Source organism: Vicugna pacos, chromosome 9 (assembly GCF_048564905.1).
Source record: "Vicugna pacos chromosome 9, VicPac4, whole genome shotgun sequence".
Classification (NCBI taxonomy): Eukaryota; Metazoa; Chordata; class Mammalia; order Artiodactyla; family Camelidae; genus Vicugna; species Vicugna pacos.
The window spans coordinates 26,227,440-26,371,618 of record NC_132995.1 but is presented as its reverse complement, the minus strand read 5'-3'; the positions used below and the strand labels follow the sequence as shown (position 1 = coordinate 26,371,618).

General features: G+C 42.2%; 1 protein-coding gene and 1 long non-coding RNA gene across 2 annotated transcripts; one reads left to right on the top strand and one right to left on the bottom strand.

The window, feature by feature from the left end:
• Window positions 1–87,358: 87,358 nt before the first annotated feature.
• LOC116281872 (uncharacterized) lies at window positions 87,359–89,662 on the bottom strand. The gene is made up of 2 exons (XR_012075580.1): window positions 89,416–89,662; window positions 87,359–87,579 (listed from the first exon to the last, which is right to left on the bottom strand). It is a non-coding gene; the product is annotated as an uncharacterized lncRNA (long non-coding RNA).
• Window positions 89,663–89,760: 98 nt separating this feature from the next.
• Window positions 89,761–137,161, top strand: N4BP1 (NEDD4 binding protein 1). Its single transcript, XM_072967319.1, has 7 exons — window positions 89,761–90,216; window positions 114,604–116,294; window positions 123,283–123,413; window positions 124,905–125,001; window positions 131,812–131,919; window positions 133,588–133,695; window positions 135,783–137,161. The coding sequence occupies exons 1-7, from the start codon at window positions 90,019–90,021 to the stop codon at window positions 136,138–136,140; spliced, it is 2,691 nt and encodes an 896-aa protein (XP_072823420.1). The 5' UTR covers window positions 89,761–90,018; the 3' UTR covers window positions 136,141–137,161.
• Window positions 137,162–144,179: the final 7,018 nt, after the last annotated feature.

Below are 144,179 nucleotides of genomic sequence, written 5' to 3'. Positions count from 1 at the left end.
AAACACTCTGAAACGTGCCAGCTTCCGTTTTTCCCTTCTAGTGGGGAGGATTCACTCAGAAAGAGCTCACTGATCTGTCACCAGACCTGCCCCACCTTCCCACCCTCCCTCACCAGCTTCCGGTCCCCAGAGAAGGAAGCATCTACAGCTCAGAGTCCCTGGCAAGTTGGACAGAAGTGGCACGCTGGCGGCACCCTTGCAGCACATGTCCATCTCCGGTGGTTTAACAACAATGCTTCCAAGAATGAAGTAAAGGGCCACACGACGCTGCAGGAAAAACAAAGGCACTAAAATTTAAGAGGGGAGTAAACTTTGTTTATGGACCTCACTAAAGAAAAGTTGCTGAGTGTTGAGTCTAGAGGGCTATGCTGCTGCTGTTGACTGGGACCTTTTTTATTTTTTGGCAAGGAGGGGAGGTGCATGTGCTTTTTCCTGGGTTGAATAGTTGCTTGTTGTTGTTTTCAGGAGTTTTGCTTAAATCAAGATTTGTTTTCGGAAGACGTAACTTAACCAGATGTTTATCAACAACCCAGGAAATCCTGACGATATAAAGATTACTTACTTCATAGAGCTTTAAAGCATGAATTTCATAGAATAGTCTAGCCAGAGTTTTATGGAATAATAATTATCATTTATTGAGCGGCTACTGTGTTCCATGCATTTTTCATATATATATATATAAAGTCTTGGAGCACTTCTCAGTGTAGTTCTCATTCTCCCCACTTTACAGATAAGGGAGTTGAGATTCAGAGTTAATAAGTAACTTGTCCGAGGTCGTACTACCGTAAGTGGTGGAGCCAGGGCTCAGACATCAGTCCATGTAACTTCAGAGCCTGGGCTCTCTCCACTAACTGTGCTGCTTCCCTGCTGCACTGTTCTGACTGGGCTTTCTGGGATGTTCTGAGCATGGAGGAAAGGGGTGCAGGGCTCAGACAGGTGGAAGAGGAGTGCTGCGGGAAGTAGCCCCATGGATCCTGACCTATTGCAATGGTCGCTCCCCACAGAAGGTGAGCAGAGCTGCCCACTGTTGGACCACAAAAGATGAATTGCTTTGCTCTGAGGTGTAGACATCTACCCAATGACACAGGCTCCACAAATATCAACAAGGAGACGTGTGCAAATATCCAGTTTATCCCATTTGGATCAAGGTATTTTTCAACCCAAATTTAACCATTTATCTTGTCTCAGAATGCTTGCTAATCTTTCACCCTTCACTTTGGAAAATATAGGATCACCTAGGCAATATGAAATGATTTTTCTGCCCTTTCTCTTCCTTTAACATAATTAATATTTACTGAGTGCCAACTGTGCCAGGTACTCAAAAGCATTTCTCATTTCTTTCATTGAACAATCTTGCGGAGTGGATATCAACATCTTCTCAAAATAGCAAATCAGTTTCATCTTGCGTACCAACTCCTTATACATTCAAAGAATATTCACTGAGCATTCATTCAGTGAATACCAGAAAATGTTCTAGTCTCACAGTACAAAATAGTAAACGAAGCAGATTTTTATGGTTATTTATTTCTGTATAACAAGCCTCCCAAGACTTATTGACTTGATATAGAAAAATTAAACAAGACCTAAATAGATAGAAAAATGTGCTCATGAATTGGAAGGCTCAATTGTTTAGTTACTGTTAAGATGTCAGTTCTCCTCAAATTGATCTACATATTCAGTACAAACCCAATTAAAATCCCAGAAGGTGTCTTCGTAGAAATTGACAGGCTGATGCTAAAATTTACATGGAAAAGTAAGGAATCTAAAGTGACCTGAACAATCTTGAAAGAGAAGAACAAAGTTGTAAGACTCACACTACTTGAATTTAAGACTTACTATAAAGCTACATAACTGAGATAGTGTGGTACTGGTGTTAGGATAAGCACATAGATCAATAGAACAGAATAGTGTCCAGAAATAGACCTTCACTATATGATTAATTGACAAAATTACCAAGATAATTCAATAGAGGAAAGATAGGCTTTACAACCAACAGTGCTGGAATAACCCAACTACAAAAACATGAAGCTTAATCATTACCTGCACCGAAGTCAGAAACCCTGAAAAAGTCGTAGATCCAAACATAAAACCTAAAACTCTAACATTTCTACAAGAAATTATACGAGGAAATCTTTGTGATCTTGGTTCAGGTAAAGATTTCATAGATATAACACAGTAATCCACAACTAATTTGAAAAATTGAGCATCATCAAAATTAAAATATCCACTCTTCAAAAGACACAGGTGAAAAAATGAAAAGATAAGCCACACACAAAAAGAAAATATTTGTAAAACACATATCAGATAAAGGATTTCTATCCAGAATATTAAAAAAATACTTACAATTTAACAATAGAAATTTGTAAAAATGGGAAAGAATTTAAATAGCCACTTTAATGAAGAAGTTAGACAAACAGCAAATAATCATATGAAAAGATGGGCAACATCATTAGTCATTAGGGGAATGCAAATTAAAACTATGAGATAGAACTACACACTCAAAAGAACAGCTGAAGAAAGAACTGACAGCACAAAGTGCCAACAAGCATAAGGAACAACTGGAACTCTCACATGTTGCTGGCAGGAGATGGTATAATCACTTTGGAAAATAGTTTGCATGTTTCTTATAAAGTTAAACATATATATAATCCAGCAATCCTCATTCATAGGTATTTACCCAAAATAAACCAAAACATGTTCACACAAAGACTTGTACACAAATATTTATAGCAGCTTTATTAATAACAACAACCATTAAATGTCCATCAACAGGTAATTGGATAAAAATCAACGTACATCCACACAATGGAATACTACCTGGGAATGAAAAGTAATAGACTACTAATACATGCAAAAACATGTAAAAATGAAAAATATCAGATTGCAAAGACTACAATCTGTTTGATTCCATTTACTTGAATTTCTGAGAAAGAAAAAAACTATATAGACAGAAATTAGGTCAGTGATGTTAGAGGCTGGGGTAAGGGTATGGGATTGAGAGGGCTACAAAGGAAATTCAAGTGTGATGATGGTGGTTACACAACGATATGTATTAGTCAAAATGATGTCTTTTCTTAAATCTACATTTTCTAATTGTTGCTAGGACCTAAAGATATCTTAGATTTTATACTACTATTTTAATTTCTTTAATAGTTATATCTATTTAGTTTTTCTATTTTGAGTAGTCAATTTTGTAAAAGACGTCAACTTTTTCTATAAATTTTCAGATTGGCATTGGCATAAAGTTGCTCTTGATATTCTTTTATTATTTTTTTCATCTCTACTGAATCAGTAATTACATCTCCTTTTTCAGAACTAATACTTTGTATTTGTCTATTTTTATCTTAATTGAATTTACCAGAGGCTTGTTTCATTAAGCTTCTCAAAAGCCTGGTTTTTGTTTTATTTCATTATCTTTTATTGTTTCTTTATGTTCTTTTTAATGAATTTTTGCTCTTATCTCTACTATTTATTTCTGTTACTTTATTGGGCTTGCTCTGTGATCTTCTATAGTATCTTCTCTGGATAAATAAATATCAATCACTCAATATTTTTCTTTTGTGATTATAATGATGAGTAATTGTCTCATGTTTGAAAAATGTATAGAGAGTTTAACAAATACTAAGTTTCTATCACCTGTATAAAAACTAAGATGCTATGGAAACAATTCTATTCCCCTCCTAGCCCTTCATACTCAGAAGTAACCACTATCTTGATTTTAGAGGCTATCATGACTACATATATTTTATGTTTTTATTATGTATGTATACTCCCACAAACAATATATCATAATATAGTATTACTATGTATGGATGATTTTAAACTATAAATGGAATCACACTGTAGATATCCTTCTAAAATGTGGGGGCAGTTTTTTGGCTCAACATTAAGTTGTTGAGATTTAAGTAAGTAAACTTGGTTTTAGTTTGTTCAATTAACTGATATATAGTATTCACTCATTCATTTTTTATTTGAATATACACAATTTGTCTACTTTCCCATTAATGAATATTTAGGTTGAGTTCCAATTTTTTGCAATAATAAGTAATGCTGCAACATACATGCTTGTAAATTCTGTGTCTTTTGTATCTTTAATAATTTTAAGAATACCTACTTTTAAATATTTTATGAATTTCTCTGGTAACCAAAGTTCTTGGTGTTTTAATCCTCTTTTTGTTATTTATATATTTATCTATCTATCCATTTATCTATCTAAACATTTATATAACACTCACAATGCCTTAGGCACTTAAACAAATGTAAAATTATTTAATATTGTTTTGTCTTTTGGTGCTCACATGTTTCCTTGTATGTTTTATAATTGCTGATTATGGATTCATCTATAATCTCGCTCGCTCTGTGTAACTTCTATGGCAAGGGAAATGGAAGTACTCCTCCACAAGAGTCTTGCTTTACTCCTGCCAGGTATCTGAAGAGTAACAACATTGGCTTAGAATCAGTTTATATCTTAATTTTTCAATTTGGGTTTCAAGGAGAAATCAGAAAGAATAGATTTGGATCTTACATTTGCATAAAGCACAAAATGGAGATTTTGATTTCTTAAGGATAATATTTTTCACCCAGAGCAAAGCATAGACATGCTTCCTTCTCTCTTAATGTTGATAGGAATTTTTTCCAGAGAATCTTATCTCTACAGATCAACAATTCAAGCATCCTGGCTCCATTCCAATTTCCTGCCTTATTCAGACTCAAGACTGCATCTCCTCTACCTGAATTTGACTAAAAGTTTAATTACTTCACCTAATAACACACTCAACCCTCCTTCTCCCAGAGAAGCTACACCATGAGCTCACATGACTTCCTTCTTCTTTAGAGTTTCATTTATGTTTCTGGCATTTGAAGATTTTCCTTTCTTTCCTGTAGGATCAGCCATGCACTCTTGTCCCTGCTGTTACAGTTTAGCTAGAGTTTCTGAGGAGTTATACTACTCTGGTCAGCCTCTACTCATTGATCAGAATGCTCTTTGAAAACATAAATCAAATTTCATCTCTCACCTGTCTGACACCTTCCAAAGATCTGATTCCAGCCTGATGGCAAACTAAAATCGTCAGAGTAAGTTCCAGCTATACAGGCATATCTCAGAGATATTATGGGTTTAGTTCCAGACTACTGTAATAGAGGGAATATTGCAATAAAGCAAGTCACATGAATTTTCTGGTTTCCCAGTACATATAAAAGCTGTGTTTACACTATATTGTAGTCTACTAAGTGTGCAATAGCATTATGTCTAAAAAAACAATGTACATACATTAATTTAACAATACTTTACTGCTAAAAAATAAATCCTATCATCTGAGTCTTCGGTAAGTCGTCTTTTTGCAATGGTAACATCAAAGATCACTGATCACAGATCACCAAAACAAATATAATAATGATGAAAAAGTTTGAAATACTGTGAGAATTACCACAATGTAACACAGAGACACAAAGTGAGTAAACGCTGTTGGAAAAATGGCACCAATAGTCTTGATTGACACAGGGCTGCCTGCATCAATTTGTAAAAAAGAAATAAATAAAGCAACGTCTGTGAAGCACAATAAAACAAGGAGTGCCCTACTACATTAAGAATAATAAGCCCATAACTGGGCTCATGGGAAAGAGTCATGATCCATTAGAAATACCAGCCCAGGCACAGGAAGCAGAGTGGCAGCTTGCACACCAGAGACCTCCTAACCCTGTTTGGTCTGTCCTTTTTCACAGAGATAAACTGAGACACAGAAGTTCAGTGATTTGCCCAAAGTCACACAGCTGGAAGATATGTTTAGCCCTTTTATTCTACAGATGGTTTTCTTCACTTTAATTCTGTTGCTAAAGATATCATGATTTATATAAACTAAAGTCAGATTCTAATTAATTCCAAATATCTAGGCCCCAGAGACTTTTCTCAGTATTGACAAAAGAAAGATGAACAAGAAATGGTCCCTGCCCTTGAGGAGTCCACACTCAAGCAAGCTTTAAATAAGGACAAGGGAAAATAAGGGCTACAGCAGCTGAATATACATGGTGGTCCGGAAAAAAACAGAAGCAGTAGCTGAGCTCATTGCGGAGGTCAGGGAGGTGATGTTTAATCTATGCAAAATCTATTCAGATTTGTTTGGTCGTACATCTAGTCCAGGGGTGGAATAAGAAAATGTTCTATTTTTAACTCTGTATTCGTTCATGTCATTCCATAAATATTTACTTAAATATTTGCTGAGTTCTCTCCTCACATCAGGTTCCTCATGGCAAAAGCCAAGGGAGAAGAATGACTGGGGAAAAAGCTACCCTTGAAACAGGGGGTGGCAACAGGACAACTTCTCCCAAGGTTACAGGCACCAGGCAAAGCCAAGCTGACAATGGAAAAAATATAAGGTTTGGAAAATTTGGCTCCCAAGCACATCAGAGTCCCAGGAAACTTGTGGAATATCCTCTTTCCCTATGAAAACATGATTTTGGGGAAAACACATATTATATTAGTCAGTGTTCCTCGGAGAAACAGAATAGGAGAACTAGAGAGAGAAGCAATAAGATAAATATCTATATACAGATATATCTGTAGATGTATACAGACAGAGATATTTATAGATGTATGTCTTACTGGTTAGATCCTCAGGAAATATATGTATTTATTTAAAGATATATATAATGATATATAATGATTTATAATGATATACACATGAGTCTGAGAAGTACCAAGATCTGCAGTCACCAAGATGGAGACCCAGAGAATTGATAGTGTAAGTTCCAGTCCATCCAAGTCCAAAGACAGAAGACCAGTGTTTCGGTTCAAGGACAATCGTATAGACAGAGCAAATTCTCCCCTTCTCAGCCTTTTGTGTCCTATTCTGGTCTCCGAGAGATTGGATAAGGGTCACCCACATTGGGGAAGGCAATCTGCTTTAATCAGTCTACTGATTCAAATGTTAACCTCATCCAGAAACATCCCTTACCCCAGACACATCCAGAAATAAAGTGTGACCAAATATCTGCGTACCCGATGGCCCAGTCAAGTTGACACAAAATTAACTATCACACATATATTATATCTACCATTTATATCTAAGTGTGAATATAAGTTTGAAATGTAACTCTCTCAGAAGTAATTAAGTTTAAATTTTATGATAAATAAAATATTTCCATAGACTTGAGATTTTAATTTTAGGGGAAATATGAGTATTTGGGGGAGAGTATGGAGTAAGGGCTTTACCACGTCATTGTTTTACCTATTCCACTAGGACCACCCCTGCACACAACATCCAGAATAGTCAATATATGCTCACTGGGTTGGAAGATGTTTTGCATTCTTCTTGCTCCCCCTTGAGAACCCCCTCAGCCCCACGTCTTCTCCCAGTCACTGTGGCAGGGACTGGGTCCTCCTAGGCTGTGGTCATCCGTGTGCAGGTGGCATCAGACCATTGTCTCCCCCGGGCCTGCACTGGGCACATCTCAGTTCCTGCTTGGGGCGCCCACTTGAGCCCACTCTGTGCTTAATTAACACCCATGACCTGGAAATGCAAGGAAGGAAACCCCATGGGACCTCTTTTGATCAACAGGGACCTGGAGCCATTGGGTAGATGCTTCCCGCTTTGGTCCTTTGGGCAGAGAGTTCTCAGGCACATTTTATAAAGCTCTTCAGAAAATCCTAGCAGAATCAACCACCAGTTGCCCATAGCAATAGCCAACTCAATAATCCATCATTTTGTTGGCTTTCCCTCCTTCCCTTCTCATTCTTCTGACCTGTACTCCCTAGAATCTCACTCCCAAATAAACTACCTTGAATGGAAAGCCTTTGTCTCAGCTTCTGATTTCTGCAGAACTCAGACTAAGACCATCGGGTTTTGTTATTTTATTCTGCCCTTAAAAGTCTTTCTAATAAGTCAGAAGTTGCAGTTACATTCCGTGACTAATCTAAAAATTCAACAGGAGTCCCAAAATGTCACCATGACTTCTTTCAAGATGCAGCCACTTAAAATTAGCTGGTCAAAGAATCAGAACTAACCCCAGAGATAAACCTGCACTTGCTCTGCAGAAACATATTGAAGGCTCTTAAAAGCTATTTTCAAGTCTATTTTCCCAAGGTTTCTGATTGCAGACCAGTCTGTCAGCAAGACTGCCTGTGTCATTAATGCTTCATTTTATTTTATTTATTTTGTCCAAAACACAGAAAAGTCAGTGATACCATTCATCATGACTGCCAGAAGCCTGTATCAGTAAAGTCACCCGCTCCTTGTAAGGAGGTAACACTCAGCCAAGCATTACTCATCACTTCATAGAGGGGATCTGTGTTAATGGGGCCAGAAAGAAGGCAACTATGGGTTCTCAGCAACCCCCTCCATGGAGACACCCTGCCAGGCCATGTGACGGTGGCCATTGCGCAGCAGAGGTGTGTTGTTGGCACTCAAGCCCCTTTTGCTTAATCCAAGAGAGCAGGGCCAGCCCCCTGCATGTCACTGGTACCCTAAATCTAGTTAACACTTATGGGAGATTCACCATGTCACAGACAGCTTCTCTAAGGCAAGGTTAGGCGTGTGGACCTGAATTTGGTTTGCACTACTTCAGATTCCTTGGGTTCAAGGGTCAGGTTCTTGTGCAATTCTTCTGTGAAAGACAGCACTATGTAGTCAAAGATCGGCAGCCCAGAAGGCCTGCATTCCTAGGCTGGCCTGCCTGCAGTCAACTCGGCTCCACCACCACTCCCTTCCAAGGCCGGGAGCTGCATTTTCCAGAATCCCCTTTGCTTATAGTTCCAGGTAAGCTTGCCAACGAAAGAAACACATGTGAATCTTACTCTCACAGCCCACAGAGTTCTGACCAATACACCAACCTCTTGCTCAGAATTCCTAGACCCTACTACACACCGAGAGAGGGACAGGAGCCATTATGAATGACACCATCTTGAGTTACTCAAAAATAGTTCTTGCTCACAATCAACAATTCCCCCAAGGGGCCCAAAATAACTGGACAGATTTCGTTCCCTAAGAGTTGGTTTCCTAATTTCGGGTGTTTATACCAGCGCTTTTGACCCTCTTCCTAGTTTGAGAGTCTCCTTATTAGCATCCCAGAGCTCTTACCATCAGTCCCAAAGGCTTGTTCACCAAATCTTCACACCAGTAGAACCTCTGATGGCTGGCCTCCCTAGGCCAGAATTCCTTAAGTGCATGTGCAGAAGAGAACACACAATTTAAAAGACATGCTGCTATCCTGGAGGAATTTCAGCCCTTAAATGGTTGAACAGTGACATCTCCCAGTGATGCGGGAGCCATTGTCAGATTCATGGCCAAGGTGGCCAGGGCTTGGTGAAGGGGTGGATTGTAATGACCACAGGCTGGGGTGACTGCTCTGGTGTCTGAGAAAAGGAAGAAGAGCTGCTTCGGGGCCCCACCCCAGTGCCTTCCATTTGGGGCTGGTCTCATACAAGTTTCTCAGTCAATTTTTCCTGCAGCTGCTGAACGTCTCATGTGCTCTTTACTGTGAAAATGCGGCAGCTCTGTGACTATATCCATCAGAATCTGCATCCACCTGCCAGTAACAGAGGCTGGAAAGGACAGGGGCTTGTACAAGGCTGACAAGGTGGGCAGTCTGGGGCAGAGTCACCAGAGACCCAGGCTCCTGCCAACTTTCTTCTCCACAGCCTTCTGCCTGTGGCACCCATTCTCAAAGTCACCTTGTCATTCCAGATGGCTGCTAGAGTCCTGACCATCACATTGTGGTCCAGGGAAGAAGCAAAAGGAGAAGGGGTAAAAGGCGCAAAGGGCAGGTACTACCTGTAAGTCTGCGTCTTCAGGGACTTCCCTGTAAGTCCCACCCAAAAGCCTCTGCTTATACCTCATTGGCACCCCTGGCTGCAAAGAGGCCAGAAAGGGTGGTCATGCAGCCAGATGCATTGGTGCCTGAAAGAACACCAAATCTCTGTCACCAAGGAAGGAGGAGGACATGGACAGGAGACAGGCCACCAGGAGTCTCTGCCCCAGGGGTCAAGAGCAGGAGGGTGCTGGAGGCAAACCTGACTCTGAAGCCAAGTAACTGAGTTTCACTTGGCCTCCCAGAACCCAGCTCATCCATCTGCAAGATGGGAATGATAACAAAGCAACCTCAAGAGGTGATTAAACGAGGTGAGCACCTGGGGTGGTTCCTACAGCACTAGGCATGCACTTAACGCAGGGAAGTCAGCACCTTCGTCAGTCTGGACTCGGCAGGTGACCCGAAACAGTTTTCCTCCCTTTCCTGTCCTGCATCGACCTGGCCAGCTGTTCCCGCAGCTTCTTGTCCACTTCCGGGTATGAAACACTCCAGTCTTGCTCAGTCCAATTCAATCTGGTTCAAAATTCTCAATATGTATGTATGCATATATATAATCGAATCACTTTTCTGTTAACACCTGAAACTAACTTGCAAATCAGCTACACTTCAATAAAAAATTAAATTAATAAAAAAAAACCCTCTCATCTCTATTTAAGCTCCCCCACCCCACCCCACCCTATGGCAGAGGCTGTGAGTGGGGCTCTCAGCACTCATCATTCTAGCACATGCTGGGGGCCACCCACAAGCACCCACGGCCTGAGGACTTCCCTGCCGTGCACAGGACGCCACCAGATGTGGGACCAGCCTGCAGTGAGTGGCAGTGGGAGCTGCAGGGTAAATCCCCGCATGATCCTCGGTGGACAGCTCTGAAGTGGGATTAGCCGCGTGGCTCACAGTAGGAACCGCTAAACATGACACCGTTGATTGGCTTCCTTCCCTCGATAGTCTCAGTTCCCACTTGCTTAGCAGCTTCCTGGGACTACTGGTCAAGGCAAGTACTCACACTGAATCCCCGCCCGCCTCTTCTTACCCAGGCCAGGCAATGGGGAGTTGCCAGCACGGGCCAGAACATCCGGTTCTCATTTCCCGCATTCCTTCTGTGCTCCGGCTCCTCCTGCGATGAGCAGGGAGAGGAAGGCAGAGGCTTTTCCCCTCGCTGAGGCTGCTGGGCCCTCTCTGCCCCATCTAACCCCATCAGTGCATGTGTGTCTTGTAGGGTTTCATGGGGAGGATGTCAGGCAGCCGCTGTGCTGTTCCCTGACGTGAGCGATGCCCTCTATCTGACCTCTGTCCATAGCCCCTCAGTCTCCCCACCCCCGTACTCCTTCCACACAGCCTCTCCAAGCCAAAGCCCAAAGCCCCAAGCCCCTCATTGGCAAGCAGTCTCCTCGGATGAGGACCGCTGAGAAAAGCCAGCCCGCCTGCCTCTGCAGCATCCTCTGGGCCCCGTGGAAGCTCATGCATCCTGGCTGCATCAGTGGTGCAAAGTGCCTATAACCCTACTACCCCCTTTCACTGCACCTGCCAGTACAGGCTTCTCTGCCAGCTTCTCACCTTCAGAATCTGTAGACAAGGATCTGGCTCCAGTCCCTGCACTGCTGTACATTCCCAAATTCCCAGGGATGTTCAGTGGGCCGTCCATGAATTCTTCCACTGGCAGCCCCAGAGGACCCACAGGTTTCATCAGCTCAGCAAGTGCCCTGCTGTGGAGTGAGGTGCTGGCCTCCCTCTCTCTATACAGAGTTTGCTTAGTGTCACCCACCATGTGAAGCCCCCAGGGAAGAGGGGAACAAAAATGATGCATCACCTCCACCCGACTGGTGACTCAGGACTCCCACAGGTTCCTCAGATCTACCTCATCACTCCAGGGAGGGGAGTGTGGCGGTGAAGGTGGCTGGAGCATTTCTGCCACCTCTTAGTAAGCCCTGGGGAACCAGTCTGCTGGCAACTTTGCTGCTCTCGGGGCTGCGGAAATTCTCATTGCCGATCGTCCAGAGCTTGAGGCTTTAATCAGAGTTGTGAGATAACAGGGTAAGCCCCACCCAATGTCCCACAATTCTGTTATTATTATTGTGATCGTGATTTAACCAGCTACACTGAGCACATTTAATTCCCAGTGTCCCTCTTCCAGGCAGTCCTCCTGGCTTAGGCACTTGCGGAAACATGGTCACTTGCTTTATACCTTAGCAGCTCCACACCCTAATTTCCTGATATTCCCCAGAGTCCTACTCGGCTTTCAAGCCTGAGGTTCCCAACCCTGACTGGCACTAGAGATCCCTGTGGTCTGGCCGGAGGAGGGGGCCTGGAATCAAGTTCTAAGAAGTTGTTTCAGTGACATCACCTTGAAGAGTGTGTGTGCATGTGTGTGTGTGCGTGTTTATATCTACTCATATGTATGCATGGAGATGATCCTGGGAATCTGTAATGGGAAGGGAACTGGGTGATTGGGGGATGGAAGTGCAAGGTCTATATTTCTAAGAGCCAGCACTCTGCTAAGCATTACATATATAACACGTATACATATAATATGTATAATACATATAGTACTTCACTTACTTTCATAACAACTCTCTGCAGTAGGTGTTATTATTATGCTTATTTTACAGATGAGGAAGCTTTGTTCTAATCCTTTAAGCTTGCATTACCTACTTAAATAAATGATTGCAGGGGTAGCAGACAGATGGGTGGACAGATTTAAACTTCTCCAGGCAAACCTATTTCACATCCCCAGTTGAAACCCTCTGCTCTGAGGTTACTAGTCCCACCTCAATAAGTGCCAAGACTTTCCAGAAGACTCCTGAGGGGGTGGAGCTGGAGGTGAGAGAACCCCTTGGCCGTGGCCTCCACCCACCTGCGCTTAGAGCTGAACTGTAAGAGACTCGGCAGTAATGAGGCCTGGACTGGTGGCTGGAGTTAGCACACTATGGTCTCCGTCTCAATAAATCACTGTCTCCCTGACAAACGGCTCGGGGGTGAGATCTGAGTCACTCTGTACAATGCTTAAGAGGCGACAGCACCACCAAACATGGTTTGAAAGTGTCAGATGAGCTCATGTGCATGTTAATGGGCTGTGGGAGCGGCTGGGAGGGGCCGCTCCGCTGTAACTTGGTTTCCTCACAGGAATGAGGAAAGCACTTGTACATTAAGGTGACTTGGCTTGATTATACTTGAAAACAAATGAGATCATGCCTGCAAACTCCTTTGAGTTCCTCAAAGAGAGTGAAATACTCTCTGGTTCGTGAGTAATTCCAAGCTTGCAGGGCGCGCAAACTCTTTACCCTCTAATCTGGCCTGCCTTCAGAGCCACCCACAGAGACAGATGCTTGAAGTCAGCACATGGTTTCTCTTGCCCAGAAATAAGCATCACTCACTTGAGTCTGATGGGGAAAGGGAGGCTCTCTCACTTCAAGGGCCACTGGGAGTGGCTATGCAACCTTCAGTATCTCCATCGACATTTCTGGACTCGGGGTTGTCCTCCTGCCTCTCTCTGCATCTGGCAGCTCCACTTGCCTCTGTTCTGACCCAGTTCTGAGCAAGGTCTTCCATCAAGGGGCAAGGCGACTGAGAACCTAAAGCAGCAAGTTGACATCCCATCCTCAGTGCCCGCAGCATCTCAACAAGTCATTGGCTGGCTGAGGTCAGGCCACCAAACCTGGACCATCCACAGATGGATGGAAAGATCTCCTTAGACCTAGTAAGCCAATCACACACCCAGCCCCAGAGCCTGGGACAGGGGTGTCTGTCCCACTCAATCACAGGGGCCTGGCGGGTGGGAAAGAGTCCATTGAAGAAATGCAGTGTGGCCCCAGGGACTGTGATGAGCTGTGTGTAGAATCATAAAATGGTAGGAATACAAGAAATTTTGGAGAACTTCTCATTCCATGCTCTTCTTTTACTGAGGATGAAGCTGAGTCCCAGGGAGGCCACCCTGGACACTGCAACAGAGCTGGGTCAGGCACCTGCCAGCTCTCTTGTCTCCAGGGCCACAAGAACAGTGCTGGCAGACCCCAAAGATGGGAAGCATGCACCCTGCCCGCCCAGCTGCCCTGAGAGCACTTTTTTAAAATTCTCTCAGAAATTGTAAGAGATTGAATATCCTGGCTATAGTTTTGCAAAAACCCTTATCATTGGGAGAAAATGGATAAAAGGTGCACAGAATCCCTCTGTATTCTTTCTTACAACTACATAGGAATCAACAATTATCTTCCTAAAAATATTCATCAAAAATCTGTGAGAGGCGTTTTTAAATGGATGAAATTGTGTGTCTAGTCAAGACAGTGCTTGCTGTGCTTAGCTCATCAAACCACCCTCTGAACCAGAAAGGGAAATATAGAACTATGACAGAAGTATTAAAATACATACACATGTGTGGCACAGCCCCACTAAAAAGCAAGGTAAACCTCTCCCTGGGTAAGATCAGAAGTGGCGCACACTCAGCCGTAAGGGGATGGTGGGGGGCTTTGCTGAAGTCGTGGGTCCATCACACTCTGGGGCTAGGGGTGGGCAGAGGCGGCTGGGAACTCAGTCCCATGTAGGAACAGGGGCCAGACCGCCTCAGGTTAGGACAGGGGACAGGGGGGCTGGATGAGGCTTCTCTCATCCTTGGTGGGTCATAATTCTACACCCACAGCGCTGGTGTGGATAACAAAATATTGACTGGAGAGCTGGAGAAGCAGAGACAATTCACAGCCACAACACCAGGCAGGACGAGAGGTCAAAGAGCTGGTTCCAAACTGCCTGATCGGGAGGGATGAACACAGGAGAGAGAAAATACACACACACACAAACACACACACACACACACACACACACACACACACTTCCCTCTCCTTCTCTGCTTCCCCTTGTTGCAGGTTTCTACTCTTTACCAAGCAGACAAAATTCAGTCCATCCAAGACGGCCAGCAGTTCTGTCCTCTGAGGTTAAAAACAATGGAAGGTTCTTCTGTCACTGCCCCGGGCACCTCTATACCTCTCCCTCTGACAAATCCTTTAGAAAAAGAGATGCTAAAAGGTCCTCGGAATTTCCAAACTGCTATTTTTCTTTAGAAGTTAATTGGCCTGGCCCTCCTGCCCCCACGTACTCAAAGGCCGCTGAAGGGCACAAGGAAACATCCCCCAAAGTCTCTTGGATTCAGTGCCTCCTTAAGAGTTTCATCACAAAGAATGTGCTTCATTTGCATTGTGTGTCCCAAATTTATTTCGCCATAAGGCAAAGCAGGAGTTTTGTCCTTATCTGAAAAAAAAAAAAATGAGCAAGTATAAGAACAGAGAGTTCAAGAGCTTTCACTGAGGTCACACAGCCAGTCATACTCAAAGCCCTCTGGGAGCAGAATCTCCTGCCCAGCGTGCTTTCCCCTATGCCTTAAGGCCGCCTTTTGACACTTTGAATATAGAGTATCAAAGAGAAAGCTACAACCCGTTTTCCGTAAATTCCAGCTAAAGTCAAGAAAATATCAACTGTTCAGTACAACGGAATTAGAGGATACTTTGGTTTCACACTGCTTAGCACAACTCTAAGATTCAGATAATCATTACGTTAAAAAAAAATTTATGAACTATGAATTGGAAGTGATCTGGGACATATAATCTAAAGCCTTCACTTCTCAGATAGGAAAACTGAGATACAATGGAGGGAAAGGGTTTGATCTAGTCGTGGGCAGAGCCCAGGGCTCATAACCATAGCACCTAGCGTTTACTGAGCACTCACCTCATACTTGGCACTGAGCTGTCGATGTGCGACCAGTACCTGACCTGACACAGCTGCATGCAGCGGATACCATGAAACACATCCCCGTCTTACAGATAAAGATGCAGAGGTTGAGGGAGGTCAGGTAGCTAGCTCACAGCCACACAGTTGGTGAGTAGCAGTATCTAGAGTTGAGGCCAAGTCAGGCTAATTTCAAAGACCACTGTGAAGGACCACTGTCAAGACCATGCTGCCAAGACCACACTAAGTTCAATCTAGCCTTTCTCAGTCGTCATGTGACTATAGGAAGTGTTCTGCATGAGACAGATTTCATTTTGTGCCCTGGTTCTGCCACTTCCTACCAGACAGCTACTTTACCTTTAGCTACTTAACCTCTTTGAAATTCAGTTTCTTCATCTGTGAAATGAGCATTATAACAGCACCTAGCTTGCCGAGTTATTGTAAGGACTGAGATAACCTATGGAAATCACCTACCCCACGTCTTGCCATAGAAGATAAAGTTTGTTCCCTTGTTTACTGATTAAATGTGTGTGTGTGCGTGTGTGGGTGTGCATCCCTCATGTGGTAAACAGCCTCCAAAATAGCTCCCAATGATCCTTACCTCCTGATATTCATATCCTTGTGTATTCTTCCCCTAAACTGTATCAGAGTCAGTCTATGTGACCAACAGCACATGGCAGGAGTGATGTATGTCTTTTCCAAGAATAGGTTATAAAAGACTATGACTCCATCTTGGTCGGTCTATCTATCTATCTATCTATCTATCTACCTATCTAACTCTCTATCCATCAAGTCACTTGGGGATGCCAGCAGTCACTTGAGCAAGCTTGGAAAGGGATCCTCCAGCCCCAGTCCAGCATTCAGATGATAGCAGACCCAGCAGACAGCATCACCTCAACCTCATGAGAAAACCTCAGCCAAAACCATCTGAATAAGCCTGGATCCCTGACTTACTTCTCACTCTGGATTCCTGATTTCAGAAGACTTGGGAAATAATAAATGTTTGTTGACATAAAACTGCTACTTTTTGAAGTTATTTGTTATGCAGAAATAGACAGCTAATGCACCTTCACTTGATGTGGGCAGGGATGGGGGTGTAGGATGTCTGTAGGGTTGTGATGGTAGGTCTTTTGGAGCCTCAGACTGAGCCCAGAGGAATTATTGCAGGCCTGGCCAAGGTTCTTCAGAGACCCATAACTGCTTGATTAAGATTTGTCCCACTTAACCCTCCACATACATACATCTTCCCCTTGGCCTGCTTCACAGGGTCTGCATTTAGAAGCTCCTTTTAATTGTCTTGAAGCAGAATCCCGTTCCAAGCCATCAAGCAACAAAAACAAAGGTGTTTATTGTAGGAGGAAATAAAAACATTCTTTTCATTTACACGTCAGCCGTGGAGAAGAACATGAAAGCATTTTGCAAGTTTTCTTGAACTCGGGCTTCTGTTTTGATTTTTCAAAGTGCAAATCAGCATCCAAGCCCAAACCTTGGGGTGGCAGAAAAATCTAATTAGATGGCGGGATGTTTTACATACATTTGTTTCTTTCTGTTATTTTTTCAAGGCTGACAGGATCACCCATCTGCTTAAAATATAATTGAGTGGGGAAGTGAGAAGGAAAAAAAAAAAAACCTAGTCTGAAAATTTAATTCCAAACCAGGAGCCTGCTGATACTGACCTTGAATTAGGGGTTCTTTGTAAGCCAAAGATGACTGTTTATTAGTGAGAAGATGGCACCATCAGCTTCCAGCCTATGATAGTCATGAAGAACACTGACAAATACTCTGATCCTACTCCTTTTGGGCACAAGGGAGGATTGCAATTGCAATTCTCTCTGCCCTTTAAAGTGATGCAGAGCCATGTGACTTGCTCTAGCCAAGAAAATCTGAGCAGAGATGATTTGAGCCACTTTCAAGTGAAACCTTTAAGAAAGAGCACACCATTCTCTTCCCTCTGCTACAGAGATCATAGAAGCTATTGATATGGCACAACAGCCTAGCTCTCTGACCCCTGATGATCAGAGCATCCCAGCTAGCCCATATTGGACATATAATAGGAAAAATAAATGCATATTTGTTCAATTAAGCTACTGAGATTTGGGGAGGAGGTGTTTGTTACACACCATTATTCAGCCTAACTGACTAATACACAGACTTTGAAACTAAGTCTATGACTTGTTCAGTCTTTATTCATTCAGTGAACATTTACCAAGCCCTAAGTCTGTACTAAACATCTGGTTAGATCCTGGGCAGCACCTAGGACCATATCAGGAGCCCAGCATTTGTACAATAAATATTTCTTGAATAAATAATCATAATAATGACTATTATCAGCATAATGCTTGGTGTATAATAAGTGTCCAGGAGAAGCCTGGACAGCTGCATGTCAATCAATGAACTTAGAATACTCCCTCACACCACACACAAAAATAAACTCAAAATGGCCAAGACTTAAATATAAGACATGATACCATAAATCTCCTAGAAGAGAACATAGACAAAACATACTTTGACATAACTCATAGCAGTGTTACCCTAGGTCAGTCTACCAAGGCAATAGAAATAAAAGCAAAAATAAACAAATAGGTCCTAATTAAACTTATAAGTTTTTGCATAACAAAGGAAACCATAAACAAAACAGGAAGATGACTTACAGACTGGGAGAAAATATTTGCAAATGATGCAACTGACAAGGGCTTAATTCCCAGACTATAAAAACAGCTCATATAACTCAATAACAAAACAAACAAACAAACAAACAACCCAATCCAAAAATGGACAGACATTTCTCTGATGACATACAGATGCACATTAGGCAGATAAAAATGCTCAATATTGCTAATTATCAGAGACATGAAAATCAAAACTACAATGAGGTATTGCCTCACATCTGTTAGAATGGCCATCATTAAAAAGTCTACAAATGATAAATTCTGGACAGAGTGTGGAGAAAAGGGAATCCTCCTGCACCATTGGTGGAAACATAATTTGGTGCAGCCACTGTGGAAAACAATGTGGAGATTCCTTAAAAAACTAAAAATTGACTTACCATACAATCCAGAAATCCCACTCCTGGGCATATAACTACAGAAAACTCTAACTCAAAAAAATATATGCACCCCAATGTTCACAGCAATAGTACTTATAATAGCCAAGACATGGAAACAACCTAAACATCCATCAACAGATGTTTGGATAAAGAAGATATGGTGTATATGTATGTGTGTGTGTACACACACACACACACACACACACACACACACACACACACACACACACACAGTGGAATACTACTCAGCCATAAAAAAGAATGAAATAATGACATTTGCCACAATATGAATGCACCTAGAGATTATTATACTAAGTGAAGTAAATCAGGCAGAGAAAGACAAATACCATATGATATCATTTATATGTGGAATCTAAAAAAAAATGACACAAATGAATTTATTTTGCAAAATAGAAACAGACTCACAGACATAGAAAACAAACTTATAGTTACCAAAGGGGAAGGGGAGGGAGGGATAAATTAGGAGTTTGGGATTAACAGATACTACTATATATAAAACAGATAAATAACAAGGTCCTACTGTATAGCACAGAGAACTATATTCAATATCTTATAATAAACTATAATGAAAAAGAATATATATATATATAACTGAATCACTATGCTGTACAGCAGAAAGTAACACAGTATTGTAAATAAACTATACTTCAATAAAAAAAGTGCCCAAGAAGTGACAAACACACTTAATTTTTTCAACAACCCTAGAAGAGGAATACTACCACTGTGTTCACTCTCACATTTAAGAAACAGGTTTAAATAGGTTAAGTCTCTTACTATAAGTTATACAACCAATAAATTGCACAACTAGCCTTTAAACCTAGGCTATCTCTAAATCCATAGGTTGTGTTCTTAAACGTAAGCCATCTCTAAACAAGTGAATGCATAAAGGAGAATAAGGATGATATATCTGTCTTTGAAGGTTTTACTACAGTGGAGAGACTGATAAGCACAGTTACAAGTAATCTGAGCCTGGCAAAACTGGGAAGGTTTTACCAAGAAAGTGACATTTGAGCTGGGTATTGAAGGAGAAGTTCAGACAAATAACTGACAAGGAGGAGAGGGCACTCCTGGCTAAGAGAATGGAATTTTCAAGGGCGTAGTTGGCAGTGCCACCACCAGGAAATAGGTCCACGTTACAGGAATGAGAAGTCCCCCTCTGCCACTCGCTATGATCTGTAACTGGTCTGAGAAGGTCCTCAGTTGTGACAAAGTAGCCAGCAGTGGGGGGAGGAAAGTAGGCACCCTGCTGACTGCCTTCCTCTCAAGGCCACCATCCATTTATGAGTGATTATTGGGCCTCTTCACCGAGCCTGACACAGTGGTGGCCCTGGGGCTATAGCAATGAACAGCTGGGCCTTGCAGATCTGAGCTATAGGCTTCAGAGTCTGGTCCGCATCTAAGATAAGCTGCACAGGCCAGACAGGGCTCAAAAAGAAATCCTCACCAGCTGAATGACCTTTGGGAGGATTTTGAACAAGTAGCCAAATCCCTGGGACTGAAGTTCACCCACTTCTCCCGCAGCCTTTGTCCAGATGGTCAGTCACCATGTCAGGTTGCTTAACTGGACCTTGGAGTGTCCAAGAGAGGTTAGGTCAGCAGATGCCTTAATCACAGACATGCTCACTTCCCTTGTCGTTTCTGGCCTGTGAGTGCTTCTGTCCCTATTGCACTAGCAATAACGGGAATTTATAAAAAATCCTGGCAGCATAATATGGGAGCAGAGGTGTTTGAAGGATGGCCTAAAGGGCTTCAGAAGATTGCAAGTGGATCAAGTTTCCCAGAAGCTCATGTCCGCTTGGCTCTCCTTCAAACACCACTAAATTCCTGCTGGAATTAACAAGAAAGATTCCTCAAAATCTCTTTTACTCAGGGTGTGCAAGGCAAGAATTAGATTCATCACATACACCCTATCTTACCGTCTATCTCTTTCTCCTTTCTGTGGGTTGAGGCTCAGGCATGCTCTGCCTGGCTGCAGAGGGATGGGCTAGGTGGACTTAAAATCTGCATCAGCAGCACCAAAAGGTCAATGTTGCAGACCTCCAACCGACTGGACTGACCCCTCAGAAACAGACCAATTTGCCAAAAATCAGCTCATCAAAAGCTAACTTGCAACATGATCAGTTTTCCAAAAGACTAATGAACAGCAAGAAAAATTCACCAAATTAGAATTTTTTTGAAAACTAGATGCTTCTGCCTCATACTCTGCCCTTGCCCTTCGAATATTTGCCTTAAAATTTCCACCAAAATAATCAATCAATTGGATACTCAGTGAACTGGTCATTGGGTGAACTGATTCTCTGTTAACTGATCATTGACAAATTGACCTTTAGGAGCCCCCTCATTTGGTACAAATGCAGGCTTTTGCACAGCTCCACCCTCCCCATTCAGAATTTGAGAGCACCTGTCAAAAAAGTTTCCATCATCTTGATCTACCTAGCCGGAAGGTCTTTGTTTCTGAATATGGGAGAGCAGTCATCATCCCCCACGGAGATGCAACATCCCTCCCCAGCATGAGATGGAGGCTTTAGTGTTGAAAACTTGCCTGCTGCTTGTTTACTTAAATTTGGGCACTTTCTCTGACCTTGCTGGAAAGTCATTGCCAAAGAGCAGGCTCCTGGCAGATACGCACTTTACAAGTGACACGCTTTCAAAATACGTCGTGTAAATCAGATATTGCCATAAAGTGGAAATTGCAGCCACAAATTGTGTCCTTATTACAACAGTGTCTGATAGATGAGGCACTGTTGACACTATACAACAGGTGGCCTGAGAAGTAGAAAGTTACATGTGGAGCATAAAAGACAATTATTTTTCAGTCCACAATGGACATCAGAGAATGCTCCATCAAAGCTGGAAAGATTCTTAAGGCCATATCCAAGCCCTGCATTTTACAGATGAGGAGGCTGAGGCTTGTGAGGGGATGAGATCTGCCTAAGGCCACTTGAATGGAGCCTATCTTGACACAGGCCCTCAGGAGGAGATTCCATGGCTCCATCCACTTTGCTACTGACCCTGTCAAGACAGAAAATCTCAGTAGGGTCTTTTCCACAACAGGGTCTGGGGGACATTCTGGGGAAGACAAGGCAGGAGACACATGATCCTTGCTGTAGAAACTCACGTCTGGGTGCAGACGAGAGACCAGGCATAAGCCTTGCCTCTGTGACCTTCAGAAAGTCACTCAATCTCACTGATTCTTAGTTTGCAAGATGAACTTGATTTCACCTACCTGTCTCACAAAGGTATCGTGAGGAATCAAATGAGACTTTCTAGGTAAGATAATTAAGTAAAGCATTTGACCTTTCAAGAGCCAAATTCATGCCATCTGTGCCAATCTCAACAAAAGGGCCAACACTGTGTCATCACAGCTCAGGATCAGACCAATGAGGTCACTATACTCATTGGTTGTGTCCTCCAGCCATGCCCCGATGTGTCTCCCCAGAACCTGTGTAGCTCTACCCCCTCAGACACACCCAGTAACATGATCATTCTATCCCCTAATTTAGAGTTACTTCCAATTCCAAAGAACTTCTGATACCAGAATTTGGAATTCTAAGGGAATTCAGTGGTCCATGCACACACTTTTAAACCTCTGCCACCACTAATCCCATCTCCCAGAATGTAAGCTGCCTGAGGGTTGGCGCTTTGGTCCCTCATTTCACAAGCTCTAGATATTAATGGAGCCCTTACTTTATGCCAGACTATAAACTAGGCATTGTCTATGCCACAAGGCACAAGGAACAAAACAGACATACTCCTGCTTTAATGATCTAAGATATGCAATTAAGAAGCAGGAAAGTAGAGAAAAAAAATAGAATAAAGTAGAAAAGACAACCATGATGATATCAGACAGTGACAGATTTGCTGAAGGAAATACGAATGGCTGATATGCCTGACTGGGGACTTGGCACATGATCAGATGGTGTGCAGCCGCTATGCACGGATGCAGCTGTCCTAGTTGTGCATGGCTAACATCTATTTGGATTAACTAGTGATTGTGCCATCTCTGCAGTTAGAAATGTTTAATGCCACTGCTGCTGTGTGGTGTACAATCAGAGAGTCAAAAAAGTGTCTTCAAAAGCACAGTATTGAGCCAGATCTGAATCATGAGAAGTTCATAGGGAAGAGTGCTCCAGGAGAGAGGGCCAGCATGTGCAAATTCCTGTGGTAGGAAGAAGCCTGGAGTAAGAGAGAACCAGAAAGAAGGCTGCTGGGGAGACTAGAGGGCAGTAATCACCCAGGTTGGTGAGATGGGCACAAACCATGTACAGAATTTGGGGGTTATCCTAAGTGTGATGGGATCTGGGTTTTCTTTTTCCTTTTTTAATAGAGGTACTGGGGATTAAACCCAATACCACATGCGTGCTAATTATGTGCTCTATCACTGAGCTATTACCCCACACACACACACTCCTAGATTTTCATTTTTAAAAGAGCACCCTGGCTGCTTTCATAGAGAGGCCATTGTGTATCCTCAGTGTCTGGAATCATGTCTACCACATGGCAGGTGCTGAATAACCTACTACCAAATCAAAGAACAAACACATCTGTACGTTCTCAGGTGCCGAATGAAGCCATCCCCCATCTGAGCTTAGCTTTTTCTAAATCCTCTCTCTGTGGCCACTACTGAGCAAAAGTGAAGTGTTCTCCCAGATTTTAGCTGCTGGTGGTGCTTGAGCAGTTGCCATGAGCCCCAGCTTAGATGGCAGTTTAGAAGCAGGCTTGGGGCCCCACACATCAGGGATTCTTGCTGAGCCCCCTGTGCTGCTTCCAGGTGGAGATGAGCACCTCAGATCTTTCTCATTCACAAATCTTAGCACATAGAAGCCCAAACTGAGGAGCTCCCATTTTTCAGTGGGTCTCTCTGCTCTAACGGAAAAATTGGGTTGTCATTCAAGAAAAGTCCTGTTTGGCATTACCATTAGCACCTCTGATTTTGCAATCTGGGGTTTGTATGTGGTTTTCTCATTTTGCAGATTGTATTGTTGCTTTTCAACTGTGTTTTTCATGGCTTCTTTGAAGTAACTTTTCTTTTCTCCCCTCTCACCCCGCCCCATCCCTTCTCAACATTCCAGAGGGAAGCCATCTTGCCAGTTCAGTGGAAAGCCCCCCGAGGGGAGGAAGGGAGTGCACAGAAGTCCACATTGAGGGCTTTAGAAGGTCTAGTGTCATCTGTGGTGATACCCACACCAAAGTCTCCACATGGAAGTTTATAGCAGGTTTTAATTCATAATTGCCAAAACTTGGAAGCAACCAAGATGTCCTTCAGTAAATGAATGGCTAAATAAACTGTGGTACATCCAGACAAGGAATATTATTCATTGCTAAAAAAGAAAAGAAATGAAATGAAATGAGCTATCAAATCATGAAAAGACAGAGGAATCTTAAATGTATATTACTAAGTGAAATAAGCCAATCTGAAAAGGCTACATACTGCCTGATTCCAGCTATATAACATCCTGGAAAGGGCAAAACTATGAAGAGAGTAAAAAGATTAGTGGTTGCCAAGGGTTAGGGAGGAGGAATGACAGATGAATAGGGGGAAGGTTTTTTGGGGCAGGGAAGCTATTCTGTATATATAATGGTGGATACATGCCATTATACATTTGTCCAAACCTATAGAATGTACAACAGCAAGAGTGAACTCTGATGTAAACTGCAGACTTTGAGTGATAATGATGTGTCAGCGTAGGTTTATCAAATGTAGCTCTCTGGTACAGGATGTGGACAGTGAGAGAGGCTGTATGGGACAGGGGTTATACAGAAACTCTTACTACTTTGTACGGAATTTTGCTGTGAACTTAAAACTGCTCTAAAAAATTTAAGTTTATTAATTAAAAAAAACAATAGGACCACAAAGAGAATACTGTTTGTAATGCTAGGGATCCTGAATGCCATTTCTTATAGTGACCCCCCACCCATTCATACCCTTGTGTGGTGGCCTAGGTCCAAAGAGGTCAGTCTGCTTTGGCCCAGGATACAGTGACTGAGCAGAGCTGGTCCTCAACTAGAATCAGGCACTTGTTCTGATTGCCCACTCTTACAGTACAATTCCAGACTATTTTGTTTTTCTCTAAGTCCATAAAACATCAGCATTAAGATAATGTGGCTATGTTAGGAAAACATAACAACTCCTTAAAAATGAGATAGTCTCTCAGAAACAGCCTTAATGACAGGATTTTTTTAAAATTAGCTTCAGTGCTCCAAGTCATCAGATTATATCTAAATTTTATGGCAATAGTGTCACCATCTCCTCTTGTATAGAACAGAAAGTTTCAATATTTAAGAACCTCATGCTATTCAAGCACCACCACCATCATCATCACCATCATCCCAAACATTTTAGAGCATTTATTATGTGCCAGGTGCAGTGCCAAGCATTTTGTGTATATTATCTCATTTAATCCTCATAACAGCTCTATGATGTAGCTAATACTATTATAAGTAACTTGCCTAAAGTCACAGACTTTGTGGGAAAGTGATGAAGCTAGGATTAGAACCCAGTCAGTCCAATTCCAGAAGAAATATTCTTAACTGTGGAATCCTATTGGTTTATGATTTATGAGCCCAGGCCAAACTGAGAGCGTCAATGTTTGCCTTCCCAGGACCAGGGGAAGGTCCTGCTGGGAGCTCACTCAGAGTTCTTCAGTCTGAGCACCCCTTTATGTTCTAACAAAAATTTCAGAATATCAGGGAACACACAGGTTGAATTACATACATGACCTCGAGCTTACTTATGCCTGTTGGAGGTGAAAAACCTATCCGTGTCAGCTAAACAGAGAGAAGATGGAAGACATATCTGTTTATTTTGATAAATGTAAATGAATTCTATTACTTGTCAAAATGTTATCAGGACCCCAATGAAACGAGCTCTGTTTTTTTTTTCTTTTTCCCTTTCAGGGTGAAGGGAATGAAGAGGGAGAGAAATGAATGTGCAAGACAGATTGCTTTGATTTGAAATGAAAACAAACAACTTTGGGGGAAAAAAAAGGCTTTCATTATTTTGGAGACCTTGGCATCCTTGCAGATACATTCATGAATTAATCATTAAAATCCTGAAATGTGGAATAAATCATGTGGTTTTCAAGGCCAGCCCACGATAAAGGGGGCCTCGAGCACTTATTAAGACAAGGCACTCTAAGCTGCTACTGCCTAGAATGCCTTTTCTCCAAGAGTAAAGTAGATGAGGTGAGTGTATGTGTGTGTGCATGTGCGTGTGCGTGTGTGTGTGTGTAAGGCAGCCCCAGGGTCCCAGACTGGAACTGTGTGCAAGCCAGCTCCAACTGTGTGTCACCACATATTAGCACTATTTAATATCTGCTAATGGAATGTCTCTGTCTGCCATTGACAGCAGGATCAAAAGAGGGCCATGCAGCTTTTAAATTATTAGCACTAATTAGGCAAATCAAAGAGGAGGAGGGCAAAGAGACCAGAGAATGCATTAGAAGGAAAGCAAGGGGATCACTCCCTACCTCGTTCTGTCAAGATCGAGGTACCCTACCTCGTTCTGTCAAGATCGAGGTACCAAACAGCCAATTAGTGCGGAAGACCCTTCCAGAGCAAGGAGAGAATGAGCAGGCCTGCCCGGATAGAAGCAGGATGGCTTCATTACAGTGACTCCCTAATTAAAATGTAAGGGTTGCTGATGATTGCAAAATTAAATAAGGCGGCAGCCATTAGGAGCCAGCTATCCAGGAAGTTTCTGGGCTCTGTTACTAAAGCCTCCTCCATGGCCTTCTCTCTGGACCTCCCGCACGGACGACTTGGAGCTGTCCGTGGTCCTGACAAATGTCTGCCTTCAAACAGGCCTGTTAGAGCAAAAGTGCTTTCAGGGGCCTTTTCTCCTAACCATCCTGTGGCCCCTTTACCAGCCCTGAGAACCACTCTGATTTTCTTTGTAACTCACTTTCAAACCAGTCAGAAAAAAAAGAAGATGTGGAGGTGGAGTGGAAAAGCCACCAAAGCATAATTAACTCCCAATTACTGCATTCTCAAAATAAAATTGCTGAAGCTCAGGTTGACTCCAGCTAGTGTAACCTTTATCCCTCTTCTGTTTCACCCGCCAGAAGGAAACTTTGCTTCATTAAGATCTTGACTGGGGGCTAATCTCAGGTTTGCCACAAAAGCTAATGCCACTGAGCACAACGCTATATCTATTCAGAAATATTTGCAGGTGTGAGACGGTAACAGCATGGTGGACCAGATATACCAGTCCCAGACCAGGAAAGAAGCATCCTTTGGTATCAGAGGCTGAGGGTGAGGAATTCCTGGGGAAGTCATGCTTATCTTCTTGGACCTTTAGGAATGACATGATTTTAATTTGATCCCCTCAGGCTTTTTTCTCTTCTCTTTTCCTTCTCCTTATCCTCTCCTGTTTCCTTTCTTTCTCTACTATTTATTCTCTCCCCTTTCTTCCCTGACTTCTCTCTTACACTTCTGCTTCCTCTTCTCTTTCTTTCTCCCAGCTCTCTTCCTTCTCTGTCTCTATTTCTCCCTTCTTTCATGCCCCTGTGTCCCACTATCATATTACCACTATAGCTAGAACAAGCGTGAAGTTTTCACTCACTCACTGTTAGATTTCTATCTATAGACTCCTTGGCTTAGCTCATTTTTATTAGAATGGCCCAAATTACCATCGGCTTTGCCAGAAATCTTGAACAAGGGCTGGAATGATATTTGAAAGGAGATTTAGGTCCTCAAGAGCCCTGACAGAAAGTAGGTGTATGAGTTAGTGTGGGCCTGGCTGCAGTAACAAATAGATCTAATCATATAATGATTAAACACAATAGAATTTTATTTCTACTAGATAAAATAGAAATAAGTAGTCTATTTTATTTCTGATAAATAAAACAGCACAGTCCAGGCCAGGGAGTATGTTATTCCCCTCACAGTTATTCAAAGATGTAGGCTAAGAGTGGCTTTGACATCTTCAATGGCTGCCTCCCAGGACAGCCAGAAAGGGAAACAAGCAAAGAATGGGGGTGGAAGATTTGGGGTTGGGGTTTGGGAGGGCAGACCTGGGATGCCACACACCACTTCCACTCATGCTCCATTGGCCAGAAATCAGTCACATGACCAAATATTAATGTGAGGGATGCTGGGATTTGTATTAAACCATGTGCCATAAAGAGAAAACTGATATTGGTGACCATTTAGCAGTCTCTGCCAAATGAAAGAAGGAACAAGTAGTGAGAAAAGAGTCATAGACAAAGAAGGAAACACTAAACCAAGACCTATATGCACACAGCAGAAGAGAAGCAAGTCTTACAAAGAATTCATCCTGGGAAAGGGTGGTGGACAGAATTACATAACCAGACAGCCATTTATGCTCAATCAGGGTGCTCTTAAGGGTATAGGATCCAGTTTCAGAACTAGTAAGATATGGAGTGAAATCAATATATGCCTCTTTCTAAGTATGTGACCTTGAACAAGGCATTTCCATGTGTTTTAATTTCATCATCTGTAAAATGGGAAAAATTATTGCTTATTCTATATGGTGTCCCTGAGGATTCCACAATATAAAAGAAGCTAAATTCTTAGCATGATGCCTAGCACATAGTAAGTATTCAATAGATGGTAACTGTTGATACTGCTACCATGTTAACCACTGCTGCCATATTATTGTTCTTACAGTTTCTTCTTTCTGTCATGGATACTCCCTACTCATTTTCCCATCTAATCTGAATCCCATCTTCTCCATGAAGTCTTTCCCTTATATATGGTTCCCAGTGACTTGCTTAAAATCTATGCCACCCAATTCAGCACTTTATTAAAGTTTAATATCCACCCACTATGAATTCGTAGTTGGTCCATTAGGAATGTAAGTCCATGAGGTTCAGGATATTACTTATATTGTTCATTTGCTGTATCCCAGAACCTAGTACAGTGTCTGGCATATAATAGATGTTCAACTATTATTATTGTTAAATGAATATTCAATGAATATGAAACACACTAATGTAAAAGAGCCTGATGCATACCCTTTACGGACACAGAATCATATTGCTTTGAGGTTATTCACTAATTTTCCGTGTCAGTTAGTCTTGTCTTCCTGATGAAATTGAATTCACAGTAGCCAGAGTGATCGTTTTGAAATGTAAATTGTACCCTTTCAGTCCTCGGCTCTACCCTCTCCAATGACTTCTCATCACCCTTATAATAAAACCCAAACTCCTCAGTGCAGCCTATAAAGCCCTACAAGACCTGGCCCTATCACCCTCTCTCTCCTTTTATCCCACTTCCTTCTCTATCGCTACCCTCAAGCCCCATAGGCCTTCTTTCTATTCCTTTAATACACCAAGGTTGTTCCCACCTCACAGACTTTGGACTAATTATCCTCTACTCCAGAGACACTTTTCCCAAGCTTATTCTCAAAGCTGAGTCTCCCCCCCACACACACACCACAAGACCATCATTCAGGATTTGGCTCAAGCATTATCTTTTCAGAGAGGACTTCTCTGGCAATACTGTGTAAATTCTCCTCCCATCAGTCACTTACTGTCTGGGGTTAAATTCTTCAGGAAATAGACTCAGAGTTGGAGATCTGTTTTCAGGTTTATGGGGACACCCTTGGAACCAGCACTTGTTGTAGGTGAAGGAAGAAACAAGAACTGATCAGAGGGAAGACACATTCACAACAAAGGCCTCAAGTGATCTCACTGGTAGTCTCAGAGCTGAACCAAGGAGGCTAGCTTTGTACCTCAGCACTGCAGAGTGGATGCAGGTTACCCTCCTGAAGGAGACATGACCTTGGGAGAGGCAGCTCTCCCACAGAGGGCAGTTTTCAGAGAGAGATTCAATTTAGAGCTGTCAGCCACCAATACTCCCAGCAACTATGAAATGAGCACCCTACTCTGGGAACCAGACATCTAAGCTCACAATGCCCAGAGTTGCTGAATAAGTGTCTCAGCTTTGAAGGGAGAGATCTGGGTAGCACATCACAAACCCCGCTACACAGTCTGTCACACAGAACCCTGCTTCATTTTGCGACCTAGCACGCTTCTCGTGTCCTCCATTTATCTCGTGCATTTTCCTGTGTGCTGTCTGTCTCTGGTTCCAGGATGTTCAGTCCCGTATCTCAGTGCCTAATACAGTGCCTGCCTCACAGATGACACTCAGTCAATACTGGTTGGGGGCATGGATGGCTGAAGGACTGAACTGAGTGGCATAGTTACCAAGTCCTCAGAGGTGGGCTGTTTCCTGCTGTTCTCAGAGCACAGAGCAGTGATTTAGAGAATACTTGATTGACTGGCCCATCACCTCTCACAGGTCACTTACGACTCTCCGACTCTCTGAGTGTGAGAGGCCTCCTTAACACAGTCACAGGCTATTTTTAGTCTGCTTCTTTCTCTCTGGTCTATTAAGGTGGAGAGAAGAGGCTGGCTACCTGGGGCTTGCAGTAGCTCTGAAGAAAACCAATCTTCTTCTCTCTGGAAAACCCTAGGAGGTGTCCTCTATACCGGGCTCCAGGGTGACAACCACCCAGGCTGAGTTCGCTGAGAGCCTTGCGATTACATTTTTCGTTTTCTGGCCAGGGGTACCGTGGAAGTGATTACTGAGGTACACAAAGGAGCTGGAGTCTCTCCTCCCTCCCACAGACACACAAACACGAGCCTCTCCCTTTCCTCCGACGGTTCCGTTTTCTCTCATTAGACAACTTTCCGGGGCCTTAGGAGATTTCTCTGGTGCAGACTCTAAGGGGCCTCTTCCAGCTAATTAGATTGTGAGCTGAAAGGCTGACTGTGGACTGCTTTAATAATCTTCTGTTCAGGGCCTAACGTGCTCATCTAGTTTGACTATTGGAGAGGAAATTCTTCTTAAAGAGAGACACAGCAAGGAACAGCACATGAGGAAACAGGTTTTCTCCTTGAGACTCTATCAGCTCGAAGGGCAGATGTAATGATGCCCTTCCCAGGGAGGTTCCAGAGGGCTCTGCATGTGGCCTGGAAAGACAACTCTATATCACTGGCTTGTATCCCTTCTCAATTATGAGTCACTGCCATGATTCCCTTCAGAGGGAAGGAAGGAGGGAGGGACCAACCTTTTTATGGGTGAGGAGAAGCGGCAGAGAGACAGACTAGTGCAATGGCTCTGAAATCAGTGGCCACGCCCCTTACTAGCTGTGGGACCTGTCTTGCAAGGATTCGGAACCCCCTGGATTTGAATCCTAGCTTCACTACTTACAGTTCTGTGGCCTTGGACAAGCTCCCTAATTCGATAAACCTAGGTGTCTTCTTCGGTAAAATAGAGATAATAATATTAATACCTTCTAGGTGTGTTCAGCACACTCAAATAGAAAATAAATGCAAAGTGCTAGGCACAGTGCCAGGAATTTCCTAAGTGCTTAAAAGTGGTAGCTACCATTATATTCCTCATCTATACAATGGGGATATTCATAGGATCTGCCTTCCGGGGTTTGCTGTTAAGGTTTGAGTGGGATGATGTACATAGTGATGTGGAGAGTGCCTGGCACTGTTATATGTCTTAGCCTGGGCTTAGCTTCTCATTTTGCTGTGACAAAATACACAGACTGGGTGGCTTTACACAACAGAAATTTAATTTCTCACAGTTCTGGAGGCTGGAAAGTACAATGTCAAGGTTACAGCAGGATTCAATTACTGGTGAGGGCTCTCTTCCTGGCTTGCAGATGGCCACCTTCTCTCTGTGCCACATATGGCAGAGAAAGAGACACACAGAGAGACAGAAATAGCAGAGAGAGGCAGACAGAGACAGAGAGAGACAGAGACAGAAATAGAGACAGACAGAGAGAGTGTTAGCTCTTTGGTGTCTCTTTTTATAGGGACATTAATCCTATTAGATCAGGGACACCCCCTTTCTGACTTCATTTAACTTCAATTACCTCCTAAAGACCATGTCTCCAGAAATAGTTACATTGGGGGTTAGGGCCTCAATATATGAATTTGTATATAAGAATACAATTCAGTCCACAGCAGTATGTGCTCACAACAATCTCATTCTGCAGATAAGGAAACATGATATAGAAAACAGTCAAGTAATCTGCCCAACGTCACACAGCTGGTGAGTGTCAACACTGTCTCTTTCCCTGCCATTCTCTTGTCCTGCTCCTTGCCTGGATGCAGACTCTTCAGGGCAGGAGCTGTGGCTTACTCCACTTGGCACCCTAGCAGTTTTCTTAGAAGGTAGCACCCATCAAGGCCTCAGGGAATAGAAAATGAGTGAATGAATGGCCTGAATATTTGTTCAGCAGCTGCCTAGACCTTCCAGATAAGCGAGATCTTTTATCCACCGCCCTCGTGTCCCTTCTCATGTCATTCTCCATTGGCCTCACAGATGACCACCACAGATGGCTTGCATCTTCAGCAGCAAAGCCTTCAGCAGACATGAAACCAACTTGACTACAGCCACCAATTGGTCTTCCCCCAGCTCCATGTGACCGTTCTCACCCACAAACCTGTGCTCTGAGCTGACGAGTGGGGGTAACAGTAATCAGCAGCCACAAAGGAAATGATGTCATAGCTCACTGAGTGCTCGGTATGTTACTAGCCCTGTACCAAACACACCGTATTTATGTGGTGCATTCTATCATTGTCCCTGTCTTGTAAAGAAAAAAACTGAAGATCAGAGAGCCTAGGTTATCCTACTGATGTCACACAGCAAGTAAGAAAAGGAGCTGGTATTTGGACCTAGTTTCATCTGGCTCCAGGCTCATTCTGTTACCCAAAGCTCATAAACTGAAGGACACAGGCTTAGAAGGCCACCAGCTATCTTTTGCTCAAAGTGTGGTGTTTTTTAAAAATTTTTGAGATGAGTTGGGTAAAGAAGTCTGAAGGACTTCCCCAATCTGGCAACCCTTGGCCTGTGGTTTGAACTAGCCATCCTCCACACACCCCAACCTCCATCTCCCCCAAGGGTCCTATTCAGAGCACCAGGTCATTGGCTTCTCAGACACTGCTGCTAGAAATTGGCACAGCTTTTCCTGGAGACAGATGTGCAACATGTATCAAAAGCTCATGGCATTTCCCTGAGAGAAGGACCAAAAGTAAAAGCAGAAGGGTTCATGAGCCTGAATGTTCACATCACATTATTCATCATAAGGGAAGCCCAGAAACAACCTAAATATCCATCCGCCATGGTTTGGTTAAATAAAGTGTGGCGTGTCACTCAACAGGAATACCACGCAGCCTTTAAAAAGTGAAAAATGGCTCATTTGCAATGTTACTCTTTACAGCAGTATTGAGAGAGCAAACATTGAGGAAAATATTCAAATGTCTATAGTGACTGGTTAAATAAATTGCAGCATATTCATAGAATGGCTTACTGTAGCGTGACAAAAAGAAATGAGGAAGTTCTGTATATACTTGGTATAGAAAGTTCTCCCAGAAACATTGTTCAGTGAAAAAGCAAGGTTTATAATGTGGAGCAATGTTGAGAGTGTGAAACCTTCTGCAGAAAAATAAAAACAGATATGCATATCTCCTTGTGTAATCAGGGCACACTGAAAAGAGATCCAAGAAATGAACGGTTATTAGTGAGAGGAGTGGTCAGCCAGGGGACAGGGATGAATGAAAGCTCTTCCTGGAAACCTTTTTATTTTTTTAACCATGCAAATGGATTAGTCACAAAATTAAATATCTGAAATTCTAAATCATGTGGTAAAAGAATATTTAACCACACAGGGAAATACTTACACTGTTAAAGGGAAGAAGCAGGTTACAAAAGAGAATGTTTGAATTTGAACAAGTCACATGTCTCTGAACCTCCATTCTCTTATCTATAAAATGACAAAAATGATACCCACCTCACAAGGTTGTGGTGAGGATAAAATGAGATCAGAGTAAGTAAAACATGTTAACAAAACACACAGTTAATTCTAAACAACTCCACCCACATAATGATCCCATAGCAACAGCACTGGGCTTACGTATTGTTAAACATGGCTATCTGTAGGTGCTGGGGTGCAGGCAGGTTTTATTTTCTTCTTTGTTCTTTCCTAGATTTTTCAGTTTTACTATAAAAAATATACATTTCTTTTGAATAACAATGGAAATATTATTTGTAAAGTAACAAAACCATAAAGTATCTTTCAAAGCCCTCCCTATCCCTGTTCCAAAGTTACTAGAATGTTCCAGAGGGATCTGGGTAGATAGGTCAGCAGGGTGTGGATGGCACTTATCGAGAAATCAAACCAAAGGGACCATCTAAAAGTTCGCCTGGCAGAAACACCCATAGCCAAGGATGCAGACCCCTGAAGGTGAGGATACTACCTTGGCTCAAAATGTTGCCATTTGCAGCAACATGGATGGACTTGGAAGGTGTTATGCTAAATGAAATAAGTCAGACAGAGACAGACAAATACTGTATGTTATCACTCAACGTGTGGAATCTAAAAAGTACAACAAGTACAACAATCTAGTGAATATAACAAAAAAGAGGCAGACGCACAGATACAGAACTAACTAGTGGTTACCGTGGGGAAAGGGAAGTGGGGAGGGGCAACACAGGGGTAGGGGATAGAGGTACAAGCTATTATGTATAAGCTACAAGAATATATTGTACAACACGGGGAATGTAGCCAATATTCTGTAATAACTATAAATGGAGTATAACCTTTAAAAATTGTGAATCACTATATTGTACACCTGTAGCTTATATAATATTGTACATCAACCATATTTCAATAGAAAAAATTTTTAGTGCACCTTCAGACCCCAACATGCAAAAACTCACTATCACTAACCCTTATTGAGACGTGAGTGCTGACCAGTGCTGCTCTAAGGTTTTAATGCAGTTAGTCCTCACAACAGTCATATGAGGTATTATCCCAGTTACAGATTAAGAAACTGAAGTACAAAGTAGTACTAGCTTGCCCAAGAGTGAGCAGCAGGTAAGGAACAGAGCCAGGATTTAAACCCTGTGGGTCTAACTCTGCAGCAGGTGTTCTTAATCTCCACAGTCTGCAATGGACTATGTTCACTGGAGGGTAGACTTTATGATGAAAAGAGATTTTGGTTTTGGTACAAATTGAACATCACTTGATGAAAGATAGATAGATAGGTAGATAGATAGACAGACAGGCAGAAAGATGGACAGCAGTCTGGTGCAAAAAGCAAGACATAAAATCCAGATACCATAATTGTGCTTAATCCCAAGTACTACAGGAAGTATAGAAACTGGTTTCCTTGTAAGCCTCATCCACTGGGAATACTGAGGCAGTTTGAATTTCAGGACCAGAATCAGACATTCCCCATCAGAACCCTTCTTAAAATGCCATCAAATACTCATCTAATCCAGCAGCCAGATGCTCACTCCACTTTGGGGCAGCCTGTGCCAACTTTGCACCTCTCTGACTGTGAAAGTCTATAATCCTAGGGTCTTCCAAGGAGACTTCTTCCTGTCGAAACCCTCCACAACACTAAGTCTTGGTCTGTTTGTTAGAATATGGGTATCACTGGTTGGTGTGTTGCTCAGATATCTATCCCTTCTCAGGAGAGGTCACACGCTGAATAAAACGTGACCCCAGGTCTCTACTCCCTCCCTTTGTAGTTTGACCTAGGGAAACGTACACGTGCCTTTCAGGTGGCCTTCTGAACTTAAGGGTAGTGGATTGGCAGCCCCTGGCTCTTGAAGCTCAGGGCCTTGGTCCAAGGTCCCTACCACACCTCTCCCATGTCTCTTGTTACACTTTGAGGACATCCTCTCAGCATGAGCTCGTCATCAGCCATCGCGGTCACTGGGCTGGTCTTACACTGCATTTTTTAGCCTGTTAAGTTTAATGCTCCCATGCTTGGTGAAATAGAGGGAACGGCTTCTCCTTGTGGCTGTAATAGTGGTTTTAATCTTCTCTCAGAGCTTCTACCCAGATACACACAGTTCATATTTATTCACTGCCTGCAGTGGATTCCTGAATCAGCTAGCTTCGTTGACTGTGGGGCACTCTCAAAGCAGGGAAGCTGTTCCTAATCACTGACTTCCTGAGTGCCTTTCATGGCAGAATACCACACAGCTCCCTCAATCCACACTGGGAATCAAGAACTCAAGGCATCATCCTTGACCCCCCTCCCTCTCTCTGCCCTCCATGGTCCATCCACCATCAAGTTCTATTGGCTTATCTTCCCAAATATATCTCAGATCTATGTATGTGCCTCCATCTGTCCCACCACCCCCAGCCACCATCAGCTCCTCCCTGCACTGCTGCAAACAGCTTCTAACTGGTCCCCTGCTTCTTCTCCTGCCCAACCCATGCCACAAATCAGCCTGAGGAGTTTTTTAAATTACACACTGGATCACATCCTATCCATCTCCTGCTTAAGCTCTTCGGTGGTTCCCCCACACACTTAGAATAAAGTCCAAGTTTCTTACCATGATCAACAAGGCCCTGTGTGATCTGGCCCCGCTCAGCTGCCTGACCTTCCCAGCTGCCATTTGCCCACGTATGTTCCAGTCCAGCCATGCTCTCTGTTGGAGTTCTCCCAGGAGCAGACCTTGAGACAAGGATTTGGGTTCAAGGAGATAATTTGAGAGGTGATCCTAGAAGTGTGAGGGAATGGAAAAAGTGTTAACAGGGACATCAATGAGCAGATTACTTTTGTGGACAACAGGGGCTCAGCTCTCCTGGGGACACACTGTGCAGACATGCCTCAAAGTGGTCCCCACATGGAGTGAGAAGGCTGGGGAGTTTATCCACCATGTCCTGTCCCTCACTGTTAAGCATCATTCTGGGAACATTGATTCCAGGTATGCTGGTATCCATTCAGGGCTGGGAACGCTCTTTATCAAGAAGACACAGGGCCATGCCTGCCTGGATAGACTGAGGGGTCTGGCTGACATGCCATTGGTCTCTGTTTCTTCAGGACTACTCACTGTGTGGTCCCCAGACCAGTGACATCCACAAAATGTAGCCAGTCTGTGATGAGGAGCTTGGGCCAGAATGTTGACCAACGGCATCATGGCACACACTGCTGAGTTCCACTGACATTTTCTTCATAGCGAGACTCTCTCACTGACAAAAATAGTGCATTACTCTGCACTCTGGCGCGAGCTCCTTCCCATGCCGTGGCCTGGCACAGGGTCAGAGACCGGCACTTTGAAGAGCCCTGTAAATGATCCCCCATCTGTTGCTAGAACACACTGAGCATACTCCTACCACGTGACCTCTATCCTTGCTTTCCACTGCCTGAAATTGTTTTCCTTCCCAGCTTTCATATGGTTTACATGCTCCCACCTCAGGGAGGCCTCCCTGACTTCTTGTGTATTTTATCCACCAACTCATGATTCTTCATCACAGCACCTATTAATTTTCCCCAAGGGGATCACCACAATCTAGTCTGTTTATTCGTTCGCATACTGTTCATCTCCCCACTTGAATATATGTCCCCTGGGGGCAGGAAACTGGACTGTCTCCTTTGCCATCACATCACCAGAATCAGGCACAGAGTGAATGGTCAGTAGACACAGAAAGGGTCAATGAATTTCAACCAAAATCAATTCCTATTTCCTTATGGGTTGTCCTCCTCCCATCAGAAGGTGTTTAGTGCTGGCATGCCCTCCCCTTGGTCTCAAGCAGGAACACAGTTCCACCATGCTCACCACTGAGCTCCCACGATAGACCCCGAATTGCAGCTCACCCACTGTGACATCCACATCTTGACAAGAGGACCCCAGTGTCCGACTCCCCAAGCCCAAGCCTCTTCTCCATCCCTGAAATGTTGTGTACCAACTCTTTTGGAGATAGCCACCTATGTGGTTAAGAGCCCTGGCTTGAAAGCTAGACACGTGTAGCTTCAGCCTCCAGCCCTGCCACTCACTCAATGTGAGACCTTGGGCAAATGTCTTCTTCTCGGTGAGCCTCCATTTTCTCATCAGGGTTGCTGTAAAGATTAAAGTAGATCCCTTCTACAGAGCAGGGTTTCTCAACCTGGGCACTGTTGACATTTTAAGCCAGGTAATTCTTTGTTATGGTGGAGAATGGGCATGCTGTCCTATACACTGTAGGATGTGTATCAGCATCCCTGGTCTCTAGCCACTAGACGCCAGTAGCAATGCCTCGGTGCCCCTCAGCATCATGTGACAACCAAAAATGTCTCCAGACACTGTCAAGTTCACTCTGGGGGTTGTGAAATCACTGCCAGTTGACAGCCACTGGCATGGTCTTTAACAGAATGCCTGATGAGTTTATTACACTATGTATCTCAGTCTCCTTACTTGTAAAACAGGTGTAACAATGGGGCCTAATTCATAGATTGGTGTGAGGGGCAAATGAGATAATATGTATAAAGGAGTTAGCAGGGTATCTTGTATATGCAAGTGCTTTTAAAACAAAAAGCTACTGTGTGAGGTGATGAATGTGTTAGTTAACTTGATAGGGGTAATCATCTCCCATTTCACAACGTACACATACATTGAATCATTACGTTGTAAATCATTTTAAAAAATCACTTTGCACAACTTAAATATATACAATTTTTATTTGTCCATCACAGCTCAATAAAGCTAGGGGAATGAAAGAACTAAAAACATGCTATCTTTCATAAAGGAAAATAAATAAACCAAAAAGCTATTTTTATCATTAAAGTTTAATGACTGGTTGCAATTATCGCTATTTGTTTTGGAGTCCTCCTTTAATCACTCTTCTGAGTTCAAACCAATCACCCACATAGTTTTCCCAGAAAGCCTTACTGTTCACAGTATCCCCTAGAACTGAGGTCCTTTTAATCCCCAGATACCCTGGAGCTTCCCAGGTGTCAAGATATCTGCTCATCTTCCCAAGCCAGTGGGGCTCGCTGTGTTGGGAGCCACATGCTATGTTCTGCCCACCTTTAGAGCATTTGGTTATTTCAACTTGGCCACTTAGAACTGAGAACTTCAATTGAGTCAGACTAGTAAAGATTGGTGGTTGAGCTCCCAGAATACCATGATTTTTCCTGTCCAGTTAAACCTTCTTCATTAGGAAGGCCCACCTTGGGCATCATACCCAGCTTCAATTATTTTAAAAGGCATTGTGGTGAATGAGGTCAATGCAGTATTCGAGGGTGCTGAGCTCTCCTTTACATTCTCCTAGGGGCCCAAAGAATGAGCTGTGAACTCTCAATGAAGCAAGAGACTGTGATCAGTCCTAAGAAAGAGTCACCAGGGAAATGTATCTTTTAAAAGGAAAAGGAGGGAAATGGTGCCCTCCCCTCTTCCTTGGAGACCTTCAACGAGAATTGGGCATGTCAGATTTCCATGTGCTAAAGGAAGGGCTGGTACCACTGATCTCTGTAGGTCCTTCCCAGTTCCAGGGTTCTAAACGGCTTCTCTTCCACTACCCTGCTTTCCCTCAGGTTCTGTGCATGAAGAGGATAACACTTCTTGCTCTCTAGCCTGATCGGGCACCCAGCCCATCCTCTATCTGATTCAGCTGATCCTTCTGCAAAGTTGAACCCTCCCAACCTTGGCTAGCTGCTGCCATGGCTATGGAGGGGACAGGAATGCCTTGCCTCTCAAATACCAAATTCTAGGTTCATTTATTCAATCAAGCAATGTTTCCTAAGTTCCTGTGCTGTGTCTGGTGCCTTGCAGGCATCAGAATTTCCAGAATGAAACTTCCATTAATGCTACCCTCAAAGATTTCATAACCTAGTAGATTTAGAGGTTTCACTGTTTACACGCCAATTTATGTGACTATGAATGTATAGACGCATTTTGATTTTAATCATTCCTGATGGAAACCTTTCTAAGATTCATATAGATGTCACTATCTTTTAAATGGAGCAGGTAGCTTAGCACAGTCTACCTTTTGCCCGAAGCTCCAAGGCTGTGATTGCATGCCCCAAAAGCTATATGACCCAGTGAAGCAGAGCAGCCCTCCACAGTCCCAACTGTGATTTTTACTGTACTCTTATTGTTCCTTTCTCTGTTGCACTCACAAGCAGCAAGATTCTGCCTGCTCCCAACAAGCCACGATGTTCAGCAAGCACGTGTAATGAGGCAGCATCTTGACAGCAAGTCTTCCTCATCCTCTGGCTCTCCAGACATGCCCTGGATACCCTCCTGTATCCATGGCCTCTGGGCAGTGGGGACTATAATTATTCCCATTTTATAGGTGAGGAATTGAATCTCAGGTAAGTTAAGTGACTTTCCTGAGGTCACCGTAGCAGAACCAGAACTCAAACCCAGACTGACTGATTCCCAGGATCAAAGCCCTGTCCACTCTGCTATACTACTGGGAGCCCATCACCTCAGCTGAGATGATCAGAGAGATGTTTGGCTGTATCTGAATCTAGATGGTTATAAGCTTTAAAACAATCGTGCTTGGATACCCCACAGGTATTTCCTGAGTCTATAGTGCTGTCAGGGATGTGAAAGAGCATATCAAGCCCTTGAGAAGCCCACAGTCTGCCTGGAAACAAGGGCAGGAAGCAGCAATGGGACATCACCAGGCAGCCCATAAGGCAAGTGCTGGAAGAGTTCAGAATAAATGGTTTGGCAGAGCAACCTCAACTCTAGGTTCTGCTGTCTACCAGGGGTATGCTGTCAGCCCCAAATCAGAACACCTAAAAGAGGAGTGGGAGGTATGAGTTCCCTGTCACTGGGGCTGTTCCTGCAGGGAGAGGGGTCCGAGGCTGTGCAGAGACAGGATATATGGCTCCAAAGTTTCTTGCATCCATTCAATAAATGTCAGTTGAACATTTGTAACATGCAAGGCCCTGTACTAGTCTGAATACAACAGGTAAAGCCTTAGGGAGCTTGCATTCTAGTGAGGGAGGCAGCCAACAATGAAACAAACCAGATAATTAGAGACAGAAGCAACTGGGAATTAGCTACTTCAGATAGCAATGTTGGGGGTGGGGAGGAGGTCAGGGACAATCTTTCCACAGATGTGGCATGTGAGTGAGAACATGAAAGGATGAGGAGGAACCACATGGAGAGTGTTCCAAGCATATGGAAGAGTAAGTGAGAAGGCTCTGAGGTCCCCCAAGGCCCACTGGATGAAAGCTGTCTTCCCACCAGCAGGCTTTGCAGGGGGAGCTGCCCACGAGGAAGAAACGCTGACAAGAGGGCTGATGGAGAGTGATTAGACAGCTGTCTCTTGTGCGGCTTTGGTGTTAAGACCTGAGAAGGGAAGATGGAAGGAAATGGAAGCTCTAGATAATCTGCTACAACTGGACGACTCTGAATATTTGATGATAAATGTTGATATAATAATTGATAATAATGATGACAAAAACGACCAAGAGACCAGGCAGTCAAGGGGGCAATGCTGTCCTAGGCAAAAGTAGGTGGTCTTTTTCAGCCTCAAATAAAGGATATGCCTATGACACACCTGAGAAGCCCAGGGGCCAGTCTCACTGCCCACAGGCGGCTGGCCCCTCAGGTGTGAGGGCATTTCTGCTGGTGCTGAGTCACTGCTGGGGTCCCAGGCACTGTGATGCTCACAGGCTGCCCTATTGCTAGAGATGCATGCTGCAGTTGAGCCCTTGTGGCTGGTGGGTAACATGTCTGGGTACCCCCTCAAATGTGAGCACCTTGAGAACAGAACAAGGTCTAAACCATCCTTGTGTTCCCAGCACCTGCCCTGGTGCCTGGTACATAGTACATGTTCAGTAAGTAGCAGCTGAAGGGAGGGAGAGAAAGATGGAGGACTGGAGGGACAGAGGATAGATCCACTGCCCACCTCCAGTCAGGGCGCGGTACCTAACAGCCGTTCAGTAAATAACTGACTGATGTGCACAGGCAAATGGTAGACTTCAATAAAGTACTCATTCTTGCTGGTGGTAGTTGGATTAGACTTTGAATAACCATTTCTGATTCTGCATGCCCCAGAACACCTCCCCTGACATTCAGATCAAACAAAAGGGCTTTGCAAAAGCAGAAAGCAGAAGAACCACAATTGAGGCCCAGGTCCAGCCACCTACCAGTTTTACGATCCTGGGCATACTTTCATAAGTCTCTGTTTCCTACTATGGAAAGTGGGGACAGGTATGCCCATCCCAGAGAAGTGTGGTAGGAATAAAATTGGATACTATTTTTGAAAGCTCTTTGGGGGTTTTGTTTATGTTTTTCAAATCAAAATGCATTTTCTGAGTACCTGCTGCATGTTCATCTTTGAGTGAGGACTGGAGAGAAACATAAGACAGTGCCTGCCCTGGGGGATCCCACAGCCCAGCAGTTAAGACAGACCCTGGAACCGGGATGTGATTGCTAATTATATATGTCAGCGTGGCTGGGCCATGGTACCCAGATATTTGGTCAAACATTATTCTGGATGTTTCTGTGATGGTGTTTTTTTGGATAAGATTAACAGTTAAATCAGTGGACTTTGAGTAAAGCAGATTGTGAAATGTGGGTGGCCCTCATCCAATCAGTTGAAGGCCTGAATAGAACAAAGACTGACCTTTTCTTGGGCAAAAAAGAATTCTGCCAGCAGAAGGCTTTTGGACTCAAATTACAACTCTTCCTTAAGACTCCAGAATTTCAGCCTACCTCATCAGATCTTGGACTTGACAAGATTCCATAATCATGTGAACCGATTCCAATAAATAAATAAATAAATAAATAAATAAATAAATAAATAAATGTGTATATATATTTCTCTAAATAAATATGTGTGTATATATATATTTCCCTAGGGAACTCTGGTTAATACAACAGACAATAGCACACTAATTGTCACCCTAAGAATGGTCCTTATGGATCCAATGGCACAGAAACTAGCAGCAACTGCTCCATCTACAGGAGTATGAAGGAATGCTTCTTGATATTGGAGCAGGACCCCAGAGACTAATTTTCCATTAAGAGATGAGAAAAGCTCTCCCAAGCATCACTCAACAGGACCCTGCTCACTCCCTCTATTTCCTTAGCAGAGTATGGATTTTGATCTGATTCTGTCTCTGTTCTCTTTCCCAGGTCTTTCCAACCTCGTGTCTAGCTCAAGTGCCCAGCTGCGTGACCTAGGCAAATCCTCTAACTTCTCTGAGCCTCAGTTTACTCCTTGCTAAAAGCCTACTTTGTGGGGCCTGGAAGGCACCTTATACACTTAAGGACCTTGTATTTCTTGATTGTTATTAAAGTATCTGGTAGATTCATGCCCCAGTGAGTATCAGTAAGTTTCTTCAGATTTTTGTCCAAGGATGTAATGGGAAATGATTTGACATTACAGCATGCACTATTTAAGTTAGCTGTAAGAAAAGACAAATATTTAACAAAATTTAATAATCAAATATGGTGTTATAGAAGATTGTGGAATCTTATATTCTGGAGTTTCAATAAAAACAGAGAAGCTCCTGGGACATCAGTGTGCAAGGGGCAGGAAGGTAGGAAAAAATGACATCTTGCATCACTCTGAGGGCGCAGTTGGATACAAAACCTAAATGTCTGGACCTAGAATTAGCATCAGAGGAAGGGCAAGTGGGCAGGCTATTCTCTGAGATGGGGAAAGTATTAACTATGGAAGGATGGGAGTCCTCTGACCCACTCTTCCTACTAAACAGAAGAGCAGGAGTTAACAGAGATGGCTTCTGCCTGGCCAGAGACCAGGGTCATCCTCGGACACCAGGGATGGCCCTGCAGAGAGCCTCATGCAGTCATTAAATCTACAGAACCTGCCCACAGATTCGTCTTCAGAATCGGGGTGCTCCAGTCAAGGGCACTAACTGGAGACCCATCCATAGCCTGATGCAGGCTGGCTGCTCGGGGAATAAACCATGCTGGACCCAGGTTCTTTTTCAATAGCCAGTTTTATCATTCAAAGATGAAGGGAGAATGCCCCATGGACAGAAGAAACCAAATCCCTGCAGAATTCGAACAGCTGCTGCGTTCATTGAGAAGATAAAAAATATACCAGCACATACCTTTTCCCTCTTATGGGGAGCAAGCTACTAACTGGACTACTCCAGGGATGTTCTTTACATCTCAGGCCAAATTAAAGTCCGGACACACATTAGGGAATTGAAAATTTCACACATCTAGAGCCTTAAACTGGGAAATTAGAAAAACAAGCCAAAATTTAAAAAGGATAGAAAGGCAAGCATTCATGCAAGCATTTAGAGCTCAGGGTGGTATTGTGGTAAGACCAGGGGCCTTGTGAGCCTGAGACCTGGATTTGAACTCTGGTTCTACCCCCTTATTAGTTTTGTCATCTTCTCTTTCCGTCCTTAACCTCTCTTTCCCTCACGTTCTTTGTCTATCAAATCTAGTGATACCTACTCTTCAACACTGGGAATATTAAAAAAAAAAATAGTATGTCAGTAGCTAGTGTGCCTGAGACATAGAGAGTTTCCAGTAAATAGTCACAGTTATTGTTAATTCACCAGAAATGGTCCTTTATGCTCCAATTAAAACACACTGGATAACTGTTTAGCAATCCAGACATAAACAGCAATGAGATTATAATCAAAGGAACAACACAGCATGCATTGTGTCGAACCTCTAATTCCATGCTACCATTTGGTTTAGAATTCAGCGTTTCCATCTTTATTTTATGCCCAATGCAGAAATGCCTCAAGTTTATTTACCAACTAGATGCTAATGTGCATTCGAAGGGAAATTAACCTCACCAGGATCCGACTACGGTTGTAAAATGTTAAATAACAAACCACTTAGTGAAAATTTTTTTTTGCTTTTAAACAAAGATGAGAGAGAGAGTGGAGTTCATAAAATAAGTCAGTCAGATCTATCGTTTGCTCTCTTCAACACATCACTAAAATCGAGTGTCCCCCTCTGTCTTCATTTATCTTAAACTGAACTGAGGCTCCTAGCTCCTGGAAATGAGACCACAAATGATCAATTACATCTTAGTGCACAAAGTCAAAAGTTAAATGCATTATTGCTCACCACAGGCCCACCCTAACCTCAAGATTAATGCCATAAACAAAAAAGGAAATATATAGTTAAGCCTGTGAAGGTATCAGCTCAAGTCTCCAAAGAATTACAAAAGGGACATGATGACCCCTACTGGTAGGAAGAAGAACAGCCAGCCCGCTTTGGGCACCTGGAGAGCTGCAGGCGTCCAGGGTCCCACAGGAGCAGGTTTCAGACTGAGGCTCACATTGAGCAGGAGCATCTTCTCGTGTAGGCCGGGGGTGCATTTATATGTGCAAAACAGAGTCTGAGTGAGAGGCAGTGTTTCCTTCCTGGCGTGAGGCCCCAAAGCTTGCTCCTTATGGACACAGATGGACTCGTCACTTCCAACTCTATCATGTCTGCCAAGGCTGGGTGGACGGCAGGGAGTACTGCCACCCACCATCCTCATCCCATACACGTCAGCCACTCCTGATCTCAAAGCCCAGAGCTCACTTTCCAACTTAGAGGCTCAAGGCCCCAGTTGCAGATCCCACTAGAAGGAGTCGTTTCATGGGCAGTTGAGAGGAACACATCATTCCCTAAGTGCCCTAGAGAAGGGAAAACCTGTGATCCATTGAGCCAGTCTTGGACAATTGTGGAAGGGGCATCAGCAACAGGCAGAGTGGACAAAGCTGACAGTAGCCATCACCAGGACCACCTCAAAGGAACCACCTGCGGTAGTCCACAGTGCTCCTCCCCTAGTAGCCCTGGCTCCCTACTGTCTGGGTACACACTGGGAGGATGCTATCTGGCCCCCCTTGTGGTTGGATAGGACCTTGTGAATAGTTCCGGGCAACTCTCTGAGCAGAAGTCAGAATACTTAATCATAAGTGCAAGAATTTCCAGAGTTCTTTTATCCACAATGAGCACAGCTCCCCCAGACCCCAAACTGCAAGTGCATGGACCATAGCAGAAAAATAAAACTTGAGATTTGGGGGTTGTTCGTTATCCAGCATAACCTAGTCCGTTACGACTGACTTATCATCTGAGCTCACAGGTTGAGAACTTTCTACTCGGAACAATGTTGAAATCCAAAGAGGATCTGTGAGGCTGCTTCAGGTAAGCGGGGCTTAGCTGCTTCTTGAATTGATTGGAAAAAGAGTCAGACTGGTGCTGGTGTTGGTTGAGTAGGACACTTCCTGCCTTTTTCACATCTTGGCACATGTAGAAAATATTAATATATGTGTGGCACCCTGGGGTACACTGAAGGGAAATTGGGAATACCTGTATAGGATTTGATGAAAACATCATTTTATTTTCTTAATGTTATAGAATATTCAAAGATTATGTACTATTCAAAGATTTAGTGAACATATTCACTATTAAATTTGACAAACCCTCCCTTTAAAATCCTTTTTAATGTTTTGATGGAGAAACTGGGGCTTGCTTTGGTGAATACAACTTTTTTGCATTACATTTTATGCTTGAAATGGCCACACACAATTCTTGATAAAGACTTGTTAATGATAATCTCTTCAAATTCCTGGTATTCGCCCTCCATGAAAAAAATGTATGCACAGGTGGTGATGAAATTTTTTAAGTAACTTTACAATAATTCCAAAATTGTTGAAATGACACAGAATCTTATGGCTTTTTAAAATTTTGTTGTTGTTGTTTTGAGGGGGATAATTGGGTTTATTTATTTATTATTGTTATTTTTATTTAACTGACATACTGGGGATCGAACCCATGACCTCATGTATGCTAGGCATGCCCTCTCCCAGTAAGCTATACTCTCTCCCTCTCTTATGGCTCTTTTGAATGTTGAAATTTCTTGTAATAATGCAAACTGTTTTTAATTCAACTTTCTCACATTGAGCATTTCAAAAGTGATGAAATGCTAATATGCAAAACCCAAAACACATGAATTATTGGAGCTGTCACTCTGCATCTTCCTTGGACACTGTGAAGAGAGTTCATCAGCCACAAATGGACAGAAACAGCCAAGACATGGGATGTTTCTATGTCAAGGTTTCCACCTGAAGCTGTGCTGTCATGGCAGCCCCTTCTTAAACTCCTCATTGACACCCCATTCTTCTTATAAACTAAACTCCTCCCTGCCCAGCTGACAAGGTCCTCCATTCCCAACGCCAGGACCACACAAGCTATTTGTTACCTCTGCCTTGAACATTCCTGCCCTCAGTTTTCACCCAGCTAACCTTTATTCATCCATCCAGTTCCTCAGAATGCCTACTCTGACCCCGAATCAAAATAAAGTCTCCCCATAATTATTGTTTTGCATTTCAGTACCTTTTACTTTTCCTTTGTGGCCCATATTACAATCATAAATAGATATTTATTTATGCGTATTTGTTTCCCACCAGACTGTAAACTCCATGAGGCCAGAGAGCGTGTCTTTTTTCTATCTACTACCGTGTTCCCGAGGACTGACACAGTCCCTATATCAATACACATTTGTCAAATGAATAAAGGAATTTATCCAACAAGAGTGCACTTGGCCATGGAAATTCTACACAGCAAAGAGTCCACGTAAAATAATTGGAGAATGAATCTGTAAGAGCCTAAAATGATAATGTAAAAACACACTGGCCTAATTCCTCTCACCATGAACCCACCTCCCTAGCCCCTCTCCCTTCTGCCTTCCCTCATTCACCATTAGCCCTTTCTGTTCCCAGATCTGTTGCTCTGGTGATCTGTGTTGCTCTCTTCTCTGTACCATTCACACATGGCATCTGGTACACAGGAAGTGCTCGTTAAATATGTACTGAATAGATGCTAGGATGGTTGGATGAACGGATGGCTCAATGATTTGATGGATGGATCATTCAATTAGATAAATGAGAGGATGGATACGGTACTCCCCGTCCTCCAACCCTTAGCATGGAGGAAATTTCTTCTTGTGACTTCAAAGATGCCCCCACCAAAATCTCTACCCTGTTGCTCCCCTAATCCAGTGGAAACAGAAATGGACACTCTCTTTGTAGTTAATTTATTACCTTTTTAAATGGAGGTACTGGGGATTGAACCCAGGACCTCATTCATGCTAAGCATGCGTTCTACCACTGAGCTATTTCCCTCCCTGCCTTGTAGTTAGTTTAAAATCCAAATATGAATCTGGTCTGATGGGCCTGTGGCACTCCAGGCTCTGTCTGGGCAGCCTCTCCATTACTCCTAATGGCTAGCCTTGGAATGGAATTACTTCATTCTTCAGAGGAGAGCATGGGGAAGTTTTTCCCTCTCTGAACAGCAAGCACACACTGCAAAGACATTCTGCTTCTATAAATATGCTTTTCTAAATGTTGAAGGGTTAGAGCCATTTCCAAAGGTCTCTGCCTCGAAGGAGCCCTTAGATGATATTTAATTGAAGTACTTTTTGCTTAGAGAAGTGAGGAAACCAAAATGTAAGAAGTGGAAATGCTTCTCGGTTTTATGTCAAAATACAGGCTTCTTAGATGAAATAATGGAAAGAGAATTTTCTGTTATTAAACTCGGCAAAATAAATATAAACAGCTCAACCAAGGAGAGCACAAAGTACGTACAGGATTTCAGCAGGATGGTTGGAGGAAAAACAATCACCTTCTAAACTCTGTTTTCAAACCCTTAACAACTGTTGAGGGCACACTTGCTGACAGAAATCACTAGCAATCTCTCTCCATCTTTGGCATTCAAAAGTGAGCATTAAATACAAACATGTCTATGGCAAGTTTAAATATTAACTTCTTTCATAATATCCCTATGCTGTTTCCAGAGCAAATTCCTGTGAACAGATTGTTCCTTTGAATACTGAATTTTGTAAAGGTCGAAAAGAGATCACCTAAATGAAGCAAACTCTCTGACAAAAGGCAAATGATCGATTGGTCACTTTGTATTTGTGAAAACATCTGAATGACAATCGGCATACTTTCAACCCAAGTCATATCAAGGAGCCAGCAATTAAATCCTTGCTCCGGTTCAATGTATTCAGAATATGCACGTAATTCTGAATTTGATGCGATGTTCTCTGAAGACAAAGAGAACTGGGCTGCTGGGTCAGCATTCACAGAATGCTAAAAAAAAGAAAAAAAAGTGAATGCGTGAACTGGTTTTGATTACTGCATGGTCGAACTGGCTGCTCACAGTAGAACCTGGGCGCACTGTTCATTTAGACCACAGTGTGAATGGTGCCCCTAGATTCTGCAGTGAACAACCTGCACATCTGTACTTAGTGCAGTTTGTAAGTTGTACTGTTGTCTTTTGTTTGGCTACTTGGCATGGAAATAGCCCTCCAAGTTGAGGGGAACCCAAACCATAGGAAGCCATTCCATTATGGTAGCTAAAGGGGATACATATTTCCCCTTCCCCAGGGCTTGGATCTAGACTGGTTCAAAGTAAGCCAAAGTAAGCCAAAGTAAGCCAGTGCTCTAGCCCAGTCTAAATCTAAAAGCAGTCACACAAAAAGAAAACAAAAACATCAATTTGAAAAGATCTATGCACCCTGGTGTTCATATCAGAATTATTTACAATAGCCAAGACATAGAAGCAATCTAAGTGTCCATCAACAGATGAATGGTAAAGATGTGATACATAAACACACACACACACACACACACACACACACACAATGGAATACTACTCAGCCATAAAAAAGAATAAAATAATGCCATTTGCAGCAACATAGATGGAGCTGGAGATTGTCATACTAAGTGAAGTAAGTCAGAAAGAGAAAGAAAAATGCCATATGATATCGCTTATATGTGGAATCTAAAAAGGAGGGCACAAATGAACTTATCTACAAAACAGAAACAGACTCACAGACATAGAGAACAAACTTATGGTTACCAGGGAGTAAAGGGGGTGGCAAGGGATAAATTGGGAATTCAAAAATTGCACCTCCTGGGGAGTGACGGAAATGTTAGCTATCTTGACTGTAGTGGTGGTTTCATTACTGTATACATCTATCAAAATTTACCAAATTGTACATCTGAAATATATGTAGTTTACTGTACAGGAACCATACCATAGTAAAGTAGTTTTTAAAAAAAAGAATGAAATTTTGCCATTTGCAGCAACATGGGCAGACCTATAGATTATCATACTGAGTGAAGTAAGTCAGACAGAGAAAGACAAATCATATGATATCACTAATATATGGAATCTTAAAAAATGATACAAATTCTATTTATAAACCAAAAACAGACTCATTGACATAGAAAATAAACTATGGTTACCAAAGGGAAAAGGGCAGGGAGAGATAAATTAGGGGTTGGGGATTAACAGACACACCTTACTATATATAAAATAGATAAACAAGGACCTGTTGTAGAACACAAGGAACTATATTCAATTTCTTGTAATAACATATAATGGAAACGAATCTAAAAAGAAAGTATATATATATATATATAACTAAATCACTTTGCTACACACCTGAAACTAACATTGTAAATCAACTACACTTCAATAAAAGTTTAAAAAATTGAAAATTAAAAAATAAATAAGCTGCAAGGATATATTATACAGCACAGAAAATATATCCAACATTTTATAATAACTATAAATGGAATATAACCTTTAAAATTATGACTATTATGTTGTACACCTGAAACTTACTGTACATTAACTATACCTCAATTTTAAATAAATAAATAAGTAAGTAAATCAAGCCATGACACAAAACTGCAGACTAAGTGGAAACCATCAAAGATAGCATCACTAGGGAGAGGGTGCAGCTCAGTAGCAGAGTGCCTGTTTAGCATGCATAGGGTCCTGGGTTCAATCCTCAGTACTTCCATTTTAAATAAATAATAAACCTAATTACCTCCCCACAAAGAGAAAATGAATTTTAAAAAAGACAGCAGCACTGAAGTTGAGAGGCCAGCAGTGGGGTGGGGGGAGCAGGGATGCCACCGACCACTGCTCTGGGGTGACCACTGCTCTGAGGTGGCCCCTGCCTGGGTAAGGACATGTTGAGGTGCTGAATCTAGTCTGCACTTTGCTCATGAAGCTGGTCTTCTAGGATGCAGTGGCAAAGTAGGCTTCTTTTTCTAACCCACACAGAGGAAGAGCAGAGCTCTTAAACAGAGGTCCGGTGGAGGCACCAGCAGGACAAAATGGCTATGTCCTCAGCTACCCAGCCTCCCTCCATCCCTGGCCTCCCACCTTCCTGTCGATCCCATGAGCTCCCCGTTATCCTCCTAACATGTCCGTTTTCTGCTTAAGGTCGCAGGAGTCCATTTCTGTTGTTTGCACCTCTGGTATCTGTCCAGTGGAGCCCTGATCATACATCTCTTCTTACCAGCCTATCCCACCTTGCTTTGTCACATAAGGGTCGCTGGCAAAGGCCAGACTTAATGGGGTGTGCGGAATTAGAAGAGAAAGAACATGTTGGATGAGATTATCGCTCCCCTCTAGGTGACAGGAATTGGTCTCTGTGTACTGAAGTTTTTAAGCAGACAGAGATGCTAGAGAACGTCTATCCCAAACTCCTCATTTGACAGATGAAACCCAGAGGAGGCAGGTGAGCTGTGGAAGGTCACTCGCTAGGTAGCAGCTGCTTCTACAAGCCTCTCTATCGCAGCTGCTCATCTGCATTGCTTATGTGGGCACCAGGGTGTGGCTGGGGTTAAGTAAAAGAGGGTGGTCACTTCTGCTCACCAAACTGCTGAAACGCTCACAAGGTGCTTTGCTCAAATTAGTCTGCCTTCAAACTTTAACTCTGGCCCAGAGGTGCAACCCTGATTCACGAAATCCTAAGAACAAGGTTGTGAGATGTTTTGGACATTAAAAAAGTTAAGATTTACAGTAGAGAGCTGCCTCCACTTGTTACTGGAATGAAACAATGAGGACCCTGATGTAGAACAGGAGATGCGTGAGAGGCAATGAACTGCTGATAGGACAGTCAGACGTGTGCACCATTTTTCCCAGAATAAAAAAGAGTCTTTGTCCCACACATGCTACAAAGACGTGGGAGGGGAGCAGTAATGGGGAACAGAGGGGCTGATTCAAGTCACATTTGGCTTCACAAGACAGAGAACATCAAGGAAAGAATGAAAACATATCCTGCCTTTTCTCAATTCCTGAGTAGCTGTTTCTTAATGAGAAAAATAGAAAAATTCATTGGAAAATGTCTCACTCTAAGACACCAGGGGTAGGAATTTTCAGCCTGGTGCAGAGATCTGGAAATGAAGGCCTGGAAAGCAGATCACAGAAGTCGCAGCCCCTCTCCCCGAGCTTTATTCAGTAAACCACAGAGTCTTCATAGATCAGAGGTCAGCACGCTTTTTCAATAAAGAGCCAGATGGTAAATATTTCAGGCTGTACAATACAGTCACAACTGCTCAACTCCGCCCATGTGGTGAAAGTAACCACAAACATAAACTAATGGGAGTGGGGGCAGTCCAGTAAAACTTCACTTAGAAATTTTTTTCTTTAATTTTTTTTTAATGGAGATACCAGGGATTGAACCCAGGACCTCGTGCGTGCGAAGCAGATGTTCTACCAGTGAGCTATGCCTTCCCCCACTCCAAGTAAAACATAATTTAATATAAACGGTAGGCCAAAGCTGGGGCTCGCTGACTTCTGCTAGAGTTGATCAGAGTGTGTCCTCCAACACCCACACGCTCTACCATCACAGGCTGTAACTCAGCCTCAAACATCACCTCTCAGATTGTGAGGTGGTAATTACTGAAGTAAGAAGCAACAGCTTTGGGTTCTCATAAGCAATAACAGGCAGAGAGTCACCTCAGGGGAGGGTTATCCTTTCCAACACATCCCTGCTGCCGAGAGGATCTTCACATACCAGGGGGACAAAAGCCCCTCCCGCTGCCCCCGTGGGTCCCTCCATATACCACGTGTAACAGTCCACTTCGACGCACAGAATTAGAATGCGACCTCTCTTCTCCCATCGCAAGCGTTTTTGCCTTAAAAATCAGGCGGCAGCCTCATCGTGACAGCACGAGAATAACTTGTCATCCTGGTAATGGCCTAACTGCATGTAAGTGTCTGTCATAATGAAAATTGGTCTCTGCCATTTCAATTTATTTTGTCAACAATCCGAACGGAGCCCAAATATATCTTCCAACACCACTGCACACAGACCAAACAGGGATGAGGACTTTAAAATGAACCTCATCATCATATGACTAAATATTTACATTAAAAAAGATTCTCTCTTCTGGAAAACATCCCGGCTCTACTGTTCTCCCCAGCCAGTACACCTGCAGCTTTTTGTAACTAATTAAGGAACTCTAGAAAACACATTCAAAAGGGCCTCAGCAAACAGATGCCCACTTCATTAATTAAACAAGCCAGAGCAATAACCCAGGCTGTAATTGGAAAATGTGCTTCTTTCCTCCGTTTTAAGGCAATCACAGTTATTTGCAAATGTTTTTTGATAGTTTCTCAAAAAGAGAAAGTCGGCTAGCAGCAGGCTCTGGCTTCCTCTAGCAGAGGGGCAGATGTTTGGGAAAGGTTGGAGCTATGAGGCAGTCATCCAGGTTCACTAATTAGCTCTTCTGCCCCTTGTCTCCCTCCAGAAGACTGTGCTAATGAGAAAAGGAAGTTTAAGTGCTAAAAAAAGAAAGCAAGTTTGCTAATGCTACTTAAAGGCACAAAAACGTTCCCATGCAGTGCACTCTTCAGAACTCTAATTGGGATGCACAGTGGTCCAGGTGTGCAGAAGATAGCCACCTCTTGAGTGGTCCTCCCCTCTCAGGTGAGCTGTCCTCTTCTGTAGAGCCAGTGGGAGCAGGAGGAAGGTGAAGGAGGCCACTGGGGGAAGGAGGAAGGAAACAAAATAGAGTGGAGCCTCTCCTATAATCTTGTCCTTGGGTTCCAGGCAATGTTTTAGAATCCCCTAGTCTTAAGTAAAATTCCCTTAGCCATGGGTTTTCTTTCAGCATCTTAATCAGGGCTTACAGATGCCCTGGCCTCCAGGAGCCAGGTTTCAAATTAAGCTATTGTTCTCAGCAACAGGCCCACCCTTCTACACGCTTCTCTGTGGTGTGGGGCTAAGACTGCAAACTCATTTCTCCTTTGCCAGCTGGCTTCTTATTAAATGCTCCTGACAGTGGGCACTAAATGGAGACTGTAAAGCTGGAGGAGGGAGAAAGGACTGACTCTCTTCTGGTTTGCTGCTTCCTGTTGGCATCAACCAAGCGATAACCCTTGATGTCAGCAACAACAGTTGGTTCCATTTCCAGCTTCTTCCTGCTCTCCCAGATACCAACTCATTGCATCCTCCCCACCCACTCAGATCCACCAGCACCAGCTGGGAGCACTTCCTGATGAGAGTCCTGAGTCCCAGCTCCATAGGGCCCCTCCTCCAAGAATCTAGGTTCCAATAGCCTCAACTTAACTTTGTTTCTCAAACCTTAAAAGTAATCCATGCGGTTTGCAGTTACTACCTTTTGATACCTCAGTATTCCCTTTTTGCCCTTTTAGTCCCTTTAAAAAAGAGAATTTAATATAGAGAAAGCTGGTGAGGTGTTTTTTTTTTCATTGACTTTGATATCAACCCAGGTTCTTGGACTCTATAATCAACAGAAATTGATAAAAGGCCAGACGAGAAATTCAGGCAAGGCTTTACTGGGATTCATGCTGCAGGACAAGGGAGCAAAAACAAGAAACAGATTCCCTTGGGCACTCCCTAGGGGGGATGAGCTGGTCCCTTAAATGAGGTGAGGGTAGGGGAGGATTGGTGGGTGGGGCCAGAGGAGTGGCTTAGGTGGTCTGCCTACCCCCTTGGTGGTACTGTGTCCAGTGATCATGCGTAGTACCCTGCTTTTGCTCCTGACACCCCAGAAGTGGCAGCTGGGTTTTTGAACTTTTTTGTATCTTGTTGTTCATAATATGCCCTGTGCATGCAGTTATCTTTAGTCCCTTATAGTTTCTTTGTATTCTGTTGCTCGAGGAGACATTTGTCAGGTGCAAGCTGCAGCAAAGGGTCCCAGGTCCTAGCCTGTCTCGATTTGACTCTGACTAACCCCATATTTGATACCAAAAGTGGTCCTAGGAAGTTGATGCTCAAAGATGGGATTCTGGTTTTGATTTGGTCTTGTCCTTGGTCTTGAATGCAGTGCTAAGGTCCTTGAGAAATGGAATGTTAGTAAGCTCTAGTGGGTAATGACATCATGACTAATGAAATTATCACCTGTAATTGATTGTGCTGGCATGCCTACTGAAGCAATTGCCTTGGGAGTCAAATGGCTGCTACACTGGACCTTTAGAGGAGTAATAATTCCTCCAAAGACTGCACAGCAGGATGGTTGCTTCTAACTACGCTGAAGAGATTAAGAAGGAAAATGACAAACTCAGGACTTTAAATGTTCAGCTTAAGTCATGGTCAGAGAAAATCAGAGAGCTTTGATGGCAGCCTTAAAGGAAATTCTTATTTCTTGCAGCTGCAGGTCCCACCTTAACAACAACAACAAAGCAAACAAACCCAAAATTTAATTGGTTGAGCTGCAGAATTACAACTTAGGTTTAATTCTCAGATTCACCAAGTCTCTTACATAAAAGTTTAGGCATTGATTGGAAAGGAGTGGGACCCTGGACTTAAAACAGGAGTCTGGCCTGGAGGAAGCTGAAGATCCTAAAACTGTGCGTTGTTCTGAGCCTCTTTTTTTAATAGAAAGGAGCAGCACCTCCTCCTTTTTCTAGGAGACTCAAAAGCCTTCTGATAACTTAACCTGCCATCTTGCTTGGGCATGACTATTTGCCTTAAGATTCACTCAGTACTAGTGAACAACAAAATCCTATAAAATTTACTGGCCTAAAGCAACACACAATTTTTCTGAGTCAGAAGTGCAGGAGCAGCTTAGCTGGGCAATTCTGGCTCAGGGTCTCTTACGAAGTTGCAATCAAGATGTCAGCTGAGGATGAATCAATGGAAAGCTTGACTGTGGACTGTTGCATGTGCTTGCAAGATAGTGTACCTTATGTCTGGAAAGTTGGTGTCGGCTGTTGGCAGGAGGCCTCGGTTACTCATCGCATGGGCTTCTCCACAGGGCTGCTTGCGTGTGCTCACAATATGGTGGCTGGGTTTCCTGAGCATGAGCAATCCACAACGGAGTATAGTGAAGACACAGCCCCATCCCATAGCCACAGGTGACTGGACCAGGGGTGGACACTGACCCCTTGAGGTGTCCTGGAGGGAACAGTTCTGCTAAAAAAGAGGAAATGGAAACAATGGAGCCTATCAGATTCCATCCCTCAGGAATTTGATCTTGAATATTTGGTGGTCAGAGCCTAATTCCTAAGGGTGCCCACTGGAGGGGTACCCTGAAGCAGCAGGGGGTGTAAGTGAGCTGAAGTTATGCAGAAGCAAAAGCCATCTGGAGAAGGAAAATACCTGGTGGGGATGGGGGAGTCTCAGGGGACAAGGAAGAAGGATGTCAGTAATGGCAAGAATGGTAAAGACAAACATTACGAGATGTTACATTACCTTCCAACTGAGGGGCCAAAAGAATCTTATTGGTAGAAAGATCTCAGACCCGTCCAGGCCTTGAATTATGCCTCAGTCTGACTCTTTGACAGCTCAAGTTCCAAGTCTTGTCTCTTTTTTTTGCTATGTGTATCCTCTTAGTAAAACTGCATTGCTGCAGTAATCTTTGTATGGTACTGTTCCTTACACCAAAGCCACCAAACGAGCCAGGGCTTTTAATCAAACAGTGTACCTTAGGGATTACACAGCTCTCTCACACCCATTAGCATCAAATCCTTAGGCAGCCCAGAGTGGGAGGCAGCACAGCGACAGGTGAGACGACCGAGGCTCACAGAGATTGAAGTGACTGACCAAGTTCACCCAACCGGTAAGGTCAGCCAGGGCAGAGCTCAAATCCAGTTCTACCTGCCAGCCCAGTGCTCTTTCCCAGGTCACCATACGACTACTGTACACAACTACGATACACCTACATAAAGGAACTACAGAAGAGCCACTGAGCCACTGAGCACCCTCCATCTGACCCGCACTGTGCTAGGGGCTCAGAAATATTAAGGAACAACAACAAAATAGGTTTCTGCCTCATGGAGCTTCCGTGCATGTGTGTAGTCCCATGAGGCACACCACAGATGTGAGATGAGTTCTAGAAGCCCACCAGGAAATATGCCCTGATGTCCTGCAACTTCAGCACTTTGGGGTGTGAACATAATTATTAAATACACACACACATACAGTCTTACAGATTTACACACATAACTGCTGTAATTGTGAGTACACCATTATTATTATCCAGCCAGCTAGGGTAATTCAAATCAGGATCCACTTACTAGATATAAAGCTTCCAGCCTCAGCTTCCTCATCTGGAGAATGGGATAACAGTACCTGCCTCCCTGGGTGGTTATGAAGATTCAATGAATGGAAATACGTCAAGTGCTTAGAACAGCATCTGGCACATGATAAGTTTGTGCTTCATTTAATATGCTTGTTATTATGATTATTAAAATGATTATTACTGAAACTTGAAATACAACCCTTTTTTAGGTAAACTTAAATGCTTACTTGTCCTCAAAGTCATGTTTTCTTCAAGGAGGCAAGGGAAGAAACTAGAATTGTAAGCCCAAGCAGAAGTTAATTCAAATCTGGCCCTGACTGTCACTTGCTGTGTGTCTTTAGGTGAGCCACTTCACCTCTCTGAACTCCAGTCAGATTTTATTAGGAAAATTAAAATGTAGCCTGTTATATCACTAGATATTTACTATTTGCCCCCAGTTCCGATGTGGCAACTGTGAGGAATGTTTGGCCCATGGGAGAAGTTTTGATACAATTTTTAATTTAATTAATTAATATGTTGCCTGGAATTAACTAGTTAATATTCAAGATCCCTTTCCTCTCCCCATCCACTTTCTCACTTGCCCAGGAAGGAGGAATCTCCATGCACTGTCAGATCTGTGAACACTATGAGGGAGACACCCTGTGTTAGGAGATTCATGCGCTTGAGGTGAGATAGGTAAGGAGACCAGAGCTGGGATCCAGCTGCCCTTCTCACCCCCTGGCATAGGACTAGGCCAGCCTGGCACCAGGCACCGGAGACTAGAGCTGTCTTTCTACACCGGCCCCTCTTGTATGTCTCATGGCTCTGAGAGGGGTGGAATGGATCCTCCTGTCTTCCTGATGAGAAAAACTGAGCCTCCAGTCTTCCCCCGAGGGACCACATAGGCAAAGCAGGACCCATACTCCATTGCATTTCCACGGCAGTCTAAGAAAAGGGTGGTCCGTATCGCCCAGGTCACTTTCCAGAATGCTCTGCATTTGCAAGCAAGTGCCATTTCCTGCTGACTATGACTCAGTGGCCGCAGGGGTCTGGTGGGAAAGAATGAGCAGAATGTGGGCTTTTCCTGTCTTCTTGGCTAAACTTCATCATCACACCATCTTTCATTAGGATATCTGACAGAATGAACAAATAGATGAATATTTATTGACTCATCACGGTCCCCACCTCAGGGAACTTTTATTCTGATTATGGGAGCAGACCCTAGGACACTCTCCAGGGCTTCCTTTTACCTTAGACACTGAGAGGACCATGGGGTCCATGTGATACAGCTACTAGAAGGTGGTGACTCTGATCCCCTGAGTGCCTGTGTGGAGACAAACCGCCTGCCAGCCCACTTTGCCCAGACTTGTTTGTTAACAGAGCACAATTTAGACCATCCTGACTATATGGTTCCAGAATGAATTGCAGCATGGCCTAATTCCAAAGGCACACTGCATATTGAGTATCAATAACATCTGAGCATTTAACTATCTAATCTGTCTTAATTTCTTAAATTATATCGTCCCAGGATCCTAGGGGCCATGGTTCCTGAAGAAATAGTTCCTAGTAATCAAACCACAGCAGCCAGGAGGCAAAAAAACAAAACAAAACAAAACAAAAAGTGCAAGTTACCAAAACAGAAACCCAACATAATGAAAATTATATTCTTGAAAGACCCTCTTGTTCTGATATGAAGATAAATTGGAGGAGGTAGGGACTAGAAGGCTGGAGAACAAGTTGGGCTAGGAATGATAAAGACACATGAAAAAAGAAACCATACAATGATGCTAAAGGAAACGTGAGAATCACGGCAGATGGTGGGAAGGGGGTCCTAAAGACTCAGGCATCCATGTGAACTTTGACCCTTCCTTTGCCCATATTTCTAGAGTCCCCAAATCATTTAGTGCCTCTATATCTGCCCTTTCCTTGCTATCCCCACAAACATGATTGAACCTAATCATTTTAAGCAAAGCATCTCCCTCAGCTGATAAAAAAAACTTGCAACTCATAGTTGCTACTATCGCATAGTCTTTGATATTTTATTTTATTGAGTTATAGTCAGTTTACAATGTTGTGTCAATTTCCAGTGTACAGTATAATTTTTCAGTTATGCATGAACATACATATATTCATTGTCGCATACTTTTTCACTGAGCTACCACGAGATCCTGTTTATATTTCCCTGTGTTATACAGTATAATCTTGTTTATCTATTCTACATATACCTGTCAGTATCTACAAGTTTCAAACTCCCAGTCTGTCCCTTCACACACCCCCTCCCCCCCGGCAACCACAAGTTTGTATTCTATGTCTATGAGTCTGTTTCTGTTTTGTATTTATGTTCATTTGTCTTTTTCTTTTCTTTCTTTCTTTTTTTTTTTTTTAGATTCCACATATAAGCAATCTTATATAGTATTTTTCTCTCTCTTTCTGGCTTACTTCACTTAGAATGACATTCTCCAGGAACATCCATGTTACTGCAAATGGCATTATGTTGTCATTTTTATGGCTGAATAGTATTCCATTGTATAAATATACCACTTCTTTATTCAGTCATTTCTTGATGGACATTTAGGCTGTTTCCATGTCTTGGCTATTGTAAACAATGCTGCTATGAACATTGCGGTGCAGGTGTCTTTTTGAAGTAGAGTTCCTTCTGGATATATGTCCAGGAGTGGGATTCCTGGGTCATACGATAAGTTTCTTCCTAGTCTTATGAGGAATCTCCATACTGTTTTCCACAGTGGCTGCACCAAACTGCATTCCCACCAGCAGTGTAGGAGGGTTGCCTTTTCTCCACAGCCTCTCCAGCATTTGTCATTTGTGGACTTTTGAATGATGGCCATTCTGACTGGTGTGAGGTGATATCTCATTGCAGTTTTGATTTGCATTTCTCTGATAATTAGTGATATTGAGCATTTTTTCATGTGCCTATTGGCCATTTGTATGTCTTCATTGGAGAATTGCTTGTTTAGGTCTTCTGCCCATTTTTGGATTGGGTTGTTTGTTTTTTTCTTATGAAGTCGTATGAGCTGCTTATATATTCTGGAGATCAACTTTGTTAGTTTCATTTTTTCAAAAATTTTCTCTCATTCCATAGGTTGTCATTTTGTTTAACATATTCTCATTTGTTTATTCTTGCTTTTATTTCTATTGCTTTGGTAGATTGCCCTAGGAGAACATTTTTGAGATGTATGTCAGATGATGTTTTGCCTATGTTTTCTTCTAGGAGGTTTATTGTATCTTGTCTTATGTTAAAGTCTTTGATCCATTTTGAGTTGATTTTTATGTATGGTGTAAGGGAGTGTTCTTCTCCTCTTTATTGGAATTCTGAGAGCATCCAACTTTTTATTTTGGCAGATTCTACTAACAGAAGTGAACAATAATAATAGCAAAGGAAAGCTTCCTTCAGAGAAGAAAATTTCCAATATAGAAAAATGCCCGTCCATTCCCCCTAACCATTTCTCCATGTACCTGGGTGGGAATAACATATTGAGTCCACACCGTGGGTCCAGCTAACTTCAATAAAGAGAGTAATACTTTCAGAATTGAAGCCAGATCTTAGGATGGTTGAGGAAAAGGGGTTAGAAGTGGCTCTCTCATGACTTTGTGAATCCTGCATGTTTACCTCCAGGCTTAATTTACATGAGAAAGAAATTTCTATCTGTTCAAAGTATTCATATCTTGGGTTTTCAGTTATATGTGGTTAAATCTAATTCTTACTGGTACCATGGGGCTTCCTATCTTCTCTACTCTTTGTAGAGAAGGAAACAAAATATATGCACTGACCTTTCATATCACACAGGTAATAGGCAGCAAAGAGGCTCCAACACAGGTCTCTCTGACTCTGAAGCCTGAGCCCTTTCCACAGTGTCACAGAGCTGCTCTGACAAGCATTTTGATAAGCAAAGAATGGTACACCTGATAGGATTGTCAGCCCAAAGTATCAAAAGTAGGGAAATCTTCTGGGGCTAGTGAATAGCTTTCCTGAAGCTACATTTTACTACAAAAACAAAGGGCACTGTTTTAATGAAATTCTTTCAGATGTGAGTAAGAGAATCTCAATTCAAACTAGATTAAGCAAGAAGGAAATTAATGAGTTCAAAGAACTGGTAAGTGTGGGGATTCACTACTGTCACACACATATGGATCAAGGGAGTTAACTATGTTGTACTCTCTTGTTTCTTCTGTATCTCTCTTTGTCCTTCACTCAGTGTGTTGATTTCATTCTCTCCTACAGAAGTAAATCTTTCTCCATTAGACAAAGGAAGGTGGTTCTTAACAGTCCCAAATTTACATTCTCCCAGCCTAACACAGTCAGCCAGAAGAGCATCCTTTTGTTTCAATGTCCATACATCAGTCCCTGAGAAGCATATGACTGACATTATCTATCGCTGGAACAATCACTATTACTATGAAATGAGGTACCAAGATTGGCTGAGTGGGTAGCATTTGGGCAACAGATGGAGACTGACATTTCCATTAGAATGTAATGTGGGGAGGATGGGTCCCAAAAGAAAGGAAAAAAGAGCAGGAAAAACAACATATATTCACTCCAGGAGTCACTAAGTATTTTTGAGCAAAGGAGTAACAAAATAAAACATGATGGAACAAGAAAGATACAAAACAAAAACAAACATGAATGTGCTGGGTAGATGGGCTAGTGGGTAAAAGGAGGCAGCTTTTAGAACAATTGGGCAGGGAGTAATGTAGGGCTTAACCTGAAGGATGGTAATACACAGCAAAAGAAAAGAAGGGTCAAAAATACCAGTCCCATTTCCACTTCCAGCCATGAGGGAATAACAATGTCTAGACTAACCCCTCCACCATAAACAATGGGGAAACGCTACAAAATATATTTTCAGATATTGGGCAACAGGCAACAAAAGACTGGGACCCCTGAGAGAAGGGAAATAAATAAAGTGAATTCCATAATCACCCCAACTTTCTGCCTGGAATCAATTTCTAGATTGTGGCAAAGGGAAGGGGAATCTGAATAGAGCCCAGTGGCTATTGTTGAATCGAGGAGTCAGAGATCAGAATCTGAGGAAGCTGAGGTAGCTAAAATTTGTGGGGCAGAATGTCAGGGAGGCAGGAGCTATTATCAAATGAGCTCCAAACATCTGCACAGGGATTTCCTTGATTCTTTGTTCAAATAACAAGCTGTAAATAGTAATACTCCTTAAAGCTGTGTGAAGGACAAACTCTGGGTAAAGAATAATTATTGAAGAGCTGAAAGCTAAATAATTCCCAGAGATCACCCAGGACCTGGAATTATTCAAGTTGCTACCAGCAATCGTGGAGAGACCTTACTGAATCACATAGTCTTCAGTAGAAGGCTAAATAAAGAAATAAATGTGCCTTTGTAATCAGGCTAAACTAATCCTAGAGGAATGGTTACTCTAAAGTCATCCCTAAAGAACTCAAAAACAAGCCTCAAAAGAATCAAGATAACGTGAAATAACTGCCTCACAAAACAAAGTCCCAAACTCTTTTAGAGGTTACAGCAAAATACAGCACTCAATAATGCCAAATATACAATGTCCAGCATTCAGTAAAAAGTTACTAGACATGTGTGGAAGCATGAAAATGTGATCCATAACAAGAAGGAAAAAATCAATAGAAACAGACCTAGAAATGACAAATTATGTAATTAACAAACAAAGGTCCTGAAACAACTCTTACAGATACATTCAAAATACCTAACTACTTAAAGTATTAACATAATGATGATAGAAGTGGAGGTTATAAAAGAGTCATATAGAACTACCAAATATGAAGAATACAGTATCTCAAGAAAAAAACTTCACTGGATAAGAATAACTGTATAGTAGGCACTGCAGAAGAAAAGAACTATGAAATTGAAGACACAACAGAAACTATGCAAAATTTGGCACAGAATAACCAAAAAAAAACAAAGATTGAAAAAATGAACAGAGCCTCAGTAACCTATGGAACAATATCAAACGTTTTAATGTATATAAAATTAAAGTCCCAAAAGAGAGGAGAGATAAAGAAAAACAAAAACAAACAAAAAAAACTTTAAGAAAATCATGCCCAAAAAATTTACAAATTTGATATGGAAACAACCCAAATGCCCATCAACAAATGAATGGATAAAAAAGATGTAGTATACACAAATACACAATGCAATACTATTCAACCATGAGCAAGGAGCTATCCTGCCATTTGTAATAACATGAATGGACCCTGAGTACATTATGCTGAGAGAGAGAAGCCTGACTGAGAGAGGCATATACTGTATATCACTTATATACGGAATCTTAAACAACAAAAATATGTTAAAAAAAAAACACAGAGTTAAACAGTGATTACCAGCACATGTTGGAGCAAGGGTGGACTGATGGTGTTTAAGGGTACAAACCTGCAACAAATACAAAAATAGCATCAGACAGTTAATGTACAGTTTATCGAATATAGACAATAATGTTGTATGTAATAACTATTGTTACAACAGCAACCATTTCACAATATACAAATGTATCAAAATAACATGATGTACACCTTAAATTTACACAATGTTATGTGTCAGCTTTATCCAATAAGTAAATAAATTTTAAAATTATAAATTTGACACAAACTGACAGATCCAAGAGGATCCAAACAGGATAAACATGAAGTATACCAAGACACATCTTAGTCAAATTCCTGAGAACCAGAGGAAAAAGACAGATTTTGTACTGAGGAACAAAGATGGAAATAATTTCAGACCTCTCAGAAACCCAGAAACCAATGAGACACCTTTCAAATGCTAGAAGAAAAAAAATGATCAACTTAGAATTCTATACATAGTAAAAATATACCTCAAAAATGAAGGCAAATAAAGATATTTTCAGGGAAAAAAAAGCTGAGGTAATTCATCACCAGCACACCTGCATTATAAAAAAAGTTAAAGAAAGTACTTCAGGCAAAAGAAGAATTATGCCAACTGAGAGATTACATATACATCAAAGAATGAAAAGAGACAGAAATGGTAAACATAAAAGACTTTTTTTCATTTTTAGTGTCTTTAAAGATAATTGAAGCAAAAATAACAATATATTTGGGGATTTATAACATATATAGAAGTAAAATATATGTGCAAAGTATGGGAGGGAGAGATGGAAATATATTATTGTAAGATTCTTATACTGTACATGAAGTGACATAATATTATTTGAAGGTAGTCTGCAATGTTAATGATGTATATTTTAAGTCCTAGAGCAACCACTAAGAAAGATATTTAAAAGATGTTCAGCTAATTAGCCAATGGTAGAAATAAAATGGAATACTAGAAGACACTCAATCCAAAAGAAGGCAAGGAAGAAGGGGAGAAGAATAAACAGCAGATGAGACAAATAGAAAATAAGCATCAAGCTGATAGACTTAAATCCAGCTTTTTAAATTATTACATTAAATTTAAATGGTCTAAACATTTCAATTAAAAGGCAGATTGCCAAACTGGATTAAAAAAAAAAAGCATGCCCCAACTATATGCTGAATTCAAGAAACTCACTTTAAATATTAAAATACAAATAACTATAAAAGTACAGAAAAAGATATATGAAGCAAGCAGAAAATAATAAAGCTGGCATGGCTATGTTAATATCAAACAAAGTAAACAGCAGAACAAGGACTATTTGCCAGGAATTAAAGGAATCCTTCATAATGATAAAAGAGCCAATCTATTAAGAATATGTAACAATCCTAAATTTAAGTTCATTTGATAATAAGGCTTCAAAATATATGAAACAATAACTCACAGAATTAAAAAACAAAATAGAATAATCCACAATTACAGTTGGATATTTCAACTCTTCTCTCAATAATTATTAGAACAGTAGACAGTAAATCAATAGGGCCACAGAACACTTAGTACTTCCAATCAACTTGACATCATCGACATTTATAGACTACTCCATCCAGCAACTGAGGAATACGCATTTTTTTCAAGGGCATGTGGAACTTTCAAAAAGATAAGCTATATACTAGACTGTAAAACAAATCCCAGTAAATTTAAATCGATTAAAATTATAAAAACTATGTTCTCTAACCATAAAGGAATTATATCAGAAATCAAAAACAATAAGATATGGGGAAAATCCCCCAAATATTTGAAAATTAAATGACACATTTCTAAGTAACATATGAGTAAAAAAAGAAACCCAACAGTAATAAGAAAATGTTGAGCCTAATGAAAATGAAACTATAACATATGAAAATGTGGGGTGTACAGCTAAAACAGTACTTAGAAGGAAATTGATAGCTTCAAATGCTTTAAAATTAATGATCTAAGATTACACCTTTAGAATCTAGAGCTCCACTTATTTGCTATGGAACTTAAAAGACAAATGCATCAAAAAAGTTATAAACCAATGTGATGGGTAGACAATATATAAAGATGTAATTTTTGACATCAATAATATAAAGTAGGGGGCAGAACTGTAAAAGAGTAGAGTCTTTGTATGCAATTGAAATTAAGTTGATACCAACTTAAAGTAGATTGTTATAAATTTAGGATATTATTATTTAATACCCATAGTAATCCAAAGAAAATATCTATAGAACATACACAAAGGAAATTAAAAGAGAATTGAAAGTGACATTACAAAAAAAATAAACACAAAAGAAGGCAGTAACGGAAGATATAAGAGATGAAAAGTTATAAGATAGACAGTGTAACAAAATGGCAAGAGTAAGTTGTTCCCCATCAGCAATTACTTTAAACGTAGATGAATTAAACTCGTCAGTCAAAAGGAATAGATTGGCAGAAAGGATTGAGGAGGAAAAAGAATGATCCAACTATACGCTGTCTACAAGAGACTTACTTTAGACCTAAGGAACACAAAGGTTGAAAGTAAAAAGAAACAGATAATCCATACAAATAATAACTAAAAGAGAGAAGGGGTGGCCATACTAATATCAGACAAAATAGACTTTAAATCAAAAACTGTTACAAGAGTCAAAGAAGGGCATTATATATTGATAAAAGGGTCAAATTTCCAAGAAGATACAACAATTACCAAATATTAGAGCTTAAAAATTTATGAAGCAAACATTAATGGAATTGAAGAGGGAAACAGACAATTCTACAATGATAGCAAGAAATTCAATACCCCCCATTTCCAATAATGGATATAACAACCAACAAAATGAGTAAAGAAATAGAGGACATAACGCTATAAACCAATTGGACCCAACAGACAGGATACTTCACCCAATAACAGCACAATACATATTTTTCTCACGTGTACATGGAACATTCTCCAGAGTAGACCATACATTATGCCCAAAAATTCAATTTTTTAAAATTGAAATAATACCAAATATCTTTACTGATCACAATGGAATGAATCTAGAAATTAATAACAAAAGGAAAGTTGGAAAGTTCACAAATATACGGAAACAACACATTCTTAAACAACCAATAATCTAAAGAGGAAAGCAAAAGACAAATTAGAAAATATCTTGACACAAATGAAAATGAAAGCACAATATACCAAAACACAGGATGCAGTGAAAGCAGTGCTAAGGGAAATGTTTATAGCTGTAAAAAGAGAAAAAAAAATCTCAACTCAACAATTTAACATTATACCTTGAGGAACTTAAAACAAAACAAAATAAAAAAAGAACAAAGAATAAATTAAACCCAAAACTAGCAGAAGAAAGAAAATAATAAAGATTAGTGCAGAGATAAATAAAACAGGGAACAGAAAAACAACAGAGAAATCAATGATACCAATAGTTGATTCTTCAAAAATATCAACAAAATTGACAAATCTTTAGCTAGATGAAAGAGAAACAAAGAGAGAGGGTTCAAATTACTAAAATCATAAGTTAAAAATGGGAGCATTACTATCAATTCTACAGAAATAAAAAGGACTACAAATGAGTAGCATGAACAATTTTATACCAAAAAAATTGGATAACCTAAATGTAACGGACAAATTCCTAGAAACACACACCCTCCCAAAACTGAATCATACAGAAACAGAGATGCTGAACAGACCTAAACCTACTAAAAACATTGAATCTGTAATTTAGAACTTCTCAACAAGGAAAACGCCCAGGCCAAGTGGCTTCATTGGTGAATCCTATGAAACATTTAAAGAAGAACACCAATCCTTCTCAAATTCTTCCAAAAAACTGAAGAGAAGGGAACACTTCCCCAGTCATTCTACAAGGCCAGCATTACCATGGTACAAAAGCCAGACAAAGCCACTATAAGAAAAATGCAGATCAATATCTCTTTTAAATATTGATATAAAAATCCTCAATAAAATACTAGCAAACCAAATTCATCAATATATTAAAATCATTACAAAACATGACTAAATGGGATTTACTCTTGGAATGCATATGAACATATGAAGCTCAACATATGAAAAACAACATGATATACCACATTAAGAGGATTAAGTAAAAAAAATTACATGATTATCTCAATAGAGACTTTTGATAAAGCATTTGACAAATTCAATACTCTTTCATGATTTAAAAAATAAAATAAAATTCAGCAAACTCGGGACAGAAGGAAACTACCTCAACATCACAAAGGTCATATATGAAAAACTACAGCCAACATGATATTCAATGATTAAAGATGGAAGCTTTACCTCTAAGATCAGAAACAAGGTCCCCACTTCCATCACTTCTATTCAGCATTCGTATTGGAAATTCTGGCCGGAGCAATCATGTACGGAAAGAAATAAAAGACATCCAAGTTATCCAAATTAGAAAGGAAGAAGTAAAACTATCTTTGTTCACAGATGACATAGCCATATACATGGGAAACCCTAATTATTACACACACACACACCTGTTTAAACTTACATAAAAATTCAGCAAAGTTGCAGGATAGAAAGTCAATATACAAAATCAGTTGCATTTCTATCTGCTAACAATGGACACTATGAAAAGAAAATTAAGAAAACAATCCCATTTACAATAGCACCAAAAAGAATCAAATACTTAGGAATCAACTTAACCAAGAAGATGAAAGACTTGTACACTGAAAACTAAAAAAACACTACCGAAAGAAATTAAAGAACATACAAATAAATAAAATGCATGTTCATTGACTGGAAAATTTAATATTGTTAAAATGTCCATACTACCCAAAGCAAACTACAGATTCAATGCAATTCTTATTCCAGTGGTATTTTTCACAGAACAAAAAATCCTAAAAGTCATATGGAACCACAAAAGACCCTGAATAGCCAACGTAATCTGGAGAAAGAAAAAGCTGTAGGTATCACACTCCTGGTATCATACATATTACAAAGTTATACTAATCAAAACAGTATGGCACTGGCATAAAATAAAAAGACACATAAGTCAATGGAACAGAATAGAGAGCCCAGAAATAAACCCACATTTATATAGTCAACTAATTTATGACAAAGGAGCTAGGAATAAACAATGAGGAAAGAATAGTCTCTTCAATAAATGGTGTCGGGAAAACTGGACAGCCACATGCAAAAGAATGAAATTGGACCCCTACATTTACACTGTACACAAAAATTAACTCAAAAGGATTTAAAGTCTTAAATAAAACTCCTGAAGAAAATTTAGGTGGTAAGCTCCTTGACATCAGCCTTGACAATGAGTTTTTCAATTTGACAACAAAAGCACACCCAACAATAGCAAAAATAAACAAGTGGGACTATATCAAATTAAAAAGCTTCTGCACAGCAAATAAAACCGTCCACAAAATGAAAAGGCAATCTACTGAATGGGAGAAAATATTTACAAATCACCTGTGTGATAAGGAGTTAATACCCAAATATAAATAACTCACACAACTCAATAGCAAAAAAAAAAATCATATTTAAAAAATGCACAGAAAAATCAAGTAGACACTGTTCCAAAAAAGACACCCAAATGGCCAACAAGGACATGAAAAGGTGCTCAATAATACTAATCATCAGGGAAATGCAAATCAAAACCACAATGATGTATCACCTCACACTTGTTAGGACAGTTATTATCAAAAAGACAAGAGATAACAAGTGTTGGTGAGGGTGTGGAGAAAAGAGAACCCTTGTACACTTATTGGTGAGAATGTAAATTGCTTCAGCCACTATGGAAAATGGTATGGAGGTTCCTTACAAAATTAAAAGTAGAACTACCATATGATCCAGCAATCCTACTTCTAGGTATATATCTAAAGGAAATGAAATCATTAACTCAAAAAGACACCATACACCCATATTCAGTGCAGCATTATCTGCAATAGCTAAGACATGGAAACAACCTAAGTGTCCATCAACTGATGAATGAATAAAGAAAATGTGTATATACATATATATAATTGAATATTATTCAGCTGTAGAAAAGAAGAAATTCTGCCATTTGCAACAATGTAGATGGATCTTTAGGGCATTATGCAAGGTGAAATAGAGAAAGACAAATACTGTATGATCTTACTTATATGTGGAATCTGGGGGTAAAAAAAGAAACTATTTGATACAAAAAACATATTGATGGCTGCCAGAGGCAGACTTTGAGGAAAATGGATTAAGGTAGTCAAAAACTTCCAGTTAGAAGACAAATAATTTCTGGGAATGTAATGTACATCATGGTGACTGTAATTCACAATACTGTATTGTATTTTTGAAAGCTGTTATGAGAGTAAATCTTAAAGTTCTCATCACTAAAAAAAAAATTGTAACTATTTGAGATGTTGGATATTTACTAAACTTATAATGGGAGTCATTTTGCAATATACACATATATCAAATCATCATTTTATACACCTCGGACTAATACAATGTTGTATGTTAATTATATCTCAGTAAGTCAAGAAGAAAAATAGGAATAAAAATGAAATATAAAATGGTCAATTAAAATTACAAAAGGCAAAAAAAGAGCAGAAAGCAAAAACAGAAACAAAAAAAGAAGGCAACAAATAGAAAACAGTAACAAAATTGGTAGATATTAATCCAACTATATCAAAATCACTTTGAACATCCATGGTCTAAATGAACAAATCTGAAAGACAAAGATTGCCAGAGTGGATCAAAAAACAAGATCCAACTATATGTTATCTACAAGAAACCCACTTTAAATATAAATATGCATATAGATGAAAAGTAAATGGATGGATAAAAATACACCATGCTAACACTAACCAAAAGAAAGTGGTAGTAGCTATATTAATCTCATACACAGAAGACTTCAGAGCAAGGAAAGTTATATGAGACAAAGAAAGGAGTTACACAATGATAAAGGGGTTAATTTTCCAAGAAAGTTTAGAGTGTATGGACCTAACAATAAAGAGCCAAACTACATGAGGCAAAAACTGGCAGAACTACAAGGAGAAATAGATTAGCCCAATACCATAGCTGGAGACTTCAACACCTCTCTCAGGAATGGACAGATCCTACAGGCAGAAAACCAGTAAGGATACAGTTGATCTCAACAACATTATCTATCAACTGATGCAATTTACATCTATAAAATAGTTCATCCAACAGCAGCAAAATATACATTTTTCTTAAGCTCACATGAAACATTCACCAAGATAGACCACATTCAGGGCCATAAAACATATCTTGACAAATTTAAAAAAATACAAACATACAATCACTGTTCTCAGACCACAATAAAACTAAACTAGAAATCTGTAACAGAAAGATAACTGGAAAATCTCAAATACATGGAGATTAAACAGAACACTTGTAAAATAATGCATGGGGCAATTAGACTCAAGAGAAAATTTTAAATATGTTGAACAAAATGAAAAAGAAAATATGCCTTTCAAAATGTGTGGGATTCAGCAAAAGCAGTGCTTAAAGGAAAATGTATAGCATTAAATGCATACCTTAGAAAAGAAGATCCAAAATGAATAATCTAAGTTTCAGCCTTGGGAAAATTAAATCAAAAGTAAGCATAAGGAAAGAAATAATAACACAAAGCAATCTACAGCTTTAGTACTATCCCTATTAAAATTCCTATGGCATTTTTTCAGATATAGAAAAAACAACCCTAAAATTCATATGGAACTACAAAAGACCCTGAATAGCCAAAGCAATCTAGAGAAAGAGGAACAAAGCTGGAGGCATCACACTTCCTGGTTTCAAACTATATTTACAAAGCTATACTAATCAAAATAGTAGGGTCCTGGCAAAAAAGCAGACACATAGATCAATGGAATAGAATAGGGAGCCCAGAAATAAGGCCATGCATATACGATCAACCTGTCTTTGAGAAGGGTGCCAAGAATGCACAATAGGGAATGGATAGTCTATTCAAAAAATTCAATAGATGGTGTTGAGAATTCAACTAGACATCCACACGCAAACGAATGAAATTGGACCCTTATATTATACCACACACAAAAATTAACTTAGAATGGCTTAAAGACTTAAGTATAAGGCCTGAAACCATAAAACCCCTAGGAGAAACGCAGGGGAAAATCCCCTTATTGATATTGGTCTTGGCAACGATTTCTTACATATGACATCAAAAGCACAGCCAACAAAAGCAAAAATAAGCAAGTGGGACTACATCAAACTAACAAGCTTCTGTAAGCCAAAGAAACAATCAACAAAATAAAAAGGCAACCTCGTGCCATTCACAAAAACTAACTTGAAATGGATCATAGACCTATATTTAAAAGTTAGCTCTAAAAGAAAACAGATGATTTTGAAGTAAGTAGGCAAAAATGTTTTTCAATAGGATACAAAAAGCACAAATTTAAAAGAAACAATTTGATAAAATGGGCTTCATCAAAATTAAAAACTGCTCCAGGATTACGTAAAAACTCCTTAGATGTGCCTTCACTTCCTATACGTCGAGCCCTTTTGGATTACTTGAGGTTAATCCATCCAGAAAGCCTAAGTCTCAGCCCTGGATATTTGAGGTGAAATTTGAGGTAGACACATGCATCTTAGTAGACGGCAGTAAATTTTAAGGACATTTATAATGCATCGCAAAAACTATTTAATGGGTTACTTTGAAAAGAATGAAGAATCCTTTTAGAATTTGTATAGTTATCTATGCTTACATTTATTGCCCTTACAGTTGAATTTGTCTCCTGGTGAGTCTTTGAGGTCTTTCCCACATCTGTCAGCTGGAAAGAGGGAAGTGGAGAGGAGGTGGGGCAGGAAAAGACCCCCAGAAGAAAGATGGGAAGAAGAGAGGGGACAGAGGATGGGAGGAGGGACCGAATGGTTGCAATGAGACCCTTCCAGACATCACCTGACAGGCCAGCAGAGGATCCAATAGAGGTAAGAAGGTAAAGATGAAAATCAGGGTTTTCAAAGGCCAGGACCCTAGGCACATGGCCAAGAGGTGGGGTTCTCCCAGCCTCCTGCCCATAGAGGATAAGCACACTTACCTTGGGCTAGGAACAGAGATCCACGAGGGACCCTTCTCAGGCACGAATCAGAACTCCTTGTGGACCCTGAGAATGGGAACCGTCTGCCTTCCTCCCACAGTGATGGGCAAGCAGGGCTCTGAAAGTCACTAATATTTTGCAAATTCTTGGACATTAAAACAGACAAGATCCCTGCCCACAGAGACAGTCAAGTAGGAAAGACAGATACATAAGCCCACCAAGGTAAGATTACAAACCAGCATAAGTGCTACAGAGAAAAAGAAGAGGGTGTTTCTATTTAGATTCACAGTGGCAGATATTGCAAAGGTAGGGCCCCAGCAGGGACACAAGCCTACCTTGCTCACCCAGGATTTAGCTCTGGCCCCTCTCCTTCGGCAGCCTCCTCAGCTGAGATGTCAGGGCCAAGGCACTTCCTGGCTGGCATGACTGACTGGGAGCAAGTCAGGGGGACAGATGGATCCCTCCCATGCAGTGTGGTGAAACACTCACAGCAAAGGGGACTGGGTCAGAGGAAGACTGGGGACGAGAACATGTTATGTGAACAAATAAATAGCCTTCCTGCTTCTCATCACCAAAAGAAAATGCAAAAATAAAAGCTTCAAAATCCACTTAGCAAAAAAAAACTTAACTCCTGCTCTTCCAATGATATCATAAAGAAAATGAAAGAGCAAGCTACAGAGTGAGAGAAAATATTCATAATACCTGTATTTGCAAAAGGTTTGGCATCCAGATAAATTTAAAAAATAAAAAAACTCACAATTCAATAATAAGACAGTACCCAATTAAAAATGAGCAAAATATGTGAGTAGACACTTTACAAAGGAAGACTTATATAAATGGTCCAAAAGTATATGAAAAGATACTCAACATCATTAGCCATCAACAAAGTCCAAATTAAAATCAAAATGAAGAGATACCACCACACACCCTATAGAATAGCTAACATTAAAAAGACTGACATCGTCAAGCATCAGTATGGGCGTGGAGCAACCAGCGTTCTCATTGTTAGTGGGAATGTAAAAAGGCAAAGTTACTCTGAGAAGTAGTTTGGCACTTTCCTTAAAGATGACCCATTATAATGTGACTCAGCAATCCCACTCCTAGGTATCTCCCTGAGAGAAATGGAAGCATACAGCCACAAGAAATCTTAAACAAGGATTGTTCATGGCAGTGTCACTCATATTAGCCAAAACTGGAAACAACCCAAATGCTCACCAGCAGGTAAACGAAACTCTAATTCAAAAAAATACATGCACTCCAAGGTTCATAGCAGCACTATTGACAATAGCCAAGACATGGAAGCAACCTAAATGTCCATCTACAGATGACTGGATAAAGATGTGGTATGTTTATACAATGGACTACTACTTGGCCATAAAAAAGATGAAATATTGCCATTTGCAGCAACATGGATAGATCCAGAGATTATCATAGTAAGTGAAGTAAGTCAGAAAGAGAGAGACAAATAATGAGAAAGACAAATGATTTCACTTATATGTAGAATCAAAATAAAAATAGTATAAATGAGCTTATTTACAAAACAGAAACAGACTCACAGACATAGAAAACAAACTTATGGTTACCAGAGACAAAAGAAGGGAAAGGGATAAAGTGGCAGTATGAGATTAACAGATGCACACTACTATATATAAAACAGACAAATAACAAGGACCTACTGTATAGCACAGGGAACTACATTCAATATCTTGGAATAACCTATGATGGAAAAAAATCTGAAAAAGAATATGCACGTATAACTGAATCACTCTGCCATACACTTAAAACTAGCACAGCATTGTAAATCAACTATACTTCAATTTTTTTAAAAAGCATAGGTCTAAAAATAATCTAAAATTTGGGGATCTACACCAGAAGGGCCTCCTTCTCTTGCTACGGAGGAAATACATCAAAACTGTTAGAGCTGTTTGCTCTGGAGTTCCCTCCCAGCTCCAGCCTTCACCTCCCAGGGACTCAGCAAATCCCTTCATCTCTCTCCATCTCTGCTTTCCCAGCGCCCCAGCATGGGGGTAACAATAGTATCTACTTCATACTCTTGTTGTGAGTATTAGATAAACTAAAAACTGAGGAGGGCTTGGCACAGTGTCTAACGTATAAGAATGGCTCAATAAGATGTAGCTATCGCTGCTCTGTTATCACAGACCGAAGTCAGTCCTTATCCCCACCAGCAGCGTTCTGAGCGGTAATGCCAGGCTCTGGCCACAGGGTGGCACTCTTGTCTCTGGCCTCCCTCCCTTCCTGCCTCACTAAAGCTACATTGCTCAAAATGCCAAGTTGGGCAAGGATGAAAGGCAGACTCAGAAATAGATAAAAAGTCTGGGTGCTTTAGCCAAAACGTGTGCCCTGTCACGTCAAAAATTCAGAAACTAAAACAAAAAGAAAAGAAAAGGAAAAAATGAAATTCAGAAACTGCTTCATTCTTTCATCTCTGTGGGCTCATAGCTGGGTCCCCAAGCCTGGCTGGTCCCCCAGCTTCAGAAGAGGCTGAAGGAGCTGATAAAACTAGGTTGGCAGGCCCCACCCCACACACCGTGCTGGGGGCTCGGGAGTTGAGCCTGGAGGTCTGTTGGAGAAGGGTGAAAGTCACTGCCAGTGAGCCAAGTTCTCTCGAACTTTAAGGTACATGCAAAACACATGGAGATCTTGCTAAAATGCAGATTCCGTTTCAGCTAGTCTGGGGAGGGGCCTGGGGTTCTGCATTTCTAACAAGCTCCCAAGTGATGCCCATGCTGCTGGTCCATCATACCTTGAGTACCAAGAGCCTCAAGACCTGGCCCATTGCCTGGCAAATAGAAGCAGCAATGCTCTCTGAGTGCTTACTATCTGTAAGCTCCTTATGTGTACGAATTCACTGAGCCCTCACCATAGCCCAAGCAATCAGTACTGTTGTCCGTTTTTTATGGACGAGAAACAAAAACATTAACATAACAGCTAATCCATAGAAGAGCCAGGGCTCACAATACACTTTTGTTAAAGCGAATGTTAAAGTCAACAGGATCCAGCTTTCCTCCCTCACTTTCCAGCACAAAGAGGAAGGCCCACAAAGAGACAGCAGAGCAAAGAAGTGAAGATGGCAGATTCTGGAGCCAAACTGCCTAGACTCACAATCTCAGCTCTGCCGCATAGGAGCTGTGTGGCTTTGACAGGTTGCCTGACCTCTCTGTGCCTCATTTTCTTCATCTCAAGACTGAGAATAGCAATAGCACTTACTGCAGGGAGTTGTTACAAGGATTAAGTGAGGTAATTGAATAAGGTACTTAGCAGGCACCTAGCACGGGATCAGTGCCCAGGCACTGCCTGCACCCAGGGCATACTTCCAAGGCTGTGAGAACTGTAGGAACAACAAAGTCTCCACTTTGGGCTTTAAGGAGCTCATAGTTTAATGAGGGACAGTGGGAGAAAGTGCTGATGGAGGGGCCAACAGAGCCCACGAGGAGTGACCACCGCCATGCAGCACAGCAAGAAGCAGTATTCAGCACCACAGCCTGCAATTTACATTAATCCATTTGTACGTGTCCTCTTCCCCAAAGAAGTATAATACCTTGAGTGACTCCATCCACCACCCCATCCAACAAGGCCAGAGAGGGCATGAGATGGGAGCTGGGGCTCTGCTGGGCCCTCTGTGCCAAAAGGCTCTCATGACGTGAGTTGACCACAGCGTGAGTGACTGCAATGTGTAAAGACACTTGATTGAGACCTAAGGCTCCTAAATGCACACCAGCTACTCCATATGGCATATGACCCCTTCCGGCACTGGGGTGGGGAACAGTGTGGAATTTACTGAGGGAGAACGGTGTCTCGAATGTGTGCCTGTCCATATTCAAGGGTGAGTCTAAACAATACATTTTACTTTGTGGTCACAATTCATTTGAGTGGGCTCCTTTGGCTGTTAGTTCTTCCAGAGAAACAATCTTAACGCCCAACAGCAGGGGGCTGGAGAGAGAAACTACGCTCTCTATACAATGAGCTACTCTAGCCACTAACAAAAGAACTAAGGTGCAGCATTATTAAACAATAGCCAAGACGTGGAAATAACTTAAATATCCATGGGTGGATAAATGGATAAAGGAGCTGTGGTGTGAATATATATATACACACACGTACACACACACACACACACACACACACACACACACGCAATGGAATACTATTCAATTATTTAAAAAAAAAAAGAAATCCTGCCATTTGCGACAACGTGGATGGACCTTGAGGGTATTATGCTAATGAAATAAGTCAAAGACAAATAAAAAAACAACAAACAAAAACTACACCCATAGATACAGAGCAGGGGTGGGAGGGTGGAAAATACGGGTGAAGAGTGTCAAAAGGTACAAACTTCCAGTTATAAAATAGATAAGTCATAGGACTATAATGTACAGCATGATAACTCTAGTTAATAATACTGTACTGAATATTTGAAAGTTGCTAAGACAGTAGATAATAAAAGTCCCTATCACAGAAAAAAAAGTAAAACATTTCTGTAACTATGTAAGGTGACAGATGTTAACTAGACTTACAGGAGTGATCATGTCTCAGTGTTTCCAGATACGGAATCATTATGTTGTACACCTGAAACTCCCATAATGGTATATGTCAATTATACCTTAATTTTTAAATTTTAATTAGTTTTTAAAAGGAATGAGGGGCTCTCAATGTTCTGATATAGAAAGATCTCCAAGATACAGTGTCTCATGACAATAAAAAGATGCAGACACAGCTCCAGTCAAGATGGTGGAGTGGTATGACCACAAGCATGCCTCTCCTCGCGACTACAATGAAACCACAAGTGACTGCTAAACAACCATCAGAAAAAGACTGGAACCTAGCAAAAAGGACCTTTTGCACCTGGAAACATAAACAGGAAAGAAACCACAGCAGGACGTTAGTAGGGGCTTGCTTGCAATATAATCGGGCCCCATACCCGTGGGGTGGGCAACCCACAAGCTGAAGATTTGTGAAGTCGCAAAGTTCCTCCCACAGGAGTGAGAGATCTACGCCCCATGCCAGGCTCCCCAGCACAGGTCCTGGCATCTTGTTTTGAAAGCCAGGGGTCTTGGTTCCGGGAGCCTCACAGGACTCAGGGAAACGGAGACTCCATTCGCTTGAGAAGCATACTTGGAAACTCACATGCACCAGGTCCAAGAGCAGAGGCAGTGATTTTGTAAAAACCTGGGCCAGGCCTGCCTGCTGGATTTGGAGGGTCTCCCGGGGACGTAGGGGACGACTGCAGCTCACTCAGGGGACATAAAAGCTGCTGGTGGACATTCTGGAAGTGTTAATCTACATGAGTTTTCCTGGAGGCTGACATCTTGACTGGATCATTAGCACCAAGACCTAGCCCCACCCAACATCCCACAGGGAAGCCTCAGGCCAAACAACATACAGGGTGGGAACACAGCCACACCCATCAGCAGACTTCCTAAGCCACAAAGGCCTTTAGACACAGCCCTACCCACCAGAGGTCCAGGACCAAGCATCACCCAGCAGTGGGCAGGCACCAGCCCCTCCTGCCAGGAAACCTTCATAAGCCTCTAGTCCAGCCCCATCCACCAGGGGCAGATACTAGAAATAAGAAAACAGTAATCCCAAAGCCTGTGGAAAGAATCCACAAACACATAGAAAGATAGAAGATATGAGGCAGCAAAGGAATATCTTCCAGGCCAAGGCACAAGATAAAATCCCAGAAGAAGAAATAGGTGATGAGGAGAAAGGCAATTTATCTGAGAAAGAGTTTAAAGTAATGATGGCCAAGATGTTCAGAGAACTCAAGAGGAGTATAGATGCACAGAGTGAAATTTTTAGCAAAGAGTTGGAAAATATAAAGAATACCCAAACAGAGTTGAAGAATAAAATCAGTGAAATTAACAATACGCTAGAAGGAACCAAGAATAGGCAGAAGTGAGGCAGAAGAACAGATCAGTGAGCTAGAAGATAGATTAGTGGAAATCACTACTTCTGAACAGAAAAAAGGAATGAGGATAGTTTAAGAGAACTCTGGGATAACATGAAGCGCTCTAATATTCACATTATAGGGGTCCCAGAAAGAGAAGAGAGAGAAAAAGGACCTGAGAAAATTTTTGGAGAGATAATAACCAAAAAATTCCCCAACTTGGGAAAGGAAATAGTTACCCAAGTCCTGGAAGTGCAGACAGTACCACACAGAATCAACCCAAAGAGCAACACACCAAGGCACATAGTCATCAAGTTGACAACAATTAAAGATAAGAAGGAAATATTAAAATTAGCAAGTGAAAACCAACAAATAACATACAAGGGAGCTCCCATAAGGTTATCAGCTGATTTTTCAGCAGAAATTCTACAGGCCAGAGGGATTGGCACAATATATTTGAAGTGATGCAAGGGGGAAACTTACAACCAAGAACACTCTATCCAGCAAGGCTCTTGTTCAGACTTGATGGAGAAATCAAAAGCTTCACAGATAAACAAAAGCTAAAAGATCTCAGCACCACCAAACCAGCTTTACAATAAATGTTAAAGGACCTTCTCTAGTCACCAAACCATAAGGAAAGAGAACAAAAAGAAGAAAGAGAAGGGAAAAAAGGGACCTATAAAAGATTGCTTTGGCTCTTCAGGGTCTTTTGTGGTCCCTTATAATTTTTGGAATTGTTTGTTCTAGTTCTGTGAGGAATGTTGTGAGTATTTTGATGGGGGTTGCGTTGGATCTGTGAATTGCTTTGGGTAGTGTGGCAATTTTGATAGTGTTGATTCTTCCAATCCAAGAGCACAAGAAATCTTTCCATTTCTTTGTGTTATTTTGGTTTTCAGAGTATAGGTAACCTCCTTGGTTAAGTTTATTTCTCAGAATTTTGTTGCTTTTGATGTAATGGAAATGTCTCTGCCAGTTATAAAATCTGGTTTTTGAAGTGAAAAAAAAAAGTGAATGAAGGGCTGCAAATGGCAAAATATCCTTCTTTTTTATGGGTGGGTTATATTCCATTACATATAAATATGTTGCATTTCCATTATCTATTCAACTATTGATGTGCACTTAGGATGCTTCCATATCTTGGCAATCATAATTAATGTTGCTGTTAATAGCAGGGTATATGTATCTTTTTGAGTTAATTCTTATTTTGTGGTTAGCTTTATACCTTTGAGAATTATATAAGTTTAAAAAAAACTAAAGCTCTAAACGTCCTTAGAAACAATGAACAGTACATAGATGTAAATTAAAGAATACATGTGCGGTAAAAAAAAAGATCTATCAAGCCATGGAAGACATAGAAGAAACTTAAAAGACATATTACTAAATGAAAGAAGCCAGTCTGAAAAAGCTACAAACTGTACCCTTCCAACCAAATGACATTCTGGAAAAGGCACAGCTACAGAAACAATAAAAAGATCATGGTTTCCAGGGGTTTTGGGGAGAGGGATGGAGGGAGGAATGAGTAGATGCAGCACAGGGGATTTCTAGGGCAATAAAATTATTCTGTATGATACTATAGTGGTGGCTACATGTCATTATGCACTTGTCAAAACCCATAGAATGTACACCATCAAGAGTGAACCCTGATGCAAACTATGGACTTTGGTTGGTAATAATGTGCCCATGTTGGCTCATCGATTGTACCAAATATGCCACACTGATGAGGGATGTGGAGGGTAGGGGAGTAGATATGTGTGGGTGTGGAGGGCAATGTACAAACTCTGTATTTTCTACTCAATCCTGTTGTGAACCTGAAACTGCTCTAAAAGAATAAAGTCTATTAAAATTTTTTTAAAAATAACAAGATGCAGATTAGTATGGATAGTTTGTTACTCTGCAAAAGGGAGTAGGGAGAATATTTGTATTTTCTTGTGTATAATTTTAAAAAGGGAAAGTTCCATGTAAAACTAATAGTAATGGTTACCTATGGTGAGAGGTCACCAGGCAGACAGAGAACAAAGGCAAAAGAGAATTCTTTTACTGAATGCCTTTTTTTTAAAATTGTGGTTTAAAAAAAAAACACACACACACAACATAAAATTCACCAACTTTACATTTTCAAGTGCAGTGGTCAGGAATGTTAAGTGTATTGACATTGCTGTGCAGTGGTACTGAATATGTTTTAGCACTTCTCTTTAAATTTTTGAACCACATACCTGTATCGCCTATTTTTAAAATGAACTTTAAAATCAATACACCCAAATGATAGGAATAAAGGGAACTATGGTGATGGAAAGAGGTAGGAAAAAAGAACACATGCTTTGAAATCAGGATGAACCGAATTCCAATCCTGTCCGTGTCATTTACTGGTCTGAGGCAAGTCAAGTAATCCTCTAAGCCTCAGTCTCTTTAAAATGTACAGAAAGATGGTGTCCCCCTCAAAGGGCAGTGGTGAGCATTAAACGAGAATTCTCATAAAGCCACAGGCGTAGTACGTAGCCGGGAAGTAAGCTCCCAGTCCACAATCACATATTTTTTCACTGCACCCAGAAGCCTGGACAAAGGACTGTCTTTCAGGCCAGAGCAGTGGTGTGCAACCTTTGGAGTGTGAGAATCACAGGGGGATGTCCTCAGGGCCCCATTCCAAACACAATGCCCCAGAATCTACTGGTGGGACCACAGCACTTTATTCTAACCTCCCCCTCCTCCTTAACGCAGACAGACCAGAGCAAGAGAACACCTAAGGTGGAGAGTCTGTGCTCCCGCGTGGCACCCCCTCCAGCTGCAAAACTGAACAGGACTTTGCGCTCTTTGCTCAAGGCTCCACTAGGTGGAGGAGTTGGGGCGCTGGGGGTGGGGACCAGAGACTGGGCTGCCGCTGTCGCTGCCCACTTTCCTTCGGTTCCCTCTGATTCCCAGTCCATCCGTGGGAGGTTTTTCTCCCAATCACACAGATCCATTTACTTTGCATCCCCTTTAGGCCTTGCCACCTGCCCCAACAGATCTGTCTCTACATTTCCCCGGGATTTCCCTCCCTTCCAGATGAAGGGAGCTCGAAATCGGAGGCTGCACTGGCGCCAAGGGGACAGCAGGTGGCGCCCTGGGCTTTGGTGAACGAGACAAGGAGGCCTTGAGTCACTGACTTTCCTAGAGAGAGAGCAGAGGAGTCCGGTGCTAGGAGGGGGTCGATGAATATTTGATAAGGGAGCAAGTGTTCACGTGCAACGTGAAATCGTTTCCCATCTCTCTCGGTCTCCCAGTTTAAGCTCTAGAACTAGCAGGAGGCTGAAAGAATGAGTCAGCTGGAAGGGCCGGAACCTCCTCATTGCAGAAAAGGGGAACTTGGCCCAGAGCAGGGAAGCTCACACAGGAAGGGAAGAGCCATGACTTCCGACCCGCCGGTTCTTGGGCCAGCCTAGAGCCAGCCCTTAGACCCACAGACGTGGCTCCTCCAAAAGATTTGCCGGTATTAGCATACTCCTCCATTCAAGACGGTGTAATGGGTTCTGAGTGGAGAGGAGTATTTCCCACACTTGGGTCCTTTATGCCCCCTTCCTGATTCTGGCCATATCTACACACCACCCGAGTAATTCTTCAGTTAACATTTTTCTTAACTCACTTTTTAAAGTTAAATGTAATCATAAAGGAAACTTTTTTTTTTGTACAATAACTGGAAGCTCGCTATTTCTTGCCAAAACAGGGCTGTAAAAATAAATACATAACAATTACAAGTCCTTAAAAGTTGGGCTGTTTCCCAGTGAAAATTCTTTGCCATACTATCCGTGGTGTGCTTACTACAATTTAGGAAAAGCTAGGATTCCAGCACAAGCTCTCCCAGGAATTCTGACTGGGACCAGAGGAGGAGATGGAAGAGAAGGGAGGGGAGTGGCAGAGGGGCAACTACGTTTTTCACCCCGTCTTAGAACAAAGGGAACCTTGTCTGATATTCCTTGTTCCTTCTGCAGGATGCACATACTTCCGGAAACTGCAAGTTATTTTTGACTCTGGAAAGCTGCAGGAAAAGGGTGGAGACCCGGTTTCTGTGAGCCTGCCCAACCCTGGAGCTCTTATGTAAAACAAGATAGCATCTCAGGGTGAAGAGGTCCTTAGACATCACCCTGCCAGAGAGTTGGAGGGGAACCAAGGCATGCCCCCACCCTCCTGCTTCTGCGGAGAAGCCTTTAATATTGCATACCTGCTAGGCCAGTTCTGCCTCTATCCCTTTCTCTCGGTGAAGACTTCAGACAAGTTCCTTAACCTCCCTAAGTCTCAGTTTCCTCATCAGTAAAACAAGCATCATGTTTACTTCACAGAGTTGACTGTGGGAGCTAAACAGGATCATTCGTGTAGTCAGCCAATCAGTAATTTGCTGCACACCTACTGTTGTAAGTGCTGGGTGCATAGCCAGTTCCTCATGTAGGGTTACACATGCACGTAGGTGGAAAAGCAGCAATTAAAACATACACGTATGTTTGTATAGCGTATGTTCCATGCCACAGCAACCTCAGCCAAGTCCCTCCTCCTACGCGCTCTCTGCCTCTTCTGACCGCCCCTCAGCACTCCCTTGTGGTGGTGACAGCATCCTACCTGTCATTACAAAGACATCACCTTCCTTGTCCTCCTCCAGGAAAGCAAGCAGAGCCCACCTTAGTCATCACTGCCCTCCCTCCCACCCTTGCCCGTGCCTTTCGGATGCCCTGAACATCATAGACACCCACGAAGTTTGTTGTCTGAAATTCCACTGCCCAAGTGGCTCAGCTCAGAGTTCTCATGAAGCAGATGACTTTTGTTTGGCCATTCTGTTCTGAAAGGGTCTGAAACCAGCCAGGTGTTGGACCCGATCTAGACCCGATCGCAGTGCACACGACTGAACACCTGGAGTCCCCTCCCTGCACCCCAGCCCAGCTTGGCGGCCTCACCAATGCACATAAACCCTGCCGCCCCTTCACCTTGGCTCACCCACACCTCCCACGACAGGAAGGCTGACCACCAGGCGCTGAAGCCCTAGCCTCTGTGATTCGGAGGCTGTATCTATCAAGGAAAATTGACCACCTTCTGATGACTTCCCATCACATATAAAATAAAGTCTGACATCCCTCCCAGGTCCGCCAGGCCTGCGTGTTCTCCACTGCCCACCTTTCAACGGCAATCCCTTCTCTTCTCCTCACTGCCCACCCCCCAGCTCCAGGCACACAGGCCTCCGTGCTGCTCTGCAAACACGCTAACCCCCTCTCTGCCTAGAAGCTCTTCCCCAGGTGTCCCCACAGCTCCCCATCCAGGTCCCTGCTCAAATGTCAGAGAGGCCTTCCCTGTCCAGCCTGTGCAAAGTGGCACAAACACAGCTTCTCTTTTGCAGAATCTTTGTCACTGTTGGCACGCTCTTCTCCATCCTTCATATTTCCCTGTGGAGGGAGACCAGCCAGACCATCTCTCTCAGCCTCCCTACCCGTCCTCTGCGGGAGGATTGAGTTATCTGACTATGAGTTTGGGAAAAGAAACTGATCACGCTCAGCTCGGCCTCCTTTTCTTGGGGAGCCAGGCTTTGTGCAGAGAGCAAATTCCTGTTTCATGAAAGGAGCCTCCCCATCAGCCCAGGAGGGAAGGGGAAGAAGAGAAGGCCCAAGAGTATCCAGCTGTACCAGTCACTGGACTCTGTCTAGTTCATGAGTAAAGAACTAACTAGCCGCATGCCCCATTCTACATTATCATTTATTACTTTAAATTTCTGTCTGGTTCCTATGTTGGCCTGCCAATTGGTTATGAATTTAGATGTGTTTCTTATCTATTGCTGCATAACAAATCACCCAAGGCTTAGTAACTTAACTTAACGATTTACTGTTTCTCATGAGTCTGTGGGTTGACCAGATAGTTCTTTGGCTTCCAAGTTGTCAGCTGGGACACTGGACCAGCTGGAAAGCACAAAATGGCCTCACTCACATGGCCGGTATTTGGTGCTGGCCACAAGCTGGGAGCTCGTCTGGGGCTGTCAGCAGGGGGTGTGGGGGGTCTTGGTTCTCCTCCACATGGTTATTGGGCTTCCTCTTGGCGTGGCAACTAGGTTCCAAGTAGGACTGTCCCACAAGCAAGTGTTCCAAGAGGAAAGAAGTAGAAACTAACAGTCTTCTTAAAAGTTGGTCTCAGAAACTTGGGAATAGCACTCCTACTGAATCCTACTGGGCGGTGCAGTCACAGAGCCCGCCCAGATTCTTGATGTAAAGAGCAGTCTGCACATACAGGAAGGGAAAGGCCACCTTTGAAGACTACCTTCCACAGATGCGGGATAGAATACTGAGCCCTCGAAACCCCAACAGTTACTCCCTGACACATTTATTTATTGTCTCTTCCCTTCTAGGAAGTTCATGAGAGCAAATACTTTGCTTTGTTTAAGGCTATATTCCCAGGACTCAGAACAATGCCCGACACATAGTAGGTGCTCAGTAAATATTTGTTGAATGAATCAATCAATCAACCAACCAATCAAACAGTCATTTAATTGCCCTCACCAGCCACAGGAAGTTGAGCAGGCCAACAAGGATTACGAAGAAGTGAGACTTAAGCTGGGCTTTAAAGCCAGGCAGACCTGGCAAGAATGTGTTCCACAGATAGGCTGATGAGAAGCAGTGATGGGCAACAGGTGTCCAGTTGCCCAGTCACTTGCCTGGTGGTCACACAACTGACCAGGTCCCTCTTAACCTGTGTTGTTTCACATCCAATATAGACAGGACAGCAAATCAGAGGGAACTCAGGGAGCTTTCATTATACTTGATGCGTGTGTGTGGCCCACAGGGAGGATGCAGAAGGGATGAGGAGACAGACTCTGAATTCCAACCAGCTCAGATCCAGGGACTGGGTTTTCTCTGAACCTGTTGTGTAGACCAGCAGTTCTTCTGGTGTGGGTGGGGAGAGTTAATCCCCTGGCTTCCTCAGGGGATATTAGGTAATATCCAGAGATATTTTCATGGTTGTCACAATTGGGGTGGGAGGTGCTACTGGCATCTAGTGAGTAAGGCCAGCGATGCTGCCAAACATCTTATAACCCACAGGGCAGCCCCACAACAAAGAATTATCTGCCCAAATGTCGATTGTGCCACTGCTGAGAAACCCTACTGTCAAGAGTGATGGAAAATACTGTGAATTAGGAGCATCTGGGAGCTGGCAAGCAGGCAATCCTTGGAGTAGCATTTAGCCCAGAAACTGTGTTCCCACCTAAGATGACTGAGTTTTATAAATAACTCTCAATATTGCAACAGTTGTAGCAGTTTGAATTGTTAGAGGATTTTCAATAGCATAGATGACAAAAATGCAAAGGAATTGTAAAGGGAGAAAAATACATGACGGGAAGCAGCAGAAGTGCCAAGGTTTTCCTGCAGCTAAGGGTAAACCAGCCCCCTGTACTTTAATGTCAAGATGCTACCACCAAAATCCCTATCAAATTTCCCCTCCCACTCCTGGGCATATATCCAGAAGGAACTCTAGTTTGAAAAGATACATGCACCCCAATGTTCACAGCAGCACCATTTACAACAGCCAAGACATGGAAGCAACCTAAATGTCCATCGACAAATGACTGGATAAAGAAGTTGTGGTATATGTATACAATGTAATACTACTCAGCAATAAAAAAAAGAATAAAATAATGCCATTTGCAGCAACATTGATGGATCTGGAGATTTTCATACCAAGTGAAATAAGCCAGAAAGAGAAAAAATACCATATGATGTCACTTACGTGTGGAATCTTAAAGGGGGGGGGGGCACAAATGAGCTTATTTACAAAACAGAGACAGACTCACAGACAGAGAAAAACAAACTTACGGCTACCAGTGGGGAAAGGGGAGGTGAGGAGGGATAAATTGGGAGTTTGGGATTTGTAGACATTAAGTACTATATATAAAATAGATAAACAACAAGGTCCTACTGTATAGCACAGGGAATTATATTCGGTATCTTGTAATACCTATAATGGAAAAGAATACATATATATGTATTAGTGAATTGCTATGCTGTCCACCAGAAATTAACACAACATTGTAAATCAACTATACTTCAATTAAAAAAAACATTTCCCCTCTCTGTCTCCACTCCTACGTCCCTGGTCCGAAGCTCCATCATCTCTCTCCTGAAACAATAACCTTAAGTGCTCTTCCCAGGTCTGCTCCAGTCCCTGCCATGCTTCCTCCCCCAGGAAAGGGAGAGAGACCTTGGAGCATAAAATAAATAGTGCATGCACTGCTTAAAAACCTGGGAAGGCTTCCCACTGCACTTAAGATGAAACACAAAATCTGTAACTGGCCCACCAGGTTCTGAAGGCTCCAACCCCACACTCCCTGCAGGTGCTTCTCTGCCTTGGCACACACTCCAGCCATTGAAGGGCTTATACTGGCCTGCTCTCTATTCCTGGTGTAGTTCTAGCTCAGTCCAGTCCCAGGTCGCTGGCCCCCAGGGGCTGAAGTTCTGATGACATCTGGAGATGGGCAGGTACCAACCATATCACACCAGTACATGTAAAACTGGCCCTAGTGCTATGAGCGAGGGGGCCACAGAGCCCCCACAAGCCGGGAACAAGGGAATTGACTCACAGAGGGGGCCAGTGAATAAATTTTTGAACAAGTCACTCCTGAACTGAGATCGAATGCATGGGCAGGAGATAACAAAGTAAAAAGAAAGCTGGAGGAAGAAACAGCTCGTGAAATAACCTCAGGCAGAGCAAGCTGGGCCCGGTGGAGGGAGGAGTAGAGGTGGGGTAAACAGTGCTGCAAACCAAGGAAGAGTTTGAATTTTATTCTCAGCATAAGGGGGAGCTCTTGGAGGGTCTTAAGCAAGATATTAACAGGTAAAATTTCTAGTTTGAGACGATTACTCTGGCCACAGCATCGACACTTGTAAATAATTTCTCCCAACCTTATAGCAGTTGTAACTTCTGAAATTTAGAGAGACACCATGAAGAATGAGGGGGAGACCCCGCAGTTCTCCATGGGAGAGATGATGGTGACTTGGACTAGAGACAAAGGACAGTTTGCAAATGTATTACACTCTGTGTGTGGCTGAAGCACAGTTGGATTCCTGTTTCTTACTCCAAAGCCCTGGGTGTTATTACACCAAAAACAAAGAACCCAGGAAGATACGCCAACTTGGGTCTGTTTATCACATTGATTGCGTGTGTCAAGCAATATTACGTGTGCCAGTCTGTCTGGTTTTGACAGCATCCCAAGGCAAGGAGGGCCTAAGCACTAGGGGGTTGGCCACAAGAACAGAATGATCTCTCGCTTGCCTGTGGACAAGGGCAGGAAAGGGGACCAGTTGCACATACAGCACACAGGAGCACTCAGCACAGGGTCAGACTGCTGGGATTCGAATGTCTATTCCTACCACCTCACTTACCAGCTCTGTGGAACATTCTAGAACTTCTCCATGCTTCTCTTTCTTCATCTTTAAAATAGGAATGATAAAAATAGCAACCACTGCTGAAGTTTTAGGAAGCCAATAAACACTTTTTATGCCCCTCCTGCGTTCAGAACTGAGAAATAAAAGCAGGTGTCAGACAGGTAGAGATCGAAGTCTCATCTTTATTACTGACGAAGCTGCCTGGAGGATGTGGCTGAGGCAAAAATACTTCACGCAGTCACTGACACAGTGGGCGACCGCAGACAGCAGATAATAACACACCCACTCTGGGGGAAGTGTGCCCCAACCTAGCACTGATCCTTCTCGGAAAGTCAGCAGGTCAGCCGTCTTCGGTGGAGTTAGAGAGAAGTCCTCCTCCTGCCCTGGGGGAGAGTGGGTAAGAGGAAGCCGGTAGCTGCATGTTTTCCTCCAGGGTCAGCCCTGCTGGAGAAAAGAGTGGGAATCCATCCCCCACCCACGACCATGAAAATACAAGAAGGGGAAATAAGTCATCCCACAACACTCTCTCATAGGGTAGCTATGGAGATTAGGGGAAAAAATAGGTAAAGTGTCTGGAATATAGACACCATGAAGGCCTCATCCCTGGTGTCAATCGTCCTGGGTGGTGAGGCCAGCCAGGTAGGCAAGGCTAGCCAACGGAAGGAGATGTGGTTCAGAAACTGCAGGAAGCAAGGGAGTTTCTTAAAAGGGGATTTCTCCCCCTCACCCCCCCCCCCGCACCTTGTTCCCTACACTGAGGAAACCTCAAGAGTTCCCTAAAGGGAAACGCTGACCAGATATGAACCAACAAGTCTTCTAAACAGGGCAAAAAAACCCAAAGCTCTATCTGTGGTGATATACCAACCCAGTGACTTATGAACACAGTGTAATAGCCCAACTTTCCTTTATGGTTGTGTGTATGTACTATTTGTGTTGTTTTAGGGTGGCGTTTTTTTGGGGGGGGGTGGGTAGGGGAAAGAGCTGTTGTGTGTTTTTCAAGGTAGCTTCTCCTCACCCCTAACAAGCGGTTAACAATCACTACCAGGGAAGTGACTGGGAGCAAACAGGAACCGCCCTGGGGAAAGCCCTGTCCAATCACTTAACAATAGCTCCATTTAAGGTGAGTGCACCCAGAAGACAGGAAATAACATGTTGTGTTGACTCCAGCTCTGGGTGCAATCTATCTGCAAGGCCACAATCACCACCTGAACTGCCTCAGCCAATCTCAGGTCATTCACCTGAGGGAGGAAGGCTGCAGGCTGGGTGGACACCAAGGGAAAAGCCCAGGGGAGCAGGAAGTTGTCTGTCTGTGAGCCTAGTGGTTCTCGTCCCTGTGCTGACTCATCCGTCGGTGGGGCACCAGGAGACCACACCTGCCTAAATTTCTGAGACATATGGAAAACCCCAGCAGCCCGGATCCTTGAGAGTTTTACCTTGGGTAATCCCTCCTACCAAGACCATTCCCCCTTGGCCTTTCCAACTGCAACATCTTTAGATCCCCTTCTTTCTCCTCAAGCGGGAATCCACACAATTGGAGGGGGCTCCCAGGCCCACAAGTTCAGTATGGTTGCATAATCCACACAAAGCTTTTCCATGAAAATGGAGCTTTAAATATACTGCAAATTTAACAATAACAATAACTAATATTTAGTGATCATTTACCCTGTCCAGGTACTATATTAATTTTCACAATAGGAAGTACTATTGTTACCCATATTCACAAAGGAGGAATTACGACTTAGACAAGTTAAGTAATATTCCCATGATGCCTAACCATCTACTACATCCACAACATTTAGCCCCGAGAAAGGAAACCAACATTTCATCATCCACAATCTATTTTCATGGACTCAGAAAACGTAGATCTGTAAAAACTCTGGAGATAACTGAGGGCAACCCTTGAATTTCCCAGATGGGAAAACAGACCTGGAGAGGGCTTAGGGTGTACTTGCCCAAGTCCCCCACTAAAATCACGGAGGACCCCTAATTCCCCACTTCTTGTACCTCTCCCATAACACATTCCCCCTCCTTCCCTCCCAGAAGAAAGCACTCTCCTGAATTTTCCTTAATCATTTCTTTGCTTTTCAATTCTCCATACTCATTATTCCCATTTTCTTCTCTTCCTGTTACCATTTTTACTGAAAAAACAAGGGAAGGGAAATAAAAGAGGGAAGGCAAAGGAAAGGAAGGGAGAGTGAGGGAGGGAGGAAGAGAGTCACCTGTCTATCAGTAAATAGGAAATTGGATAACTCAATTTGCTAGAGCCCTAGGTTTGGCTTAGAGATGTCTGAAGGCACGACAAATCCCTTGTGTGACATTAGGTCAGTCCCATCTCCTAGCTCGGAGCCTCAATTGCCCCATATGTAAAACCAGAAATTCATCATCTACCAGGTCACCCAAAGCGTTGTGCCCTCACCAAACAAGAACGCCCAGGCCCCTCTCCCGAGCCGTACTTTTGCCCTCAACGAACATGGCGACTGCGCGTGACGTCGACTTCCGTCGCCTCCGCCCTACTCCCTCCCCAGGGAGCGGCGAGCTTCAATGACGGCGGCGGGCGGGGCGCATGCGCGGCGGCGGGGCCCGACCCGCGGCGGCGGTGGCGGCTGCTGAGGGGCCGAGGGGTTCTCCGTCCGCAGTTTCTTAGCTGCGGCGGTCGCGGCGGGATGTTGTAGCCGGGCCTCCGGTCAGGCGGCGGAGCGCGGGCCGGGGCGAGGCGGCCGGGAGGGCCGACGCCGCCCGACCGGCTCGGGTGCCGGAGCAGCACGCTGAGGGGGCGTCGCCGCCGCCGGCCCCCGGCGCCGCCGCGGGAGGCCGCGCCCGCCATGGCGGCCCGGGCGGTGCTTGACGAGTTCACGGCGCCCGCCGAGAAGGCGGCGCTGCTGGAGCGGAGCCGCGGCCGCATCGAGGGCCTGTTCGGCGTGAGCCTGGCGGTGCTTGGCGCGCTCGGGGCTGAGGAACCTCTGCCCGCGCGGATCTGGCTGCAGCTCCGCGGGGCGCAGGAGGCGGTGCACAGCGCCAAGGTGAGTCCGACCGCCGCCCCCGCGCGATCGCCTTTCCCGGCCGGGGCCCCGCGCGCGCGGCCTTGCGTCCGTCGGGGTCCCTGAGCGCCCCCACCCTCTTCCTCCCTGCTCTCCGTGCGCGGCCGCAGCGAGCGCTGTGGTAAGAACGCAGTCTCCGGAGCCCGTGGACCTGCGTTCTCAGCTCTCGAGCGTTGTGACCTTGGGCTAGCTGTTTCATCCCGGGCGCCTCAGTTTCCCCATTTGTGAAGTGGCGCTGATCAAAGCCCCTGCCTCGGAGGGCCGTTGCGGGGATTCGCGCAGGTTGTGTGTGTAAAGTGCGCGGCACCGAGGCTGGCACCGAGTGAAGGCGCCGAGAGTGCTGCCTGTTGTTATCTTTCCCCCCCAGCCCGCGGGCTAGTGCGCAGGGCCTGGTGGCTGGGCCCGCAGCCTCCTGGCCCACCACCTCAGCCACTTTTCTCTTCCGAGGTCTCCGCTGCAGGGGTTCTGAACCTTTCGGGGATGGCAGTCCCCTTTGAGAATCTGACAAAACCATGATAGTAGTACAATACTCAGAGACTATCAAGAAGAGATAGGGACGTTTAATCGTAGTGTTAAAAATAGCACTATTCCTTGTGCTGATTTTGTGTCCAACTAACATTTGTTGAATGGTTAAAGCACATTAGACGTTATGTTAAACATTTCAGGATTGAGTAATACAGTCCTTTAAAAAATCCAGTGAGATAGGTTTTATTATCTTCCTGTGTTTGAATTAACAGCTGGAGAAACTGAAACTCTCAAAGAGGTGACTCACCTTCTCTCTAAATCAGCATTTCAGAATCAGCATTTCAGACGTATACCTACTTCAGACACCTTCAGCTACTCCCTTCCCTCCCCAAGCAGCTACTCCCTCCCCGCGAGGGAGCCAGGTTTTCCCATCGAGTTAAGTGGGAGAGCCAGGATTCAGACCTAGGGAGTTAGTTTCTAGAGACCTTGTTCTTGATACCTATCTCCCAAGTGATGAGCACTCTGAGAGGGGAGGTTGGGGGAGAGGAATCCTTTTTTGGCATTCTACTTCAGAAATTTCACAGTGCCCTTGAATCTGATTCGCTGTAACTCTTGACTTTCTTAGATTAAAAAAAAAATTTCGATGCTTGCTTTTAACATGTCTAGAGGACATAAGACACTTAACTGTTTGATTCTTCACAATTTGACATTGCAGATTTTGAGTCAAGTTTGCTTTCCTGTTCTTGATGTTCTAAACCAGTTGATTTCAGACAACTGGTCTGACTCCTGCCCTGTCCCCTCCTTGTTCTCTCCCTAGCTATTAAATTTCTTCTACCTCCTGAGGGCTAAAAAGTTTGACAGGACAAAGTCCTATTACAGCTTCTGAAAATCCCTTACATACATTCATTCCTTTCTCTTCCATTACTTTTGCAGCAGTTAAGACCTTCATTCTTGGTATGTGCCCTCTCCCTTACTTCATTGCCTTCACTCCATTCCTCCCTACCTGGTGCAACTTGCATTAGACTAATCCATAAAAAGTCATTTTCCTGCCCTGGAACCTACTAGAGCCTCCTGTTGCCTATCCCATTCATTCCAAAGTCCTCTGATTTACAAAACACTTATTAATCTAACCCCACTTTATTTTCTCAGTTCTCTGTCTTAGCAGCTTTTAGCTTACATCTTCACTGTAGTCTGATGAGTCTCATTGCATTTACTGTGTGCCCTGCCTCCTCCCAGTTCAGCTTTACTCAAGGCTCACTGCAAGCATCAAAAGTACTTCTTTTGCTGTACAGAAAAACCCTGCTGGACCCTCCCAACTCCAGTTCTTTTATCTGTCTCTGCTGTGCAGTTCAGTATAAGCTGATTGGAAAAGGTGTGTCTTACAGTATCTTGGTAGTATGTGTCACCTGCCCATTTGTCTTTGTGATCTGTTACTCATAATCTAACCCCCCCACTTGTAAGAAATCCTTTTTGTTCCCTTGAAATTCATGGGTAAGAGTTGAATGCCATACTCAAAGGCTTTTTGTTCTCATTAATTCATTTTGGAGTTTGTTTTACATTCTTTTGAGGAAGAGAAAACCGTTAACTTGATCTTAAAAAATTAAGAAAAAGGAAACAACTTGAGTATCTACGTTTTAAATTAAGCTGTGAAGAAGAAAGTTTGGAAGAAGGAAGATTTAGAGTAAAGAATTTTTTTTTAACTGGCTGGTAGAGTCTCTGATTGGTGGGCAACTTTCTGGGTCCCATCAAATGGTTGATGTTGTTTTCCTGCCTTAAAAATGTTAATTCACTACCCTTTAGCAAATGCTAGAGTGGAGAAGAATGTGGAAGTTTAGTTAGTTAGGGCTGTGTTAGCTGAAGAGGGGTAAGAGGTTACTGGTGGAAAGTCATAATGTCCTGGGAAGTTTTTTATAAAGGCACACTCTATAAGAGTGCCACTTTTGTCAGAGGGGAAATTTGTTGGTGGAGACCAACTTGAGCTAGGCTTTGAAGAGTCAGGAAGATTCCCACGTGAAGGTGGTTGCAGGCACAGGCCTAGAAGCCAGAAAAATGTGGAATGTGTTTGTAGGAAGTGTCAGAGTACCTTGTGAGAGAAGAATTTTCCTGGGACCCAAGTTCCAGGCTAAGACCATTGGGCCTTATTTGGTAGGGAGTCAGTGAGGATTTGGGGAGAGGAAGGATTTACCTGAAACTGTTTGGAGGTAAGAAGACCCAAATGTGGAAGGGATATTGTTGCAAATTAGAGCTGGACATGGGTGGGGTGACAAGGTTTTCACTGGGTCTTGGCAACTGAGTGGATGTGGGGATTGAGGGAGCAGTTTTAAGCCCTAGTGTCAGGAAGGATGGTGCATATGTTGTTTGACCTGTTGGTTGGTGGGGCCAGGCAGCCAACACTTAAAGAAAACTTATGTGCCAGAAAGTACACCACCTGCTTCCTCTTGACCTCAAGGAACCCCCAGCCTAGTATGGGAGACAAAGGTGGAAAGAACAATTAACAGTTGAAGTATGTGCAAGATGTTACAGTAATACAGGAGAGGGTTACTCTGCCCATCGGGGCACTGAAGGATGAATGAGAGTGTTCCAGATGGAAGAGCATGTACAAAATCGTGGGCACACATAATAGTGCCATTTTTTCGTGGATTCCTCAAGTGTAGGAGAAGAACGGAGGAAAGCTATTAGGTCACAAGCATGGGGGACCTGCTAAAGAACATGGATTTTACCAAGCAGGCACGCAGTGGAGAATCATGGAAGGGTTTTAAGAACAGGAGTGATGCCTCAGATTTACATTTCTAAGAAATGCCTCCATCATCAGTGTTTCTCTAGCTAGGTTTGTGTTTCCTAGTATGGTCCATTGCTGGTTTGTGATGACAGACGTACAAAAATTGGGGGTAAATGTTTAGCAAAATTTATGTGCTGTGACATTACTACGAGAGCTAGAGAAGCAATGCCTGAAAGTGAGAGAAAAACCAGAAGCAGGCATTGTCCATAGGGGCCCAGTGGGAGGGGACTGAAGTGAGTGGTGGCAGACATCATGGAAACGAAGGAGGTTGAGGATTGAATTTCAGAGAGGAAGTGGAGGTACTGACCACATGCTGCCTCATTCACAAAGAAAGCAAAGATGCAAAGCAGGGTGGGATCCCTCGAGTCAGGCAGTGGTGGGGAGGGATGAGACTCAAGAAATCGCAGCCCTGGAGATAGTTAGAACTCTTCCTTTAGATCAAAGAGCCACAAATTTGAATTTCACCCTGGGACCAGTCCCAGATGGGGAGACTGCAGAGGGCTGGTTGGTAGGAAGGAACTGATGAACCAAGATGCCCGTGCCTGGTGGAAGAGGGCAGATGCCCATGCTCAGTGATCTCTGATCTTTTCACCCAAGACAGGCCAGAAGTCTGCATTTCATGATGGGAAATCTTTTTTGTTTTTATATAAGAGGCAACTAATTTATGTTTTAAAAACCAGGCATGAATTATATCTCAATAAAAGTTTTGCACTAACATTTTTAAAAGAACATACTCTAAGAAAAGGAAACAAAAAGCAACCTTGCGTGGTGAACAAAACATGTCAGTGGACCAGCTCTTGAACTACTTTTTTGGATCTCTGCTTTAGATAGTAGGAGACAAGATGAGTGAAGATATGCATTTTTTTTCCCATTTGGTTAACAGGGCACTCGAAGGCCTCAGTGGTCTACAGTGCTGTCTTGGTAAAGTAGGATGACCATTTATGAGAGGGAGGGTGAGAACTTGAAGACAGCTGAGTATGTTTGCACAGATGCAGCAGAACTGTTGGAAATGCATTGGAAAGAATTAAAAAAGGACTGGACCTGAAGTAAGGGCCAGGGAAGGTTAGATGGTATGAATTTATAGTGTCGCTTGATCTGGCAGTTCTCAAGTAGGTGATCGTTTTGCCCACATCCAGTGTTGGTGAAGCACACACTCACAGAGGAATCTAAGGTGCAGCTGAGCAAGGCACTTGGGGCCCAGGAAATGTTTCTGAATGATCAGCCTCATTTGGGTAGGACAGCCCCAAAATATGCAAGACTTACCTTCTGCTTTCAGTGAACAAATAGTTTGGGAGATTCAGACTGGAGAGGAGGCAGGTGAAGGCAGAAGCGGCTCAATGAACTATGAGAATAAAGGAAGGGGCAAGACAGACCTCATCCCCTCCTAGACTCAGAAAAGCATGCTGACAGAGGACAAGTTTCGTAAGTATTGGAGAATTCTAGAGGTTGCAGTTAGGCATTTCAGAGATCAGAATCCTAGGTGTGGAAGAATTCTGAGGGTGATTCTAAGAACAAGGAGTGGTGCCTCAGGGGTGATGGGTGAAGTGGAAGTATTCCTTTTAACTTAGAGAAGCGAGAGGATGGAGGATGGAAGTGTGAGGCATCTAGAGAGGTCACCGAGGTCCACAGCAGCGGACTGGGAGCTGGAGTTGGTGTTGAACTAGGATCCTGGCCTGAAGGTTAATAAACAAAAGAGAAGTAATTGGAAGTAAATGGCATGGCTACTTGCTGTGTGGTTTCTCTGTGAACCTTTAGAGTGCTGAATTTGCCAACCATAGGTGCCCATCAGTTGATGTGATTTGGGGCATTACTCATGGCAGTGAGTAGCCCCCGTGATGCATAGCCAGTGACCTACCAAGAGCACCAGTCTGGAGGATTTACAAGGAGAGTAATTTGGAGGGCTTGTCAATCTTAAACATTGAAATTACAGGACACCTGAGAAACTATGGTAATATAGACTAACATCCAAGCCACTTTTAGTTTGTGAAGAAAAGAAGAGGGAGTCTTATGAAGAGTTGGTGATTGTTCTTTAGCTGAGGTTTTGCTAACATATTTGTGGAGTAAGAGAAGAGAAAGATGAGGATAAAGAAAATGCCATTCTGGAAATAGCGTTTTACTTCGCTGACTTCAGAGGGTTAAATGGACTCTTTATTGTTTCATGTCTTTTTCTGTTAGAAGAACTTTGTACCTGGTTTCATGAATGAATTCTTCAACAGTAAATTTGTTCACGGAGGAAATAATTCATAGATGTAATACTGGGTAGTGACATAGAATTTTGTTTTGATTTTACCAGAAAGGAGGTTGGTGGCCTTTTTGCATTTCCTAGAATGATGTTTTTTAACTTACTATGGTTGTGAAAATCGTCTTCTTGAGAAACGGTGCTGGGTTCAGTTTCTTTTTATGGTTAATGTTTTGGGGTTATACCAGAATGTTGCAATAAGGGATACTCATGCTGATTATGCTGGAGTCAAAGTGATTGCTCATGACTGTAGTTTCCTCTTCTCTATTTGTTTACCAGCTACTGTTGTAGGATTCTAATTAAATCAGGGACAGCATCTTGTTCCATGTTGGCTTTTTACTAGATTAATATAATTGTATAAAGTTAGCAGTCTTGCATTTCTAAAACAAAATTATAGGGGGAAAATCCTTATAGTAATTAAAGGAATTTTTTTTTTTAAAAATCAGTTATGTCTTACAGAAACAACATAAGAAAATCTTTTTGTTTAAAGAAACTGAGTTATTTCTTTTAATTGTCATTTTAAGAGTTTCCCTTCAACTTAAAGAATGTTTTGTTCAGTCTTACTGGTGACAGAATTAGTTACTTAAATTAATTGAAGAAGAAGAGCTGTGTGGATTCACATCTAAATTGTCTATGTGCAAGTCACTTGTCATTATGGCATCTTTTGATTGGAACTCCCAGTCTACTAGTCATCTGGGATCTTTATCCACTCTTGAACCCATGCATTTAGTTCACAATATGTTTCATTATTAGTCTTGGTATTTTTTAAATTAAGATAATGAAGTTATTATTTCATTTATTAATAGGTTAATGCTAATGTATGTCTCTATGAGTTAAGCTGATAGATCAGGATTTGGCTCCAGTGATACAAAACAGGAGTTTGGTTTTCTTTCACTCAGTAAGAAGCCTGAAGATAGTCCAAGGCTGAGTATTGTTCCGGGGCTGTCAGGGTGAAGGTCCCTGCAGCTCTTTTGGCCTTTCCCTCTTGATCACAAAATAACTACTGCACCTCCAGCCACCAGGTCTCTATTTCGAAGAAGGAAGGAAGAAGCAGCAACATCTTTCTGCAAAACCCCAGCAGACTTTTCCTTACCTCTTGGTGGTCAGAACTGTCGTATGGCCAGTCCTGGTAGAAAAGGGAGCTAGGAAATGTTCTAACTAGACACATTGCTGCCCTGGACAGAATCTGGGTTCTGTTGTTAAAGGAGAACATGAATATTGGTGGACAGTAGGAGGGACTACCTAATCATATTATTTATTTCTTAAAATATGTTTGGAATCCCTGCCATTTTTATGTTTCGTTTTTGTAAACAGGAACTTTTAAAATGAGCACTTATTTTCATTTTTTAAATTAAAATGTGATTCCTGAAGATACCAAGTGAGAACGTGTCAAATATTTATTTAACTCATTTGTGAGGAAACTAGCTGGTTAGTAAAACTGATTTAAGGAACACATATAGGTACTGAAAAAGAATGTTGAAATAAGACTGCTAGATTGGATATAAAAATTGTTAATGTCATACAGTGTAATGAAACCATAACCTTTGGAGTTATCTGTTATACCAAACAGAAGTCATCTGTGTCTCTACTGGACAAATCTGCAAGTTAATATGTAGTTTCACAGATTCTGGGCCTTACTCGGTATAAATGGTATGTCAGATAAAAAAATACACTCTCCTAGAGTGTTCATACATAGGCATACTTTTTCTGTAAAGAGCCAGATAATAAATATTTTAGACTTTATGGACCATACAGGGTTTCTGTCTCATGTTCTTCTTTGTTTTTGCTTTTTACAACCCTTTAAAAGGTAAAGACAATTCTTAGGGGCTGTATAAAAATCTGGAGGCTGGGTTTGCACTGTTGAGTATGTAGCCACGACCACATGTGGCTGTTTAAATAAAATTCACTGAAATTAAATATTCATTTCTTCAGTTGTATTTCAAATACTTAGTGACCACGCGTAGCTATTGGCTGCCAGTTTGGACATGATATAGAATATTTCTGTCATTACAGACAGTTCTCTTGGACTCTGCTGCCCTAGCTATTAAGTAACCCTTGTTTGGGACTGCTAGACAGTTCTCTAGTATATGACATTGGGAGAGCATGTAGCTGTTCTTTTACCACATGGTCAGACTGTAAAATCAGATTCTTGCAGGTTAGGTTCCTGCGTGAGACTGACCTGGTAGTCTGTAGCCATTTGGTCTCTGAGCAAGTATGAAAAGGGACATGTGGCCAAGAACTATAAAGCAAAAACCCAAAATCAGAAGGAAAAAGAACAACAGTACTAGTAAAAATTCACTTCCAGTTTAGGATTCACTCTGGGAGCCAAAATGAAATATGCTTGGGCTCACACAACCAGTGAGATGCCCTTCTTGTGCCAGTCAGTTTAATAGCTCCAAGCAGGTGAGCCCACTTGGACATCTCTACAGGTCCTACAAAATTGCCAAAGTGAAAATTTCTTTTAAAAATTCCAAACATGACTTTGACACAGTCAGAGATCTTATGAATAAGAGAACCAGCAGGAATGTAAAAGTGGTTCAGAGAGCTTTTGAGGATTTGAGGATCTGCACTAAAAAAAGGAATAGTGGAATAAAATTGCTTGCTTAGGTACAAATTGGCTAATATCTTACAAACCAGTGAAATTAGAACCTTTGGGGATATCTTTTCTACCAGGTGGAGATAATTGGCATCTTTACTGGATAAAAATCTGCATTTTAACATGTAGCATCACAGTCCAGGCCCTAATTAATAATAAATGGTGTGTCGGACATAGGTAAATTTCCCAGAGAAGTGAATCATCTTTGGGTGGGCCAAAGAGTGCTGCATTGTAATTGAGAGGCCATCCTTTTGCCTTATTTAGAAGTGTTTGATTATTTTTCCTAATGCTATGCAAACTATTAAAATGGAACACCCTCCCCAGCTTTTTTTGTCACTTTGGTCACACTTCTCTTAAACAATCTTCCCCACATCATTGACACTACCAGGTTGGATGTCAGCCTGTGTTCCCAAACTTCCTAATTCCTATTTTGACATGTATTTATTAGACATTTATTGATTGGTTCAGAATTTCTTAACAGTGGCACTATTGACATTTTGATCAGCTAATACTTTGTTGTAGGGTCCCATTGTGGAATGTTTAGCAGCATCCCTGGCCTCTACCCCCAAGATGCCAAGAGCAACCCCTCAGTTTTGACAACCAGAAATGTTTCCTGACATTGCCAGTGCCCTCATTAAGAGCAGAATCACCCCTGGTTAAATGACCAAGGGCCGTGCCCACACTGTCTCGTAGAGTTATGATAAATGCTATTGTTTAAATAATAAGATACTGTTCTGTATAGAAAACACATTAACATCCCCCACCCCATTTTTGCTAATTCTTGAAGGAAAGAAAAGTTAGATTAGGCTGCAAAAATAAGAAAACATGCTAAAGTTCAAACCACAGAGGACTTTGAATATAATTCTTAGGATCTTGAATGTTAATCCTGTGCAGTGAGAAGCTTTAGAAAGTTTTTTTTAACATTTTTTTAGAATAATGGTCATTTTACAAAGTTGTGTCAAATTCTAGTGTAGAGCACAACTTTTCAGTTATACATGAACATATATATATTCATTGTCACATTTTTTTCCCACTATGAGCTACCACAAGATCTTGTTTATATTTCCCTGTGCTATACAATATAATCTTGTTTATCTATTCTGAATTTTAAAATTCCAGTCTGTCCCTTCCCACCCCACCCCCGCCCCCTTGGCAACCATAAGTTTGTATTCTATGTCTATGAGTCTGTTTCTGTTTTGTATTTATGTTTTGTTTTGTTTTGTTTTGTTTTTAGATTCGTCATATGAGTGATCTCATATGGTATTTTTCTTTTTCTTTCTGGCTTACTTCGCTTATAATGACATTATTCAGGAACATCCATGTTGCTGCAAATGGCCTTATGTTTTCAGCTTTTGTGGCTGAATAGTATTCCATCATATAAACATACCACATGTTCTTTATCCAGTCATCCGTTGATGAACATTTAGGCTGTTTCCATGTCTTGGCTATTGTAAATAGTGCTACTATGAACATTGGGGTGCAGGTGTCATTTTGAAGTACAGTTCCTTCTGGATATATGCCCAGGAGCAAGATTACTGGGTCCTATGGTAAGTCTATTCCTATTCCTCCATACTGTTTTCCACAGTGGCTTTCCTAGCTTCCCTCTCCCACTCTTAATGATTTAGATGTCTTCTTTTACAATTTTGTGTTTATTCTTTTTGTAATTCACGGCAGTTATCTCCTTTCCAGTTATGAGTTTCTCATTTTTGTAGCATCCTGCTTCTTTTCTATTTAGAGTAGACCTGTCAGTATTTCTTTTAGCATGGGCTTAGTGTTGCTAAACTCTTTTAGTTGTTGCTTGTCTGTGAAGTTCTTTATCTCCCCTTCTATTCTAAAGGATAGCCTTGCTGGATAGAGTATCCTAGGCTGCATCTTTTTTTTCATTCAGGACTTTGAATATATCTTGCCACTCCCTTCTGGCCTGTACTGTTTGTGTAGAGAAATCAGCTGAGAGCCTTATGCGGGTTCCCTTGTAACTCACTCTTTGCTTTTCTCTTGCTGCCTTTAGGATCATTTCTTTATCCTTGACTCTGGCCATCATGATTACAATATATCTTGGTGTGGGTCTGTTTGGGTTCTTCCTGTTTGGGACTCTCTGAGCCTCCTGTACTTGGATATCTGATTGCTTTAGGTTTGGAAAGTTTTCAGTCATGATTTCTTCAAATACCTTTTCAATTCCCTTTATTCTTTCTTCCTCTTCTGGAACCCCTATTATGCGTAGATTGGCACACTTTATATTATCCCATAGGTTCCTTTTATTTTCATTGTTTTTTATTTGTTTTTCTCTCAGCTGTTCTGATTGGGTGCTTTCTGTTGTCCTGTCTTCTAGGTCACTTGTTCATTCCTCTGCATTATCTAGCCTGCTTTGTACAGCCTTTAGGTCAGCTCTCATCTCAGCAAATGAGTTTACTAATTCTACTTGATTCTTCTTAATAGCTTCTATTTCATTTTTGACATCTCTCAACACTATTTCTTTTAGTTCCTTCAGTACTTTGATCACCCCTTTTTTGAAATCTTGATCTAGTAGGCCATCAATGTCTATTTCCTTGATCGTGCTTTCAGGGGATTTCTCTTGATCTTTTAACTGGGAGTGGTTCCTCTGCTTCTTCATATTGCTCATATCTCTCTGGCACTGTGGCTTAAGGAGTATGAGTTATCTAGTTCTCCTGGAGACGGTGTGCTCTTAATGATTTTATTGAGAGGTCTTTGTATCTTTGCCCTGTTTCGCATACTCAGCTTGCTGTTTCCAGAGGCCCTCTGTTGGCGCTCTCTTCTGTGCTGCTCCCAGTGGCTGTCAGCTAGCAGATCGCACCCCCTCCTGATGCTGCAGTCAGATGCTGCGCTCAGGCGAGGCAGGTGGGCAGATCGCGCCCCCTCCCAGCACCGAGGTCAGGTGCTGCGTTCCTTCCAGGAAAGCGGGTTGCTGCCCACCCTCTCCTGGCGGGCGCCAGTTGCTCCACTGCTCTGTGCAGCTGCCTGCTGTGCCTCAGGTCAGTGCTCCAGAGGCGGGCTTGGGGAAGACCACGGAATGGCCCCGCCCCTGCTCCATGCCAAATCTCAGCTCCTTGTTTGTCTTGGCATTGCAAGTTCTCTGAGGTGCCAGGGCAGAAAGATCCTATCTGCCTTGGGCTGTAAACAAGTCTCAGTCCTGCCTCGGAGGTTGCAGAGCCCCCAGGTGAGGATTCAGGGCTCAGCCCCTCCCCTTCCCCCACCCAGGTGCTGCGCACTAGAGGAGATGGCAGCTGTGGCTGTGCCCCCCCCCTTCTTCTCGCGAGAAGCGCCGGTAATGGTGGTGTCTGAGGTCTGAGGAGACAAAGGCTATAGCACTCTCTCCCCAGGGCACACCAGCTGTGTTGCTTTGCTTTTCTTGCAATTTATGGAGGACCGAGGTTGTTCTGCTCCATATCCCCTCCCAGCCACGGCACACTGCACCCTGCATTCCCCTGGGGCTGCCTCAGTGCAACCATGCAGTCCTCTGCCCGGCTCGGGCGGCCTGTCCTGGCCCCCAGCTGCGGGCTCGTGTCTTGGGCTGGGTGTTGTGGGGACCCTTTGTGCCCGTTTAACTTAGTTCTGTCAGTCAGGGGGTGCTTGGGGCAGATCTGAGCCTTGGAGTCTTCCCCTCCGTCCCGCTGGCCTCTCCATTGGAGAGGGGAGACCCAGTGAACGAGCACCGATCCTCCTTTGCCACTCCCTCCCCACGGGATTGGTCCTGCACTGTTTTGCTCTTTCTTTTTTCTTTTTGTCTTTGTCCTTGTCTTTTGAAGAGGGCGATATTCTGTTGGAGTTCGGCAGGTGCTCTGGTTGGCTGAGTGGGTATGTAGATTCGCGTTTTGGTGTATTTGTGGGAGAGGGTGAGCTACAAGCGTCCTTCTACTCCACCGTCTTGCTTCTCTCTCTAGAAAGTTTTTGAGTAAGGAAATGAAGGGTACACTTTCAGGCATAACTTTGATACTGTTTCAAGGGGGTGGAGTGGGGCAAGACTGGCAACAAAAGAAGTTTAGTGTTGGTTGTAGTGTTCACATGTGACTAGATTTGTAAAGGGGACTACAATTGATGGACAAGGAAAGAAAACTTTGAATCTGGCATCTATGTGTCATTGAAGGGAACTTGGACCAAAGATGGAGCGAAGAGCTGTGAGCTCTGATTCAGACTTGTGAGGTTTGAGGCACTTGTGGAATAGGTAGAAATGCCCAGGGGTGTCTGCAGTCTAACTGTATTAAAGGCTAGAGATAGACATTTGGAGCTATCGCCAGAGAAGGAAAAGTTGTGGTTGGAACTTAAAAAATCCTGTCAGAGTATAAACTGAGGGAGAGGACAAGGACAGAACCTTGGTGAATAATTACATTTAAGGTACAGTGGGAAAGGGCAGCAAAGGATTTGGGGGAATAGTCAGAAAATTAGGAAGTAAAGATAGCTAGCGGTATCTCCAAGTGTGGAGAGGAAAGGACTTGTCAAGGAGAAGTTGCTCAGCAATAGGGTGCTACCTACCAAGTAGGTAGAGAGCCCAAGTAGAGAGAGTACAGAGTAAAGGACCTTTGGATGTGGCGTTAGGTATCATTCAAGAAAGTGATTTCAGTTTGAATGGAGGCAGAACCCAGATGTCAAGGAGTTGACAGGGAAATGGGGTTTAGGTTACTTTTACAAAAAGTGTGAAGATGAAAAGACAGAGTCCCATGCATAAGGCAGTAGGGCTAAAGGAAGTGTTCTGCAGGATCAGGGAAACCCTGGCATGTTTGGAGGCAGAGGGGGAGGGGTGGGTTGGTAAGAGGGGAGTCATGAATCAAGGCCTGGAAAAAGCATGGCTTTGAAGCAGAAGGAAAGAGAAAGACTTTATTAAAAATAGAAATTTAGATGAAAAAAGAGAGGTAGTCAAAGGAATTTACATATGTTGGCCTCTGGGCTCTGATAAAATAATGTCTTTTATTAAGAGTGAGAAGAGTAACAGAAATGAGGTTGGGGACCAGAAGAGTGAAGATAAAATTGCTCAGAAGAGCTGAAAGTTTTGGAAGCTTTAGGATTTCAGAAATTTATAGATGTAATGGGGATGATGTCTAGGTAGACTTTGAGTGTGGCCCCTGGTCCTGTTTCCAGAAGTACACTCAGGTGAGCATATAAGGGTCACTGCAGAGTAGTTAAGGTACCCCTCCTGGGAAAGAACTTGTAGGCATTTTAGAAATGAGATTGAGGAGGAAGATGAAACAGAAAGCAAACGTAGGAAGTACATTGGAAAAATGATTAAAATGGTTACTTTAATTTTATAGCCATACTGTTAATTTAAGTAGCCAGGTAGAGACATGTTATCTTAACAGTGGACCGGCTATAGATTTGTAAGTTAATGATATTGAAAGTTTGTTTTTTTTAAGGCACTTCTAATTTATGTACATTCTGTAGGACTCACGTATCGGTGTATCTGTAATGTATTAAGAGCCTCCTTGCCTGCATAGTTTCTCCTTCCTCACTGATTTGCGGTGGACTTGAGTATCTTCTTTTGTACTGTGCCAGGGCACAGTTATGCTCTTGGCAGCTGCCAGATCTACACTCATGATAGCTGATCTCAAGTTGCTATGTTTTTTAACTATTATATCTTCCTTAAATTTATTTTTACACCTGTGTTGCCAGTTATCATTTGCTGTTGTGAACTCTGCAGGTAGCGCCTTATGCTGTTCCTTTTATACCTTCACTCAGCTGCTTCAAACCAAATGTGATCCAGGAAACAGCTGATAAAGCCCCTCGAGTGTGTGCCCATAATAGATGGTAGATGGTGAACAGTGGTGCCAAGAACCTTTTCCCCAGGTCAGACTTGCAGACTCTTGAATAGCCACTATGATCCTTTCTGGTTTTAGCTATGTTCTGAATGGCAAAGTTTGGCAGGAGCTTCTCTCTGAATTCTAGAAATGTTGTGAGTTGAAAAGAGCTGAATTTTTAGAAGGCAGAATGACAGAAATTCATTTTGCCATATGAAAGGGAAATTATTTATAGAAATATACTCCTCCCCGTTTTTTTTCTTAGAAGTCTGAGTAAAGTAAACATGAGCATTGCAGGATGGGGGAAACAGTTTTTGACTAAAACTCAAATGTTCAGATACCACATACAGTCAAATGCAAATGATGACTGTTTGGATCCACAGAATCTTTCTCATCAATACAACTGATGGTCAAACATCTAGAATGTGATAATACGGTATGGTATGCTTGTATACCCTAGGCTATAAAAATCAGTTGTTGCTACTTAGTAATTCCTAAGAGTAAATTATTAATGAAAGACGTGAGTCTGAATCTCAAGTGATAATTACACATGGTCGAAACAAATCAGGTAGTTCTGAGGGGTTTCATGGTAAAGAATAGCAGGCCCTAGCTTCTACCCCACCCCAGTTTCCTAGAGGCAACTACTTTTAACTGTTTTTAGCTATCTGTTCTAATGTTTATCTAAATAATTATAAATAATATACTGCTGTTTCTTATCATTTTTAAGTATCATTCACTTTAAGATAGATGATGAGAAAAAAAAAAAGATAGATGATGAGATGAAAAACTACCCCCATTTTCTCAATTGCTGTGGTCTGAATGTTTATTTCTCTTCAGAATTCATTATGTTGAAATCCTAATGTCCAATGTGATGGTATTAGGGGAATGGAGCCTTTGGAGGATGAGTGGGTCCTGAGCACAGAGCCCTCGTGGATGAGATAAATACCATTAGGAAAGAGCCCCAAGAGAGCTCCATTGCCCTTTCCACCATGTGAGGATACAGCAGGAAGTCTGCAGCCTGGAAGAGGGCCCTTTCCTAACCGTGCTGGCACCCTCATCTTGCACTTCCAGCCTCCAGAGTTGAGAGAAATAAATTTCTGTTGTTTGTAAGGCACCCTGTCTGTGCTATTTTGTTAGAGCAGCCTGAGCAGACTAAGACACCAACATGTTTTTTTTGTTTGTTTGTTTAGTTAAAGCATGAAACAGGGTTTATGTAATTATAACATATAAATGCTACTCATTATGAAGCCAACCAAGTACTTTATTACATTGTGCTCTGTTTCTGGTACAGCTTTTTATTTTTCCTGGAATTTGTGTCTGCTCTGTTCTTGTCTACTTATGAAATTTGCTTTAATCACATCCCTATTATTTAACAAGTAATCCTTTATATCGACTATTCTTTGAGCCTCCTTTTTTGGGAGATCATCCCTGGATCCCTCTTCTCCCTCCAATCAGCTGATTGCTCAGCTTATCTGCTGCACAGCTATAATCTTTGGACTTCCATTTGCCACTTTGGGATGGAATTTACTCATTACTTCATCACCCATATTTTGGTGGGCTTCATCTTAAAATAGTTTCTCAAAAATCCATGGGAGTAATTTTCTCAGCCTTTAGCAAGTGTCTCTATTCTGCTTTATATTTGGTAAGTTATGTGGATGGTATACAATTATAAATTGACAATCATTTTCTCTTTCAAATGCATTGCTACCCTTCCCCACCCCCAAACCCCCCACCCTCATTATCCAGAACTGCTGTTAAGAATATGACATTCTGATTGTCATTCTTTTATGTGTGTCCCGTTTCCACCCTGCCCCCAGGATTTTTCCTTTTGTGGGCTTTTAAGAAGTAATCATGCTTGGGTGTTCTGTGAACCCTTTCAAGATGGGATCTGTGTGCATTGGCTCCCAAACAGGACTTAGTGTAATTTTTTTCACTTATTATGCATGAGGGTCTTACATATTTTAGTTTCAGGAAATTATTTGTGTTGTTTCTTTATTAGCTGTCATTCTACTTTTAGAAATGCCAGTTCTTGAGATTTAGGATATCCTAAATGGACCTTTAAAGTCTCTTTTCTCTCAATGCTTTTTTTCTTTTTCTGGTACTTTTGGAGAGATTTCTTCCACTTTGTCTTTCAGTTCTTCTATTGATTTTTACTTTGGCCGTCATATCTTTAACTTACTAGTAATTCTTATTCTGATTATTTTCCTTTCTGTTTTAACATTTTGATTGCTGTTTTGTGAATTCATTATATCTGGTTTGAAAGCACTAATTAAAATTTTCTTGAAGTTTTCTTTTCTGCCTGCTTTACCTAGTTTCCTCCAGTTTTTCTGTATTTTGTGTTCTGCTTTCTTGGTTTCTGTCTTCATATTTGTCAGACTTTTGTTACGGATTTTTTTTTTTTAATGATTCATACCAAATCTGAAGAGCCAGTTGGAAGCTTTGTGTCTGGGCAGGATCTGTTGATGGGTAGGCTTTACCTTGGATGAGTCAGAGAATTAGCCCTTGTCTGAGAGTATGTTTGTTTTGGAAGTCTTTTATCTGGAGAAGAAACCTCTCCAGGTTGGCTCATTGTTGCTGGCATGCCACTGAGTGGATGTAATCAGCTTTTCTTATCCGGTAGCTGCATAGTAGTCTCACTTGTATTTGACTCATGTGAATCCAACACTTACTTATGCTAAATAGGCAGAATCACTTAAATATCAGCAGGCAGCAAGGAGAGGTTCCAGTTCTGAGTAAGATAGACTACACTGTCACTCCTACTGAACATAGTGATAAAACCTGGACAGAATGCATGGGACAGCTATTTGTGGACTCTGAAGAGTAAACAGTAGCAGACAGATTGGGAAAGAAGACAAGAATTCAAAGTACCACCAAACCAGTGGTAAGTTTGCCATTTTCCCCCCTCTGTTATCCCTCAGCCTGAACTCAACACAGCTTAACCAGGAATTGGAAATGGGCACTAGGGCACCCTAGAACCAGGAGAAGCCCTCTAGTTTTAACTCAAGGGGCAAGAAAATGGAGTAGCTAACATTGTGTGAAATCCGTTTTTGCTTTGGTTTTTCTTCATTCCAATACACACCAGCTTCCAAAAAAATCCCATGATGGTGGCAATGGGAGCTTGCAGGAGCCAAAATTCTTTTCTGATTGGTGGAGTTGTGGTCCCAAGAGGATGGGGCGAGCCTTGTTGCTTTCTCTCCCTCTCTGTCCTTTGGATGGACCCAGGCACAGTTGCAGAAGTGCAAGGTGAAGTGGGGTAACCAAAGCCCCAGCTTTCTGACTAGAGGAATGAGAAGAGCCCAGGGAACTAGAAAACACTATAGAAAGATGGTAGGGAGGGAGGAGCCCAGGAAGATGACTCCATAAAAATTGTTTATGATAATCCAGGTTCATCCCCAAGCTGCGTGCATCCATGGATCTACTCTTCGTCAGCACAACAAAGACTTTTAAGAGCTGAACTAATAGAAAACCACCATCCAGATCCCAGATTGGCGACTGTGGGACAGATACAGATAGCTCTGCAGAGGCTTTAAAAACTGAACTGTTGGAATCACAGCTCACAGAAGACAGGGTACATCTTGCAGCCTGAATCTAACTAGGTCAGTTACCTGCTAGAACAGAAGTGGATCACGGATTTAAACAGACCCAGAACTCATAATACTCAAAATGGATGCAATACAAAATTATTAGCATATGAAGGACCAGGAAAATACCAACTCTCATGAGAAAGACAGTGGATGCCAAGATGACACAGATGTTGGAGTTATCTAACAAAGAATTTAAAACATGTATTAATCACAAGTACTCTAAAAACTAATAGAAAAATAGAAGTTTCAGCAGAGAAGTAGAAGATATAAAGAAGAACCAAGTGAGAAGTTTAAAACTGAAACGTACCTAAATAAAACTTCTCTGGACGAACTCAGTTTTAAAATTGAGATGACAGGGGAGGCAGTGAACTTAAAGACAGGACAACGGAAGTTATCTAATCTGAACAAGAGGAGTAGAGAAGAAAGTATGATGCTAAAAAAAAAAATGGAGAAGTAATAACTGAAGACTTCCCAAATTTGGCAGAAGTTGTAAACATAATGATTCAAGAAGTTGTGAACACAAACCTAATAAACTCAAAAGAATTCCACACCCAAACATGTCATAACCACACTGCTGAAAACTGAGGATGCGTTTAAAGTCATGAAAGCGTTGAGAGAAAAACACATTTCAGGGAACAACAATTAGAATAAGTACAGATTTCTCATCAGAAACTGTGGGGGCCAGAAAAATGGCACAATATTATTTAACTGGTGGAAAAAAAGAGTTCTCTGTCCAGTGAAATTATCCTTTGAGAATGAAAGTGAAATAAAGCATAATAAAGCATTCTCTGTTGAAGAAAAACTAAAGAGAAACTATTGCCAGTAGTCTGCTGCAAAAGAATTGCTAAAGGAAGTTCTTCAGACAGAAACTATATACTATATCTGGATAAATATAATAGATCACTTTCTTCTGTTGAGTTCTTTAAAGTGAGTTAATGTGATTGAAAGTAAAATTTTTAAGTGTCTGATAGGATTTGAATGTATGTACCTATAATTTATGAGATAGCTGTAACATACGAGGGAGGGCAAGGAGAATAGAGACCAGGGGTAAAGGAGCAGATATGATGGTGGTGTTCTAAAATTTATACTCACAGGATTTTAAGTTATGAAGGTGACTGAGTGGTGGCACAGAGAAGTCAATGCCATTGAAAGAAGACTTTGATGACGAGGGCCATAGGTGAAGCATCAGGTTTTTGGCAGGAGGCAGAAGCAGGAGCAAGGGGAAAGGAAAGGCAGGGCAGGGGTAGGGTAACCAGTTTAGGATTGACTAGTTTGGGTAATTCCTGCGGGCTTTGGGGGCATAGGAGCTGTCTTTAGTTATTTGGTACCTGGCCATGGCTTGATACAGGGCTTGAATTAAATAAGGAGATGGGTGAGGGCACAGCACTGCATCAGGCCACTGCACTTGAAAGGCATGCTCTAAGCAAGCTGTCCAGAGCTCCGAGGAATTAGCTAGCCTGGGAGGGTAAGAAGTCTCTCCCCAGGTCTGAAAGGCCTCCCAAAATGTCAAAACATCATAAAATGTAGAAAATAAAAAACATGAATAGTATGGGTGGTAAGGTTTGTACATTTCCTCTTGAAATGACAGACTGTTGATTGTAATGGACTGTGAAAATTAAATTATGTGTATTTTAATTGATAGCGTGACTACTTTAAAAACTATATAAAGAGATGCAATTAAAATGCAATACATAAATTGTAATACTTTAAAATGTTTGTATAACACAAGAAGGTGAGAGAGGGGAAAAAAGAATTAAAAATAGGTAACACGCAAAAACAAATTAATGGTAAACTTAAATCCAGATTTACCAAGAATTTCATTTAAAATTAAATAGTCTGAACACACCCATTTAAAAGAGATTGTCAGAATGGATTTTTAAAACAGCCAGACTATATAGTATCTTTAAGAAACTTATTTCAAATACAATGATATAAGTAAGTTAAAATGAAAAAGAGGGGAAAACATACTATGTAAACATTTATCAAAAGAAAGCTGGAGTGGCAATATTACCATCAGACAAAACGGTCTCCAGAGCAAATAGAAGGACAGTTCACCCAGAAGACATAACAATGTGAAATGTGTATATTCCTAACCATAGAGCTGCAAAATAGATGAAACAAAAACTGGCAGAACTGAAGGGAGAAACTGACAAACCCACAATTATAGTTGGAGACTTCAGCATGCTTTTGTCAACAATTAATTGACCCATTAGACGGAAAATCAGCAAGGATTTAGGAGAGCTCAGCACCATCAACCATCCAGGTTCTGATAGATGTTTATAGAACACTCTGCCCAATGACAGCAGAATATACACATTCCTTTCAAGTGCACACAGAACATATATCAAGATAGACCATAACGTGGGCATAAAACAAATCTCAACAAATTTGAAAGATGTGAAAGCATACAGAATGTGTTCTGACCACAAAAGAATCAGAGTAGAAATCAGTAACAGAAAGATAACAAGAAAATCTCTTCCAAAATACCTGGAAACTCAACAACGCACTTCTGAATATTGAATAATTTGAAGAGAAATTTTGAAAATGCATTGAACTGAATGAAAATGAAAATGCTGCATATCAAAATTTGTGAGCTGTAGCTAAAGCAGTGCTGAAAGAGAAATTTATAACATACTGCATTAGAAAAGGAGAAAAGTCTCAAATCAATGATCTAAGCTTTCACCTATAGGAACTAGAAAAAGATTCTCATAAAATATATCACTGGGTCGTCTAGGTTGTTTCACTAAAGAAGTCTATAAAGTGTTTTTAAACTAATTAACACCAATTCTACACAGTCTCTTCTAGAAAATACAGAAGAGAACACTTCTTTACTCATTTGTAATCAGTATTTCCCCAGTGGTAAAACCAGACAAATGCAACACAAAAAAAGTAAAACTGCACACCAGGGTCCATCATGATGATAGATGCAAAAATTCTTAACAAAATATAGCAAATAGAATCTATCAGTATATAAAAGAATTCGGCATTATGGCCAAGTGGTGATTATTCCAGGGATACAAGACTGGTTCAATATTGAAAAATCAGTCAATACTATCATACTAATAGGCTGAAGAAGTAAAATCATGAAAGTATATCAGTTGATATGGTAAAGCATTTAACAAGTTTTAACACCATGTTCATGCTCCTAGAAAAATAGGGATATAGGGTAACTTCCTTAACGTGAACAGAATATCTAAAAAAAATCTCTAACTTCATGGTGAAAAACAATGTTTTCTCCATAGATTGTGAACAAAGCAAGCATATCAGCTCTCACCACTGCTCTTCAGCACAATGTTGGAAGTTCTAGCAAGTGCCAAAAGGCAAGAAAAATAAAATATATATAAATCAGAGGGAAAAAATTGTAAGTGATATAATTGTCTGCATAGAAAATCCCAGGGAATCTAGAAGAAAAAAATCCTAGAATTAGAAAGAAGTTTGGCAGGATCACAGGATATATGATCAATATACAAAAAATCAATTGTATTTCTGTTTATTAGCAATGAGCACACAGAAACCAAAATTAAAATATAGTGCCATGTTCAGATGCTCAAAAAAATGAAATACTTGGGTGTAAATCTCACAAAGCCTGTGTACGACTTATGTGCTCAAAACTATAAAACAGTGATGAAAGAAAGCAAAAATCTAGAGAAAGGGAGAGACATACCATGCTCATGCCTCAGAAGAGTCAGCAGATGTCAGTTATCCTCAAACCAAAGTGCAAGTTTAACATAATTGCTAAATGCAAGTATTCTAGAAATGTATATGGAAAGACAAAGACACTGGAATAGCTAAGAACAATTTTTAAAGCAATAAAGTAGAAGTAATCACTATTCAATTTCAAGACATTACATAATTACAACAGTCAAGACTGTGTGGTATTGATGAAGGGACTGATTTGTAAGTCAGTGGAACAGAATAGGGAACCCAGGAATGGCCGCACACAAGTATGGCCAACTGATTTTTGACAAGCACGCAAAAGCAACTCAATAGAGAAAAGATAATCTTTTCAGGAAATGATGCTAGAGCAATTAGATATCCATAGGTAAAAAACATGAACCTCATACTAAACCTTACATTTGGTACAAAAATCAACTCAAAATAGATTATAGATTTAAACATAAAACTTTTAGATAATAACATAGGCAAGATCTTAGGAATCTAGAGGGCTTGATGAAGGAAAAAACAATACATGAGCTTCCTTAAAATTAAAAACTTTTTCTGTCACAAAAAGACCATGTTAAGAGGATGAAAAGACAGAGTACAGACTAGAAGAAAATATTTGCAAGCCTCATATCTGACAAAGGATTCATGTCTAGAATACATAAAGAACTCTCAAAACTCAACAGTAAAAACCACACAATCCAATTAGAAAATGGACCCAAGAAATGAGCACTTCACCAGACAGGGAATATAGATGGTAAATAGAACATGCAGAGATGTTCAACATCAGTTGCCATTAGGGAAATACAAACAAAGACCATGATGAGATATACTACACTCTTACTAGGATTTCTAAAATAAAAAATAGTGACAGTACCAAGTACTGGCAAGGATGGGGAGAAACTGGATCTCTCATACAGTGCTAGTGGGAATGTGAAATGGTATGCCCATTCTGGAACATAGTTTGGCAGTTCCTAGAAAAACTAAACATGTTTTTACCACACCACCCAGCAGTTGACTCCTGAGCCTTTATCCCAGAAATATGAAAATACAGGTCCACATAAAAACCTGTATGTGATTGTTCATAGCAGCTTTATTTGTAATAGCCTCCAAACAGGAACAACCAAAATGTTCCTCAGTAGACAGATGATTTAAAAACTGTAGTTCGTCCATGTCATGGAATAGGACTCAGTGGTAACAAGGAATGAACTATTGATACGTGCAACAACTTGGATGGATTTTAAGAGCATTATATTGAGTGAAAAAAAAAAAGCCATTCTCAAAAGTCACATACTGTATAATTCTGTTTATATAAACATTCTTGAAGTTGCAAAATTATACAGATAAAAACAGCTGAGTGGTCACCAGGGGTAGAGATGGTAGGTGGAAGTGGAATAAACATGTGACAATAAAAGGATAGCATGAAGGAAATCTTTGTGGTGATAGAATAATTCTCTTTCTTGTTTGAAGTGGTATTTTCATGAATCTGCACATGTGATAAAATGGTGTAGAACTGTATACATACACCATATCAATGTAAATGTCCTGGATTTGATTTTATAGTATAATTATATATGCTGTAATGATTGAAGGAAGCTGGATAAAGAGCACACAAAATTTTTATGTGCTATCTTTGCAACTTCCTGTGAACCCTTCAAAGTAAAAATAAAAAACAACTTCAAACTACAGTCTAAATTCAGTATAAGTTCAAACAAGTGGTAGCAAAATATTGCCCATTTGGAGATCTTAAAGGATGCTGCCATCCATATTTAACACTGTTTGCACATTCAGAAAAAAAGGACGATTGCTTACTGTACTTTTTTGTTTAACACAATTACCATGTTACAAAAGTAGCTCTAGTAAACTGCTCTTTTAAAAAAAGCTCCTCTGTCCAGCACCAGTTACCTTTACTCTTTACCACCAAGCCCACAAATATTCCAGGTTTATTGAGAAGGACATAAGGAAGCAAAGAACTCATAACTGAGCATCATAGTGCTCGGGTTGAGCTTTACCCCTTTATGTTTTCCTTATATTTCTAGTGTTTTGTCTCCTCATAGGAATTTTGTAGTTCTAAATGTGTGAACAGGAGTATGCACCTACTGTGTACACAAAGCAAGCATACATAGTAAGTACAAGTTTGTAAAGCCTCATCATATCTGGTGCTGCACAGGTTGAACTTTTAAATAGCACCATTTTTGGTAACGCCATCCTAATTTTAGTTTAAAGCATGTATCAGGTATTGCCAGGCTCATTTCTTACAACTGTCTGTCCAGAAGATTTTCACTGATAATTTAAGTAACAATGTTTATATTTTTTTGTAAGCATTTGTCAGACACTGTTGTCAGAACTTTACATTCATTATGTCATTGAATTTCCTCAAAACACTCGAGATTGCACTAGCCTTATCTTTCACAGTTGAAGAAACTGGGCTAAGAAGGGTTAGGTAACTTGAGCAAGGTCACAAGTTGTATGACTGGAATTTGAGCCTAGGAACAGACTCCAGTGCCCAAGTTATTAACAAGTATGTTCCACTGTTGGTGTGAGTGCTCACATGTTTACTTGATTCACACTCTGTCTCTAGTAGCAAACTAATTGCTGAAGAACCCAGTTTCCTTTTCTTATGTGGTCAGGCCTCCTTCACTACCAGATTTCACTAGAAACTCTAGCTTTATATCTGAGAATGGCAGCACTGTTCAGCATTTTCTGGTTCTTTATATTTGGGTCTACATTTAAATAGTCTGGTCTTGAAAAGCAGACATAAAACTATATAGAATATACATTGTTCCAGCCAGCTGGAAAAAATCTTTGTTAATTTTTAAATGTCTTCGAGAAATCAGTTTGTTTTATCTGGAAACAAAGTAGCAAAGCAGAAGTCAAGGTTTGTTCTGGAATAAATTGTTTGACTTCATTATCTTATCTCTTAATTATGTCATAGTAGTAATAAGTGACTTAGTAGCAAGCAGAGATGTGTATTCTGTATAGATGTAAATAAATTCAGTCTTGTCATTATCCACTGGGCAGCTGAGCAAACCCCTAAGATCACATTGCAAGATACACTGTTGAAAATGTTACAACTACCTGCCTTTTAGACTATGATGCAAAGTTTTCAGTTCCTCTGTAAACAATTAAGCACCTTATACCTGCAATTTTAAGTATTTTAGTTAAAACATGGTATTTTTTCCAAAGATGTTGGCACGCTTTTGATTTTTGTGCAGCTTGATATTTGTAATTTCTTGTGTAACATAATGTGTGCTGTAAGGAGCTTTTGTAAATTGATCTAACTTCTTCTCTTCTCTTTGCAGGAGTATATTAAAGGGATCTGTGAACCTGAACTGGAAGAAAGAGAATGTTACCCCAAGGCCATGCACTGCATTTTTGTTGGGGCACAGAGCCTGTTTCTCAAGAGCTTGATTCAGGACACCTGTGCTGATCTCTGCATTCTGGACATCGGTCTTCTTGGCATCAGAGGAAGTGCCGAAGCTGTGGTCATGGCTCGAAGTCACATTCAGCAGTTTGTAAAGCTCTTTGAGAATAACGAGAACCTGCCCAACAGCCAAAAAGAATCAGAAGTGAAAAGGGAATTTAAACAATTTGTTGAAGCTCATGCAGACAGTTACACAATGGACTTGTTGATTTTGCCCACTTCCTTGAAAAAAGAACTTTTGGCACTCACCCAAGGTGAGGAGAATCTATTTGAAACAGGAGATGATGATGTTATTGAAATTAGAGATTCTCAACAAACAGAGTTTACACAGAATGCTGCCACGGGGTTGAATATTTCCAGAGATGAAATTGTTGTGCAGGAAGATGCAAGAAATAAAGCAGGGACTCCTGTTTCTGAGCTTACAAAACAAATGGACACAATCTTTTCTAGTTCACAAGATGTGCTTTTTGTTCCAATAAATGGTCTAACCCCAGATGAAGAGGCACTTTCCAAAGACAGAGTTTGTCACAAAAGGAGATTTTCTGATTCTGAAGAAAGGCATACCAAGAAACAGTTTTCTTTGGAAAATGTTCAAGAGGGAGAACTTTTACATGATGGGAAGACACCAGCTGGAAATGTAATCATTGACCTATCTGATTCTTCCACTGATGCTGAAAACTTAAGTCCAGATATAAAAGACACTACTGAGGAAATGGAATACAACATCCTCGTAAACTTTTTCAAAACCATGGGCTACTCCCAAGAAATTGTTGAAAAGGTCATTCGGGAGTATGGGCCATCCACTGAACCATTATTGCTCTTGGAGGAAATTGAAAAAGAAAATAAAAGATTCCAGGAAAACAGAGAATATTCACCTGGTACCACGTATCCAGAGACCAGTAAAACCAAAAATAAAAGTGTTTGTAACAGCATAAATGAGCTTACAACGGATTCCACTCCAAAGAAAACACAAACTCACACACAGCAAAACATGGTAGAAAAATTTTCTCAGTTACCATTCAAGGAAGCAAAACCGTGTACCTCAAATTGCAAAATTAATACTTTCAAATCAGTGACAGTAGAACAGAAACAAGAAATCTGGAGTTCAAACCAGAACTACATTTGTAACATAGATGTTGAAACTGATGGCCTTTTACCCTCTGTTGCCCCTTCAAGTCCCAAAGAAGTTGTCAGTTTTGTTTCAAGAGGAGCTTCAAGTCACCAGCCCAGAATTCCCATTTTTCCTGAAAATGGTTTGCAGCAGAAAGTGGAACCCTTGCTCCCAAATAATATGAAGTCTGCCTGTGAAAACTGTCCGGGATGTTGTAGCTCTCCTCAGTCTAAGCCAAATTGTCCACCCCTCTCTCCACCGAGGCCGCTGCCCCAGCTGCTACCTTCAGTTACTGATGCAAGGTTGGCAGGACCTTCTGAGCACATTGATTCCTCTGTTACAGGGGTCCAGAGGTTTCGAGATACTCTGAAAGTGCCCTACAAGCTGGAATTAAAAAATGAACCAGGGAGAACGGATCTGAAGCACATTGTTATAGATGGGAGCAATGTTGCAATTACGTAAGTCCCCTCTTTGCAAATTATATTGTAGTTTTAAATAGGGCTCTAAGTACTGTGTCAGAATTGCATGAGTTTTGTAGGAACTATCCTGTGTGTCTGTGTAGTTGATCTATAGCCTGACCTGAAAAAAAAGAAAAAAACAGCTGATTAGAAAAGTTTTAGTCCATCTTCTGGTGTTGTAAACTTTACTTCACTCTGCTGAACCTATGTTTCTGAGGACAAGCGATGATGGAAAACTTGTCTTTTCACATTGCATTTCCCAGTGATAAGCAGTATAGAGACTTTTAAATCATTAGGTTCTTAATACCATGAACACCGTTAGTTTCTGAATACTAGGGTGAAGCTTAAGGCAAAAAAGTGATTTTTTCTTATGATACAGTATGCCAGGTCTTTAGCCGAGAGCTCACAGTGATAATAGGTGTGATGTACTTCTGTTATACGATTGTTGATAGAATGGTAGCAATTTCCTTTCTAGGGATAGTCTTCAGATCGAGCTTCTTTATGGGTCTCTGCTCTTACTAAAAGTTTGTATGTTTGTTTTTAGTGAAAGAGTTAAATGATTATTTCTATTTAGCTTGTCTTGGAGCCCTCTGAGGATTCTGATTTTATACTTCCAGGATGGGATTGGATTTCTTCTGTCAAGTGGTAGTTTGATACAGTGACTAGGAGAGTGTGGGGGTCAGAGTCAGAGTCTCCGCCCCACCGTGGATCAGCTGTTTGACCTCAGGCGGGTTTCTGCTGACTAAATTTGACTTGCTGCAGACCGTTTCCTTTTGCCCTGTCCTGAAGGACATCTTGATCATGCCATTCCTACAACTGCTAGGTAAAGTCTTCAGTTTTCAGAACCAGTCACTGACCCAGCCATTGATTTTGAAGACGTCTTCAAAGTCTAACATTTTAAGTATCTGCAATTCAAGAAAAGAGGCACCTGGACATGGAATGAAGAAGTTGAAATACAGTTGACCCTTTAATGACACAGGGGCTAGGGGGCACCGACCATCTGCACAGTCAAAAATCCGTATGTAACTTTATGGTTGGCCTTCCTTAAAGCTGTTCTGTGTCCTTGGATCATAGTAGTATTTACTATTGAAAAAATTCCATGTTTAAGAGGACCCTCAAAGTTCAAACCTGTTGTTCAAGGGTCATCTGTACTTTTCTGAATTGCTGAATATTTATGTAACTTCTTTCCTAGGAGTTCTAAAAGATCAGTTAATCCCCTGATTTTTCAGAATATTTGATGAAATTGAAAATTAAATTTTATTATTAAAATATGTGTTTATTATATATTATTTATTTATTTGTTTTGTTAATTTTTTATTAGAATTTTCAAACAAATTCCCAAGAAGATAATGTGAGTTCGATGTTGGGTTCATTTGGGATTCCCATATGCCTGCCATCCTATAGTAGTTATCAACTCATGTCCTGTCTCGTTTCATCATTTCTAACATTGTTTCATCTATACCAGCACCTGCTACCTTTCACCCATATTATTTTGAAGGAATTCTCAAATATATCATTTCCATCCATAAACAATTTAGTATCTGTTTTTTTAAGTATAAAGATTCTTTTTTTTAATGGTGCTGTACTTTGCTATCAAAAAAAAGGAGGGGGGAGGTTAGAAATGCCAGCATTTTACATGCTAAAGTTTGAATGTAGGCAGTAAAAATATGTTATATACTTGTTTTTATTTCCAAATAATACTGTTTATTGTCATTTCACTTTGTTTTTTGGCAGTTCTTTTGGGGGAAACCCAGCAAATGCCCACAGCTGCATAGCATTATCTAAGTAAAAATGTAAAGGGCAATTTCAGTCACCCACAGTCCAAGCCCCACAGCAGTTCCTCATTGTTACAATTTCTTCAGCCAAATGATGATACAAATTTAGGTCATGATTGTGAGTAATACTAATGCTTTTTCATTTTTCTGTATGTGGAAAGATTTCCCAAATTGGTGTTCAAAGACTAAGAAATGCAAATTAAGACAAAATGAGCAGTGATAATGACAGTTTTTAAAAACTTTTTTGTAGTAACTAGTATATTTCTCAAAGGGGTCACTATTGGAATTTAGAATGGCACTGTCTATCCAGGACAGGATGTTTTGCATATCTGGTCCCTCCCACTTTGTCCATAATGCCCCCCAGCTATTGTGACACCCCAAAACACTGCCACGTATTTCCTAACATTCTTTAGTACTGTACCATTTCTTTTGAAAGCCACTGAGTTAGTGCACTAAGGGAAACCACAAGCTGTCTTTCATTAATTGTTTTGAAAACTGATTTGAGAGAAGATTTCAATTTTTTTTAATTCACAGTTACCTCAGTTTAAAAGCAACTATTTTACAAAGGATGTGTTATCCTAAGAAGACAAACTTATACTTTATTTGATGTAGATTGAGCTGAAAATATCAGTAATCAAAATTAACTCTTATTCTGGGGAGAAACTGTTTAATGGGTACAGGGTTTTATTTTGGAGTGATGGAAATGCTTTAGAACAAGGAATAAGTGGTAATTGCACAATGTTGTGAATGTACTAATTGCCACTGAATTTTTCACTTTAAAATGATTATCTTTGTGAATTTCACCTTAATTTTTTTAGAAGCCTGGAAAAAAATTAATTCTTATTCTGAATCAGTTGCTTCAGTATTAAATGTGAATTATAAACCATAAATTCCATAAAGGAAGTGATTTGTGTCTGTTCTGTTCACTGAACTACCCCTAAGGTCCATGGTGCCTGGCACATAGTAGCTACTCAGTAACCATTTGTTGAATGAAAGACTTAAAAAAGTTTAGGATTGTTTAAATGACTCTTCACCACCCATTTGTAACTTGCTATTCCAATGGCTATTTCAGCAATTAATTTAGATTAAATTTCAATGACTATTTGGAATCTTAAAGCTGAAACACCCTTTATGTGTTAGGTACTGTACTTTATCTTTTAAAACATAATCTTCACACCAGTTTTGTGAGGTAAAAATTATTTGTAATGTACGTAACATGAAATGGCTTAAAAGTCTCACCCAAGATTATGTGGATATGATGTTTGAGCTCATGATATCTCTCTCTCCAGAGCCATCGTACACCCTCCTCCTCCCACAGAAGTTGAGGTTGAATTTTTAGGTCTTGGCAACATCAGATACATAAGTCTTAGGTACTGCTCAGGAGACCTCACTAATTTGATCCAGCTAGTTGGGGAAGTAGTTAGAGGAAATTTGAGTCCTTAAGCACCTCAGGCCCACTCATCCCTGGGTCTCTACAAAGCTTTGTTTATTTGCCTATCCAGAATAATGTCTGCAGTTTATAACACACCGTGAGAAATTCTGAAATACCCTACTTAATACTGCTGATTATGCATATCTCTACTTGGTTTTTCCCCTTTGTCACCATGAATGAGTCAAATGATGAGTAAATGGAAATTGTTTGCGGTGTATGGTAGGCATCACCGTGGTGGTCAGATAACACTCGGTCTCTGTCAGTCTGAAACTTCATCATAAGAGCACCTGACTTATCTGGATAGATAATTTTCCATGTAGATGAGGTTTGCTCCTTCACTTGACAGAACTATATATTTTAACCATTTTTCATGCTGGTCTTTATCAGGGTTCCATGGCTACTTTTATTAAGTGGAAGCTATAGAAAGAAATTACACTTTCCTGGGTAACTCAGAAAGGGTTTTTCACTGTTTCCCCACACTGCCTTGTCCGGTTCTATGACCACCATGAGTTTTTATCAGGTATTTATTACCCATCTCCTCTCTCTCCTTTGGACCCTCTTCTTTCTAGTTGACTATCTGCTACGATGTGGAAAGCAACCAGATGACATAAGTTGTTTCCAAGTGTATGGAAGCAGGAGTTTAAATCTCTCTGGAGAGCCTGCACAGCTGGCTTTTCAGGCTTACTGTCTCTTAATTCTGCATTTGGGGCTGGAAGCCCCAGAGCTCTGGCCTTCTCAGAGGTAGAGAGGTGTTACTGTGTGTAGACCCTTTGTCCTTGAGTCAGAAAAGACAGTTGGTCTGGGTTTACCTGTCAGCAAGTTACTCTGATTTGATTGCAGAGAGTCTAGGAGACAGTGATTTAAGCACATTTTCTGCCTGGTCAGGATGTGAGAGTAAAAGTAGGAAGGGTCAGGGACCCTTATTATTTTGAGATCAATAATTTGGCTCTACTTGATGTTTTTTTTCTGTTGTTTTGTTTTTTGGATTAGTCCGTATGTTCTCCACCAGAATTTTGAACTGTTACTTCTTATTCCTAAAACAGCTCTAGAGGTTTTCCAAGGTATCAAAAATGGTTTGATCTCATCCATGAGGATAACTAACACTTTGGAAATTTGTTTAGAGCTAATGTTTCTAGAAACTCTACTTTCCCCCTCTAAGCTTGGGAGGGGTCCAGGGCAGCTGAATTTTTGTCTACTGTCATTTCCCTCCTTTTCCTTAGTGACCCAGTGTACTAGAACGGGGGACTTTATTTCCATCCAGGTTCTACTGTCACCATCAACAGAAGCATTTAAGGAAAAGAGGGAAAAGAGTTTGTACACATTTGTGAATGATGAATAAGCCAGGAAAGCACTTCGTAAGCTTTTTACTGCATTCCTCTCAAGGGTTATTTTTTTCAGGACTTAACATACTTAACATAAAAATCTTTGTTCTGAGAATCAGCAGGCAGATGTAGTCTGGATTTTCATGTTTGGGCTATGGTTGCCTTTAACTCTAGTTCTGCCCTTGCTTTTAAGCAGTTAAAATGATTTTTATTCTTTTTAGAGATTTTTTTAAAAGACCCCTATACAAAAACTCCCCCAACCAGCCTTTTATTCCAGTAACAGATGTCATGTTGCTACATTCTTACCATATTTGAATGCTGTTAGGTAAACAGACCACTACTAAGTTATTTCATCAAGAATCGGTTTGTTTATTTGTTTACATACATTTTCTAGGGTATAACTGATGCCTGTGCACTCTTATTTATGGTTCACTGAGAAGGGAGTGGACTTTAGCCTCTAAAAGTAGATATTTCTGAGCCACTCTTCTGGGTGTTAGATGCTTACTGCAGGTCCAGCCCATTCCTGCTCCATGATAATTTGGGTTTAGTTGGGGACAGTACCACTGTGGAGTAGTTGAAAAGACACTGGTCCAGGAGTGAGGGAGCGTCAGCCTAATCCCAGCTCATCCACTCCCTGGCAGTGCATGCTGGGCAGGTGGCTCTGGCTCTCATGAGGCGTTTCACTCTTTTTATCCCTAATGGAATCTGAGTCCATTCCTAAGTTTTGTGATTCTGGTGCACAGTACAAGATAGCAAGTTAGAGAGAAAGAAGAGGGATGATTGAGGGCCTGTGTCTAGAGACAGCTTCACAGAAGACAGACTGGGGCCTGTGGGCATTTGGGGAGGAGGTGTAAGAAATAAGAAAAAGCTCATAGCCCAGGAAGAGTCAGATGGCAAAGCACCTGGCCAAACTTGAGAGTGTGATGGCGGCTGGAGGTGGAAGTAGAAGGTTCACTTTGGCCAGATCCCATCTGACTAGTCAAGTGTGGAGGGAACCTCGAAGCCAGACACTGGATTTGTCTAGAAATATAGTGCTGTTGAAGGCTCTGAGCACAATCAGAGACCTCGTGGCTGCATTTCAGGTTCAGTCTACCTGCAGGATGGGTTAGAATTAGCAGTGCCTGGGGGTGACTTGTGTCCTTCTGTGCCTGGGGAGGCAGAACTCCCAAGTGAAAGAACTCTCCACCAAGTGGTTTTGACATGTGAGAAGACAGGACTGAAGATGCAGAATTTACTGTTATTGAGTCATAGATGATCACTGAGGTGGTGAAGACAGATTATGCTAATCTAAATAAACTGTTATTAAATAACATCACGAGGATTTTCTTTTTTCTTTCTAGTACTCATGGGTAGACAAGTGGATTACCACCTGCAAAATTTCAAACTTTTTTTTAAAACTTCTACTTTTATTTAACTGCTAGAGAGTAAAATTTAAATATTTTTCTTTGTTTCTTTTGAAATTTGTTACCAGGTTTTCAGATGGGGGACAGTTTTTAATCCTCTATACCAGGACTTACAAATTGGGGGCCAGATCTGGCCACCACCTGTTTTTGTAAACAAGGAACACAGCTTCACCCCTTCATTTACAGTTGACAGTTGCGTGGTGCAGCAGACACCATGTTTGGCCCTTTACAGAAAAAGTGTACTCACTCGTATTCTATATTGTCTCTTGTGTTTTTGTTTTTGTTTTTTGGGGGGGGTAATTAGGTTTATTCACTTATTTAATTCTTAGTGGAGGTACTGGAGATTGAACCCAGGACCTCTTGCATGCTAAGCAGACACTCTACCACTATATACCTTCCCCCCTTACTCTTATTTGCTTACACCCCCCCCCCCCCACTTTCTGCTTCCTTCAGCAAAATCACTTACTGTGGCCCCCAGGTAGCTTCGTCAATCTTGCTCTCAACTTGTTTCCTGGAAGCTGTAAACTGAGTAGATTTCACAGTTCTCCAGAAAGGGGATGGAGCTCCTCTGGAACCAGACACATTTGAAGCCTTTGGAAGTTGTCATTGGAATAGTCAAGACTGTTGCTACTTCTGCTTCAGCAATGTATTCCTTGACAACAGTCATCACAGATTCTTAGAGGCCAGTGACCAGGCAGGACTCTCTAGAATGGGCTCCTTATCTAAAGACAAATATAAAAGGTACAATAAACAAGTATTGTCCTGAAACTCAAACTGCTATCTACCACAAAAGCACATTCAATTAAATCAGCTGAACAAAACTATAGTAAAAAACAGAAAGCAGTTAAGAATCACATCTTCTGTCATGGGTTCTCTCTTGGCTTTGCAGAGCAGCTGACTATGCAACTTAATGTCAAAAAAAGTAAATATTAAAGGAAATTTTGTTCTAATTGTTTTTGTTGTATATGGATTTTACCTTTTCATTTTTTCGTGGTGAAACTTAGCACACTTTAAACATGCTTTAAACTGAAATAAATTTTACTTATTTTCATACAGCCACGGTCTGAAAAAGTTCTTTTCTTGTCGTGGAATTGCAATTGCGGTTGAATATTTTTGGAAGCTTGGTAACAGAAACATCACTGTATTTGTCCCACAGTGGAGAACAAGGCGTGATCCTAATGTTACAGGTGAGACAAACTGATTTTTCCAGATTTCTAATTAGGTATTTAATGAGTTGCCTTATAATCACAACACACACTATCTAGAATAGAGCCGTGTGCCATAGGCAGTAGGTTTAAAATCAAACTGTAAATTCATTGCACCCAGTGAAAAAAACATAGTTGAGTTACAGCATAAGAAATACTTGGCGGGGGTGGGGAGGATGTTTATATAGAAAGTTATATAAGATTTCATTATATATCACAAAAAATTTTCTTTGACTTCCTAAAAACTAGATTAAATGTGTCATTGTATTAGGCTGGGTTTCTTCTTTAAATAGTATTTTTGAAAATGGCCATTTGCTAAGTTTGGAACCCTCAAGTATAATGTCTTTTTTAACAGTCTGTTTAATAGCTTAATATAAGTCATTATGGTTGTTGTATGGTACTGCATGGTTGACCTACAGGCCACACACAAAAGGTTTGAACTTACTATGGATCCTTAAATATTTCTGAGCGACTGAAAGGTTTTTGTTCTTAGGTCATAATCGGAAGACCAGTGAAAGGGCTGTGCCAGGCAGCTTAACACATCAGAGTACCTAGAAATAAAACAGATTGAGAGGAGGAAGGCTGAGGACAGGACTCATCCAACTCATTAACAGGAAGTAAAACTTAGTCACTGTTGAAGTGGAAATGGTAAAACCACATTTACCAAGTATCCCAGCTTCCCTCACTTTGGGGAATGTCTTTGTCCTAACAGAAAGTATTTGAGAAATGTGGCAGATCCACTCATCTCATAGTTATTTTTGAATAGGATCCCTGAAAGAGTCTTGTCAGCCTTATGTGCTGTGCATTTCTAGAACAATAAAAACACTGTGTTTGGGCATTTTAGCTTAAGTCAGTGGTGAGTACCTTTGAAGGAAATGCAGGTGTGGGAATCTTAGACCCTGAGCTTTTAGCTTTTTTGCCCATTACTCATTTGTGGCTTTGGCCTTTATCCTCTGTCACAACCCACTCCCATGAATATCAGTAAATGTTTGTACAGATAACTGAGAGAGGTTAGGTAGGGTGCCAACCAGAGGGAGATTTTACAGAATAGGGACCAAGCAGGCCTTCTTGGGATTAGGACAGAACAGTTTGTCTCTCCTCCATCACTCTTCTCTGTTCCTGCCCCACCCTTTCTGGGGGACTCATCCTCACTCTTTTTGTCTTCTGCTGCTTGCAGTGTGGCTGTGAAAAATTTCTTGATAGTAAGATCCATTAAATATTGGTTTATGGTTTACTCTTCTTAATTTAGAAGCAAATGAGTTGAATATTTTGATATTTAAGAAATAGTTCAAGTCATTTTTCTTTGATTTTTCTTTTCCTTCCCAGTAAGTTAGTAAAGTTGAGTCTTCTGAGTAAGTAGAAGAAAGGTTTCACACAACTTTCCAAGTGAAACATTGGGGGTGCTTTCATTTATTTAAACGTCTGGGAAGATAGCCCTTTTCTGAATGTGTGTTCAACTTATTCCATGAACAGAACAGCACTTCTTAACCCAGCTCCAGGAGCTCGGAATATTATCTTTAACTCCTGCACGGATGGTCTTTGGAGAAAGAATTGCTTCTCATGATGACAGGTATGAAAGGCCTTTTTCCTTTCTAAAGTGGGTATGGGGTGGTGAGGAGCCAACCACCTGCTCCACCAGACAGTTCATCAGGCTTTTGGACCCACATTCTTAAAGGACGCACTTGACTCAAGTGGTTGAGAATTTTAATATTTATGGTCATGACAGTTATATATTCAGTGGTCTTTGCTATATGGTTTAGGGGCATTACTATAGAAGCTACTGAGCTAGAAATTTTTTTTTTTCCGTAAAAGGTGGGAGAGGGAAGCAAGAAAATGTAGATTTTCTTTTCATTCATTTTAGGATGTATCTGAGCCTTTAGACTACCAGTCTAAAACAAACAGATATAATAATAGATTAATATACTTGAAAAACAGGGTAATGACAAATCAAAAGCATATAATAGAGTCACAAAAAAAAAAACAAAAAAAACCAAAAAGGAGCAAAGAAGAAATAACAAATCAACTGGAAAACAAAGTTTAAAATGACAATAAACACATCTCTATCAGTAATTACCATAAATGTCAGTGGACTAAATGCTGCAATCAAAAGACATAGGGTGGCAGATTGGAAAATAAAACAAGAGCCTACAATATGCTGCCTACAAGAGATACACTTTAGGGTGAAGGACACACATAGATTGAAAAAGAGAGGATGGAAAAAAATATTTCATGCAAATGGAAATTACAAAAAAAGCGGGAATGGCAATACTCATATCAGACAAAATAGACTTTAAAACAAAGGCCATAAAGAAAGATAAAGAAGGACACTATAATGGTCAAAGGAACAATACAAGAAAAGGATATTACACTCGTTAACATATATTCACCCAATATAGGAGCACCTAAATATATAAAACACTAACAGACAAAAAGGAAGAAATTGATGGGAACACAATAATAGGAGATTTTAACACCTTCCTGACGTCACTGGACAGATCTCCCAGACAGAAACTCAATAAGACAATGGAGATATGAAATGATGTAATAGAACAGTTGGACTTGGTTGATATTTTTAGGACATTATATCCCCCAAAAAACCAGAATATACATTCTTTTCAAGTGCACATGGAGCATTCTCTAGATTAGACCACATACTCAGACACAAAAGAAGCCTCAACAAATTTAAGAGGATGGAAATTATTTCAAGCATCTTTTCTGACCACAATGGCATGAAACTAGCAGACAACCTCAGACAAACAAATGAGGAAAAAAACAACTACATGGAGACTAAACAACATGCTGCTATAAAACCAATGGGTCAAGGATGAAATCGAAGAAATTAAAAAATACCTTGAGACAAATGACGGTGAAAACACAACCACACAAAAATCTATGATATGTAGCAAAAAGAGTCCTAAGAGGGAAGTTTATAGCGATACAGGCCTTCCTCAAAAAAAAGAACAGTCTCAAATAAACAACCTAACCTACCACTGAAAAACATTAGAAAAAGAAGAACAAACAAAACCTAAAGTGAGCAGAAGGAAAGAATAAAGATCAGGGAGGAAATAAATAAAATAGAGATTAGAAAAATAGAAAAAATTAAACCAAGAGCTGGTTTTTTGAAAGAGTAAACAAAATTCGACAAACCTCTGGCCAGGTTCACCAAGAAAAAGAGAGAGAGGACACAAATAAAATAAGAAAGGAAAATGAAGAAATTACAGCTAATACCACAGAAATACCAAAAAAAAAAAAAACTAATAGAATACGATGAACAACTATATATGGCAACAAATTGGGCAACCTAGAAGAAATGGACAAGTTTCTAGAAACATACAGTCCACCAAAACTGAATCAAGAAGAAATAGATCATTTGAACAGACTGATCACTAAAAGTGAAATAGAATCAATAAAAAGCTCCCTGCAAACAAAAGTCCAGGACCAGAAGGCTTCACTGGGGAATTCTATCAAACATACAGAGAACTCATACTGATCCTTCTCAAACTCTTCCAAAAGATTGAAGAGGAGGAATTACTCCCAAACTCATTCTATGAAGACACCATCACTATGATACCAAAACCAGGCAAAGACACTACCAAAAAAGAAAACTACAAGCCAATATCATTGATGAACATAGATACAAAAATTCTCAACAAAATATTAACAAACAGAAATCAACAACACATAAAAAAGATCATACACTATGATCAAGTTGGATTCATCCCAGGGACACAAGGATGGTTCAACATATACAAATTAATCAATGTGATACATCACATCAACAACAAAAAAGCATAAAAATTACATGATCATCTCAATAGTTGCAGAAAAAGCATTTGATAAAATTCAGCACCCATTTATGATAAAAATTCTTACCACAGTGAGTATAGAGGGAACATATCCCAACATAATAAAAGCTATTTATGACAAACCTACAGCCAGCATAATGCTCAGTGGTGAAAAGTTGAAAGCCTTCCCACTAAAGTCAGGAACAAGACAAGGATACCCACTCTCAACAACTCTATTCAACATAGTATTGGAAGTCCTAGCCATAGCAATCAGGCAAGAAGAAGAAATAAAAGGGATCCAAATTGGAGGAGAGGAGGTAAAATTGTCACTATATGTGGATGACATGATACTCTTATATAGAAAACCCTAAAGGCTCCACACAAAAACTGATAGAGCTAATAAAAGAATTCAGCAAGGTAGCTGATTAGGATACAAGATTAACATACAGAAATCAGTCATATTTCTTTACACTAACAATGAAATATCAGAAAAGGAAAGTAAAGAAACAATTCCTTTTAAAATTGCATCCAAAAAAATAAAATACTTAAGAATAAATCTGACCAAGGAGGTGAAAGACTTATACATGGAGAACTGTAAAACATTGATTAAAGAAATTAAAGATGACTTAAGAAATGGAAAGATATCCCATGCTCTTGGATTGGAAGAATTAATATTGTTTAAATGACTGTACTACCCAAAGCAATCTACAGATTTGATGTGATCCCTATCAAATTACCCAGGACATTTTTCACAGAACTAGAACAAATAATCCTAAAATTTATGTGAAATCACAAAAGACCCAGAACTGCCAAGTAATACTGAAGAAAAAGAACGAAGGTGGAGAAATAACCTGCCCAGATTTCAGACGGTACCGCAGAGCTATAGTAATCAAAACAGCATGGTATTGGCACCAAAACAGATATGGATCAATGGAACAGAAGAGAGAGTCCAGAATAAGCAGACCTATGGTCAGTTAATCTTAGACAAAAGAGGCAAGACTATACAATGGAGAAAAGACAGTCTCTTCAGCAAATGGTGTTGGGAAAACTGGACAGCTGTATGTAAATCAGTGAAATTAGAACACTCCCTCACTCCACACACAAAAATAAACTCAAAATAACTTAAAGGCTTAGATATAAGACAAGACACTATAAACCTCCTAGAAGAAAACATAGGCAAAACAGTTTCTGATGTAAATCTTAGCAGTGTTCTCCTAGGACAGTCTACCTAGGCAATAGATAGAAAAGCAAAAATAAACAAGTGAGACCTAATTAAACTTACAAGCTTTTGCACAGCAAAGGAAACCATAAGCAAAATAAAACAACAACCTACAGAATAGGAGAAAATATTTGCAAATGATGTAGCTGACAAAGGTTTAATTACCAGAATATATAAACAGGTCATACAACTTAATAACAGCAACAACAACAACAACAACAAAAAAACCCAGCAGCCCAATCCAAAACAGGGCAGAAGACCTAAACGAGCAATTCTCCAATAAAGGAAGACATACAAATGGCTAACAAGCACATGAAAAAATGCTCAGTGTAGCTAATTATCAGAGAAATGCAAATCAAAACTACAGTGAGGTATCATCTCACATCAGTCAGAATGGCTACCATTAAAAAGTCCTCAAACAATAAATGCTGAAGCAGGTGTGGAGAAAGGGTTGCCCTCCTACACTGCTGGAGGGAATGCAGTTTGGTGCAGCCATTATGGAAAACAGTATGAAGATTCCTCAAAAAACTAAAAATAGACTTACCATATGATCCAGCAGTCCCATTCCTGGGCATATATCCAGAGAGAACTCTAATTCAAAAAGACGCATGCACCCCAGTGTTCATAGCAGCACCATATACAATAGGCAAGACATGGAAACACCCTAAATGTCCATTGACAGTAGGACTGGATAAAGAAATGGTGGTATGCTCATACAATGGAATACCACTCAGCCATAAAAAAAATAAAATAATGCCATTTACAACAACATGGGTGGACCTGGAGATTGTCTTCCTAAGTGAAGTAAGCCAGAAGAGGAAAGAAGAATACCATATGATATCACTCATATGTAGAATCTAGGAAAAAAACAGAAAAGAAGACGCTAATGGACTTATCTACAAAACAGAAACAGACTTACAAAGTAAACAAACTTATGGTTACTGGGGGAAAGGGGGTGGGAAGAGATAAATTTGGGGCTCAGGATTTCTAGACATTAAGTACTATATATAAAATAGAACAGGTTTCTTCTGAATAGCACAGGGAACTATATTCAATATCTTGTAGTAACCTGTAATGAGAAAAATCATGAAAATGAATATATGTATGTATATGTGTGGCTGAAATATTATGCTATACAACAGAAATTGACAAAACATTGTAAACTGACTATACTTCAATTTTTAAAAAAAAAGAATTTTTTAAAGGAAAACATGACTGAGAATCTATAAGTAAAAGCAGATAATGAGTTGTAGTATTTTTTGATACTTGCTAAAAGTAATGCTTGTCTTGTCTTAGTGTAGCAGCCTCAAGAGTGGTTTTCAGACATACTCTATCTCCTCCTGGTTATATTTGGCCAGTGACTTAGTCTGTCATTGTGATGCTGGAGTCCTCAGTATTTCCTCCACATAATAGAAGATGGTGTCAGCTGACCCTTGAGTTAACAGGAATAAGCTGCATTCCTTAGGTTGTTATGTTGCTCAGAGAGCAGGTGCATCTGAGACAACCAGCTTTAATACTCACCTTTCAATTTTTTTCTGAAACCTTTACTGAGACCAGCCAAATCCAATGTGTAGAGCCGGGCTCCAGGAACACAGGATTCACATGTACTCCCTGCCCTAAGAAGTTTTTGATCCGGAAGAGAAGGCACACAAATAAGTAATGGAGGCGAATTCTGCTGTAGTAGATAAGAGAAGGTTCCACAAAACCAGTGGCATTAAAACGGGTTTTTCAAACCATCCTTTTGTGATGAGAGCTCAGAGCCCTCAAGTGTCCGCAGGAGCATAAGCGGTGGGTGTTCTCTCCTCTCCTGCATTCCTCCTCCTCCTCCTCACTCCGGCTTCTAGCACTTAAGCCCCTGCTGGTTTTGCCTCAGTCTTTTACCGCAGTGCTCCCCCACAGTGAAGACAGTGCTTAGCTTGGAACCCAAGCTAGTGAGCGATCGTCAGATGGGTGAGAAATAGAAAGAGGGGCTTGGCAGGGGAATGGGACTTGGGGTGACAGCAGGCATTCATTCAGCAAAAGATCCAGAGGGCATTCTCACTGATAGCCCCTTGCCCTTCACGAGGCTGAAATGAAACAATCAGAGGCAACTTGAAAGGCGAGTGTGGGAGGAAGCACACCAGGAGAGGGGCATGGATGGGAAGGTCCTGGGAGACTGGGATGGAGGGACACCTCTGGCTCCAGCTCTGAGATACTGGTAGGGACCCTGAAGTGCTCAGCTAAAAGACAAGTTTGGCCGTTGGGCTCATGAAGAGCCTTCAGATGCTCCAACACTGCAGCTTCATTCTCACACCAGCAGGATTTGAACGCATACACAAGTATGCAGACTAGGCTTCTGCTTAATTTATATAGCTCTCTGGGTTCTTACTGGGCATGAATATATGTCCTGATTCATAGTACATGCACAGAATCCTTACTACTTGTTTTTGTTAATACCTCTAGGCAAACATCACCACTTGCAGTTTATGCCAGTTAGAAATAAGTTGTAAGGTATTCATTAATAAATTCACAATGCTAAATAATATTTACTTCCCAAGGTTTCCTAATATTTCTGAAACTAATGAGGCTTGCTTCTTAATCCCCTTAAAGTACTCACTACTAATGAATCTATTAATAAAAGCAATTGTTTAAACCTTTAATTCCAGTGATTCTCTTATTGTTTAATTATCTTTGTCTACATTGCCTCAGACAAATACGATCATCTTAACTAAGGGATAAAACTCATGCTATCCTCACAAATCTCTCATTAAGAGAGTTTGAACAAGAATAATTTCCAAGAACAAAATAGAATTCTCCTAATAATCCTTACACTTTTTTTATCACCATGTATCTTTTAATAATTTGCATTTGAGTGCACCTATAACTTGGGCTAAAGCATATGGCAGTTCTAGATATCTCTTAAGTCAGAGCAGAAAATGTGAGCTTAGGCATTTAAAAAAAAAAATTATAAGGCTGACTGCCAAGTGGCTAATCTTAGAACCAAAGTAGTGTAGCTTAGCAACTAAACACGAATAGTGATTTCACAGGCTTGTCAACTCTGATTTCATTCTCTGCTCTATCGTGCGTTATCTAATTACCGGCCTTTATTGATAGTACAAGTTCTCTAGAAAAATGTATAAATTCTGGTTGAGATCATTTTTAAAAAGTGTGTGAAAACCAGACCTTCATTTATAATCACTCCAATAATTTCAGATGTGTTCAACATTTCAGATTCATCTTCAGCTGACAAGGGCTTAACTTTTCTGCTTCTGAGCCTTGGTTAAATTCTTCGCTGATTTTCCTTATGAGGAGGAAGTCCTTTCGTTTTCTTATAATACAGCTTCTCTGAGCCAGGGATGCCTGCTTGCCCATTTTAACCACTCTTATATTACCATAGGTTTCTGCTACACTTAGCGGACAAAACTGGTGGCATAATTGTAACAAATGATAACTTCAGAGAATTTGTGACTGAGTCAGCCTCTTGGAGAGAAATAATTACAAAAAGGTAATATTTTCTTCTCTGTCTTTGGTCAGAAATTTTTTGTTGTTGTTTATTGTTTGGTTTTGTTTGTTTTGTGTCCACCTTGGAAGCAGTATAGGAGATCAAAGCATCATAGGACTGTACTCCCAGTCCACAGGATGGCTGGCCCCTGTCGGTAAGTGGGAGGACCCAGCACAAAGCAGCAACACCAGCAGGTGCTATGTGAGCATGCTCTGGTGCCCATAGGTGTCTGCTGTAGATCAGTGTTCTGGCAAGAGGTACGTCTTTGTGGCACAGTTAGCTCTCTGTTAACCATGTGGTGGAGCAGAAATGGCTGCCTAACTTGACCTTGCCCTGATGCTGAGGGATACTTGAGCAAAAGCCATCAGGCATCCCTGCTTTACTCAGCTATGAAATAATGAAGGTTGAGTTTAATAGCAGCTGTGATCCCAGCCACAGGATAGGACCAAAATCAATATGCTAATTGAGTTTTCACTTTGGGGAGAAAGGCAAATGTTTCTTCTTTTTAATATCTGATGCTTTTCCTGAGCATTTTACCATCAAAGTTTAGTGATCTGTATTGCAAACATGTTGAATATCATGGAAAATAGCAAAGTAAAGTCAAAAGAGTTTTGCATTCACTACTGTTTAAGTTTTTGTTTATAATGATACTCTGAATGTGTTCAACTGCATTAAGATCAGTGAACACAGGCTTCTGGGACTTTTTTGTTAACAAGCGTCACCTGACAAGTTACCTTGAAATGAAAAGCAGTAATAGTTTCATGGTAGTAGTGCCAGGGATGAGTCATAAATGCCACAAATCTAAAAAATGTACCTCGAGGCTGTGTGTATCTAGTGTAACTAGTATATAGCCAGTGTAACTAGATACTTGGGTTTCACAGTTGCCCCTTGTCTAATGTTTATATTTTGTTGAATCATTATGAGGATTTTAGAAAATTATTATTTGATTCATCATTTTAGAAAATAATACCTAGGTAAGAGTTAACTACTATGTGCCTTTTGACCCATCTGCTGTTAAAAAACTGTTGCTGGTAGCTGAACTGAGAATTGGTCTTTGACCTTCTGGGCACAGTTAACAAGCCATTAATCTTCTAGGACGTGTTTCTCTTGGATCTGTGCCCTGGGCTCATTGTCAGTATTTGTTGGACGCTCTTCCATGTACGCATGGAAGGTTTAATGCATTCAAGACTCATTTGCACACCCCTGTTGCTCTCAGAATTCACAAAATAAGACAGAAACCAAAGTCCTGACAACAGACCAGACACTTGGACTTCTTTCTTGTTTAAACATTTTTGTAGACTTGATAAAATCATGCTCAGCTGAGCTCAGCTTTTCTTTCTTCATATACTGTTTTCCTTTGCCTGTGGACTCATTCAGAAATTAAACCTGTTGAACACCTGTTGTATCCTAAGCTGCCAGTGTTTCAGTCTTGCCTTTCAAAGTTGTATTGAAAGTTACATTAGGAGAAGAAGCTGCTTCCCAGGCCCACGTAAAACTCTGAAAGCCTTGATAAGAAACAGGAGAGACAATAGACAGAAGTTTCTTATTGTATTTGTATTCAAAAGAGAAAGTAAAATGGTTTGCTGTGCTAGGGTGTATTTGGTTTTTTTTAGGCCGTTAAGCAGTCTTTTAATTATTTCTCCAGCATTGTAATTATTCTCCCTGTCTTAGGTTGCTCCAGTATACCTTTGTGGGGGACATATTTATGGTTCCTGATGATCCTCTGGGAAGAAGTGGACCTCGATTAGAAGAATTTCTTCGGAAGGAAGTCTTTCTTCGGTATTTCCTTTCCGGATTGTCTTGTATTTATGAGTTTGTTTCACTTCTTTGTGCCGCAGTGCAAGTGCTCTCGCTCTCTCTCTTTGTCTCTCTCTCTCTCTAAAGGTTAAAAATGGCATTTTATTTTTTTAAAATAGCCTTAGATTTAGTACTCGTGAAATACATGTGGAATAGCTTTGAGGTAGAAGCACCCCAAAGACCAAATCTTCATTTGCAATCCTTTTGGTTTTAATCCCAGGAGAAGATGGGGAGCCAAACTTTCTGTAGGCTGAAAAAGACAAAGCAGATTTTGCTGGTAGTTACTTACTAGTGCATGTCGCTTTGGCTCATTATGTGTATGTGAATTTCTTTTTTTAAGTTCATGTTCCCAACTCATTTGCTTTGAATAGTTTATGCTTGTATTAATTTATTTACTCTTCAGGAGTCTTTATCTGGGAAACTGCAACTTTCTACCACCACTAATAGAGAAGCCAGTATACCACATTTATCCAAAATTGATCTGATAGTTTAGATTTTCTTTGTTGTAGTTTGGAGTTTTTTTTATTTGTGTTTAAAGACATGTTGCTACTGGTCATTTCTTTTTTTTTTTTTTCCTTTTTTTTTAAAGACCTTTTGAGGGGGTGGTAATTAGGTTTATTTACTTATTCATTTTTTAACAGAGGTACTGGGGGTTGAACCCAGGACCTTGTGCATGCTAAGCACGCGCTCTACCACTAAGCTATACCCTCCCTCTGCTAGTGGTTGTTTCTGTTTTCAGAATTCTCAAGAAATGGACATTATTAAGTAAAGCATCCTAAGTGCTTAACTGGCCGATCATACACTCCAGTGATAGACCTGTTCTCTTTTAAAACTGAAATAGGCTACATTTCTGTGTATTTCTCAGCAGATATTTGCATGGGGGGTGTTGTGGAGATCTAAACTGAAAGGAAGTCAGATGCACAGGTCTCCCAGCTTTTTAAGGCAATGAGACTACATAGCTGATCCTTTCCATTTATAATGGGGTCCTTAGAAGGCCTCCATTTATAATGGGGTCCTTAGAAGGCCTCTAGGTTTGGATTGGAAAGGGCCAGTGGTTAGACAGAGCTGTCTTCTGCACAGGGTAGCAGCCTGATTTCAGCTCCCCAGTCTTGTGAATCATTTCTCTCTTGAGCCTTCAGGTTTTATTGCACAGATGAGGACTTGGTTCCCAAGGTCCTGCTTCTCTACCTACGCCAAGAGAATGGCAGTCATTTTTAACACCTGCTAGATGTCTGCACATCTCATTTTTCTTCCAGAAGTCTTAACTTGGAAATCCTCTGATAGGCTTTAAGACGTGATGAGGCGTGTGTGCAAGCATCAAGGTCCACTGGTCAGATTTAATGGAAGTAGAGTTCTCTGGCCCCTTCTATGGCCTCAGCAGCTGGCAGCAGCGTCAGTTCTGCCTGCTCACCTAATGGCTCTTTACAAAAATGTTACCTAATTGGTTAAGAAGATAGTAATGGCTTCCCCCACAGAAGGAATGAGCTGTTGAAGTTGGGGATAGTGTTCAGCCAGCCCCATTTCTCAGCTGCAAGCCAGAGTCAGGTGCAAGACTTTGTAATGGTGCAGATGCCCTGTACATACACACTCATGTGCGCACAAGTTGTGGGCACCAGTGTCTCACCCAGACTTGGGGGATTGGGGAGGCAGCCTCTCTGCCCAAAGTGGGTTCCTTTTTCTGAGCCCCATCATCCAGGGCCCCACAGAGAATCAAATCTGCAGAAGAGTAGGGCCCTGTTTCCAGATCTTTTGAAAGCTCCTAGGTGATTCTGGTACACCCTGGTTTAGAGCCAAGCAGCTGGATGGGATCAGTCCTACAGCAGCAGGGAGGTGGAGTCGCCCAGGAAGAGCTGTCTTCCCTGTCACAGCCAGTCTGGGGACGGTGTCGGTGGCATCCCTGCAGTCCCCGCTGTGGGAGGCTGCCATCCCTGCCTGGGCTGCACGCCTGTATCTTGTCTTCAGAAGCCAGGGAGCAGCCCCTGGAGCCTCAAGGTCAGCTGCAGATATTTTTAGATGGATTTCTTGTTTATCTTATAACCCAGCTCACTAGGACTTGCTTCCATTCACAGAGATATGCAGCCCCTACTCAACGCCCTGCCAAACGTGGGCATGTTTGACCCCAGCTTCAGAGTCCCTGGCGCCCAGGTAGCCAGCACCAGCCACCAGCCTCCAGCCCGGATTCAGGGCACCCCACCCAGCCACTGGCTTCCTCAGCAACCCCGCTTCCCACTTTTGCCAAACCTTCCCAGCCTCCAGCAGAATCTGCCCCTGCCAGCACAGAGATCTTCTGCAGAAACCAATGAGCTGAGGGAAGCCCTTCTGAAGATCTTCCCTGACTCAGAGCAAAGACTGAAAATCGACCAGATCTTGGCGTCTCACCCGTACATGAAAGACCTGAACGCGCTCTCTGCCATGGTGTTAGACTGAGGGCCATCGGGATCCGGGGCTCTGGGCTGAAGACGCACTCAAGCTGGTATCTGCACGTGGCAGCAGGAAGTGACATAATGTGAAGAAACCGATTTCCCGGTGGAAATGCTGTTGTAGTATATAGAAAAAAACCAGATGTTTTGTGTATTAAAAAAATCTGGGTTTTCAAAACCAGCTTTTTTCTATATATAAATTATGCTGCTATTACAGATTTAACATTTTCTGTAAAAGGAAAGTCTACATTTTCTGCCTGTTCAGGAACTGTTTAATAGCAGTTACTCTTGAGTGTACTTACATTTTTATGTTTTTTAAACTATTTTCCTTAAAGCTGAAAATATTGACAAATGGATATGATTAGCCTTTCTAAATAAAAAAAAAAAGAGTTGCTTTCTTAGGGAAAGCAAGACCTCTTAAAATATATTTTCTTGAGATGACTGTGTCACGTCCACTAACATGAAGTGTGCTCACCTCTTCCAGCCCCCTCTGCCCTCACCCCTGGAATTAGAGCCCGAAGGAGTTAGTTTTGCTCCTCTGGGGTCTTTCATTGGAGCCATTTGTGAGAGTGGACAAGTGGTGCCACTAGATGGCACCTTGTGCCCAGCCATTGTTAATGACCAGGGCAAAGTTAGCCGCACAGTGTCAGGGCTGGAAGAACCTTGAGAGCTCACGCAGCCCAGCACCCCCCGCCCCCCCGCAGAGGAGCACACCAGGGCTCCGAGTGCTCCCTGTCTGGGTTCACCCAAGTCCACTGCTGGGGACCGGATTCCTCGTCCAGGGCTCAGCCACACACACCAGGCTGAGACCTCACTGTCCCTCACTGACTCTCGAGTCACGTCTTAGCCTCTGAAGGTGATAGTGGGATGTGAGGAAGTTCAGTGAAAAGCCTCGTCGCTGTAGTAATTTTGTGTCCCCAACCGTGGGAGACACCCCATGTGAAATTTGTGCAGCTTTGCCAAAAAAATAGTTTTCTATTCTCAAGAATGACCCAAGCCAATAAATAGCATTAGTAGCTTCCGTAGGGGCCCAGAGCCCTGTGTTTATTTTTCCTGTGTTTGTCTCTAGTGTCCTCCTAAACTGCCCTTCCCGTGAGTCTTTCTCTCAACTGGTATCTTAGTATTGTGTTTTCAGTGTTGCCCAAATTCTGTGTCAGTGAAATTCTTTTTCTGGATAATTAATTCCTAACATTTTTACTGTTCTCTGGACCTTCAAAGGGCTCTGTATTTTATACCTGTTCCCCCTGCCAGGCTGCTCATGGTCAGTTTCTTGTCTGCCCCTGTAGATCACATCTCTCCTGGCCCTGGAGGCAACGGCTGAGGACTCAGTGCTGGTTTGTCTTTCGTGGTAAAGGGACTTAGCTGGCCATGAGCAGGCCTGGGTGGCTCCCCATGATGCTCCCTCCAGGCGTGTGTGACCCCCACATCCCTCGGGGGTGAGTCCAGAGTCCTCCAGGTGGCCAGACTTGTATTTCAATGATATTTTCTCTTGGATGCCTTTAAGATGTGTCCTAATAGTGTAGAACCAGTTGTCAGCTGTCGCTTCCGGGCAGGTTGCCCGAGTCTCCCACCCAGCTGTGGGTGTAGAGGGGGAAGACTTGAGGCAGTCCAGGAGGTGACTTCAGTCACAGCTCCTGGGCCTCAGCTTCAGAACTGATGGTTTTCAAAAACAGCACAAGTCTGAGGACTAGGGCTGTTTCACAGTGACCCTGACCTTTTGGGCCAAGGTTTGTTCCAGCAGCCTTGCCAATCCAGCACTTCTGTTTCAGAGAAGGCCCTAGGTGAGGCGTGCCTTGATTACCGGGGTTTAGCCACAGGTCTTGCTGGAAGGGGACTGAGTCTCCCCTGAAGCCAGGTAGAGCTGGCTAGGCCTAGAGGTCAGGAGGTTTCTGGGCTCTGGAAGTGAGCTGACCCTTGACCTTTGAATTATGTAAGCCTCTGTGGTCTCAGTAGTGTTTCTGAGAGCTCTCCTGCCCCTTTTCTCAGGCGGGTGCAGGAAGAATGCAGAAGACTAAGTGGGAGGAGTTTAGAAACGCATGAATTACTCACTTGGGAAGTCATATCATGAAACATAATTCACAGCTTTTTCTGGAATCTGTCAAGTTTAGTTAAATTTAATATTTAAATACTCAATTTTCAAACCATTATAAAAAGTGTCATCATGTGTTCTCTAGCCTCCCAACACTAGGCTCAGTATTGATGGCTACGGAGTATTTCTCAGTGGTCTGCCCACTGTGGTAGGTTTCTAAGCTACCTTGGGAGTGTCGGTAGCAGTGCTTCCTGTGGCTCCTTCAGGCTGTCGAGCAGCATTCCTGTGACGTAGATGGCAGGGCAGAGGATGCCATCCTTGTTCAGTAGACTGGTATCTGGTGCTTGGAGAGATGGCCCAGAGTTGAAGAGCAAGGTGGTGGTGATGCTGAGTGATTCCTGGGCCTGCATGCTCCCCCCGGCCCCAGGCTGCCACCTCCGGAGGAGAGAGGCTGGGCTGACCTCTGTGTCAGGTAGCCTGTGTTTGAGACCCTGCAGGCTGCCAGCGGGAAGGACAGTAAGAAGGCCTCTCAGCCGTCCTGGGCGGGTCGTCATTGTTCTGGCAGGCTCCACTGAGGCGTGGCCATGCCACCAGGGACTCCGTTGGCCTGTGGCAGTTTTTGAGATCAGTGAGAGGAGGCATAGTCCTGCTTTATTCTTAGGCTTATTGTGGCACCTGTGGAGTAGGAGCCACCCCAGAAACCTGTGATGCTCTTAGCTAGCAGACCGCCTGGCTGGGGCCCCATTCTCACCTCTCACCTCAGGCCCCGCCCACCTCCCACACACCTCCAAGATTGGCCTGCCTTTGGGAATCCCTCCCCACTTCCAGCTGTCCACCGGCACTTCCCTGTCCCCACCTGCCCTTTCTGCATCCCTGGGCCCACCTCCTCTCATCTCTTAGCTGTAGTTTGTCGGTCAGTTACTCTGACTCCATTTCTTCATCATCTACCTCCGTTACTCCCCACATATTGCAGATCCTTGAGATTAACATAACGTGAATTCCCTAAGGCTCATCTCTGTTGCTGCTTTCCCTCATTCTCCTACTCTCCACTTCCTGGTCTGCAGGCTTGGCCTCCACCCCACCACGTAGTAATAGTGTAGGAGAAGTCATCGGGGACCACCTGATTGCCGGATTCACAGGCCTTCTCCCAGTCCTTGACTGAGTGTCCACACTCAGTCACCGTGGCATGACATCGTTGACCTCATTTACCCTATTTTCTGAGATTTCCCTCACTCCTGAACATCTTTCATTCCTTTTCCCTCTTTTACCCAAAGGCCAGTTCGACGGGTGGTTCTCAAACTTCGCACCAGCTCCAGGACTCATGGTGGGGAGGGCAGCTCCTCCTAAAAGTGCGGGTTACTGGGCACCACCCCAGAGATGTTTATCGGTAGCTCTGGAGTAAAGCCTGGAAATCTGCAGCTTCACCTAGCTCCCTGCATGGCTTCCATGCAGGTGGTCCACGGACCACGTTTTGAGAAACTCACCCCTAGGGATCACCACGTTTCCCTGACTCCAGCTGTCCCCTCTCTGCAGTGACTTCTGGTCCCAGCTCCAGCCCTGCCCTTTAGAAGTGCATTTCTAGCTCTACCTGGAAGCCCTGGGACATCTCAGACTCACTCCCAGGCCCCCAGCCTGCATCTGTTCCTTGCTGTCCTTTCCCACCTACCCTGCCACAAGGTCCCCTCATCCACCCCTGCCCTTTTTTGACGATTGCCCCCCAAGTCATGCTTTTATGGCCTCCCTGTGGGCATCAGCCTCTGACAAGTGAGTCCACCTCTCAGCTTCCCCTATCCCTCTTCCAGACTCCACAGCTGCTAGAGTTATCTTCTTAAAAGCACATTTCCGGACACCCACCCCGTCCTGTTCAGTGGCCGTGGCTTTCATGGCCAGAGTGTCAAGCTCAGGCCTCCCTGAGCTTAGTGTCCTTAGCTGCTCACCTCTCGCCTCGCACTTGATGGCCTGCTTTGCATAGCCCACCACCCACTCACTACAGCCACAGGATTTCCTCGGTTACCTGTGGGCTCCTGCCTGTGTTGTGCATCCCTTCTCTGCTAGAAATGCCCTTTCACCCAAATGGCTTCCCCCTTCAAGGTCCAGCCCTGAGTCCTCTGTACCCTTGCCCAGAGCTTCCGACCGGAAGCAGCCTCCGGTGTTCTGTGATCCCACAGCACTTGTGTCTTGCTTTCGGCGCTTGCCACTCTGGCTGGTGTCACTGCAGCTGATTGTGTACTGTGTCTTACCTCCCTTTCTAGACTGTGAGCTCCTCGTGGGCAGGGCTGTCTGTGTTCACTCTCTGTATTTCCTCTGGCACCTAGCACAGTGCCTTGCACTTAATAGGTGCTCAATAAAGTCTGCTCAATTGAACCCGGAGGACAGTGCCTTCTTGATGGCGGCACCTGGCAGCCAGCAAGGTCTTCAGAAACCAGATTCTCAGCAATTGCTCCCCAGAATCCACTACTCTCCATTTTCACATCTCTTCAAGGTTCCAACGCCATCTGGTCCAGGCAGGGGCACCTGGCCCAGCCAGAGCCAAGCAGCGTGCTCTGACTTCCTGTCCACAGGTGGCCCAGGCAGATACCTGGCCAAGCTAGGCCAGGCAGAGCCTCTCGTGGGATTGCCCCCTCTGGTGGTGGGTGCTGGGGAGTGTCACACCCAGATCTGTTGGAGGCTGCTTCCTGCCCGGGCGTGGGGGAGGGGTGGTCTATGGTGGGAGAAAAGCTGAAATTGTCATGGAAACCTGAATGTACACACATGTGCCTTTACATGTCGAGGTGCCCATTATCCTGACACGTTTCACTTTTTCCTTAAGTTAGGTTTACATCCCTTCCATCAAGTGTCAAGCCCTCACACTTGACAGATTAAATGAGGGAGGCTTGTCAAATCTTTAGGAAGATCCCGAAGACCAGTGCAGCAGCGCTGTGGAAGTGTCCCCCAAGTCAGAAAACCGTGCTAGGCTGGTAGTTTCTGAGTAACCACAAGGAGCTCCGCCCCCACCGCAAGCAGGCTGTTTCCTTCCTGGTGTCCCATCCTCTCAAGGTTATATCTTAAAAATACCCTGATGAGAATTTGTTTGCTCTATTTCCTAGCTGGGCAGAGACCAGGCCTGCTCCTTTGGAGTTAGATCTTCCCCTCCATGTCCTCACCAGTAAGCCTCGAGGGGGTAACCCTTCCTGCTCCAGGGCTGCCTTGAGGAATAAGTCTGCCTAGAACAGAGCCCTACCCAGAGCCTGTTCAGTGACGGTGATGCCCAGCAACCCTGCAGACACTTAGCTAACTGTTCGCACCCTTACAGATCATCCCAGAGGTAGAGAACTTGTCTCCAAAAGCTCAGAGATCTCATCTCCCAGATTGTGAACGCCCTCCCCTGTCCCTTCCAACTCACCCAGAGCAAGGGCCAGCCCTTCCTCAGAGCCTGGGCAGGGCCGCTGGAGGTCCTGCCATGACCTAGAGAGGACACTGCTCCTTTCACACTCTTGGCACCCCAAAGAGCCCCTCTGGTGTCATGACAGAGCCAGAGGGTCGCCAGCGGAGCCGCTGCCTGGCCACAGGGTGTGCGGGAAAGCTGATGCCAGGGCTGATGCAGCACTCACCAGGCCTGCCTTTGCCTTATCTGCTCCTCAGGCCTCTCCTTGGAGGTCTCCATCTTGTAGGAGGTGAGGCCCAGGGATGCAGAGCCTGGCTCTGCTCCAAGCCCATGTCCAGATTGCCAGATGTGAATGCCAGCAGGCCATTCCACCTCCCCAAGAAGCAGACTCTGCTCAAGGTGACTTGCAGCCAGAATGGCCCCCCTGCCCCCCCACCCACCCAGTGAACAGAATGGGGGCTTGTGACCTAGGTCAAGGTTGTCAGCCTGCTGGGCAGGAGGAGACTGTGGAAGGAAGCGGCCTCCCACTTCCCACCTTCCTGAGCAGTGGGGCCCTTCTCCAGCCCTGTTCCTGTGGGAGGATGCCGGGAGCACATATTTTTTAAGCTGACCAGCACTGCAGAAGCTCTGTCTGTCCGGAGTGCGCCCGAGTGTGCGTCATACCGCTGTCCTATTCGTGAAGGGGGATGCTGAGCAATAAAACGACCTTTGATGGTTTTTGAAAACCGAAAGCAGCCTTTTTTACAGCTCAGGTTCCAAGTCTGCTGGCAGTCATCAGGGAAACTGAGGCTGGGCAGGCAGGCATTTGCCCAGAAACGGCATCAGAGCCCACAGCCAGTGCTGTAGCTGGAGCCCAGGAGCCCTGGCACTTCTGGAACCAGCTCCCTGCCACCTCCTCTCACAGGACTCTCAGCTGCAGACTATGGCCTTTGGGGCTTCAGTTCCCACCCCTCCACCACAAGTCCCCAGGGAGTCCTGCTTGGCCCCACAGCCTGAAACCCAGTCTGGGGTCAGGCCTGGGCAGGCCCTGCCCTCCCCCGTCCCGGCTCCCAGAGGGAGGAGAAGGGGGCCTCCCCTGAAAAGAATGCGCTTGTCTGCCCGCCTGTCTGGCTCCGGGATCAGTCTAAGGTTTCAGCCACCAAAAAAGGCTGCAGGAAGGAGTGGGCCTCCTGCAGCTGGCCTCAGGGAGCTGCAGGCACTGCTTTGTTCACGTGACCCCCCAGACCAGATTGTCTGTTGACGACAGCAGGTCTCCCCCTGCCAGCCCCTTACGAGCCCCACCCCCGCCGCCTGAGGTGGGCAGGGCACTGGTGCTTAGTCCCATTTTAAGGCTACAGAAACCAAGGCCCAGTGGTGAGTGGTGGGAGAAGGGCTGCAGCTCCAACCCTCGCTTCCTCTGCATGCTTCTGCTTCCCAGCCCCTCTGTGGTGCCTCCCTCTCCCCTGTCCACCAGCTGTCCTTGAGCAGCTGCCGTGTGCCTGGGACAGTGCTGAGAGAAGGGACAGATAGCCAGAAGAGCCCTTTTCCAAAGCACCCCATGCTCCCCCAGCCCTGGCAGTGAGGGTGTGGACCGCATTCTGGCACTTCTTGCTGTGTGACCTCGAGAAAGTTACTTAGCCTCTCAGATGAGGCCTGCCTCCTCCTCTGTGAAATGGAAGTGATGATGCGCCCCTCACAGCTAGTGGTTTTCAATCCTGATGCACATCAGAGCAATTAAACATGCTCGTGCCCAGGCCACGCCCCAAACTGGGCAGATCAGCCTCTCTAGAACTCCCCAGGGATCCCACGTGCCTTCAGACTGAGAACCCAGAGAACCGACATGGAGATCAAAGCTTAAGAAATGGGCCTGGCCTCTGTGAGCCCCTCCTTTTCCTGACAGCCACCTTCAGTCTCGTACGTGGCTCCAGGAAGAGCTCTTCCTCAAGGCCTCTTCTGACCTTCGGTGTTTCCCAAATCCCAGACCCCGCAGAGGCGGGGACCCCGCGCGCAGAGGAGCATGGAGCTGGGTGGCCAGAGGGGCCCCCTCCAGCTCCCTCCTGTAACAAGTGGCTGGTGCTGGCTTGGTTGTTCCTCTCCACCCCCCGCCCAGCTGTGTGTCCTCAGTTCTTGGCAGAAGCTGGCTCTGATCACACCTGGGGACATTGCTGAAAGTACAGAGTGAGGGGAGCGCCTGGCACCTACTGAGCATGCAGGCTTCTTTCCACCAAACCAGGGCCTTCTCGTTGCCTGTCATATGCCCTGCAGACCCCAGTCACTGCCCAACAAGGCCCTGACAGGGCCTGGGAGCCCAGCAGGGTCAGCATACACTGCAGAGGACAGAAAGAGTCTGCCACATGGAGACCTCCCATTTCAGCATGCTGAGGCCGGCTGGCTTAGACTCCCACAACCATCAGCCGTTATGTGAGGCAAACCTTGAATCCAGGTCTTACTCCAGCGTTGGTTCTCTCCACTGCCTCCCTGGGAGATGCGGGTCTCTTCCCTCAGAGCGTTTCCTGCTTTCTGATACCTCCAGGTTTCTTCCCTAAGACCCCGAACATGGGCACTGAAAACCAGCCTGAGCATTGCACACAGATGGAGGTAGCTCTGAGTCAGACGGTGGAGGGTGACTGGCTCTAAGAGGACACCAGCAAAGCTGGTGGGAAGAGGCCCTGGA

Excerpts from the sequence above, each read along its gene's own strand:
- N4BP1 (XM_072967319.1), top strand. The coding sequence starts at position 90,019 with ATGGCGGCCCGGGCGGTGCTTGACGAGTTCACGGCGCCCGCCGAGAAG. Across the intron at positions 116,295-123,282 it reads GGGAGCAATGTTGCAATTAC|CCACGGTCTGAAAAAGTTCT; the intron begins GTAAGTCCCCTC and ends ATTTTCATACAG. Across the intron at positions 131,920-133,587 it reads AGAGAAATAATTACAAAAAG|GTTGCTCCAGTATACCTTTG; the intron begins GTAATATTTTCT and ends TCCCTGTCTTAG.